At 40.0% G+C, this 144179-nt stretch overlaps 6 protein-coding genes and 2 long non-coding RNA genes across 11 annotated transcripts; 2 read left to right on the top strand and 6 right to left on the bottom strand.

Moving 5' to 3' along the window:
- Window positions 1-1384: 1384 nt before the first annotated feature.
- On the bottom strand, window positions 1385-16543 carry fdxr (ferredoxin reductase). Its single transcript, XM_083933295.1, has 12 exons — window positions 16152-16543; window positions 14603-14706; window positions 13460-13555; window positions 11435-11557; window positions 11228-11341; window positions 10549-10650; window positions 9755-9862; window positions 7454-7538; window positions 3432-3631; window positions 3152-3323; window positions 2904-3077; window positions 1385-1896 (listed from the first exon to the last, which is right to left on the bottom strand). The coding sequence occupies exons 1-12, from the start codon at window positions 16237-16239 to the stop codon at window positions 1766-1768; spliced, it is 1497 nt and encodes a 498-aa protein (XP_083789421.1). The 5' UTR covers window positions 16240-16543; the 3' UTR covers window positions 1385-1765.
- A 1707-nt stretch (window positions 16544-18250) lies between these two features.
- Window positions 18251-21509, bottom strand: LOC310961257. The gene is made up of 4 exons (XR_014593628.1): window positions 21352-21509; window positions 19084-19440; window positions 18841-18965; window positions 18251-18760 (listed from the first exon to the last, which is right to left on the bottom strand). It is a non-coding gene; the product is annotated as an uncharacterized lncRNA (long non-coding RNA).
- Window positions 21510-22963: 1454 nt separating this feature from the next.
- LOC310960875 lies at window positions 22964-24867 on the bottom strand. The gene is made up of 4 exons (XR_014593614.1): window positions 24795-24867; window positions 23935-24030; window positions 23524-23838; window positions 22964-23376 (listed from the first exon to the last, which is right to left on the bottom strand). It is a non-coding gene; the product is annotated as an uncharacterized lncRNA (long non-coding RNA).
- A 1590-nt stretch (window positions 24868-26457) lies between these two features.
- Window positions 26458-32991, bottom strand: narf (nuclear prelamin A recognition factor). Its single transcript, XM_083932276.1, has 12 exons — window positions 32745-32991; window positions 31650-31723; window positions 31481-31546; window positions 30821-30949; window positions 30586-30718; window positions 30013-30147; window positions 29021-29139; window positions 28726-28858; window positions 28207-28279; window positions 27755-27892; window positions 27468-27625; window positions 26458-27335 (listed from the first exon to the last, which is right to left on the bottom strand). The coding sequence occupies exons 2-12, from the start codon at window positions 31704-31706 to the stop codon at window positions 27088-27090; spliced, it is 1389 nt and encodes a 462-aa protein (XP_083788402.1). The 5' UTR covers window positions 31707-31723; window positions 32745-32991; the 3' UTR covers window positions 26458-27087.
- A 551-nt stretch (window positions 32992-33542) lies between these two features.
- On the top strand, window positions 33543-37901 carry cybc1 (cytochrome b-245 chaperone 1). Of its 3 annotated transcripts, none has more exons than XM_083933160.1 (7): window positions 33543-33645; window positions 34729-34812; window positions 34887-34974; window positions 35073-35114; window positions 35243-35413; window positions 35518-35662; window positions 36887-37901. In XM_083933160.1, exons 3-7 carry the CDS (start codon window positions 34887-34889, stop codon window positions 37032-37034), a joined length of 594 nt encoding a protein of 197 aa, XP_083789286.1. In that variant the 5' UTR covers window positions 33543-33645; window positions 34729-34812; the 3' UTR covers window positions 37035-37901. The 3 variants fall into 3 exon arrangements, with proteins under 3 accessions (XP_083789286.1, XP_083789287.1, XP_083789285.1); XM_083933159.1 differs by having other exon boundaries at window positions 33623-33788; XM_083933161.1 differs by lacking the exon at window positions 34729-34812 and having other exon boundaries at window positions 33555-33645.
- A 128-nt stretch (window positions 37902-38029) lies between these two features.
- hexd (hexosaminidase d) lies at window positions 38030-44708 on the bottom strand. Its single transcript, XM_083933156.1, has 12 exons — window positions 44332-44708; window positions 44157-44252; window positions 43916-44031; window positions 42632-42719; window positions 42377-42541; window positions 42118-42301; window positions 41180-41251; window positions 40846-41044; window positions 39655-39816; window positions 39452-39559; window positions 38628-38717; window positions 38030-38255 (listed from the first exon to the last, which is right to left on the bottom strand). Exons 1-12 carry the CDS (start codon window positions 44332-44334, stop codon window positions 38084-38086), a joined length of 1455 nt encoding a protein of 484 aa, XP_083789282.1. The 5' UTR covers window positions 44335-44708; the 3' UTR covers window positions 38030-38083.
- ogfod3 (2-oxoglutarate and iron dependent oxygenase domain containing 3) lies at window positions 44706-67903 on the top strand. 2 transcript variants are annotated; one of them, XM_083933157.1, is made up of 9 exons: window positions 44706-44912; window positions 46377-46603; window positions 47786-47861; window positions 47984-48026; window positions 49739-49803; window positions 50445-50501; window positions 51540-51693; window positions 58080-58203; window positions 67143-67903. In XM_083933157.1, the coding sequence occupies exons 1-9, from the start codon at window positions 44845-44847 to the stop codon at window positions 67277-67279; spliced, it is 951 nt and encodes a 316-aa protein (XP_083789283.1). In that variant the 5' UTR covers window positions 44706-44844; the 3' UTR covers window positions 67280-67903. The 2 variants fall into 2 exon arrangements, with proteins under 2 accessions (XP_083789283.1, XP_083789284.1); XM_083933158.1 differs by lacking the exon at window positions 50445-50501.
- Window positions 67904-78804: 10901 nt separating this feature from the next.
- LOC310961283 (urotensin-2 receptor) lies at window positions 78805-79887 on the bottom strand (the record flags this gene model as incomplete). The annotated part of the gene is made up of 1 exon (XM_083933304.1): window positions 78805-79887. One exon carries the CDS (start codon window positions 79885-79887, stop codon window positions 78805-78807), a length of 1083 nt encoding a protein of 360 aa, XP_083789430.1.
- Between the last annotated feature and the right edge of the window lie 64292 nt (window positions 79888-144179).

Genomic DNA, 144179 nt, shown 5'->3' on the forward strand with positions numbered 1-144179 from the left:
CCTTGTTAGTGCTGGCTATGTTATGCCAATTAATGCACCACAACTTTCAATACAGTCTGTAGTGATGGCACATACACTAGATGCTAATCTGGAGCACCGGGAGGATTCGGGCCTTGAGGGTCAGTGTTTACAGTCTATGAGAATGGTACCATGTTGAATATCAGTTTAAATCATAGATCATAAATGCTGCCTGCCCTTTACTCCCGGAGCCTGTGAGTTCTCTGCTAGAGACATGGGAGTGCCTGTGTGCCAGTGTTTTTTTTTTTTATTATACAAAACTATGTTTCATATCATAGCCAGTGTAGTCTCCGCTAGAAACACAGGACTCCCACTCCATTTTATCAAGTAACTTGTGCTGTTGGCCCAGCTCCCCGGAGGTAATGCTAATGTGGCTAATTCTGTAACGACACCCAGACAGGGGGATTCAGAGTCTGACAAGATGGCGGCTCCCAGAGGCGAATGTGATGGATCAAGTTGAGAGAACGGTCCCGGCGGAGAGGCTACGTCCATTTTTTATACAGTCTATGGTCTAGATGCATTGATAACGCCCCTTGGAAATCAAAAATGAACTGAGAGGTTCCAGACGAATATGCAGTTTGACAGCTAACCTGTGAATCTCACTTTGTGGTACAGACTCCAAGTAAAATCTCAGCAAATAACCAACAACCCTATGTGTCATCTTAAAACACTTTAACAACACAAATGCATATAAAAAGTGATCTATCTTTAATCATCCCCATTGCAAAAAGTATAATGATTGTGTTCTAGAATAATTTATTTTCTTAAAGTTATAATCCGTAAGATTTTCATTAGTTAATTGTCAAGTTTCCATCCTGTGTGTCTATGGCGACATCCCCTCTCTAAATGCAAATACTCCGCCATGTTAGTGACGCTGCTGACGGCGGTTGGTATGACGGAGGAACTGGTCACTGCTGGTTGTGCTACGTTCACTTGTAATCGGGAACTTCCATCTTCTGAGCCAGGCTTGTAGCAAGGGCAGAAGTCTAATAGGAACGTGTGTGTGTGTGTGTGTATATGGATTAACATATAGGGCACAGGCTGGAAGTTTAGAGGTGAATGTGTTTCAAAGTTTACCACAAAGCAAGAAACAAAGTCAACATGCATAGCAACTGCAAATGTGAATGTGTAGCTGGAGGGCTTTGAAAGAACACCTTACCGCCAAAGAAGCTGCTAGAAACAAGGTACCTCAAATCTCATGGATTATAACTTTAAAGTCCATGATAGAGGACATCTAAGCTGACAGAGCAGTAAATATTTAAAATGCACTTGAAGAAAGGAACAAAAGCATATATAACATTTTATTTTGTATCAAATATATTCAAGATGGTAAAAGTGCACAAACATAATTCAGTCTCCATAGGTTTTACTCTTTAACATACATCCGTACACTATAAGTTCATAATTAATAGCATCATTAGAATCCTGTTTTTTGTAGTTATTAAAACAGGAATCTCCATCTCAGTCCTCAGTGCTTTAGATTGAAACTGTTCAACAAGGTACAAACTGAAAAACAACGAGACAAAGCCTTTAGGGGTAAAGTACAACACCTACTAGCTTTAATGTGTACCGTGAACAGTATGAATAAAGTCCATGTTAAGTTCTTCATAATGCCATCATGTTATTTCCTTTCTGTGCCCATTGTAGTCGTTCATTGATCCCAGTCAGTATTGTAATAACTGCTGTATATTTACACTGCAACAGTTACTCGGTATGCATTGTTCAGTGAACAGTTTCTTGCCTCCAGTTATTTTAGAGCAACCTGCAGCATTTCCTCCACAGTTAGTAGTTTTTCTCTGGGTTTCCCGCTGGATTCCCCTCGTCTCACCTCGAAACTGTCAATCTTCTCCCAGTCTGAGAAAGTCACTGGTTTCACTCCTACAGGAGAAAAAGTTCAAATCACATTTGGCTAAAGGCATTTCTTTTCAAGATTATTTTTGGACCACCAACATGGCCAAATAAGTAACATGTCTTGTCAGCATCTTGATATGCCACACCTGTCAGGTGGATGGATTATCTCAGCAAAGGACAAGTGCTCAGTAACATTTTTGAAGAGAATTTGAGAGAAACAGACCTTTTGTGTACAAAGAAGAAGTCTTAGATCTTTGATTTCAGCTCAAACAAGTGTGTTGTGTTTATGTTTTTGTTCAGTGTAATTTAAAGATTACCCAAAAACTCTAAACATCTTCCATCCCAGACTGGAAACTCATCTGTACATACTGCACCATGGCCTATAATAAATTTAAATGTATATAAATACCAGTGGGGGCCGACCCATAGAGGGCGCTGGGGCTCCGCCTATCCTACTCTACATCATAACTAATTTTTATTTATTCACTTTTTTCATTGTATGATTACAACAGGTAGCTTGATCATTACATTTAAAAAATAACAACACAATTTTTTACAGTTATTAATAGGAACCAAATAGAGCCAATATTAGCTATTTTGTTTGTGTACTTCAAATCGACACACCAATTTCTCAGTGTTTCTTGCTAGAACAGGTTTTATTTTTGTATCAGCAGAAAGTCTACTTCAAATTTGGCATAGACCCCCCCCCTAAAATAAATACCACTGGAAAATATATGAAGTGTAGTGCCAGTTAAAAACACTCAGCACACCATCCATACTTATATATGGTCTATGGTTAAAGTTCCTGTGCTTGCTTTCTAGCTAGTTTTCACACACTTTTACATAACTGTCACTTATCATGTTCAGTTGTTTCAGTTGACATAATGTTATGTGGATATATTATTTTTTTTTTAAACTTTTTATTTATTCCACAGGTATGGATATATTATTTTAATCAAATTATTTTCAAATTACTCAAGCTATGAGCCCCTGGCAACAAATGTCCCGGTTTGAGAAGAATTGCAGTAGCGTACCTCTCTTTTCCAGCAGAGTACTGATGCTTTGTGAACCACTCTTGGTAGCAGAGATGTCCAGTAATCCCGAGTCCATGTCCTCCGCCAAGGACCGCGCGGTATCAAAACTGTTGTTCATAGTGGTGGCTATCACCCCAGTGGGGCCTGTTTTCAGCCAGCCACTACAGTATAGACCTAGACAGAAAGGTTTTTTTCAGTTCTCATTGTTCTTGGAAAGGATTTATCTCTTTATAGTGTTTAGTGAGTACCTGCAGCTGGTTGAATACGGCCCATATTGTTTGGGACGATGGCTTTGCGGGAGTCAAACGGCACTGATGGATCGATGGGGAGGCTCTTGTAGCCGATACTGCTAATAACCAGGCCACAGGTCACATCCTCCACTTCTCCAGTGGGCACTGCCTGGACTCTGTCGCCTGATCCCTGGTCATACAGAGGTCAGGATTAACTAGGCCAATGTGTTCAGCAGCTGCACATGGCTTGGCTACATGAGGGACTTGTTGACTTTTTTTAAATACAAATCCTGTTTACCTGCAGCCTGTTGACCGCTAGTCGGATGCCAGATGTCCTGGTGTGGTCAGAGTCAGCCAGGATTTCAACGGGGCTCCGGAAGAATCTAAGGCCCCAGATGCGGGAAGCTTTTTTCCTTCTCTCCTGCTCCTTCTCTCCTGGGATCTCCAGGGCTGTCTTCAACATCAGCTCCGTCAGACGCTTCCTGGGCCTCGGCAGATCTGACACAGCACAGATTCTTATGCTTGACTAATACTAGACTGAAATGGCTACAAAGATTTTATTGACCAAAGCTGAAATATATGTAGACCACCGAAGGTTGTGGCTTTTTTAAAGTAATATAAGACTAAAATGTTGGGTTTTTGTTGATAAAAATCAGACTAAAATAGACTCCTGATCTTAGGACTAAGACTTACTCTAAACGGTCGTTGGTAAAATGGACACTAGTACATATACAGTGGGTACGGAAAGTATTCAGACCCCCTTAAATTTTTTACTCTTTGTTAAATTGCAGCCATGTGCTAAAATCATTTAAGTTCATTTTTTTCCCTTTTAATGTACACACAGCACCCCATATTGACAGAAAAACACAGAATTGTAGACATTTTTACAGATTTATTAAAAAAGAAAAACTGAAATATCACATGGACATAAGTATTCAGACCCTTTGCTGTGACACTTGTATATTTACCTCAGGTACTGTCCATTTCTTCTGATCATCCATGAGATGGTTCTACACCTTCATTGGAGTCCAGCTGTGTTTAATTCTAATGATTGGACTTGATTAAGGAAGCCACACACCTGTCTATATAAGACCTTACAGCTCACAGTGCATGTCAGAGCAGATGAGAATCATGAGGTCGAAGGAACTGCCTGAAGAGCTCAGAGACAGAATTGTGGCAAGGCACAGATCTGGCCATGGATACAAAAAAATTTCTGCTGCACTTAAAGTTCCCAAGAGCACAGTGGCCTCCATAATCCTTAAATGGAAGACGTATGGGATGACAAGAACCCTTCCAAGAGCTGGCCGTCCAACCAAACTGAGCAATCGGGGGAGAAGAGCCTTGGTGAGAGAGGTAAAGAAGAACCCAAAGATCACAGTGGCTGAACTCCAGAGATGCAGTGAGGAGATGGGAGAAAGTTCAAGAAAGTCAACCATCACTGCAGCCCTCCACCAGTCAGGGCTTTATGGCAGAGTGGCCCGACGGAAGCCTCTCCTCAGAGTAAGACACATGAAAGCCCGCATAGAATTTGCCAAAAAACACATGAAGGACTCCCAGACTATGATAAATAAGATTCTCTGGTCTGATGAGACAAAGATAGAACTTTTTGGCCTTAATTCTAAGCGGTATGTGTGGAGAAAACCAGGCACCGCTCATCACCTGCCCAACACCATCCCTACAGTCAAGTGTGGTGGTGGGAGCATCATGCTGTGGGGGTGTTTTGCAGCTGCAGGGACAGGACGACTGGTTGCAATTGAAGGAAAGATGAATGCGGCCAAGTACAGAGATATCCTGGACGAAAACCTTTTCCAGAGTGCTATGGACCTCAGACTGGGCCGACGGTTCACCTTCCAACAAGACAATGACCCTAAGCACACAGCTAAAATGACGAAGGAGTGGCTTCGGAACAACTCTGTGACTGTTCTTGAATGGCCCAGCCAGAGCCCTGACTTGAACCCAATTGAGCATCTCTGGAGAGACCTCAAAATGGCTGTCCACCAACGTTCACCATCCAACCTGACAGAACTGGAGAGGATCTGCAAGGAGGAATGGCAGAGGATCCCCAAATCCAGGTGTGAAAAACTAGTTGCATCATTCCCAAGAAGACTCACGGCTGTATTAGCTCAAAAGGGTGCTTCCACTCAATACTGAGCAAAGGGTCTGAATACTTATGTCCATGTGATATTTCAGTTTTTCTTTTTTAATAAATCTGTAAAAATGTCTACAATTCTGTGTTTTTCTGTCAATATGGGGTGCTGTGTGTACATTAATGAGGAAAAAAATGAACTTAAATGATTTTAGCACATGGCTGCAATTTAACAAAGAGTAAAAAATTTAAGGGGGTCTGAATACTTTCCGTACCCACTGTATGTATGTGTGTATATGAGTGTATGTGTATGTGTGTGTGTTTCCATCTGGATATGTCTGCATATACTGTAAATGCATGAACAATTATGTTTTAATATATATGGAAAAAGTGTGTGGGTGTATCTGAGAAAATGTGTTGCGTATGTGCAGATATGGGCACATACCAAATACCAGTTATTAAAAACACATAGAAGAACCTACACATCCACACTAAAGACAGCCCTACACTCTGCTGTGAAACCTGCAATGGGCAACTTATTTTCTTTTGATGTTCAAACCCACTGGTCTTCATGAATTTCCTGTAAGTGCAAGCTGTTGCTGCTGTAACCACGAACAAAGTCACAACTGCAATGCTGCTAATATTATCACGGATGGTTTAGAAGCACTGAAACGAGACAGACGCAAACCACCAGTCTCTAAAAGTGTCCTTCACTCACGGCTAATCATCGAGGTTATCACAATAAACCATGAACATGAGTCGAGGAGACTGTTATCACTAGAAGCTCAGTCCATCTATCAGTCCAGTGTCGTTTCTCTACCAAGGACAAAGACGGGTTTGGTGTTGCATAATTCTGCCGTTGTATAGATCAGCAGAAAACCTTAGCAACTACAGAGCATCTACCTCCAGCTGTATTTACTCATTAGCAGTTTCCATTCACTTCACCATATAAGGGCAATAGGTTTCAGGTTTTGGCTGTTAACCACAGCATACATTTCTTCCTTCCTCGTGACATTTTAACAGTCTGCATTAGTCAGTCCTGTTTCTTTTGAACTTAAACTTTCAACACAAATACTTTATTACGTCTTCTTTACTGCTAGTTTGGTAAAAGAAAAAAAGTGAAGCCATTCTGTTGTATTGCATATAATAAATATTTTACTGTACAGTATATAGCCATGTTTTATTGAATTGATGAAAATACACATCTTACACTGATGTGTAAGTGTGAAAAGTAAAAACACATCACTGTAAATTTCACCATAAATAATGATGTGTGTAATTTGTAAAATCTCTTGGACATATATGTTTTGCACTCATTACACAAAAATAAAACAATTTATTCCCCGTAGTACGGTTGAGGGGTTTTGGTACAGAAGGTGATGATTTATATCTTATATTTTGCACATGGTGACACATCAGTTATCATGAAATAACACTCCTTACGTCTTCTTGCCTTTGAAAAGTAAACATTTTGACTTTAAAGTTGCACTCCAAAAGATTTGAGCTACCTTGTTTCTAGCGGCCTCTTTGGCGGTAAGATGTAATGCCTGTTCTTTTAGAGCCCTCCATCTTCAAAATGTCACATTTACGGTCGCTATGTGTGTTGACTTTTTTTATTGCTCTTTTGTAAACTTTATTGAAACACATTCACCCCTGTACTTCCAGTTCATCCCCTATATGTTACCCTCTTAAACACACACACACACACACACACACACACAAACACACACACATACACACATAATACTTCTGCCCTCACGTATATCTTCGTTGCGACATAGTTACTGACCTGGGCTGGCTGACCAACTGTTGTCAGTAGTGTCACTAACATGCCTGTCTATTTACATCTAGAGATTGGAATACTCTGCAAAAAGGCAAACAGGAATGCTTATTAGTGGGTCATGTGATCAATCACCATTGTTTTAAGTCACTCTAAGATAGATAGGAACTTAAAATACAATAAAATGGCTGACAATCTTACAGAGTACAACTTTAAGCCATGTCATTTTTATATTTAGGATGCATATTTATTACTTTTTAGATTTGTTATAGATTATTATTTAAAATATTTTGTTTTGATTTGAGACTGTGTATAAATACAAAATGCATTCATTACAAATAATACAATAACTAATAATTTGATGCTATTATCCAAAAATTGACCGGTGCATTTTAAATTTTCCCGAGTGTACAGTAAAAAGGCACTGGTATTACGGTAACATTTCATTTCTTACCTTTAAGAGCCTCTCTGACACCCTCAAAATCATCCGCCACCATCTCAGGCCTGGTGTCTGGCAGGTTCACCATTTCTCGTAGCTCCTGCAGACAAGGAGAAGATAGCAGGGATGGCTGGGCTGGAATAGAAAATAATTTAAAGCTGGAAGAATGTGTCTATTTTAGTGAACAAGTTTGACAAGTTTAAAGGAGAGTTCTGGTTTACCACAACTTGGATCTATCTATCTATTTACTATGGTAGCACTGTAATCACAAAGGCAGGAATTGCTGAGATATTGGATCACATTGCTACAGATCTACAAAGAAGTCTGACAGGTTAAGACACACGAGCTGTCATCTTGTTATCTAAACAGGTGCTTCCCTTCAACAGGTACTGGTGCTCCATTGGGTGCTTCTGAAGTTACTAGGGGTTAAGTGAAAACACTCAAAAAAGATGTAAATTATAATGTATGCTATGATGCTGATCTTTAGTTAATCTATTGGCACGCCAAACCTCAAACTCCCAGATACAATAGCCCTATAGGCAGCGTGGCATTGAGTGTATGAAAACTAGTAAATTAGACATCAAAATAATCAGTTAGTAATAGTAGTAATGGATACATTCTTTAAAGGTCCCATATTGTAAAAAGTGAGATTTTCATGTCTTTTTTATTATAAAGCAGGTCGAGGTGCTATATAAATCCTGTGAAAGTATCAAAACACTCATTCCATAGAGAAATGCACACAGTTCATATTAAGAAACTATTTTTAAATGAGCCTTCAGGACTTCTGTATGGTTGTGATGTCACAATTATGCTATATATTAGGTAGAAAGTGTCGCTACAGCAGCTACTGAAGCACTGAGTGAGACAGCAACGCCTGTTCCCTTAAGGTGCAGATGTTGATCAATTGGGCTGATCACTTAGGACGCGCCGCAGTGGAGCCCCACAAATGGCTCGGGATCTGGAGCGAACATTTTGCCATCTAGTCTATATTTGGTAAATGGTAAATGGACTTGTACTTATATAGCGCCTTTTTAGTCTTCTGACTACTCAAGGCGCTTTCCCAGTGTTTGTCACATTCACACTGATGGCAGTGGACATCTATATACCATCTAATCTAACCATACACACCACATTTACACACCCATGCACAGCACAAGGAGCAATTCGGGGTTCAGTGTCTTGCCCAAGGACACTTCCACATGTGGAGGGGGAGGTGGGGATCGAACCACCGATCTCTCGAATAGAGGACGACCCACTCTGCACTGAGCCACAGTCAAAGATTTGCTATGAGCTACGACCGAATCTAGCAATAAAACACACAATAAATAATATAAAACACATGTTATATGTGCTATAGACAATGTGATTCTGATAAATTCTAAAATATGCATCCCTGCTTGCCAAGCCTTTTGATTGTCCATCCCCTCTTCCTGATAGAGTTTCAGTTCCCCTGATTCTTACATGAGGAAATAGATCAAAACATGACAAATCACTATATGATCTGTGTGCGGGTGAGCAGTGGCGCAGGGAATGGCTGCTTGCTTGTCTCCGGATATATCGTGGTGCATCGTGGCACTTATAAGCCCAATGAAATTCTGTCGTTACAGTCATTCCCCGGCTGCAATGATGGTGCAGGGATGCTGACAGCGTAGATGGAAACACTGACCAATCAGAGCACAATGGGCTTTTTTAGGAGGGAAGCTTAAAGAGACAGGCGCTAAAGCGGAACATTTCAGATATTTTATTATACTCATTTCATTTCAGTGTTTTTTGAAGATTAAAGCATGTAAACATGTTCTAGTAGAAACACAAAATAAGTATGAACCTGGAAATGAGTGTTATATGGGGTCTTTTCATATATATATATATATATATATATATATATATATATATATACATATATATATATATATATACATATATACATATATATATATATATATACATATATATATATATATATATACATATATATATATATATATATATATATATATATATATATATATATATATATATATATATATATATGTGTGTGTATATATATATATATATATATGTGTGTGTATATATATATATACATATACAGTATATATATATGTATATATATATATATATAAAAAAAGTAATGGAAAAACAGGTGAAATAATAAGCCAGTGGCGGCACTGCACCACTACACAGCACGTGAGGAAGTGTTACAAAGCATTTGGTTAGAGGGGGGTTGTAGTGAAACCCGAAGACGGTTACAGCTGAAAGACTTTTCCATTCGAGAACCCTTTTTATTTGTCCTAACAAACTTTCCCTTGTGACACATACCTTTATTGTGCAAGCGACCTGTATGGGTCCTCTCCTGCCAACAATCAGCACCCTACGGACCTGGCTCTCTGCCAGAGCTTCCAGGGATGGTTGGGTGATGTCAGTCCTCTGCGAGAAAAAAAAAGCAGGAGATATTTTCAATTTCAGTTTCTTTGAAGACAAATTTCCCCCTGGAAACTGGATTTCTGAGGGGTGGTAAAGTTAACATTTATATAAAGGGGTATTCCGAAAAAGAAATTCCTTTGTAGTTGGTGTTATTTCTGATGCTTTATGTCCACTATCATGTATAGTCTTGGTATTTGTCAACAAAAATATGCCGTTGGTTATGTCATATAGTTGTCCCTAATTTTACTGTTGATGAACTTCAGGTTCTGCAGGTGGCACTCCTCTCCTTGTCTGTTAAAACCTGGAGCTTAGCCTCACAAACCAGTTATTTTTATTCCAAACAAAACACTGCACACTGCAATACTGGCATTAACATTGTGTTGATGAAGATGTGTTTATTGGCAGACATGGACACCGGATACCTGATTAGCTCACATCTTCCAATGTTCTTTTTTGTTTCCGGGCCTTCAGACGTGTTTGTATAAAACACTGCAGGTTGTTACTTTAGGGAGACTTTAGGTTTGAGCCACATCATAATCTTTTAACAGAGGAGGGGTTAATATCCCCCTGAGACATATCCATCTGCTGAGCAAGACGTGTGCCAAGTGGCTGCAAGTAGACCTTGAGTGATCTTTATACATTTATTACTACATTGCTATTTTGCGCAGCCAAACCCTTGTGTTTCTCACCTTTAAAATGTCAATGGGGGACAGCAGGACTCTTGCTACATCCAGGGCCACGTTGCCTTGTCCCATAATGACTGCTGTTTCACACGTCAGGTCTGGACTCAGCTGAATGGAGCGGAAAGAAGAGGAAAAATATGACTATGGATGTCATAAGAAGCGATACTCTGGTAACAAGGCAATGCCAAAAGTAACTATTTTTCTACAGTACCACGGGTACCAAAGGCAGCGGGATGCAGTTTTCCCGGACTTGATGGCCGCAGCATATACGCCTTCAAGTGTTATAGTCTGCTGTTAAATGGCGAAGAAGCCATCTTCGTGCACAGTCTGATGACGGCTTGACCGTGAGCTTCTGGCTTTACTGTCAACAATTAGTTGATTTATCAATTAGTTGAGTTGTCAACTTTTAAATTAATAAACTATTTGGTTGTACAATTTATCGTTTTTTAGTTATATTTTTGAAGAAAAATAAAGAAAAGCAAAAGTGATCAATATATTTTGGACAGTTTTCTGACATTTTATGGGCCGAGCATTTGATAATTGATTAACTGAGAAAAATATTCCACAAATTAATCGAACACAAGTTTACCTGAAAGCAAGTGTTTCTCTCTGCTGTTGTTTTTCATATAGAGCCTAATGTTAGCTATAAAAAGCTTTAACCAGTCTGGTTCTCTTGAAGACATACCTCTCGACAGCTAGGCAAACCGTTGTACCAGCCCACAAAGTCTTTGGCGGAGTACACACCAGCCAAGTCTTCTCCAGGTACTCCCATACTCCTGTTTCCGTCTGCCCCGTAACTCTACCATAAAATATACAAAAAAATCACGAGATCTCCTCTTATTTAAAGGTGATTTCACTGGCAGACACGGCAGTGTGCTCACTATGCTCTTACCAGTACGACTGCATGGTAGGCTCGCTGCAGCTCTTCAACGCTCACATCCTTCCCCACATTCACATTACCATAGAAGCTACAGCGTGAATGTTTGGCTGTCTGTGTGAATGTGTTGATGACATTCTGAGGAAAAGAAAAGAAATCTGAATTATTGAAACAAAAACAACTGGTGAAACCGACTCATTTTCCTTTATAGTGGCTACTTTAAACTTTAATGTCATTTTCAGTTTATGTCTGTCTCTGAATTGAATGATGTAAGTCTAATAATTTTTCCTTTGATTTCAAACTTTAAAATATTTTTTAGTTTACATGACGAAACACCCGATTATGTTTTTTAAAAAAAGCCTTTTTCAAAGAGCATATTCAAATTCAAGCAGATTTCTAACCTTGAAAACATAACTGACAGACTCAATAATAGAGATGGCCTACTGTTTGGATGCCATGAGATTGCATGTCTTTAAACTGGACATGACCATATCTGGACAAGAGGGCAACGCAAGGGAGGAACACTAAGCAGCATCAGTCTGTGCTCAATTTCAATGATGCTAAGCGCTAAAGAGGGAACCTGACGGTTTTTAACCCAAAAGGCGAGTTATCGGCAGTGCTGATTAAATATGAATCAAGATTCTGTTACTGTATTGCATATTTATCGCATGCAAGTGTTTCTAAAAGCATGTATTAGTGTACAGAAAGTGTTTCCGGACGGTCTGGGCTTGGTTTTGGCTCATTTTTGTAACAGATTTCGTATTTTACGGCTGAACACCCAAAACAAGTGCAAGGCTATATTTTAATGTACACATTGCTGTGTATATGTATCGTTAAACCTCTACCCTGAAGCCACTGGCCGTCCCTATGTAATGTTCTTTACAGGGTAAGGTGCTTTAATTTCTTGTATAGCAAATGCCAAAATGTTCAACTATTCCTTACAGTTTTGAGACACTTCAGTGCATGCGGGACACTGGAAATGAGGAATTTAATGGGCATTCACATTGTCATTGCATCACACTACATCGCCTCATGTAGGCTGCCGTTTGTTTCACTATGTTGCTTTAACACTTAAACATCTCCTTTGTTTACTTTGTTAAGTGACTGTTTGTAATGTTCCATTATACGTGCCAGGGAGTTTCAAATCTCAACTTGAATTGCCTGTAGAGAAGTCAAAGCAACCAGGCAGACGAGATGATTATCTGGGTTAGATGCCTTAAATGGGGGACGTTAATCTGTCATCACACACTGCTACAGGAACTTCGGTAAACAGGTTTGTCTGCGATATTGACTTTCTTTTCGTTTAAACAAGCCAGTAATTATAATAGACATGCCTGAAACTGAGAGTAGAAATGATCCCAGCTCATGGTCAAAGAGGACAAACTATTCATGTTGGTAGTCTTACTTCCTTCGCAGGTCACCCTGCATTACAGTGCAACACAAACTCTGCAGCCTGCTGGCTATGTGGCTACTTCAAAACCTGCTGAGAGCCATGTTCTTATGCTGTGAATACCCAAATAGTGTCTGTTCTCTAACACGAACGTTACAGGAAATCGTTCCTACCCACAGCAATAAGACTTTTCAATTCATATACCTCTGTGAGAGTCTCAATCACCCACCTGGACTAAAGCAGATCTGTAAATTCTTGCACATTCTCTGTCCACATATTCATAGTATGGTATTTTTGAGTATCAGTATGTATATTATATCCATACTACATAGCCCATACATATCATATACTGTATTATATCGTATATTGCATGTACATACATATATAAGTATTTTATTTTACCATCATCCTGTCACTGTACCTTACTATTAATTCATTCATCTATCTTGCTTTATATTGTTCTTATGTCTTAAATGCCCATGTTCCGTTCTGTGTTTCTACTTAATTGTTATACCCAGATATTTTTATTCTGTTGTATTGTATCATATTCAGTTGTACCAGATTGCTGCAACAAAATACTTTCCCCTCAGGGATGAATAAAGTAATCAATCAATTTATCCATCTATCTTATCTTATTAGGATCAAGGGACCTTGACTTCAGGATGATCAGGTGCCACTCCGAACCTGACCAGCCCAAAGGGGACGGGCAGTCGCTCATAAATGTCCACCTCGACATCTTGATGGGCCTGGAAGGAGAAAAGGAAAGAGACACATGTTAAACAGACTCCTTTTGATTGTGGTTTATGGGAAAATGCAATGATTGGATAGAAGTTTTCTTATTAACCCGTGGCCTTTTAGGCTGAGTTACAGGATTTCACTTACTTTTATTTATATATTTATTTAATATTATGTTCTTTATGCATTGGAAAAAATAATAAAAAGCTGAATTACCGCCAAAATCAACCAATCAAAGATATCTGTAAATATAAAATAACACCAGCTAATAGTTAAAAATAAGATATTTATACAAAACCTGAGGTAATATTAAGGACGACTTATCACAGAAATATATATAAGGAGATCCCTGTTATGTGCACTTGTCTGGTGGTACTCAAAAATACCAGCATGGTCTACACAAAGAACCTTATTACCTGTCCTACTTATGCCAGACACATGAGGATATACACATGCACATATATTTAAAAGGCTAAAATTGAAAGGTGAAGTAAACAAGGTTCAGTCAGTAAGGGTGTGATAGATTTAGGGGTTAGTAGGCACAACTATTTGTCTGTTGGACTTCTGGATGGATGATTTGTTTAAGACTGGCCAGTAGGATAAAATGTTGAAACTACAAGCAGACTTATTTTGGGCCAAAATTGTATACCTTGACAAATGAACACTTTATGTTTGGAATATTAAAACGCCAGAATTTTCTGAAAGGAACTTTTTCCTTCTGGGTGCAGCTGGAAGGTCTCAAACTTAACTGCTTTTAATGTGCACTGTATTGACACTGTTTTACATCTTCATCCATAAACATAATAATGATAATATTAGTGGATAGAACTGCCAAATATTGTCTTTTTGAAAGAAAAACTTAAGGCAAAGATCAAAATTTTGATTTGTATCAAATGGTTACAATAGAGTATTTAAGTAGCTTGATTTTTTAGTCACTTAGTAATTTTCCAGAAACGTTACCATGCTACAGTATAAAATGATACTGTGATAGAAAGCTTCATCCACATAGGTCAATCGTAATGCCTATAATCTTCAACATTACCAGAAACAGGAAATACCTTGATTAAATGTTGTGCCGTGTAGAAACCTGCTGGGCCGCCTCCAACAATGCACACCTTTGGACAGCAAGGGGAAAATGATGCTTTTCCACGTCCATTAACACCTGCAGAATCAGATGAGTGCACCCAGTCCTCTTTAGTATTAAGCAATAAACAGAAAGGACTGAACTTTGGTAAAAACATGTCACTAAGGCAATGTAATATAATTCTCCAGGGAAGTTATGAGAAGTTCACACCAACCAGGGGGAAACGATGCCACGACTCATAATGCTGTCAACAGTAAATCTGCAACTTCTGAAAAAACTCTAGGTGCACCTCAAGGTTCAATCTTGGGATCGCTATTATTCAGTCTGTACACTAATGATCTATCAAGTAACAATGTATGTACTGTACATGCCAAAACAAATATCAAGCTGCACAAACTCTATCAGCTGCATTGATTCATGTGTCAAACTGGTTGCAATGGTCTGTTCTACATATGAGCGTGTCAAAGACTGTCTGCATGTTTTTCACATACAAGCCAGGTGCTGATGTAGATCCTGATGTGTTTGTACATGAAACAAAACTGGAAATTTTATGACTTTAAATATTTGGGAACCATGATCCATTCACAGCTTTGGTTCAAACAAGTAAAAAGAACATCCATCCATCGATCCATCTTCAACCGCTTGTCCCTATCGGGGACGCGGGGGGGGGGGGCTAACATCGGGTGTGAGGCGGGGTACACCCTGGACAGGACGCCAGTCTATCACAGGGCACATAGAGACAAACAGAGACAAACAACCATTCACACTCACACCTACGGGCAATTTAGAGTCATCAATTCACCTAACACCTGCATGTCTTCGGACTGTGGGAGGAAGCCGGAGAAAACCCACACAGACATGAGAACAGTAAATACAGTTTTATTTATTCCAATTTTAGATAAATTAGAAGTAATTTAACCATTGATTCAGCCAAACTATATTTGAATGCAATGATTATGCCTTAACGGGTCTGTCATTAGCAACAATGTTTGTCTGTTTGTTAATTGTTCTATTTTATTGTCACTTTTCTTATTTTATAGTTTGTTTTTTCTTATTGATTGAATGTGCTGTGATTTGTTCATCTTGTTTATTTAACATTAGAAAGTAATTAGATTACTGGCTATAATCGTACATACTTAGACTTGTAAATGTTTATTGATATACACTGTCCCTTTTATACAAACAAATAAATCTGAACTGTCCACTACGGCACTGTTTCAGTAGAAGACAGTCAAGCATGAAGTTGTAGAATAATATATTTGACTCATAGTGTTGCTGGTTAATTGGTATTGAATGCCGAATTGCTGGGTGAAGTCATTTTGTTTAATGTGTTGCATATTTTAAAGCGAGTATGTAACTTTGTCCAAAGACAATAATAATTGACTGATGTCTGTACTGAATTTGGCACTTGCCTACATATAGTAGCATGTAGTATAAACACGTGAAGGTACAAATGCACTGAACATATGAGCAGTAAATAGAGCGGTGTGTGTGTGTGTGTGCGTGTGTGTGTAGTACCTCACCGTCATGAAGTCGACTTATCCAGGTAACTTTACTTCTTCCTGAAGTCCACAGCTTCAACCCGGAAAACAACATTTTATGGCCGCTCATCTCCCTCCCTGGCCGCAGACACGCTCTCCGGCTTCAAACCCAGAGCTACTTAAACCCACTGTGACTGTGTTGTTTCCCTGGGGTTCGGGGACCAGCTCCTCATCGCCGGCTCTGGTTTGAGCTCTGGTCAGTCAGTAGGACTGAGAGTAGGAGCCAAGGTGAACACGTTTCTCTTTCCTCGGCTGCGTATTCTCAACGAGCTAACTGGCAGTTCACTACATTGACGCATTTACAACAGCATTTCTTTATTTAACAAATATGAACTTTAACACAGTTTCAAAGGGCTCTGGCTCCGGTGTTTCCATCAAAACCTTATCAAAACAGACCGCTTTCAAGGCTGCACCTTGTGTTACACCCGCAACGGTCCGTGCGCACCGACAATTCAGTACGTAGGTTCCACAGGAACAATATATCTCTCAAGCATTGACGGTTTTACACTTAATTTTTCTAAAAGGAACTCACTTGTAACTGATGTAGCTTGGGCTGCCCTGTACACATTCATGCGTGCGACATCGTTATGCGCCAGGGGCGGAAATATAGACCATGGATTGAGGTGGGGGGTGGGGGCCGTAGAGAAAGCAGGCCCTTGAAAAACAAAGTGTGGGCAGAGAGCAGCCCTTGAAAGTGATTCAGATTGCCAACTTGGAAATACATCTGTTTTAAAAATAATCATATCAAAATTGGGATGATTTGCTCTTAATGCCCGTGAAAAGGAAACCCATCTCTGTCATGGTTTTCGTTTTTTTGTGTGCGTAGTCAATATCAATTTATAGCCTAACAAAACGTTATGCTTATGTACATAACCTATAAACTATTATGTTACATGAAAAATGTATTATTGTCTTTGGTATTTTTGTCACATAAATATGCAATGATGATTGCACAGTATTCAATTCAAATGACTTTATTGGCATGGAAGTTTCTTTCATTATAATAGGCTATAGGCTGTTACCACGTTTATGTGCTACATCTGTGAAAATTGACAAGCTGAGCACATCTGTAAGCTGAGTAGAGTCATGCCTTAACATAAAACAGTCATTTTTTTTTGTGTGGATCTGAACTGTTTTCATTACTTGAGTCTCAAACACACCTGTTGATGTGCAGAAGAAACCGTGTAGAACAATCACACAACATGTTTGATGTGCACATGGGCAGGGAGGTTTCTGTGGTTTCAGTCTCATGCCGGTTGCAAAAATGTAACCAGTGGGTCTGCCCTGGGTAATTGTGGCTTGGCAGTGTGCAACATCACTCGATTTAGAGACTGCAGATGGAACAAATACTTGCTGCCTTCAGATGTGTGTAAAGAGATTCATCAGTGTAAGGAATAGGCTTTCACTGCTAACTGTCATGACAGATAAAGCTTTATTTTTAATGCCACCGCTGGTTGAAAAATCTGCATTTGCATGTTGTAGAATAATTAGACATATAACCAAACTAATTCATTTTTGCACATTCATGTTTCTGTTCAGGCAGCTACAACAGCATCTCAGGAATCCATTTCATTAAATAGAAATTGTCAAATAGAAATGGTCAAAAAGCATCATAAACCACCAAACAGAATTCAGTTCGTTGGCTTGTTTAAACTTTCAGGTGATCTCACAGCACATATTTATAATTGACATTGGTTTTTGACTTGGCTTGTCATCTATAAACACTTTAAAATTGTGCATTTAGCTGCTGAACCTTTTAAACAAAATTGCTGGGGGTTGAGGAGTGATGACCCCGACCCCTACGGTGGGTGATATCACAGATGGCCTACTCATAAAATACACCAAACCAAATCTCACTCCAGACTAGATAGAAGCGGCTGCAGCCCTGATTAATTACCAGGAACTACCAGGGAGCTTATTTTACGTATCTTTTAAGTTTGTGCATGAATTCATTTGTCATTATGTGTTAATCCAATTGAAAGTCACTGGAAATCACTGAAATCAGACTCTTCAAAGGAACAGCAAAATTGGAAAGAGTTTCCATTTAATGTACATATAAAATCAGATGTAAAACTGTGGTTCACATTTGTTTGAAAGTTCAAACTATCTACGAGACGCATCCTGTAAAAGTCAACCGACCAATCCAACATGTAATGCAACATATAACAAAAACGCTTGCTCTACAGTTTTTTTTTTCACTAACACTGTTCACACGCATCACACCTGTACACCCCACATCAGCCAGGATGTGGTAGCCTAGCTCAATCACTTTTTTTTGCAAACAAAACACAAATTTGTATATAAAAGGAAATGGAAAGCAGAGCAAGAAGTGAGATAGCTGGGTTGAGCACATGAAGATATCTCAGTTATCTGTCACAAACCCTCCGTGCGATACATTTACTGTATAGTTGATAAGTGTTTATGTCTTATTATCACATAGATTCTTATTACAGAATCCCCCTGAAGTCCAAAGTATCCACAGATGTGATTAAATAGGGACAATGTTGAACTTCCTGCTGAGGACAGACATGTGGAGGCCTGTTAGCTCTGGGTGATTTTACAGCTCGGGCTGGTCTGAAGCGCTTTTTAAACTGTAGAAACACAAAGAAACATATTAATTGAAACATCATGGCGTTGTCTTTGCACAAGTATAACTTACAGTAGTACTTACTCTTGTGCGTCTCACAATCAGTGCTCCAGCAATGAGAAACAACATAATAATGAACGCGGTCACACTCAGGGCAATCAAGACGAGATCCAACATGTGGATCCTGCATTGTTCCTGGGGATCTCTCTCTGTGTGGAAATAGTGGCAGAAGAAGAAAGTTAAATCAAGGACAAAGTTCAAGCCTTTTTTTAAAATGAATTTGCAATCTTTGTGCACGTTTGAACTCAAATGGCTGGTTCTTTTCACCTCTAACAATAATAATGGTGCCATTGCTGGTCAGGGTTCCGTGCTCTGATTTGAAGTATTCCCAGCTGCAGTAATACAAGTCTGTATCCTCCAGCCCCAGTAGAGACAGCCGCAAGGTGAACCCAAAGCCCTCTCCGATCTGCTGGTCTGCAGTTACGTGAATTCGGCCTTTAAAGTCTGCAGCTGGAGTATTCTTGGTGACTCGTCCGCCTTCCAAGGACAGGTACACAACGTCCCTTTCAGGGTGAAAACGCCTTTGCAGGTTCAAGCCCATGGGGTCAGACAATGAGGTGGAGCATTTGATCTCAGCGGATGAGTTCAGTCTCAACAGAGAGATGGACAAAGGAGCTTGAGAAACTGTCAGGGAGAGATGGATTATTACTGACTGCCTCACCTGAAATCTGCAGTTTAGCATTAAGCAAACTTTTAATGATCATTGAAACGCCACAGGCAATTCATGCAGAGAGCTAATAGATGGTTTCAGACAGTACCTAAGTACATAATGTTCAATTCTGAGGCACTTTTACTTTACTTGAGTATTTCCATGTATGCTTATTTTATTCTTCTACCTCACAACATTTCAGAGGGAAATATCATTCTTTTTTCTCCACTACATTAATCCGACAGTTGCGGTTGGTAGCAGGGCTGTAGTCCAACCTAATCCACAGGTTGGCTGGCCTCGGCTGGCCTTGGGGCCCCAGCCTTTTGTTTAGGGGCCCCGGATTGGCCAGGCTATTTTAAATCTTTTTAATTTTTTAATTTACTACACTAGGAAAACTTGCCTTCTATTGGGGTCCTTAAAAACATTTAAAAAAAAATCAAGTCACTGATTAGATAGATATGGGACACATTTACTCAAACTGTTTACCCAATCATGTGGCCGGGTTCATAAGGTCAGTTTTGTTGTCAATTATACGTCACTCACTGTTAATAGACAGTAAAGCGGCAAAATGTCAGAAAGGAAATAGATAGATAGATAGTGGAGCACAAAAAAAAGAAAAACACAACGACTGAAAGAACAACGGGACCAAGATCTACGAAAGGAAATTCCTGAATTGACAGGATTTTTCAATTTTTCTACCGATAAAGCATGATTAATAATATGGGGGGCCCAAACAAACAGTAGCCTAGGGGCCCATGACCACCTTAATCCGCCCCTGGACACAAGAACTACACTCCCTGATGCGAGAAAGGTTGAGAGTTAAATTGTGTGGTGCATTTAGTTGAACTGATAAAATACAGTAATATGACTTGCCTACATACTCGTACAACTTATACAAAAACAAAGACATTGCATAAACACCACATACATACCTTCCTTTTAATTGAATGATTGTATAGCTTCTCTAGTGGTTTAGTAACTGATGGACTTGCCTGTGACCATGAGGTGACACAGTAACTGTGGTGTGAGAAAATCATTGAGTGCATATATATATTTTGGCTGCATCGCATGTTAAGCGGTCGCTGATTAGTCTGAATGCGTACAGGTTGAATTTTACTTTTCTACTGGTTTGATAAACATGTCAAAGTTTAAGTGATGGCCCAATACATTTAACCTCAGGAGCTTGATTAATTGACTGACTGATTTTGACATGTGGTTCAGTTGATGTTGGTCGTCTTTTAGAGGAAAACTGTTCAGTTGACATGAAATGTCAAACAGTTCCCGGTGCTCTGGCAATTGATCTGTAACTGCAATAGCTGTTTTTCCAAAAGCGTATACAACTGCGTCATCCGTTTGCATCTGAAGACCAGCCCGACATCATGATTCAGGAAGATCATTTATATAAAGACGAAAGAGTATCGGTCCGAGCACCTATCCCTGTGTTTAACTCTTTGCAAAATATGTTTTTTTGTTGTTGTTCATGATAGTTTTTCAGAAAAACTATACATGGAAAGTTGAGAGATAAGAATGATATAACATCTCAATCAATATAATATTGTGATACACACCCCTAACAGTTTGTTACTTTTTATATTTATACTTGACATCATCAACATAGTAAGCAGATAAAATACAACTTTTTGTTAAACCAGTGGTTCCCAAACTTCTGATTTCTTATAAACAATATAGTGTCTACTTGATGCATTCATTGTCACATGTATGTCAGGTGTCTAGGAGCTTTAGCAGTTCCACCAAAGTCAAAAACAGGATGAGGCTGTAAACAAACAGGAAAAGATGACTCAGACTCACCTTTCAAGACATCTTAATTTTTTTGGATCTTAAACCAAAAATGTGTCCAATATTTTCTCTCTTTCACACACACTAACCTGTCCAGGTGCTGAGCATTACCTCCGCAGGCATGCAGAGTAACCCCAACACACAGTTCCACCAGTGAGCCTTCATCTCAGCAGGCTGGGCTGCAGGCCGGAGACCACAGACAAGACGCAGCATGCAGCCTGATTGACTGACAGGCTGACTGTCACATCAACGCTTAAAGAGAGCGCTGTGGTGTACAAAGGAAATGTGACACTGACTCTTGTTGCTTGGTATTTATCAGCTGTGTGTGTGTGTGTGTGTGTTGCATTAGATCAAAGATGTGGAACTGCGAACACATTTTTTACTGCAGAATTGCACTTCTATAAAGTTGTAAGTGCATTTTTGTAGCACTACAAAAAATGTGGCTTGACCCTCCGTCAACCCGCAAGCTTTACCTGAGCCTGAACCACAGCAGAAGCCTATGGCCCGAGAATGATTAAAAACTCATATTTTCACTTTTGTAAAATAAATAAATAAAGTAAAATTTAAAAGCACAGCAAGCCATGTTGTTCGTCAGATATTTCCCTCAAAAGGCACTTACACATTTCCAAACACCAGAAAAAACAGACCATGTATTTTGTAGCAGGCTGTAAACCCATTTATTTCTGCTGTAAACATTCAGCATTTTAACATGGGGAATAGATGAACCCTGATGACATCATCAGGGGTTATTTTCTAAAGGTTAAAGGGGAACTTTTACACATCATAGTCAGTTTAAGGGTTTACAACTACCTATATCCCCCCGCTCTACATCATGTCCTCCACAGCCTGATGGCCTCAGCCCTCCCCCAACGGACACCTCTACAGTGTCCTTCATGCCTGACCTGGTGAGAAGACAGCTGACGAGACTCTACTCTGGTAAAGCTACAGGTCCCGAACGTGTATTTCCCAGGGTGCTGAAAGCCTTTGCCCCCCAGCTGTGTGGAGTACTGAGAGAAAACACCTGTGACCCCTGTCTCCATCCAGGGGGTCCCTGTGGACACTGTAGAGGAGTACAAGTGCCTGGGGGTGTACTTCAATAATAAGCTGAACTGGACTAGAAACGCAGAGGCTGTCTACAAGTGCAATCCAGTGCAATCCTCTTTGCTGTCACATGCTGGGGCAGTGGGCTGAAGGTCGCAGACACCAACAGACTGAACAAACTGACAAGGAGGGCCGGTGATGTCGTGGGGGAAGAGCTGGACCCCCTGACGGCCGTGGCAGAGAAGAGGATGCTGTCCAGGCTCCGGTCTATCCTGGACAATGTCTCCCACCCTCTCTACGACACACTGGCCCAGCAGAGGAGCACCTTCAGCAGAAGACTGCTCGCACCCAGATGCACCACAGAGCGACACAGGAAATCTTTCCTGCCTGTGGTCATTAAACTATACAATGCATCCCTAGGAGAGTCTGTCACCTCCTCTCTGTAATTCAGACTCAACCACAGACAATCTTTGATCATGTTTATACTTCACTACTGTATTCTTTTCTTTAAAATTAAATATGATTTTTTTTGCAATATATGTTTAGTCTGTAAAATATTTGTTGTTTGTATATCTGGAGTTTTTTAAGAAAAATAATTTCCCCATGGGATTATTAAAGTATTTCTGATTCTGATTCTGATTGAGTACAACCACGCATGTGTGTCTTTGATCAATTTTAATCATTATATTTACATGGATCATTATATTTACATGGATCAATCTGTACAGAGAATTATGAAAAAATATAAAATGTGACAGGGTGATTTTTCAGAAGCAGGAAGATACATAGCCAGCAGTGAGGAATAACATGTGAACAGAAAAAATATACCCCCCCCCCCCCCCCCCCCAACACACACACATACACAGATGCTGAAAAACAATGTCACAATTACATCCAGCTCGCTCCTTGGGTCTTGTCCTTCTTGATATTTTTCAGTATGTTTTTGCCACCCTCAGTTCCAAATAGGAAACACAAAACGCCCGAAACAATTAGGATGATGAAAACGGTAAATACGGCTGCTGTCACATGAGGATTGGTGGCCTGTTCAGAGAACCCATCCGAGCTGGTTTTATCTAGCAAGATAAAATACAAATGATCTTCACATGTGGGTTAAATACAATTTGTTCTTTGTGTCCGAACAAGACTTTCAAATGATATAAATTGATAATAATCATCACATACATTTGCTGAAAGACTTTGAGACACGGGAAGCTACTCACTTTCAAGGGGAGGCTGGATAACATGGACTTTGATCACAGGAGATTTAGACCTGCCACAGTCTGTCAGTATGTAAGCGCTGTAATTCTCCTCTTCTGTGACATTTGAGATGGTCAACGACATGTAAGTCGCATTATCCCATTCGCAGTTGTATTTCATCAAGCCACTGTGACATGATATGTTTTCATTGCTCTTATTCCAGCTATAACGTACACCTTTACACTCTTTATTTTCCAAGGAATATGTGACAGTGCACTTTAGTGTCACTGTTTCTCCAGCTAAAACTTGCACTGTTTGGTTGCACTTCAGTGAAACTCCTGGATGAGAAATAAGGTCAACAAAGGATATGTATTTATTTTAATATATTTACAATATACAGTATATGCATTTCTAGTACAAGCAATATAAAATACCTGTTGAGGCAGAGCTTTGAAGGAAAGTAGCTGCACAGAGCAGACTCAAACACAAGCACAGGTAGGACATCCTGGAAATTTTACCGTCTTCAGTAACTGGAAGGTGGAAAAAAAGAGATATTAAGAACGGAAGACCTCTGTACTGTTCTCTCTCAGCCTGGTTGACCTGAACTCGGCTCATCTGATCTTATAGATATGTTAAAGGTAGGGTAAACTCAGGTAGATGAGCTAGGTTAAACAACCAAAAACTATCTTAAGTTCTTTATGTTCTAATTCAAATGAGTTTCACATGTGTCACTTTTGTTCATGTACCTTTCTGATTGAAATGATTAAAAGGATTACTTCAACATTTTTGGGAAATGTGTTTATTTTCTTTCTTGCCGAGATCTAGACTGATCCGTCACTTTTCCCTGAACTATACAGATAAGATCATTCCTACCTCTTAACCACCATACTGTGTGTTTATCTCAAGCGTCAACCTTCAGGGTTGAAAATTGAAGCAAACCCCATGTTAAAATGCCCAACTATACAGCAGGCATGCACACGTTTACAGCCTCTATAGCTAATTTTCTGTATATAATGAAAAGAAATCTAGTGGAGTAGAAGTATAATGTAGCATAAAATAGAAAAAAAGTACCTCAAAATTGGACCTTAGTGCGGCACTTGAGTAAATGTACTTAAGTTACATTCCACCACTGATTGTTTCTTTTACTTATGTAAACATCTTCCACCTCTCTGCATATTCCATTAATCCACCGCTCATATAAAGCCAAGAATGACTGCTGAAGTGTAGAAAAGTAAATAAACCCACCCTTGGACACTCTCTTATAAAAAATATACAAAGAAATAGAGTCACTTACCTCAAAGTATGCTTCTTTCTGATGTGAGCATCAGGGAATGAGTCTCAGGGAAAAAAAATCACTTCAAAAAAAATCTTTCTACCTACATGGCACGCCTGGCACCGGGTGTTGTTGTGACACAAAAACGATCTTGCATAGATTAACTGGTTGAAGGGCAGGAAAAGTGTGTTGGAAAGACAGGGAAGGAGAGGTTGAGGAAAGGTATGAGGGAGGGAAAAATATTGCTCCAAATGGGGTTATGGTCAAATATGAATATATACCTCCTTAAAAATAACTTAATTTTTATCAAAGTAAATCATCATTTGTTTGGCAAAGAAATAGTATATAATGTAAATACTTTCACTTTTGATTCTTTGGCACACGGCAGACCTGTTGACAAGAAAGAAGCCAAGTTTGTTGCCAAGTGACAGTTGGTCTGTGTTTTAGACAGCAATCTCTTCTGCTCCGTCTGTGAGGGCAGTTCACGTGACAAGTCTGTAGCAGGTAATCCCCTGAAGAAGGAATGACTATTTTATGGGTAGAACTGAGGGAGAATCTACTTATTATTGAGCTCCACACTATTAGTGAATGAACAAATTGGTAGCTAAAAAGCTCACTTATTTCCATATTTAAATGAACTGGTTAGAACATAGAATTGTGAGACTGGGAGCCTTCCCTCAGACAAAGCTTGGAAAAAGGCACCACCTCAACAGACACTCAACAATTGAGCCAAGACAGTCTAATATTGCTGTTTGCCATAATGTCAGACTACACCTCATGCATAAAAACGCTCTGTCCTAAGTGAGGAAAAAAAACAACTGTAAAATTCCCCCAAACTACTCCATACTTACATCAAAAACTCTCTGGGTAAGATGAGGTTTCTAAGGAAATGTTGAGCTCCATTTAAAAAAAAAAAAAAACTTCAGACACAGATCAGTTCTTTTTTGTTTTTGTTTTGCTCTGTCCTTGCTCCTGTGTGAGATGTAGAAGTAACTATCACGGCTAACTGTGGAGGCTACATTAAGATCTAGTCTCCTCTTATTTGTGCCAAATATCGTTTTGAATAGTACACCAGTTATTTTGTAAAAAAAAAAAAGGGTTTTGTCATAAGTAAAATACATGTCTATTCTGCACTGCTCACCTGTTTGTCTACAGAGTAAATGTATAGAACTTTTTCGGCCTGGTACATGCAACCCACCAATATAAGACGGATCGACACTTTCTTTTAAGTGTTACTGAAGCTAGTTAGTGAAACATAAACTGATTGATCTCACATATGTTTCTTTTAATTCATTGGAAACGCACTGAATAATAGCTTGATGGAGTCTCTGCTGGTTGCAAATGTTAAAAGCTTTAACTCTACAGGAGGTGGAGGATGTTCATCCATCATTGAAATGAGACAACACTTTCTTTGACACATGTGACATGTAACAAAAACAAAATAAATTATAAAAAATACTAGTCTGTGGAATGGGAAGAGAGATAATGCAAATGAAATCATCTTGTACCATTAAAAAACAATGACCGATTCTTCACTCGGACGGGTAAACCAAACACCTGGCTGGTAGTTACACATAAGCAAACACTCATTAGGGTTGTTATGCGTTATCAGAAGGCCTTTAACCTCTTGAATCACACAGCAGCCGTATTTTCCGTCAACTGCTGAGATAAGACGAGCACACTGTTGCATAGTTATTAATGTGTTTTATAACACGTCATCTTGTCTTTCAGCGAGGAACAGTGGACGCAACTTTAACGCTAAGTAAAACAACATGTTTCATACTGCACAGTTTAGATTCAGAATACCTCAGACTCCTCGAATGAACATTCAGTATCCACAGATTCAGTTCATGACTTCCAATTGTACTTAAGCTTCTTATACATTTCCTTCAGTGGCTTATTGCTCTGTAAATTGACATAAGTAGCTTCACTTGTTACAGACTTCTTCATTTCTCAAGTAAATATCTGATCCTGCACCTAATCTGTTGTTAGCCAGTATCTGCAGCTTATTGACATCAGTCCTTCAGTCCGCATAAAATGTAGACCTGTGTGTTTTTCTGGACTGTGGGCCCTCAGGTTTTTCACAGGGGATCCATCAATTTTAAATACAGACGTCACCCCCCTGTGGCCGAATAGAGGAACCGCACCTATTGCGACTTCACTAACTGGTCTGAAGTGCAGCATGGTCCTTGGCTTGTACTTCATGGTGCCAGCATGGATGATGAGATGGTCCAAGCAGGAATTAGAATCAACCAGAGACAGCCCCCATTCGACTTCCATCATGTCTTAAAAATAGAGCGCATCCCCCCTCTCTTCACCACTGCATGTGTGGGGGCTGTGTGTGGATCTGACTCTGACTTCTGTACTGGGTGTGCAAGAGTGAGCTGGTCTGAGGGGAATCCTGGCCCTGCAGCCAGTCTTGATAGAGGGTGTGCAGGGTGGTGTTGACCTCTGGGAGACGGACTGGCAGGCTGCTGTAGGCCTCCTCCATCTGCTGGACTAGGGCTTTGTCCACCCGGCCTCCTGCATCGCTCTCTGCCTGACCGCGGCCGCTCAAGCACCCTGCCACATCGGAGACACAAGAAGGGCTTACACCACCAGGTTCAAGGTGAAGGGTAGTATTTTAAGTAATGTTTCTTGAACTGGTAGGATATTTAATGAAAAAATAAATCATGTTAGTAGTTGTGGTATTACCTCCTGGGCAGGACAGCACCTCCACCAGCTGGTAAGGCACACGTCCTTTTCTCATTCGGTGAACCAGAGTCTGGATGTTCCTGAAACCGTACACAGCAGCAAACTGCAGCAGAGTTTCCCCATCCCGCTCCAGAGTCACCTCCTGGAAGTCCCGGTTCCTACAAGACCAACACAGTACAAAGGAGGAGTTTTTTCAGAAAATGAAAGTGTGCTAAGGATGACTGGACGTCCATTGAAGCTACAGCATATTCCTGCAGAATAAGTCACAGGGTCCCAGTGTCTCTCACCTGAGGGTCTTGTATGTGATCTCATGGACGTCTAGACCAAAGAGCTCTTTGGCAGCGTGTTTGAAGATGTGTTCCAGAAAGCCTTCAGAACCTCGGCCTTCGTGTCTCACCAGCGGCACGTCTCCACCCTCTCCCAGCCTGCAGAGAAAATACACCCTACTCTGACAAACAGCTTCCATAAAGACAAAGATATGCAATTGTAATTTTAGACATGTAGGCTGGATGGACAAAACTATCATCATGTGCAGTAGCAAAGTATTATGCATATACTGTATATATATATATATATATATAGTATATATAAGTTATTTGCAGTTTCAGAGGAGCAAATACAACAGCATAAGTTAACATAAGTCAAACAGTGTGACAGTGTGAGTACGCCCTTGCTCACATAGCATCACAATCTTTTCCTCACCAAAGACCATAGGATGACAACTAGTCCAACTACTTACACATGGTCCAGTGGAACTGAGTCCAGCTCCTCCACTGAAACCGTCCTCTGCTCCATCAGGTAAAAGATCTCCCCTGAAACATCCAAAACTTACTGTTACTGTATGTTGCTGTACTACTTAATACTTATTAAAAATATTTGTCTTAGTGGCGAAGGTGCAGGATTTGTGTGTTATGTAGTGTGGTGTACATGCACATAGAATTAGGCATGTTTACCGTTGATCTGTACTGTTTAACTTTAATTTAATTCAGCTAGTTAGGGTGTGTATGTGGTCACTGGCCTCCCATACGCCTTTCAAGTGTCTGAGATCCACTGCTATATGAGAAAAAGAGCAAGTGAAGGCTCTAAGATTTCTGGTAACATATGCTCTTACCACCATATTACTGTGGTCTCAGAGACACCAACTCTTAATAATAAAAGCTGTATTTAACATTATTAAGAGGTCAGAACAAACTCAAATAAACATTTGCATGTTTTACTTAGCCCAGCGCAGGGGTGTGCAATATGAAGAAGACTGAACCTGAGGTGAGGACACAGTCCACGTCTCTGGACTCCAGCAGGCTGTTGTAAAACTCCTCTCTGACGGCTTCCAGCTTCTTATCAAAGCAGGGAGCCACAAACACGTGGTAGACTTTCTCTGGACTCAGCTTCTGCTAGGAGACAAGGCAGAAGGAAAAACAACATAAGAAAACTTATTATTAGAATCTGGTGTATGAACCTTTTTACACAACATTACACAACTAGTGCTGTAGTTTTCCTTTCACTAATCTGAATAACAGAACATCTGTTACATCATTAACACATTGGTGACTCGCCTGCTGTTTAGAGAAGTAGTCTTTGACCAGACAGCCCATGATCTGCTGAGGAGACCTGGCTGTGCAGATATGAGGGGTGACCAAACTGCCCAGGACACGCTCTGCATAGCGGATCCACCCTGTACACACATTATGCAAAACTCATGACAAATATTTGAATCCTTCCTGTTTTGCTAATACTATTACAGGATAAACAGTTTAATGTCCACGACAGACAGGATGAAAATCGCCATCACCAAACAATGAGATAGCAGAAAATATTGGTCAATTCATTGATTAGTCAATCTTCAAAAAAATGAATAGCCAAAAATGTTGTAGATTCAGCCTTTCAGCCCTCTTTCTAAAATGACCTGTGGTTGGCCAAAGTATCACGTGATGGTCTAGATTTCCTAAAGCCTGAAGCCGAGCCAAGAGGAGGAGCAGAAGTGTACTTTTATCACAGACCACTTTCATTACAGTATGGTGAAAAGTTGTTATGGATTTTTTTGCTCAGTGATAAAAAAAAAAAAAAGTAAAAAAATAGCATGTAGTCAGTGTCCAAAAGTCCACGACTTGTATTCAATTTACCGTCATAGAAGAGCGATGAAACCAGAAAATAATCACATTTAAGAAGCTGGAATTAGAGAATTTTGACTCAAACCAATGATCAATAGTTGGCAATTAACTTAATAGTTGAAAACTAATAAATTCATTTTTTGCAGCTCTTCTCATGATCCCACTTCCCCACCAAATTCCTCATCTGGAGTTTAACAATGCCACATTTCATGAGAAGTGTCAATCCTACAAACTGTATGAATGGAAGTCTATTTGCATTTGTTCCTGAGAAAAAAACTGCTGTTCTTATCTCTGATGGAAGGGAGTGGTGAAAGAAGAGCTTTCTATCTTTCCCCACCAGCGCACCACGGCTATCTCAACCCTCCCCAGCAACATTAGGTGCATTAGAAGAGAAAGGCGGAAAAGAAAAGAAGGGGCGAGCAGGAAGGGAGTTTCACCTGGGCAGGAGGAGGTGAACAAGGGCATGGCGTGGGAGTCGTGGTGCCTCCTGCGAAACCTCTGAATGAACTCCTTCTGACTCTCCAAGATGCTGAAGCCTGCTGCCAGGGTGGTGTCGAACACATACTGCACCCCTGCAGGGAAAAGCCAGAAAGATGAGAACAGCGGCAGTAATGGCACAGCGACAGCCAGATTGTCCGGGGTGGGCGGGGGAGAATGTCGAGCATCTATGATAGATACCAATGAGTGGTTGGAAATGTCCATACACCAGTCACGAAGAAATGTCTTTAATGGATTCAGGAAAGTACATTTGTGACTTATTATTTAAATGAAAAGTAGCGATTACAATTTAAAACAACAACAAAAAAGAGCTGGTAAAATAAACCTGTTTCTGAACGAAGCTAACAATATCAATCACAGGCACATAAAGCAAATCATACAGTGGACATGCAGACAAATAAAAGGGAAAATAATATAACAAGATCTCAAAATAGTACAGATTAACACAAGTTTTTACGAAATGTTCCGTAACGGGATAGTTAAACAGACCTATATGAATTCTACTTGCTCACCTAAACTCTTGAGGAAGCCACAGAGTTTGTGAGCAGCCTCAGTGATGTCCAGACCAAACTTGACAGCAAAGAAAGGCAGAGACTGTGGGCACACCGACGCCACCAGTACCTTGTGCTTCGACACGTCACATTTCTGACAGGGACAGAGGGACAATGTAGGGTACTGCTCAAAAGTACAATGAGACAACTTCCTGATGTTCTCAGATTTCAGAGACCATGTGGTTGCACACTGTACCTTATTGAGTGCCAGAACTCGCTCCACTTCCTCCAGGTTCTGCTGAGAGATCTTCAGGCTCTCCTCGTCTGACAGACAGCCATCACAGGACAGGCAGGCACTCAGCAGCAGCTGGGAACCCTCATGCACCTTTGGAGGGTAAAAAAAGAGAAGTGTGTTAGGGTTTTTAAAGAAAAACATTTTATATTTTAAAGGGCCTTCCAGTGATTTAGTTCTATACAGAGTCCTCTACTCACAGAAGATAGATTCAGACAAACGGTCAAAGCAAAAGAGATATCTTGCTCCATTAATCATTGGATCCTGCACTTCCCAAGATGCTACTTGACACCATCTTTCCTTCCATGCCTGGTATGTGCACACATGCTTTGAAGTGCACACCATTGTGAAGACGATTTTATAAACTGGAGTGTTTATAGAAACCAGGTTTTTTTCCCCCCCAGACTTTAGAAAGCTCCTCAAGAGCAACGGACGACATTATACAACCGTTCCCACAGCCCAAGTTATCCTCGTGACGGGTAAACTGAATTTAAATGTATGAAATAGGTGCAGTGTCACTTTAATAAACCACCTGGAGCAGGTTGATTTTGCAGATCAGACAGTCAATATTTTAAATCGGTGAGTACACATATACAAACACACAGACAAACACATACGCATTACCTCTCCGTTGACTTCCTCTCTCTCCTCGTGTGCGTTGGCGCCATCCTCACTCAGTTTCTTGTTGCACTGTGTGTGGAAGGTCGATAAATATTAAAGTCATGATTGAAAGCAAGACAGAGAGAGATAGTCTACGTATATAAAACAAGGGGATACTGATGCAGAAATTCACCTGTTTAGTGCAGTTTTCACACTTCTCCTTGCGCTTTGATATGTTGACCTCTGACATTTTACCTCAGTGGTTATCTGTAAATTGAGGGAGATATATAAATAGATAACAGCACCATAAGCTTCCCGGTGTTGATCATTCCCTCACAGCATGTTCCTCCTGAAGCATGATGACTGTGCCTGCAGCCTGCTACTGTGTGATGTTTTGTCCCTCCTCTCACTGTCCCTCTATCCTATCACAGGCAGCTCAGCTTATCATAAACACGACGGCACTATGATGGTGGGAAACTGGCAATGAACACAAACTAGTATCCTGTCATTACAATTTTAATGGCTCAAGTAAATAGTATACACAGTGCAAAGCAAAACAGCCATAACATCACATTGCACACAGCAGCCATCATCATGTGAAAAGTCAAATTATATAATGAATACAATGTGTCACACTCCCCACGCATGGACAGATTACTGAACGGGCCTACCAGGCACAGGCGCCAAAAAGGGGCTGGGGCCCAGGCTCACAAAATGTTGCCAAGATAAAACAACACAAAACGACCACAAAGAGACACTAAATGACTGAAAATAGATGCAAAAACATACAATAAATGCAACATATCAACTACAAACGACTAAAAATAGACGTTAAAACAAGGACAAAGTGCCAAAACGACGTAAAACCACTAAAATGGACACAAAACAACTACAAAGAAAACTAAAATGGATGAAAAAGGGATAAAAAATAACTACAAGTAGACGCAAAATGAGAAAGTTGACAGATTTCTAGTGTGTTGTTAAATGTAGACAGGGTGGGGGCCTCTTACAGCTTTGTGCCCAGGGGCCCAATTTTCTTATAATCCGTCCATGTCCCCACGATGTAAAATAGGAAAAATGTTGACTCTGTGGAGAACATTTTACTATAGCCCGCGATAACTTCATACAAAAATGTTACCTACGTAACGTTAATTATGTACATAAATTATATTTGTCCAACGTTAACGAGGTTCTGCCATTTAAACGTTACAGGCCTTTCTTTCTTATGACAGCCACTGTTTGTTTGACAGGCCCTGTGCTGACGTTACAAGGTCGACTTTGAACTCACCGGACGGTTCCTATTTCACTGCTCTTTCGGACAAAGGCATAGGGGGGAAATGCCGAGAACGGTCAGAAGAAGAGCACTGGCATAAGAAGTCAGCAGCACCGATACCAGCACAGCACAGCAGGTGAACTCAGCACTCTTTATGTTTCCAGGCAAGTCGTCCGTGGGCGGCGTCACTCCTCTGCTCACATGAACCTGCGAGGTTATCTCATAATACCGGTAAACGGTAAACAAACTAGTGCGTTCAAAGTCGGCGGGGTCTCTAGTATTCAAACCAGTCATGAGTATGGGGTATGCACGTCCGACTCCATTGTGTACCCGGTAAACCAAAGGCGCATGCGCGAAATGAGTAGTGGTCCGCTCCGGAAGCTTTGGGTATTTGCCAAACTGTCTGGCGGGGGCATTAAAAATAGATGTTCTTTAACCTTTCGTGGCAGAATATTAACTAAATATGATATTTATAGCGTTAAAAACTCCCGCTGGATCTGAAAGTTTCTCCATTAACAAACACAGCAAGCTCTCCAGGGTTTAAGGCCCACGTTTTGATTTTTTTTTTCACAGTATCTCACAAAAACAAAAGATTAAACCTATATCGGTACAAAACGAAAGAAAGTTTGTTCCGGAAATACCATTGGGTTGCATGAAAACGAAAGGCTCGCATGTCAAACAATTCACAGCCACATATATCTCTTTTTTCTTAAGTGGTTGCGTTTACATCTTTTATTTTGAAGGTGGCGATAAAGTGAATCCGTCCAATCAGAGCAGACGGATCCAGGAAGGAAGTGTCACCCACGGTCGTTGCAATAATATGAACACAACTTCCTTATAATTCAGTTCATGTGTTTCCTTGTACAAATGCTAAATCTTCAAGGCGAAACTTTACAGAAAGAAAGAAGAGTTTAAGGTAAGAGGTATAAAATGTCTCACAGTTGTGATCTTTTTACAGTTGTGGTGAGACAATGGTGTATGGGCAATTATCTTCCATCACATCCATCACCAGCAGGAGCATCTTTCTTGCCTTGTTGGGTTTTCAGATCGAATTGAATGGTAACGTCATCCAATTGTTTTCTTCTCCCTTATCTCTTGTCATATGGAGCCATGGAGATAGTTTGGGTTTCATGTGCTGTGATATTTAGATATCCACCTCTGAGACATCTGCCCCCACCCCAATACAATGGAGGAGCGTGGACTTTTATTCGTGCTGTTCAAAGGGAAAGAGAAAAATATCCAAAATGCAATGATGTCTCTCCAGTAACCTGGTTGGGACTATTTCTTCAGGTAGAAAATCAATGAAAATCTATTCTGTCAGCAACATATCTGGATTATCCTGAGAAACTGTGACATTGTTTCTGGACAGATCATGTCTGAATCAACCTTTATGCTTATTGCATATGGTTTTTCCTAAAGTGGAACACTTGATTAAAGTAATTTAGAATGCAATATACAATCTCTAAACTGAAATAATGAAGACCTTAAAACTAGATTCAGCTGTCTTTAAGTGTCTCCTCAAGACTCAATGCTGATGAAACAGAACCCACTTTAAGGGAGAACTAGGCCCATATTTAGGACTAATACCTGTTATTTCCATCGTCTAAGACAGTCCAAACATGTAAGGAAACACAAAAACATTTCTACCAAATACAAAGCCTAGTGTAGACTAACTGTATTGTCTATTTCTCACCTCAAAGCTTTTCAGACACGTTTAAGTGTGCTGTTAAGCTGTAAAATGAGAAAGATTGTGACCCGTTCTTCATGTTAAAAACAGTCGAGCCAAAACTGAGCATGTGTTCACGAGCAGTCATGGACACTGCGTCAGAGGCTGCTCGACTCGATTGGTTAATTTAGGTCGGCTGTGGTGGACCCTTGCAAATGCCATTAGGAGCACCAGGTGGAGGCAGTGGAACATGATTTTGTTCCAAAAATTGTTTACTGTGAGGATATGGCAAAATAGAGCAAATATAACAAAAACTTTTTTTTTTTATTAAAGTTACCAACTGCAGCTTTAAGCCTGGAGCTTCTTGGGCAACTGGAGTATATTTTTGTTATTTGGAGTTGACTGGCCCTTTATAAGGTAGGGATATGTTCATGTGAAATATGCTTTTATTGTGTGTGAAGTGCAATATTCATATTGTTGCCTCTGTTCAGATGGGATACATGACAGTAGAGGAGCACAGCTCCACCCTGCTTCACCTGAAGAGATCTCCGGGCATTCGTTCCTGGTCTCTTCTTGTCGGTAAGTATGAGTGCGCAAATGTCTGTACAATAAAATATGAAATAAAACATCCCAAGATGTGTTGTCTCTAATAATAAGCCTCTCATTTATATATGCAGGTATAGGATCTGTTGGGTTGGCAGCTGCATACTACAGCTCAGGTACACAAAGTGAATGAATGTAGTCTGTTCATCAATTTGCAACTTCTGATTTACATAACTCTCCGCGTTTGCTTACTGCATCTCATAACCGCTTTCCGTTTATTTTGCATTGTGTTCGGATCACACAGACAGCATCTTGTGGAAGCTTTTCTACGTGACAGGATGTCTGTTTGTAGCCATGCAGAACATGGAGGAATGGGAGGAGGCTGTTTTTGACAAAACCAAGAACCTGATTGAGCTCAAGACGTTCAGCTTGTACGCTTTAATCCTGACGTTATGGAGGAAGGGTCAAGAGAAAGGTCAGTAACACCCCAGAGTGGGTTACTCTGTTCAGCAGTCTCCACCGGCTGTTGGAGAGTCCAGAATCTTAGATCTGCTCTTCCCTCCCTTTTGTCTCTCTCAGTCGTGTTGGATCTGACGCAGCTGTGTGACATCTGCGTCCAGGAAGAGAAGGTTCGCTATTTGGGGAAGGGCTACCTGCTGATGCTGCGGTTGGCTGCAGGCTTCTCCTACCCCCTGACTCAGAGTGCCACCCTGGGGGGACGCAGGTCGGTAGCTGCTGCTGACAGCTCCAACACACGAACGTTATAATCCTCAAGATTTTAGTTCTATCACTTCCATCACCACAGTCCTGAGTATATTCAGCAATAGCTTTTCATTGTATTTGCATTTTGCACACATAGACTGTATAAAAAAAGTTTGCACACCGTCACTGTCGGGTCCGCCTCTCCCACGTAATGCAGAAGACATTTGCTCAGTGTGTCTTAAGAAAACATCATGTGATGAATCCTCTCAGACCAGTTTTTTTGCCTGTGTGGCAAACCAAAGTTGTTCTTTGCACTTCTCGTTTTGCCGCCCCCTCTATTTAATATATATATATTTAATTATAAATAAATAATTGATTATTGTTTAATTATATAATACAGTTTTTTATTATTATTATTAGCGGTTATCAAATAACAACAAAGACCAAAGTTAATTGTTTATAATCATAATGAATCTTTATTCAAGGTAATAAATCCGAACAAGGACACAGTGTGTCATAGATGATTTTCGCCCCATCCCAACATAACTCCTGTTTCCTGGATAATTCAAATGCTTGCTTGCGCTTCAGCTCATAAACTTTTTCTTAACCTGCCACCATTTTCTCACGAATGTCTGATCGTTTATTGTGCATGTGCAACTCTCAACAGAGATGGTAGGGAAGTGAGATGGCTCACTCCTTAGCTACTTCCATCACCAGCTCTGGAAAAGACAATGTGTTTAAGTCTTTTTTCACCACTTGCCCAACTGGAGTAGTGAGTTGCTAGATTTACTAGCCCAACATGTTAGTTTACTTGCCGGGGGCTCGGCGGAGACAAAAGTAGAGCTAAAAGGAAAACGGTCATGAATTTATTCAGTCTTTGCCCACCGATGTCATTGTGACTCCTGAGTTGTTAAAATTGCATCAGAAGTTTTCTTCCTGTCTGATTATTGAATTATACAACAATGCTTTGTCGAACAAACCCAAGATAATAAGGAAATAATATATATAATATATTCATTCATTCATCTTCAACCGCTTATCCCGGGGTCGGGGTCGCGGGGGGTGCTGGAGCCGATCCCAGCTGACATCGGGCGTGAGGCGGGGTACACCCTGGACAGGACGCCAGTCTATCGCAGGGCACATAGAGACGAACAGAGACAGACAACCATTCACACCTACCGGCAATTTTAGAGTCATCAATTATAAATATTCTAATTTTCCTTTTGTTCCGTCTGTTTCCTGTCAGTGATGTTGAGGCGTTGGCTGCGTTGCTGAAGCGCTTTCTGGGGCTGGAGGAGCTGCAGCAAGGCAACAAGCAGGAGGAAGAGTATGGAGAGGAGGAAGATTCTCTGGACAACAGCAGTGGTTCAGATGATGAAGCGGACGAACTCTGATCTATGTAACTTTGGGTGGATTCACTTCGGGGCATTATAGCATTGCCATTGCATTACAGAGGGTGCAGTTTTAGTGATGCCCTCACTACATGTTACACTGTTAGCATGTGCATGAAACCCCAAGGATGTAGCTTCTTTCGGTTTCTCCTCACAGACTTCCTTCTGTATATTTTTTTTAGATGTCAGGTGGGGTTATGGCAGCCTCGGGAGGTTATGGTAAAATAAGTTTTCATGTGAACTGGATTTAATGTTTTGTCATGCAAATGTTTCACGGTTTAGTCAAAGTTTCCTAAAACACTTCCAGGGAATATGGAGAGTAGACTTTCTTCATTGTACTATAAATGCAGCTCTGTGAAGGAATATCATGCCTTAGCTTTTTTGATCTAATTATTATTTGGGGATACGCTCCAGAATACAGATTTGCTGTGCCTTCCTACTGAACTCTAATAAGTGTTTATGTGTGTAAGTGGATAGAAAGTGCTTTCTCCCACAGTCTTACAGACCACCCAGTTGAATATCACCTTACCTTATGCATGTTTAGTCATACCCAGTCCACATGAATGCATGTGCAAACTGTAATCAAGCATGAATGATTTTCACAGCTCAATCAAGAGATAATTATATGTAAAATGTTTGTTGTTGCTCTGTCTTTTAAAACTTATGAACCAAAGACTGAATCTCAGGCAAACACTTTGATGCTTTGGCCAAACTATTTTATTTTTCTGAGCAGTGTATGAACTCGTGGCTGTTAAATGGCTGATGGTGAATGTCATTGAGTTCCACTGGCCTTGAAAGAAAAGGAGATTTTATGTATTGTCTTTGTTTACTTTGATACGTTTGGAGGAATTATAGAAAATGTTTTTAAAACCCAAAGTCTCCTTTTAATATTATTTCCTTTCTTTGCTACAATTAGTGCAATTTACACACACCTCTTGGGTAAGCACAATTGCACATATAAATCAGTCATGTGAGTGCTGGTTGCAAAAAAAGTTAGAAACCAGCAGTGGAATTGATGATTAAAAAATTTGATTCTGAGCTGGCAAAACATTCTACGGTACCATCTCATTCACACAGGCACTGATGCCCTCTGTTATCCTCTGTAAAGGAGCCACTACAGGGCTGACGTGTTCCTCTATCCACTCCTGGGCTGTTGAGTCTGGGTAAAGACGCACCATCTCCACTCTCACTGCCTCCGCCTTCTCTTGTAACGCAGTCAAATACCTGAAGAGACAAGGTCAGATGAGGTTCCTGTTAAAAGCCAAACAGAGTTCCTATAGGTCGCATGTCGTCATAAGTGAGATTGATGTGGTATACAAACTGAAAGTTTTAAAACATTCAATTCAGAGAAATGCACACAGCCTGTATTCAAAAAAATGCCTTTAAATCAGCCAAAACAAAACAAGACAAAAAGTATAAGAAAATACCGGGATCGGCTCCAGCACCCCCCGCGACCCCGACCCCGGGATAAGCGGTTGAAGATGAATGAACTAAAGCATGTAAAGATGATCTAATTGAGCATAATATGTGACCTTTAACAGATTTCAGGAAGGCGGAGTGTGTGATTGTAGCTGTAATGTAACACATTATTCTCACGTTGATGCTTGGCTGTAAATCTGCATGGTGATGAGAGGGCTAACCATTTTCCTCCGTTGCTGGTAGGGGCTGAACCACCCTCTTACATACCTACAGTAGCACAGGCATACAGTTAATCAGCTGTTATTTAAATACTGTAGGTGTAGAAGAAAACATTTGAATGGTTTGACATTTTGCTAAATAGGCCTATTAGCTTTCTTGCTGAGAGTTAGTTAACTTATCAGAGAAAAAACACATGATTAAAAAGTACCTAAAGTGACAGAAACCATCATACTTTGGACCCATGTCCCATCCACTAACATGGAGGGGGCGGGACTTATGACCTATGCCAGCCACCAGGAGGCCCTCGACATGTTCTGGCTTCGCTTTTGGGGAGCCGTGAAGCCGCCAACCTTTATCTACACTCTAATGGTCTGTACGTCAAAGATGAAGCTACAGTCAGCAGCCAGATAGCTTAGCTTAGCACAAAGAGTGGAAGTAAGGGAGAACAGCTAGCCTGGCTCTGCTGGACTATTTCTAAGTCCTGTATTTCCCAAAATATTGAACAATTTCTTTAAGAGTTAAGATATACTGCTTAAATTGTTGAATCTTAAAACGTAACCAATGAATAGTATAATGAGGGCATGCCGGAGGTTAGCTTTTTACCCTTGTTTTTAGACTCTATGCTAAGCTAAGCTAACTAGCAGCTGGCTGTATCTTAAAATGTATGGTACAGATATGAGAGTGGCGTCTGTCTTTTCATCTTACTCTCTGCAAGAAAGTCAATTCTTCTAAGCGAGATGGTACATTGGCAATAAAATCTGCGACCCCTGCCCATCACTCACATATTGTTTTCAAAAAACCGTATGTCCTCTGAGTTCAGCAGTGAGTTGAGCTCCACAGTTAGCTCAGCCAGCCTCCTTCCTGGGAACAGTGAGTCGTCTGCAGAAGTCCTAAAGGCCACATGGAACAAAAGCCTGTTATCCAAGAAATACGCACTATACAGTGACAGCAGAGTGCATATATATAAAACAATGTCGGACCTCACCTCCCCATGGCCTCTGCCTCCACTGAGGAGATACCCAGTCTCTCCGTGACTTTGCTCTGAGCCTCAGCACTGAACTGACCGTGGCTGAGTGTCTGAAGACAGGCTGCTAGTGATGGGAGAGCCACGTGCATCAGCTCACACAACACCGACATGTGGTCATACCTGACGATGGGAAAATGATGGATCATGTGAAAAGAAAAATATTTATTATAGACACAGGTGTTCTTTATCATGTGCACCCACATATCATGATACAGAGGTTACGATTCAATATACTGCAATACTTTTGGCGATATATTGGGATTTTATATAGTGGGAAGAACACACCATCATATGCATATGTTAAGTTGGAGTGGAAGAGTCAAATGGCTGACGATTGCAACACATTTATAGAAAAACTGCATAGGATTATCATAAAGGGGGCATGTCTGTGAAGAGGAGACTCGTGCGTACCCATAGAATCCATTTTCATTTAGATTTCTTCGTGATCTCCCTAACAAGCTAACATGACAAGGTTCATCTCAGAGGTAGATTAAAAATCAATAGTGTTTTTGAGAATCCATACATAAACTTGTGATTCATACAATACACAGACGTACCAAAGGAATCTGAAAGAAAATGAACTACAACTACAGCATTATAGTTGTATGTTTACATCCAAACTGTTCAGACTTTGATAACATACAGTATGTAGTGAAGACTTTGAAGGAATTTAATAAAAGGGTATCAAGTGTATTTTTTGGTGAAACGTGGATGCTTCGCACACTTCCTTAACACGAAAGCACATAAGATCTAAACAATCAGCACAATTTCAAGATTAGTGTCACTAATTCAGTATCTGACCAAATGTCTCCCTTTCTGTTCTTAAAAAGTTATGGTGTTGGATAATGGACAGAAAACATTTTGGATAGAACGTCATCAATACATAGTTTCAGCCATTTTTTCACATTTGGGTGAAATGGTGTCTTAATTAATAATTCCTGAGTTATGACCCAAATTGCATTTTTGTTTGTCCCAGTGGCCTTGAACTTTGACCTTTAATATCCATCCAGTCTGATTTTGCGCTATTTTTGAAGAATATCCCTCGAAGCTTACTTGAGATATCACGTTCACACGATTGGGAGGGATGAATGGAGGGACAACCCTAAAACTTAAATGATTATAATGAAAAAATATTCCTCTCATACGTACCGTTGCCAGCCTGTGATGGCAATGCCCTGCAGGTTTATAGCAGCAGATAAAGAAGCAGCCACCTTCAGCCACTGCACGTGATTATCCACATGTTTCTGTGTACTGGGCACACAGGTGTAAACGCTGGTGGAGCCTTTAAAGGAGCTGGCTGCCCACAGGTCAGACATACCGGCACTGCAGTACTTCTCCAGCAGAGACACTGGACAACAAAGTGAGAGAACATACATTACTACTAACAGAGCTCTGAACATGTTGCAGACTATTTTTCAATGTAGAACCTAATGTTTGAATGATAAGTTCCACGGTATACGGTATATATATATACGGTACCTACCAGTTGTGTCCACATCCAGATTATGGTTGTAGTCCCACAACATTGGCTGGACGAGTCCCACTAGGCCACTAGCTGTCACAAAAAAAGAAGGGATTCATAATGAAAACATTAAACTCAAGTGTATGGATAACAAAAAAAACTAGCAGTGGTGCTAAAAATGGGATCTGAAGACCACCAGGACTTTTTTGTTTTGATGGTCACAGCAGGTCTTCAACAAAAGATTTTTTTTCTGTCTGCATGAATCCAATATTGGATTATTACTGTATCATTACTGCTGCTAGGGCTGACCCCTCTTGGTCAATTAGTCCACCAATCTTTTTTGTTTTGGTCAACTAAGATTTCTTTAGTCAATAAGTTATTTTTGATGCTTTTTTCATGCCGAACTACTTATTTTAAAGAAGTTCACAAGCACTTATCTGGTAAAAACAATATTTAAAGTGATGCTCTTGCAAGATTGCTTGTCGAGAAACTTTTACAGATCTGTAATCATCTTTCAAAATTATATGAGTGGTATTGGACGAAGAATTTCTCTAAATCGAGGACTTATTGTTGCAGCTACTGCCAATGTTATTATCCACCCATCTACACCAAGTGGTGCAAGAAGTATTTTGATCCTTTAGTAGAAAAAAATGCACTGTAAAAATGCTCCTGGAATTAACATGTAAGTATGTAGGTATTATGAGCAAAATGTACTTTACAACAGTAGAGGATTACCTCACAGAACATGAGAGTTGCTGGTCTACCACTACTTTGATTCAACTGCAGTTTCTTAGCTATTGTTCCCTGAAACCTTTACCTGCTTCTGATGATGGTTTTTAAGTTAATGTGAAAGCTTCAATTGCAACAAAGCCTCTTTGCATTTTTGGACTAACTTCACTCATATGTGTTTCAAATATCAGTGCTCACCTGGTTTAGCGGGAACTGATTGCCTTCCTCACCTTTTAGGGTGTCCTGGCTCATGCCTCTCATCATATCGTCCCACATTATGATGGTCATGTGTGGCCACGCCTCCTTGACGGCCTGGGCCACCTTGGTCACATGACTCAGGAAAAGTTGCTCCACTGTACGTCCGGATGAGGCCAACCACAGTTTGGACTCCTCCCCCTCGCCGAGCATGTACACCTGAGGAATTTTTAGACAAAGACATTAAATGATGATACTTTGCGTAACTTTAGACCAAAGACTAATGATCCTTACCTCATCTGCTCCAATGTGCAGTATATTTAAGCTTGGATGCAGCTCCACCACCTGCCTCAGCATCTCCATCACTAGCCTCACCCCTTCCTCTTTGTGGGGATTCAGAGTGCCCACGCAGTGTGCCATCTCTCTCAGGTTCCACATGGGCCGATGCTTCAACACAAACTATAACAGAGAAGGGACAGCCACCGGTAAAAAACAAACACGGAATATGAACACTTTTTGAAAATTTGTAGCCAATGCTATTTTACTCACCTCCATGTGACCAAATGTCTGCACAAGTGGGATGACCTCCATGCCCTTAGATTTTGCTAATTTCTGCATAGATAATACGTCCTCTCGACTGGAAACAGAGCATACAGTAAACGGACTGGAGCGGATGTACTGGTCGGACTATATTGGTCATGTTGTTTAAAGTGTAATTCCAGCGCAAAATCATCCCATGGTCTTTTTCAGCACTTGCATGCATCAAATAAGCCATCTAGACAAATTTTTTTCGTGCATAAACTATTAACGGAGAAATCCGGTGGAGTCGCTAACAGCTGGACATTGCTAACAGTGATTAGCTTGGGGAAGTACAATGAAGGCATTAAAACGTCTTTTTTAACCACTAATACTGCTCAAAATAACACCAAACCTCTGCAGTAGCATGAGAAGAGTCCCTACACATGGGATGAAGCACCAACAACGTAGTTAGTGAACCCAGAGTTTATTATAAGAGTGTTTTGAAAGGACTTACTTACTGGCTCCTCCCGTAGTAAAGTCCATTCGAGTCAATTACCAAAGTCGATCCAAAAGAAGGAGCCCATTGGTGCTTTGTTTTGTTTGTAGGGACTCTTCTCATGCTACTGCAGAGGTTTGCTGTTATTTTGAGCAGTATTAGTGGTTAAAAAAGCCGTTTTAATGCCTTCACCGTACTGCCCCGAGCTAATCAGTGTTAGCAACGTTCGGCTGTTAGTGACTCTCCAGGATTTCTCCGTTAATAGTTGTCTAACTTTCTCGATGGTTTATTTGATGTATGTAAGTGCAGAAAAAGACCATGGGATGATTTTGCACCTGAAATACACTTTAACTTCTATGTAATACATTTAATCACCTGTTAATAAAGTTTCTATCTATCAGAATCTGGGAATATGTTATCCTAATTGCAACTTGCAGTTGACAATTGAATACATTGCATGTGTAACGTATAACAATGTTAAATGGAAAGCAGCCTTCTGAGTACTTTGCACAGTCATGTCAGTGTCATGTCAAGTCCTTTTTCATTCCAAAATATTCTCTATATCAGTAAATCTTTGAATTTTCCGCCTCTAAAATCGGTATCGGTTTCAAAAATCCCAAATCAGTCGCAATCTAAAACTGCATTTAATGGCACACCAGACTTGCATAAGAGATAAGTCTTATCTCTAGCCCACATATGAGGGACTATACTTTTATAACAGGAATATCACAGCACGACGAGGCAGAAAAAATAAAGTAGATGCCAGCCAGCACATAAATCAGGAATATATTAGGCACGGTTCAAATCCCAAGCTGCACCTGTAAGCGAGCTGTGCTGTGGCCTGCAGCAGCTTCAGATCCCCTTCATAAGGAAACATGTCCTCGTACTCCACCAGCAGGCCATCCACTCCCAGCTGAGAGAACAGCTCGATCAGCTGAGAAGATGAAATGCACATTAATGGACAGCAAATATGAATGAACTAGGCTTTATGTTTGAACAGTGAAAGGTGTAAAAAAAAGGTGCTGCAGCAGATCACAGAGGAAGCTGCTGTGTGCTTACCATGTGAAGGTATTCTACTCTTGGGGGGGCACCTTTCAAATCCAGGTGAACCAGTTTCTTTCCTTCAGGCCAAGGTGGACACCTGCCTGTTACAGACTACAGCCACAGAAAGAGCTTCACATCAAGGACTTAGCCTATGTTTGTGAATGGACATTAGATCATTCGTTTCACTCACCATAACAATAGAGACCAAGACAACCAGTGATTGGAAATTGGAGAAGAATAGCTCTCCGAGGAGGAGGAGGACGATGTTGTTTTTGTTGTTATTGTGAGGCTGATCAAGTTTTCTCCACGAGACACGTCAACAGCTTCCAGTTTTTTCAATGTAAACACGCAGTGTAGGTAATCGATTAGTTTTGTCTTCGCAGAGAAGAGCAATGGATGGAAGAGTGCTCGCTACATGCTGTAAGCATTTGTGAAAGATCAAATACTGGACTAGGATATAGCTATATTGTATGTTAAATGTGGTCTTCTTGCAGCTGTGCGTTGTAGTCGAACTCTGACCTGGACGTGGTCCAATGAAAACGTTGCTTTCTCTTCCAGAGAGCCAATGGGTTGGCGAAGACGCGTCCACCCGGAAGTGGAGCGGGATTGTGTACAAGCTGTTGGCGGGGTATGGTCGTATGGCCCGGTTAGTCAAGGCAGCAAATACTCTGTAAATGCTACTTAGCAGACGGTTTGAGTCAAAATGGCGTTATTGCGAAATAGGAATGCACAGGGTGCAAATGCTACAGAGATAGAGAAGAAGATTAAAAGGTGAGTGAGTGAATGAGTCGTGCCTGTGTGAAACAGGTGAGAGGAGGAGAGGGTGTGCCAGCCAGTGCTGTCTCCATGCACAGTGAGAGGGACACTGGGACTAACACCGAGCTACAATCATAATAGTAGTAAAATTAATACTATTCACCAGTATAAATGTAAATATAGTGTTCAGAAAGCAGATAATAGATGCATACTGATGCTTCATTTTAGGGGTCGACCGATATGGCTTGTTTTAGGGCCGATGCCGATATTTTTCTATCAGCCTCAGCATATGACCAATTTTCTTGAGCCAATATTTGTAGCCGATACTACTATTGTTCCCTCAATTGACATCATAAATATTACATAATGATGATAGCAAATGTTACTAGTCTCAATTTTTAAAATCAAAAAAGGCGTCTCCAGCAAAACAGAGCTGCCTGTGGCTGCCTGTCTGTAAATAATGCTGGGGAAAAAACTATCGGTGAATGCAGCCTGCGTCGGCCGACACCTGAAAAACGCGAAGATGTAACGGTCTGTCACTTCTTAATATGGGTAACTATTATTTATCAGTGTTGCCAACTTTACTTATAGGCTAGGCCTATATCACACTGTCCAGTGTAAAAAAACAAACCTCACCAATAATAATAACATATATTAAACAACTAAATAAATGATACATTAAATTAAAAGTAAATATTAAATAAAAACTAAACAGATAACTAAATATATGGTTAGAAATAATTATTAAGGAATATATATGCTTAAATGATAAGATTAATAATTCCATAAATAAATTAATAAAAAAGTTATGTAGGTAATTAATTAGGACATACAAATCTATATAACTATGTAAACATTTTTTGTTTTGTTGTTTGTTATTGGTGGTACTGCTGACATCACACTAGAGCTTTATGGATTAACCACCAGGGGGTTGAGGTGTGTACAATACATACCTGAAAACAGAAAACTAGACAGGGTATTATTGGTCTCTCTAATGGTGCACTTTGTACTTTATGTGATGTAAACTATGAATATTCTAATTAATGTCCTGAACGGTCAGGGTAGGTTTCCTCTTTATAATGTAATATGTCAGACACTGGAGGTGTTGCTGAGGAGGACAGAAAACCTTCAGATGTGCCAGCGGACTGTCTATTCCTGTCACTGATTATGTCAAGTCATTATTTTAATGTATGCAGTCTTTTCAATTTAAAGTGTTATTAAACATGATATTTTGGGGCTTGTTGGTTATTTAGAGTATGTGTTTCTTAACCTATTTTGTCTTAAGTACTCCTACACACCTGCCCCCCTAACCTCACTATTACCTTTATTTGGATGTTTTCCTCCTAAACATCATCAAATCATAATTCAATTTTTTTTCCTAATTAACTGAGCTTCTCTGCAAGCTTTCCACCTACGCTTGTTTAGAGAATTGGTCAAACTCAGTTGATCGTCTGGACCTTTTTTTTCTGTCTTGTTCAGAGGTAACGCGCTACGGCAGGGATCTTCGTGGAAGGGCTCCAGAGGGCTCGTGGTCTTGCTGCTGGCCGCTCTGTCTGTGTGCGGGGCGGCGTTGTGGCTGTACACAACCTCTCTAGACGGTGAAATCACAGAAACACTAGTCCACCAGGGTGAGCTGGTCTCTCCCCAGCCCAGAATCTACACCGTCCAGTGCTCCGAGGACTACGACAACTACAAACGCTATCCAGGTGAGGTTCCTTGCGCTGACTGTACTGTGTCAGGGGATCAGCTGACACCACTCTGCTGTGTAAACATGACTGGGGTGGGATAAAACCAAGCCCACTTGATAAATACCTTGCTCCAGTAGCATGTTGCACTAGGTCTGAGAGGACTGTAATTTCATTTTTTGCATTTTGTATGTCATGCATATTGCAATTTTTGACAATAAAACTGACTTGACTTGACTTGACTTGATGTTCCTGTTCCTGTTGTTGGATTCTGCTCTGCCTCAGTCATTTTACATGATATATGAGTGTGTCAGTCACACAATATTGGAAGTTGGAAAACACACACCATACTGAACTGCTGTGAATTCCATTATAACAAAACACTAAAACTAAAATTCAAACAATTTTACCCCTGATATCTAAAACCATAAAACAGCAAAGAAATAATCCACCAGATGGCAGTATGGAACAAGCTGCTTGCTGCCTATATTCCATTATCCTTGTTTAGCTTCTGTTTTGCTCATATTCTGCATGTAAAGATTTGGCTGAGATATTCATTCATTCACCCACGTTGTTAGCATGGATGTCTTTTCCTCACATCACAAGGGCTGACGTGAGAAGTATGATGAAAAATGGTCTCCTTCACACTGTCTCTCATAGTTGATTTATTGTTTTTTTCTGTGTGCGTAAGAGATCATACTTTGTAATCATCCTACTGGAATGAGATTGCTCTTGATTCCCTCCCCACCCCCAACACTGCAGGTACCAATACAGGCTGCCAAACCATCGGCACGCACTCCAAACGGGCACTGCACTAGTCTCCCGTAAAAGTCTGAACTTTTACTTTTTTGGAGACTATCTTCGGCGAAAGGAAGAGAAAAAATTGGAAATGTGTCTTATTAAACATGCTGATAAGAGCTATGCTAGCTAGAACTATGCATCTCCAGTGTCTAAAGAAAACATGGCGGGAGGCTCGGGCTTGGAGCAATACATTATAATCGTCTTGAGGTTGAAGGGAAGCCCTTTTATTTTGTGGCATTAATGAGACGGACTCCAATAAAGTCCATGCGTTGCACTTTGTTTCTCTGCCAGCCACTTGCTCTCCCTGCCACGGGACCCAAAGCCTCCAAAAAAAAACCCTGAGCATACTGCACAATGCCAATTCTTTTATTATCCAAATCTTCTCACATGTCTCCCTCCCAGGATGCACCCCTCAGAAGTGTGGCCGTGCAGTCACAGACAGCGTGGTGACGAGGGAGGAAGCTCAGATCCTCAGGAGGTAAAACACAAAGTGCGGCGTGTCTCATTAACGTCTCCCTTTTCTTCCCGAGTTGTTTCTCTGCCTTCTATCTCTGTAGGGCAGCTGAGTTATTTTAAATGCTCTCTGTGTCTAACACACAGGCTGGCTGAGCGAGGGCTGGCGCTGGCTGGGTCAGATGGAGGAGTGAGTATATCAACAACTGAAATAGTTGCAATAATTTCACAGGAAAGCAGGGATTTGTACACACCCGGTTAAGGTTTGCTCCACTGAATAGTGTTTAGTCAATCGGAAGCAATTCCCCTGATTCTTTTAATAATTATTTCTTGGGATGTCATTTGCCTTTACATTAATTGATATGGTTGTTTGTTTATGTTTAACTGATTAAACATTTTTGCTGACCTGTTTTCCGAAGCTTAACATGAATGACCACACACAGAAATTCAAAATAAACTCTAGTGTGTGTGTGTGTGTGTTCATGTTAAAGAAGGACAACACTGGAGCTCTACGGCATTATGGAATAGTATATATCAGGCTTTGATATGCAGATAACACAGTTAACACAACAGAATGCATTTGTTGTTGGTTTATTGATTTATGGACAATAAGAAGAATATAGAATACTCTGTGGTTAGTATACACAATTTGTTGTAGCGACTGTCAGCAAATAACAATTAGGGGCTGAGAGGGCTAATGAGGAAGGTGTGTCTGTCTGACACGCTGTGTCCAAACAAAAAAACACGAGTCAGCAACTGCTCCGCTTTTTCGCTTATTGCAAACAAACAAACACGTTTACCCTGCATGATGCTCTCAGATGTTGCAGCAAAACTGGACAAAAAATAAAGGTGTAGCGGCCAACAGAAAATAATGGCTCTGCACTTTCCCCTTCACTGTTACAAACAAAACAAACTGAAGATTAACAGGTATGCGGGGGATTTTTATTACCCACTAAACCCATGTAAAGCACACGTACACACTCACACAAGCACACAAGCACACAAGCACACACGCACACACACACACACACACACACACACACACACACACACACACACACACACACACACACACACACACACACACACACACACACACACACACACACACCTCCAAACACCTCCAAACAGGCAAACACACGGCCGCAATTACCAACATACAACATACTAACACACTGACACTGGCATTCCTTTTTTTTCACTAGTAAGAATAACAATTCACAATTGAATTTCCACATCTTGAAAAAGGATTGTGACGAGTGAAAATGTATCTCCCATTTCAGATAACAGCTGCATCTCTGACACATGACATTTTAGTATTATTTATATTTTATATCTATATTTCTGAGTCAAATATTGCAACCGGTATCAGCCTAGAAAGCCCATATTTGTCCAAATTTTAGCCACATACAACATGCTCCATATTACTCAGACTCCCTGTTGTAATGCACTATTGTTGACACTAGAAGGCAGGCTGGCACAATAAGCGGAGCTCCAGCTTCATGAGCCGCTCTGGCACGTAAAATGTGGTGTCATATACTGTATATATGTCTGGATGTCCCTGGCATGCCCTACCCCCTGTGCTCTCCATCTCCTGCAGGCCAGGCCCTCAGCCAATAAATGAACTGCTTATGGAGTGTTAAGACACTTAAGTGAAAGGAGGGGAAGCGACGGGGGGAAGGCTTCAGAGAAAATGACTTGTGGCACATAGAACAGCGTCCCAAAGGAGTTGACAAGCAATAACAAGTAAAGGGCAGAGAGAGAACGCCACAGAAAGGCCACGGAGGGAACAGAGCTAAACTTTAAAACAATGACTATGCCGTGCATGCACCGGTGTGCATCAGCAGCCAGCATTTGTTTGTCATTCAGACTAATTCCCTAATTTTCTTTTGACCCCTGCAGGCTTCCATACTGGACCTGCACTCTGGAGCATTGTCGATGGGTAAACAGTTTGTCAACATCTACAGGTGGGGAAATACATGTTGGTTTAATTTGCTCTTCTTCGTGTTTTCACTATTTTCAGACGGCAGGAATGACAGTTTGCACGATATGTAACATTTTCAGAAATACGTACACCGGTATATGGAGCTAGTCATTAATCTTACTGACGCCGGTCCTTGTGAGCTGTCGTCTCTAGGTCCAGTGACCCATACAAACCTCATTCATAACTGCCAGCAAAACCCCTCCAGTTTTATTTGGATCATCCTCCCTTCATTCATTCCTCCCTCAGTCCCCCCCCCAATCATCCTCTCATCCCACTGGGCAGGTGGCTGACACGGGATCCTCAGGGACCATTTGTCAGCTTTTAATCAGGAAGCGATGACGATAGCGATCTCACCCTACTTCCCTCCCTTCACCCCCTATTGGGACTTCCTTGTGTGAATCAGTTTGACATGTACTATCTGCTATGTTCGGATGGCTGGGTGGCACACCCGTCTGGGTAATGGTGCACTGTGGCATGCAGTGATAGGTAGATTTATGCTAACGTCTCCCATCTCCCCCTGAAAACCCCACCCTCCGCATCTGTGCTTTGCGTCTTTCCACTCATGTGTCCCTGATTGACTTTGTCTGCATGCGGACCTGTCTGTCCGTGGTTGTGTGGCTGCAGGTATTTTGGGGATCAGATCGGTGATGTGTTCACACAAGAGGATTTCCAGCTTTACAGGTGACTAAGGAATCTTAATTAATAAGCAGCCATGCATTTATTGCACGTTTGTTCTCCAACGCGAGATAACCCTGCCACCTTTTTTTTTTTTTTTTTTTAAAGTGACAAACTCAAATAATGGTACTTTGGATACAATAACAGCAATATCAACTCTTTTTATATTGCCTTTTGGTAGTGTGTAATGATGTTGTTAATCTACAAAATAGATGTATGGATTTGTATGCCCATCATGTATATGCACACCTTTTGGATTGGACATGAACACCCAAAATGAAATACACTGGAGTTGAAAATTAGAGAACAGATTATTAATACTTGATTTATTCCATGATATGGTTATTTTTTATTGTTCATAATTTGATAGAATATCCACTGGGGCTATACCACTGCTACCACCAAGGCACTTCAACAAAAAACCTTTATTTTGTGAAAAAAAAATGAGCAAGATTAGAGAACAGTAACCATTGTGTCAGAAGAGAAGATTTAAACAATGTTTTCTTCTATAGGATTAAAAAATGAACAGGAAGTGTAGAGGCCACAGCTTTGAATTACTTCAGCACATCTGCGCCCACAGGACATAAATATATAACAAAAAAATAATAGTATTTCAGCATAAATCAAGTTTTTTTAATTTGTTCTATTATTTTAAACTCCAGTGTAGAATATTGTCACAAACTATTTGCTGATAGCAGTTGAGCTCCTTAAGTTGTAAACTGTATCACGGTCATACTTCCGTAAGTAATTAAAGGTAGAGTCTCAGATTCTAATCGAATACACTTTTTGTGAAATTCAGCAAATATCTCCCCACGTTCTGCTAGTCATCCGTCCTATGTGTGTGCTGAAAAAAATACATCATACACAGCCCTGGTTCTGTGATTGGGTATAAAACAAAGTTGCTCAGACTGAGACACTCAACTGGTGTTAGGTAGAACTGCAACAATTAGTCGATTAAACGATAATTTGTTGACTATTAACTATTTTCATAATCGAGTCATTTTTAAAGAAAAAATGTCCAAATTCTCTGTTTATCCCTGTTAGAAACGTACGTGGACGAATCCAGGCAGTTATTGCTGAGACGTTTGGTTTGGACTCAACGCTGATGTACCTTACCAAACCCACCTTCTTCTCCAGAATCAACAGCACGGCAGCCAAGACCCAACACGACGAGTACTGGCACCCGCACATAGATAAGGTAACTCACAAAACCAGAGTCCTTCTACCTTGAAAAACCTGTAAAGAAGCATAGATGTGGTACATTTGGGTTGTGCAGCGGTGACATTGACTTCATCAAACAGAGAATGGAATATCTTGAATGGATTGGCTGAACCGGAAAGTAGGGATTTACCGATGGCTGAATTTGTGTATCGGCTGATGCTGAGTACGGATCTGATACCAGTGTGTTAAAACTAAACCTTGCACACACATCAACATTTTACTGGTGGGATTTTACAGTGTGAAATGCCAAACATCACATGCTCTGCTAGCATTGCACATGTTGTTTGTGTTGCATAAATGAGCTATCATCACGTGATAAATGACCAAAAATCTATTTTTCTTCGGCACAGCTTAATCGGCTTAATCTGTAGGCTACGGTTTTAGAGTGTCGAAGATGAATTGATTACTGGGAAAATGGCCGTTTTATAGGATAGGATGGAAAATATAGGATTGGTGCACAGACTTGATATAAAGCTCTCTTTTTACCAGCCTATCTACCGTCCAGCCCTCCTTTATTTTCATGAGCTCTGTGTGGCGGCCGAAAGAGTTGGATTTCAGGTGTATGCTGCTGAAATTAGTTTCCAAAAGGCAGCTGAGTACACCCTCGGACAACAGGCGAGGAGGGGGTTGCCTGTGTGCTGTAACGGAGAAGTGGTTCTCTCCAGTATTCCCTCTAAACTTCTGTTCTCTTCTGACCCCAATCCTGCTGTCTTTGTGTGTTGGAAAAAACGATGAACAATCACAGAAAAGGCCCAGCCTGTAGTAGCTCAGCCTCAGCAATCAACAAATGATAATGGCCGCCTTTACAATCCAGGGTACAGAGCTACTATATCAAGGTTAGCAGACTTTTGGTTGACTTGAAGAAATCTAAGGACGGTTGGGTTCCACTGAAACATTTGAACGAAACAAATACCAGTAACAGTGCCCTTTTTCATGTCGTTATTCTCTGTTTAATAACAAAAATTTAATTTCAGTTGTAAAAATAAGTCAAACCCTATTTATGCGACTTACTTCGCCCTCCTTACCTCCCAAACCATACAACCCTCAGCCTGTCAGTCTATCACCACGGCATAGAGTACGCTGTTGGGTGTGAGAAAAAGTAACCACACTGCGACCGCTTTCAGCTCGCCATTATATTATATTGCAGCGAACGTTTGTCTGCGTGAAGTTTAAAAAAAATATATGAGCGAGCTAAGCTGCGACTTGAACAAGCTGCAGGGGCGATTTTGTCTCGCTCAGTCTCCTCCGCAGCTCCTCTGGGCGCCCTGCGTGTTTTTCGGAGCTGAGCCCCTTTTACTGTCAAACAGGCAGAGGAGAGCACAGAGAAGCTCGCGATAATGCGCTCTTACCTACAGAAATTGATTTAACACGAATCAGTACCTGGTAGTCCCGACGTACTTCAGTGCCTTTCTAAAAGTACAGAGCTGGTACAGTGTGCCAGGAGACTCGGCACTAAATGGATACTTTAGATGGGGTGATTTAAGCTGTGTAAAACCTAATCACGATGCTGTGAGTAGTGTCCCTCTGCTCTATGATTGCACCTTCAAATGTGGTTTTTACCATCTTTAAACAGCCTGCAAACCATCTTTGCCTTAAGATGAGTTGACAAATGATGTTCATTTTCAGGTTCATACTTGTTTTTTGAGTTATAGTAGAACATGTGCTCATGCTTTAATGTTCAAAAAACACATTATTTTTCTCATCCTGTCTGTCTGAAAACCTGTATTCACCCTCTGTCTGAAACGCTCTGTTTTAGCGCCTGTCTCTTTAAGAACCCCTCCTGAAAAAGCCCAGTCTGCTCTGATTGGTCAGCATTTCTGGGTTTTCTGTATCTGGACTCTCTGTGTCTCTATTGCAGCCGGGCAGTGACTTAAACTGTACAGAAGTCCCAACGGCCCGTTTAAAGTATGGATGGATTACTGAAGTGTAGAAATAAGTGCACAATGACCACAAAGAGACACAAAATTCCTACAAAACAACTTAAATTAGACTCTTTTTTTAAAATTGGGTGAGTGGGGGGACTGTTGTATGTCTTTGCCCAGGGGCCCATTGTCTCATAATCCGTCCATGGTTGAAAGACACATTTTTTGTAGACAGGCCGTGTGCATTTGTCTTTATTGAGCGTTTTGATACTTTAACATTATTATATAGCCCCTGGACCTGCTTTATGATTAAAAAAATGCATGAAATCTCTCTCTCTCTTTTTTGTTTTTTTGTTTACAATATAGGACATTTAAATAATTTCTTAAAATAAGTGTTTTCCCCTTCAAGACAAATTCTTAATTTCCTATAGCCCATTCTGTTGTGTTATGTAAACTATTCACATCATACATCATTCACTCTATAAATATTCATAGAATGCAGCTTTTTTTCTCACACATTAGTACACCTTGTATTTTGTTTGTTGTCATAAGCAATTAAGGTTGCTCTTGCTCCTTGAAACAAATTTCAAACAAGTGGGATGTCTGTCTGGGGAGAAAAAAGTTTCAATGCTTTAAAACTTATATAGTTAAAAAGTGGATCATTGTAGTGAGTATAATACAGCTGACATCCCTGAATGTTGTTGTATTTAAACTATAGGCCTGGGACTGTTATTTATCGCCATCAATCATACAACATTTAAAGCATCTGCCTCAATGTTGATCTGTCCATATTTACTTGCTCGGGATATCTCTTGGAACGTAGAGTGTTTGCGGTTGCTTCGTCCATATTAATATTTGTCACCTCATCCTCTCCCGCTGGCCCTCGACAGCTGGATAAATGTAATCTGAAAGGACCCACTTCTCTTCCCCATCTGTCTCTGCCGCCATTTTGAGGCTAATTGGCCAACCCAATCCTCATTTAAATGTAAATAGCCTCTGATGGTGGTGGATATTCTCCCCATCGATCATATTGCTGATACACTGTCATGGAGAGTGTGTTTGATCTCATCCATGCCAGGGATTAACCTTCGTAGTGAAACCGGATGTTATTTGCAGACACTCATGTCTAATGTAGTATCTTCATTCACGACTTTGGTTTGTCTTGCTGCTGAAGTAAATGTGTACACCGGGTTATTAAAATAGAAAAATACTTTCCACACCTGGCTGATTTAAAAGCACATAAACTTTTCGTTGGCCTAACTTGGAACTGTGGAAGTTCAATCAATTTGCAGTCTGCTTTGCTATTTACATGGTTGGTTACTAATAGAATCGAGAATTTTTTTTTGTGTATTTTGGGTAAACCAACCCTTTAAAGCTGCACTAATCGATATTTTTTTAATCTCAGTTCTATGCCATGTTCCTCTTTTAGCACATTGTTTTTTGTTGTCTAGCCCACAAATTCTGCTCCCATTGACTTTGTTGCGAACTGCAAAAAGCTATCTCAGCAGATACAAACAGACAAAATAAGCGTCTAGCTAGTTAACATAGTGGAGCATTCAGAAGCTAACTAAACATTAATTCAAACTAATGCGGAATGTACTTTTGTTCCAATTTGTCATAAATATAATAAATATATTGTTGTGACTTGGTTGTTATATTCTGCTTCACTGCTGAATGCTTAAAAGACTACTGCTCCTGTGATAGTTACAGAAATTGGAATATGCAGTAGTGCCAGTGGTGCCAACTCTGAATTCAATACGTTTTTTTCTCAAAAGAGTGGAATGAAATGGCTAAAATTCAAACAGAGGTGGGATCAGAGGAAGCTAGTTTTGAATTTGTGCGTGTTACAACTGTGATGACATTAATTAGGGAAGAGATTACAAAATAGACTCATTTTCTGTGGTTAATTCATACTGCATAACTTAATTTGAAGTAAAATACATGATTTAAAAAGTTTAAACCAATTCCCTTCTTCATTACATATGTTAATTAAGTTTTAGTGGCTGATGGAGCACAATATGTGCACCCCTTATGGCCAGCTGCCATTGGTTAATGCTGCTTTAACATAATCGTGTTGTAAACTGTGGGCTAATCAAGCACCCTAACTGGCAAAGCACAATACCTCTTATACAAGTATACATATATCCTTTATTTTCTCCAAAGTTGTTGATGGCATGTCTCAAATAGAGCTCAGTTTGTTATTAAAGATTCCCACAACAAATTAAATACAACTAAAACATCTCACTTATCAAGGAAACTGCAATAAATGAGGCATTGAGACAGTGTAGACAGATACATGCTCATATTTTATACAAATGAATTGTTAAGTTGTGTGAAAAGGTTACATACTGGAATTTCAGAGCTTTATTATGATCACAATTATAGAACTTGGCAGCACCTTTGAGTGTTTTGAACCAGGTTTGAAGTTGTTTCAGCGATTCATGAAACTCCCAGTGGTTCATTTAGTTTTTTCTTTCTTTGAGGTAAGATCAAAAGTGAAAGCACTCAGTCTAAAATGACTGTTTGGCTCTTTGAAAAGACAGCCACTCCTGGTTCCTCGTCAACTCACTCTTTGATGTTTCATTAAGGCTACACAATGTATGTTTGATCCCAGTTGGCTCTCATGGAGCTGAGCATCTCCTGTTAGTGCTGCTTTAACTTGGGCAGCATAAACAGCCTACAGCACAGTTCGTTTTGCATGAATTCATTTAAAGGCGGGGCTCCAAATTGCTTTAAGAATAATCCATTTAAATGGTTGCACCAGTGAGTATGGGGTGGGTTTGTAGGGGAGGGGTTAACTGCAATTGTGCATTATTTCTCTTTGCTATGACATCGTCCTTCACATCGATCATGGCTAGTGTCTTGGATTGTCTGATCACTAGTTTAATATTCCATTTCCGTGGCGTTGCTATGGGCCGAGCGAAACTTTGATCTCGTCTGCTATGTGTGTATTATTTTCATAGCAAACATGAAGGTTCACTGTTACTATTGTCAAGTTTGTACTTGTCATGTTTGGAGGCTACAGTGCAGCACTTTATTTGCTAATATTTAAGCAACATCAATACCATGATGATATTTAGTACAACATCACGACCTAGAGTGTGACATTGATATTAAATAGTTCTAACAAGCCATTTATCAGTTAACAGAAATAAGAGACGACAGATTATGATTTATTTGTTTATTTAAAGGATAAATGGACTGCATTTATATTGCAGTCTTATCCAAAGTGCTTTACAGTTTAAGTTTCTTACATTGTTAGCATTAGCTTTATTTTTCAATGTGTCTAGGTTGGCTGATGTCGGCTGGTGCGGTGCTTTACTGCAGTCATATGAGCACACCCGGAGTTATCCAGGCTTCTTTCCCTCCTTTCGTCCTCTTCGGAAAACCGTTCATAATTTAACTCAAATGTTATTGGAGGATATATGTTCATTTTTGCTGTGCAAAGTTTGTTATGATCTGAGATAGATAGGCCAAATACACTTAATGTAATAAGTGGTTATAACACTTATAAAGCAGTGTGATTCATATAGTTAAAAGTCCCAGTGATGTCGTGTTGTACATCAGTACTCTTAAATAATTTTTGTCTGACAGCTCTAGTCACTAATCACTTTGGAGATTCAGATTAACAGTACAAAAAAGAATCAGTAAGTGCATTATAATATTATTATATCAATAAGGCTTAACTGGTCCCCAGGAGGGCATTCCCAAGCCCAGCAGTATGTTCAGTAATATATATAAATACATTAAAATAAGCTTCACTTTTACCGGCTGCAACAATAGAGCGTTAAACACATTAAGGCATCAATAATTCTAATCCAATAATACTGTATGAGCTACTGTATATTATGATGCAATAAAGTGTGTTTTATTATTTATTTATTATTTAATAATAATATGCACTCCAAAAAGCTACATTTGCATATTCAAATAACAAAACATTTCTTCTGGGTGACCCCCACCCCTCGACCAGATTTCAGTTTTGTATTTTGACATCTTTTTCACTACTAACTAATCACTAATTTGCAAGATATCTTTTGGATATTGTGAGCTTCCAAAGGATTTATTTTTCAAATCAAAGAATCTCCTTTGTTTAATTAGTCCCAAAGGTTTTATGAGATAAGTGGTTTAGATGTGTCAGCAGCAAGTAAGCCCATGAGAGAAGATCAAACATCACTCTTTCCATCAAAAATTTCTGACAGTGTCCACAAACGTGGCTGAGATACAGCGTTGTACACTGTTTGGTCCAACAGAAAGTGCAGAACATTGTACATATGAAGCGCCCTCTCAGTATAAAGAATAACATGTTCAGGGACATACTGTGTGAAGTGATCACGATGCAGCACTGCAACTAATACTATTGGATTGGATGGAACCGTCTTATTATCCTGTCTATTAAACCTGCAACGCTGAGATGGTTAAAATGGTAAATAGTATAACAGCTAAAAACATGTAGTTTAGATTAATACAGATACTGCCTTCCTCTCTCCCTCTCTGTCAGGTAACCTATGGCTCTTTTGACTACACCTCACTCCTGTACCTGTCTGACTACGGCTCTGACTTCACTGGAGGAAGATTTATCTTCATGGACCAAAATGGCAATCGGACAGTGGAACCACGTGCAGGTAGCCTGCGTAATGCTAACACTAATTTTTCCATCTTCAAAGATAGTGAAGCTTGACCTGCTTGAAGGCAGGATAATGTAAATCAAGACTATCAGTAGTAACACCAGATAACTCCTGGCTTTGTCTATACAAGCCCATTAACCTACGGTTCAAGTGATGTAAGATAGAGGAAGGAATTAATTATTACAGCCATTCTTAAGATTGTAATTGCTGTACTCAGCACTCTGCATTATGAATCTCAAGGTGGGTTTAGGCATAATCCTTTTGTAAGTGGGTAATCAGCAGGATGCTGCTCAGTGAAGTTGCAGAGGATTAGGCTTTACCTCACATGTAGTACCCAGGGACAGTGAAATTCATCCACACATCACTGTTAAAAAGGTGCTGCTAGAAGCTTGGTGTCATAAGTCGGTTTCTCATATGAACTCTGGAAAGTGTCAGGGGAATCGGGTCCGGATACAGTCTTGAGTTTCCCTTCCCTTCAAATACGTTCTCACTTACTCCTCTAATACTTTAGACAGTTTCATTTGGAGGGGGGGTCTGCAGGAGGCGTGACGCGGATTACCCCGCGGTGACGGAACTGGTTCGTTAGTTGGTCATAAACAACCAAGCCTCTTGCCGTTCCTTCGGCCCCTACTGACAGAAGTTCCTGAATCTCATCATCGCTCCAGTTAGACGTTGCCATCTTTGTGTAGATCACACTTCCTTTTCACACTGTGAGGTTTGTTTTCTTCCAGTTTTGCAGAGAAACGTCCTTAGCACGCATTCTCACTTGCTTTCAATAATCCACACAATGAGCAGCTGTATTCACACATGGGCTCACTTAGAGATTAAGCGGATTTAGTACTAGGGAGCTGGCATGGTAAGTAAACACTGTTTGGGATCCGATTCAATTGATTTGAACATTTCAATTTTTACATACAGCTCCTCTGGGTAATGTCACGTTTCAATCAGGTTTGCACTGCATGTGTGAAAGAAGCTATAGTTTCTTCTTGCGGGGGTAGTTGGAAAACTACTACTTCTAGTTACACACTTGCAAATTGGGGGCATAGTATTAGCCAGCCACACAGCTTAGAAAACCGGATAGCTTTCAAAGTGAATAACTTCAAGTTAGCAGGAAACCTAGCTCAGTCACAAAGTTTAGCACAGTTGATTCAAGAGATGTATTTGTTCCATTGACTCTTATCTCATAGCTGATTTCCAACTATGCAAACAAAGTTTATACTTAGAAATAGGGATGCTCGATATTGGCTTTTCTGCCGATATCCGATATTCCGATATTGTCCAACCCTTAATTTCCGATACCGATATCACCCGATACCGATATATGCAGCCTTTTTACACCAAAAATCATCACATATCACCTATTATGGAATTACCACATTATGCCTAATTTTATTGTGATGCCCCACTGGATGCATACATAAATGCAACACGGCTTTTCAAATGTAAACACAGTCTGTACAAAATAAGTTATTGAAAAAAGTGCCATTCATTTATTTGTTTGTGTTTTTAGAGAGAATATTTTGCCTCAAACAACACTACAGACAACATCACAACAAGGAAGATGCATAGCTTCAGTCCAGAGTAGTAAACAAACTTAGTTTTCTTTTTCCAGACTGAGTAACGACTGAGCCGTAACTTGGCAAATAATACAATCAATAAATTAGCAGTCAAGCTCAACATGCTAACCTGTATTGGATCTAATGGATACAGCACCAGAAATTAGCTTCTCGACGTGACTGTAAACAATGCTGTGCAATTCGGGTAAGCACTGGTCTGAGAAATACTTGCGCCTGGGTGTTATACAGACATAACGGGGCTCGAGGAACTCCACACGTTTGGTGAATCCGGCATCTTGAACGATAGTAAAAGTTTGTTTCTCGGTGTCGGCTGTTGCTTCTTTTCATCACTTTGCTGCACAGATGTAGCGTTTAACTCCGCATGATTCTTCTTGAGGTGGGTGATCAAATGTGATGTATTAAAGGAAGACGCCTTGTTTCCTCCTCTCATAACTAACGCCTTGCAGTCATTGCAAAGCGCACATATACTGTTAGTAGGTGACACTTGGAAATACTTCCAAACCACGGACATCTCATGCACCGGGAGAGCTGAAGCTTGTTAGCCACAGTTAGCAACCTACGAGTCTAGCGTGTTGTTGTTGTTATACGTCATCAAGCACGCGCCTGTAAACGGCCTGTGTTGCATTCAGGTACACTCGGAAATGCTGAAGCCTACAGAACTAACATCGGTTGTAAAAACCCGATACCGATAATTCCCGATATTACATTTTTAACTCAATATCGGCAATCCCTACTTAGAAATAATGTTTGTATAAAAGTGGAAGTTTAGCACTGTCAGGATGCTATTGCATAACCTCTGTACACTGTGTCACTTCTGAATGAGCAAAGGCTTAGTGAATCTGTTCAATATGAAAAACATCTACTTAGACGTTACCTCTTCCTGACAGCATAACTTCTGTTCTATCGTCTGACAGTGAACCATCCTCTGCTGTCTCCGTTCACCTTGTCCCTTCTTTCACTCTTTCCTTTGTTGCTCTTCTCTTATCTCATCCGTTGTCCATCATCTTCTGCCCTCTAACCCACTCCTTTGCTACATTTTGCCTACAATTTTTCACTTTTCCGACTGCCATGCCCCCCCCCCACACACACACACACACCTCATTGTCATCTGGACTCTGCACCATCGAATTCCTGTGTGCCAGTCAAAAACAAGCCCACTCAGTAAGCATCCTGGGCCATTGATAGTATCCTGTGATGGAACGGTGAGGGACACTGACTGAAGGACATATGGTAATAAAGCGTGACTACAGCTTTCCTGCCGCTTCGTCTCATGTGACAGCTATCTTACATCAGTGAGAATAACCTCCAGACAACTGAGAGAACGTTGACAGTGTGATCTTAAACCCAGTGAAACCTGTTGGATGAAGACGAAAAAGAAGAAGAGGAGAAGGAGGAAGGGATAGGACAAGAGGGAAGTAGAGTGACTGCTCTCTCCCTGCAGTCCTCTTTGATAGATTTCTAATTCTCAGTGGAGTTGGAGCATGCTGGAGAATCTAGATGTGACACACCTGTCAAAGCCACTGGTGAAAGCCAGCCCCTGTGGTTACGCCTGTCACTGTGATTTTTATTTAGAGAGGTGCATCAAGTAGGAGACACAGCAAAACCCCATGCATAATGCATCAGTAGCCGGGATCATTTATTTGTCTCTGCTAAAGCACACCTCACCTTATTGAGAAAGTCTTTGGGTGGCATGCTAGGCAGTTGACTGACAGGTTTTCACTTGGTGAGAGTCTGATATCTCATCTCTGGACGGATGATTAGTTTGCTGTGATAATCATGGCTCTTTTAGATGACAGCAACGGATAAGGTGTAATTATAACACCAGGACGACAATCAGGACTTGGCTGTCGGAGAGAGCAAAAGTCAAGAATGTAATGACAGTGAGCACCAGGGGGCCTAAAGTGGAAGTGTTGTTCAAGTTGAAGAGGAAGTAAGGAGGGGGAAAAAGAGTGGAGGATTAGAAGAGAGGTGATTGATGGATTTGCTGGATGGGAAGGTGTCCCCTATAGGGCAAAGAGAGGGAAAGTATGGAGGGTGGGCTCAGACAGAAAATGGCTGAGAGATAGATGAAGAGTAGATATGTGATAGAGAGATAGGGTATTTGGCTGGAAAAGGCAGATACAAACGGAGAAACGGGAGGGCAGACAGCGAAAAAGGCCCGTCTGTCATTCAGAGGAGTCAGTAGGGGTTAACCTGCCAGCTCAGACAACCACAGGGGAATTAGATAACCTCAGCTGGGCTGCTGCCTTAAAACTACCAGCTTGACCTTGGTGGCTGCGCTTCTGCAAACATAAGTCCCTTTCACACATGCACTGCAAACAAGAGAGGATCTAGACAATTATGAGGCGGAACTTTAGGTGAGAACACAAATTCCGTTGGATCCAACATGAAGCAGCGGTCATCCTGAGTTAATCTCTGAGTGAGCCCATGTGTGAAAACAGCTCTTTCACACAAAGACAGCAACGAAAAGGTCTAACTGGAGAGACGGGATTCAAGAACTTCTGTCAGTAAGGGCTGATGCTAAAATCATCAGACAGGTTCAAGCCATGGAAAAGTTGTCAGTTTTTACCGCAGTGTAATCAACGTCATGTGCTGCCCCCTTCACGCTCTACCCAGGCACCACCCCTCACATAATGAAACAAGTATTTCCACCAAGTGAGAATGCATCTGACATGGAGACTCTCTTGCTGTGTGCAACATGTGTGAAAGTTCAACTCTGGACAATGTCAGGACATGATTCTCTGGACATCTGCCCGGAGTACTTATGAGAGAACGGCTATAGAGTCACTAAATATGATAAAACTACTGGAATGTTTTTTTGGAAATAACAGGGCAACCAGTAGCATCTCTCCTGGTGAATGCCCATATATGTTAATCTCTGCTCTCAAAGTTTCTAAACCTGATGCCTCAGACGGTTTGTGAAACAGGACCATCTGAGAAGCCATCATTGGAAACTTTGGAAAAGGGCACACACTTAAAAAAAAATACTTTGCAGGTGATGGGATGATCCATCTGTCTATCAAACCCTAGCTGAAGTCAGTCAGTACAAGAGCGTAAGCATCCTCTCCATCGAGAAATGCCTTCAGTTTCATTCTTTGCTCTTCTTTCAATGAAGAAATACTCTCTAGTTCTAATATTACTGATGTTATTGCAGCATCTAGGCTAACGTCTAACATTGTTGATTTGAACGCCCAGCATGCATACCTAAACCACACCTGTGGCTGCCAATAGCTCCTCACAGGGCACTGATAGGCAATGGTAGCTGGAACACAAGGCATTACTTGAAGCCTGACAAGATAGATTTGCGTGATCCTGTGATTGTTAATTGCCACATGATCATGCAATATCGCAAGAATCCAGCAGCTGTGCAAGGTAAAAAGTAAAATAATGCAGTTTGCCATCTCCAAGCCCAAGCCTGGATAACCCATGATGACATCAGCAGAGGTTTATTTTGTCAGACTCAATCGCATATGTAAGAAAACAGGATGCCACATTCCAATCTGGTGTGCCATTAATTCCAATATAAGCTGTTTACCAGCTACATGCGCAAAAAACCCACCTTGCCTTCTGTGGGCATCTACATAGAGCTTGCGCATGAGAGACTCCCTCTTTCAGAGCCGGCTGACTTCCTGTTGGCCTCTGCTGACCTCAGTGCTGCTCTATAGGCTGATGCATGGTACAGTGGGAAACAAATGTAAAATGCTTTCCTCTCCGTCTCCAGGGTTTCTAAATGGCAGCCCTGTACTCACAAGGTAATGCAGGAAACGTATTTCTCCCCCGAGATCTATGTGAAATGTTCAAGGTCCATTTTAATTAAATACCACCCATGTCTACCATCCCAGCGTCCATAGGGACACATACAGCCTGTGTGATTCATCCTGTGGGACTCAATACATTGACTGGCCTGTGTCGCTGGTGGCGTAAGGCATTTCACCCTAGCAGCAAATCTTTGTATTGTCGTCGGATGAGTCACACACCGTTTAGCATCTTGTTAGCATTGCACACTCATCTCCTTTGGGTCTCCGAAGTTAAAGACCTCATGAAATGCAAATCATTGACGTGTCTGTTATTGAAAGCAAAAATAGACCAGAGGCATGAATAGAAGGGCAGGAGTTAGTGTTGAACACAGGACAAAGTTAAGTAGGAGCTAACTATGATTTCTAACAATGATTTGGACAAACAAACTTTTTTTTCCTCTAAATTTTGAAATAGGCTGCTCAAAAGAGAGAATGTAGTGTTTCTGTAGTGCTTTTCTCCAACATAATGCCTCAGTCAGCTATTTTTTTACTCAACTCTTTGAATGTGAATATAGTTGCCCCCCAGCTCTCCTTCTATTTAGGACCTTTACTTTCACTTTAAGCACCTGGTTCAATTTGTCATTACAGCTGCAGTGATCCTATCGCAAAGTGGTCTCTAGTTAGTTATTAGCGTCGTTACAAATGTCAGTGGGGTTTTGAATCTCTTTTTTTTTTTTTACTTTTCTGTATAGGTGGGTAACAGGCTTGGTTTTTCAAGCCCACTTGGCCTGCAGCAAGGCTTTTTGTTTTTGAGGGCACAAAGGCTACACGCAAGAGCATCAAGGCCATAAGTTAAAAGCACGTGATTTGGATTTTACTTAACCCTTCTAGAGAAATAACAACATTTTTAAAAATTAAAATAAGGATTTATTTGTACAATAATTACAAACAATGAGTTAGTTTCTGATCACATACCAGCAGTACTATTATTAAAGCCTTAAGGCTAAAATTGTGTCTTTATTGTTATTTAACACAAGTTTTAAAATCTTGGTGCAGTCTGATGATGGATCTGAGTAAATATAGTGACTTTTTTATCACATCTATAAAGATAGAAGTTCTCTCTTTCACACATTTTACTCACTTTCATTGGTCACACCACAGGGGTTGATTCCTTTACTGTTGACAAATCAAATAGGACTTAATTTACCCTTCCGTTGCATGGTGGACTTGACAGGAGAGGGCAGCATGGGGGAAGAAAAAGAAAAGTTGGGCGATGGAGCGGGGCTCTGAGTGGGTATTTGATTTTCACAAGGACACCAAGACAAGACACAGTCAAATTCCCACTCCGGTTGATAAACGTATTTGTATGATGTCACCTAGTGTTACGAAACAAACAATGCAGGGATCCCACGGTCACGGGAAAAGCTTTAAAAATCATGAAATTTTATAATCTCATTTTCCCGGCCTGGAAAAGTCATGGAATCCTGTTGTGTTAGTAAATAAAATTAATGGTCACAGTAATATTCTGTGGATAACCTTCTACGTAATATAACATAATACATTTGTTTTCTTTAGCTGCTGATGTAACATAGCACCAAAGGGGGAACTCTGGCAATAACATGAGCAGGGCACAGTGCTCAAATATCACAGTTTATAGAGTTTAAAATAAATGCATAAATTTGATTTTTACCTGTTTTAATTAACTTGGGGTTTCTTTTTCTCCATGACAATTTAGCAGGCGATATACAGCCAGGAGAACATGAAGTTCCAAACTTCTCTGAGACATTTACACAAACCAGTATCTCTTTTTTCTATTTTTATTGTCCTGTAAATAACCTGAAAATTGATTTCAGGAAGAGCGTGAACCCTGTTGAATCCCTCCATTGTGTTGCCATAATCTCCTCTGCTCACTGTACTGAATCCTTCAAAGTTAACACTGAACATTTATATTGACAAGTGCAAGGGATTATTCTCACAGATTATTTCATTGTGCAGTTATCTAAAGCTGTGTGGTTAATTTGAGCGCTTGAAAATGCCGTCCTTTTCAATGACATAAACCAGGCACTCACTGTCTTGCAGCTCACGCTCTTTTTTTTTGTGTATTAATTCTCTTTCTTCTTATTTCCCATTCTTTGGGTTTTCAGTGTACATTCCATTGTTTAACTGCAAGCACTGATTTCCCCTGGCGTCCTCAGATAATGCCCCCCCCCCCACACACACACACACACCCCCCCACACACACACACACACACACACACAAACAAACAAATGAACACACAAGCACAAGTCATCAGTATTTCTTGGAGGGAAAACAGAGCAAACGAATTGGGCCACAATGATTCCAGCTTTTTATTCATATTCACATAAGATAACCTCTTCAGAAGGAACTGGAAGTTTTGTAATGAAACAAGAATCTGAAAACTTTTTTAATATAGATCTCTTAATTATGGTAAACAACTACAGACTAGCCATGTAAACATTAATGCAAATGTATATCTAAGACAGAGCATGACTGTCTGGTAAACGGCAATAGCTCATTAGCTGGCCCAGCGAAGCAAAGCCTCTGATAATTCAAGAGAATGAACTCAGAGGAAACATGCATTTCAGATTTTGCTAAAATACAATCCGAGTGTGTCCTTGTGGCCCCTTTTGCCCCCTCAGGATTCTAAAAATTTTTTTCAGGTTTTTGTGTCCTCCCCCCTATCAAATTTCCTTCAGTTCCACAAGCAATACTGCATAAAATATGTTGAATCAGCAATCTAACATTTTGGGGAACTAGCTTATATACTGTATTTCCAAGATTGAGGTGAAACTATTATTATTATTATTATTATTATTATTATTATTGCTCTAATGTCTCTTGTCGATCACTAATTAAAAACAAACTCCTCAGAAAAATACTTGAAAACAAACACTTGAACAAACATCAGTGTGATAAGAACTACCTTAAATAACAGAGACCATGGAAAAATGTATTTGACTTCATTCTTTTTAGTTTGCCCCCATCCGCTTACATGTAGTGGGGAGGATTTAGGACATGTACTGCAGCCAACCACCAGGAGGCGATTGAGATGTTTTGGCTTTTACTTTTGGGGAGCTGTCAAGCCGTCCATCTGAAATAAACAGTAAATTAGTCTATGGTCTGTGCTGGAGACAGGATATGGTTCACTAAACTTAGCATTTACACTGATATAGGAAAACAGCTAGCTTGGGTTTGTTCAAAGTTTTAAAAAAAGACTTGCACATCCAAAGCTCACTAGCATACAATGCATCTTTGTTTAACCTGTACATGGAGAGGAATGTGAATGTTACCACTTCTGATTTTAGCAAGTATATAACCCAAAAATCTATCTATTTCTTTTTTTTAAAAACAAAAAAAAAACATTTGTTGTGTAAATTAGTGTGGTTTTGAGGTGTTAGTTGGTGTATTTCTGAACCCCTGTTTCTAGTCTTTATACCAAACATGTCTTGACTATTATGTAGCTGCCCTACAAACGCAATTCATGCATGTCTCATACAAAGAAAGCAGATAAGCAGATTTCCCAAAATGCTGAACTATTCCTTTCAACCATTTATTCTCCTCTCTCTCCTAAAAAGTCCCTCTCATTCCCTTCTTGCCCAGGACGAGTCTCTTTCTTCTCTTCCGGCACGGAGAACCTCCACCGCGTGGAGAAGGTGACGTGGGGGACGCGCTACGCCATCACCGTGTCCTTCACGTGTGACCCTGCGCACGCTATCTCTGACCCCGCCATGCCCTGAGGCACCCACGGCCGACGCAGCTTCTCACTGACTCGGACAAGCCCTGCAAAGAGGGGGATAAGAGGGGAGACAAGGAAGAAGTGAGATTTACCTCGTAACATTGGTGTCCTGTAGATGCACGATCATCTGTAATCTTCAGATATTGACTTGCTGCCTCTCACTGACTGTGCTCCTGAAAAAAGCACATGGGTTCCCCCTCTCTTTTGTAGAGGTGCTTTTGTGTTTCCTAAAATCTCACTGATCTTTTTTATATCCAATTTTCTAGTTACCTTTTTTTTTTATTGCACCACCATAAACACTAGAATGAAGCATCTTTAGGTGCCTGACAAATCGCCACACTCTGCTCCTCTTGATCCTTTGGAGGACAGCTTGAGCAGAGATTGCCTCTTTACTGAAACAGTTTCACGGAGGCTAAAGTGGGATTGTGTGTTTTCTGTGTGTCACGGTGTCGTTTTCATTTTAAGGCGAGCTGCCAATTCCTTGTAGAAGAGATAGAAATCCGGTGAATCACCTACTGAATCAACCTTTCATCATAAAATCCCGCCTTGACCTAGGAGGTGCTTTCTTCTAAGAAGAACCCTCTCCTTGTCCAGGAGTGATTGCTTTTTCTAGTATGTTACCATTTACATCAATGTGGTCTTTAAGGACGGTTTGAAATAAAATACTGACAGAACCTGAATAGTCCTGGTCTCTCTGTCTTATTTATCTTAGCACACAAAGCTTTTGGTCTTTAATCTATTTTTACCCAAACCAGCACATTTCACTAACCTACGGAAGTCCTAAGTTTCTCTCGTATGTACGAGATAACTATCTCTTTGCCTGAAAAAAAGTTTTTTTTTCACCTTGCCTTTCAGGGCTTCCATGGTAACCAGATGAATACTATTTCATTACATTTACCAATATCATTCCTGTGTATTGAGTTTGTATTGAGTGTTATCTTCACTGCCTTTGTGAGCCAGACACTTGAAGAATTACTTGATTGATGAAACCCATCAGAAAGAAGTCATCCTGCTTGTCTTTGTTGTTTTCCCCACAGCTGCTCACAACAAACCGTTTCCATTTTTTTGTGCTTTATAGGTTCCAACTGAGTTCATCATTGTGTATATTATGTATGCCAAAAAACTTTTTCAATCTTTACCTTTTCACATGGTTTCAATTCAATTTTATTTGCAGTGCCAATTCATAACAAAAGTTATCTCAGGACACTTTACATATGGAGTAGGTAAAGACCACGTTCTATGACTTATTTATGGTTTACATAGACCCAACAATTCCTCCATAGAGTAGCAATTTTGTGCACACTGGCAACGAAAACCAACCCTATAACGTGCAGGAACGTCGGACAGACCCAGCTCTATGGAGGACGGCCATCTGTCTGCACCGGTTGGGGAGGAAGAAAAGACAGACAGATGGAAAGAGAGAGAGAGATAAAGACAGACAGAGAGACACTTCCAGAGATGCAAGCAACCACAGAAGTAACAGTAACTTTAATAATATCTACAGTAATGTGAATGTGACTTATATGTTATGGCAGTGAGTAGAATATTAGAAACAAGCACAGCTAAGGTGATAGAATAAATCTGATCATCTGATTTCCAGTGTTATTGTTATTGGGGCTACTGTATGAATTATAAATGAAATGGAAAAATGCGGTAGCTTAGGTTATGTTCTGTGTGTTCTTGGTGCGTGGGATTTTGATTATCTTTCATGACAAGCAGCCATTTCTCAGTAATCCTAACAAAACCAAATCAACTGTTTTTTCTAAGTCATCCAAAGGATGGCGACTTTTGCGCTCTCCCGGGTCCCTTGCCTCTCTTCAGCTCACCTACAGACAACAGTGTGCAACATTAACAAATGCTAACATCAACAAACGACTGGCACCCACCACACCTGAGTCCACGCGTGCTGTGCTTCCGTTATACATTTTGCAGCTTGGCAGCTACGACTTCACGTTCACTGCAAATACACAGACAGCTACTGTGTCTATATCTCTTCTCAGGCTTTGAAAGACCTATTATCACATTCATTTGATAGCGTTAAGAGACAGGTAATGGTAGTACTACAGGAGGAAGATTGTGTGGGAGGAATACCAGTTTTTGTGAAATGGGAATGCTGTAAAATATACATGCGCCAATAGTCATTCATGCCTGTCACCTTGTTAGCTGATAGTTTTCCCATCAAAGAAGTCATTGATCTCCTTTAATCTTCAAGGTAAATGCTCTGGTCACTGTAAAGGAGTACACAATTATGTTGTACGGCTCTTGACATATTGATCCACCAGGATTCTTTGAAGGTCTAAACTGCAATGGGTATTTTTACCCCATTCGTTTACCACCCCTCTACTGCTGTCAAGACTAGTTAATGATTTTTTTTTTCTGTAACAGAAGACTAATCTTTTCACACTATTTTCGGAAATTGTGTTGACTCCATAGTCTTAGCTCAAGTCTTCTAAAATCAATCTCAGCAAGACCTTTTGGGTTATTTCAACAGGGGAAAGCATTTAGCCGTACGCTAAGCTCTGCCCCTTACTGCTGTCAAGATTTCTGTTTTCACCCTGGCTTTCCACTTAAAGTTCTTAGTAACAATTTCAGACAAAGGTTGAAACCCCTGGCTGACTTTTTAATCTCTCCAGAAAAACATGTTGTAAAAGGGTCTTAACGATGGCTAATGATTGTATGCTAAAAGTCTGAGGAACCCAGAAAAAAAGTTCTCATTCTCACCAGTTAATGATCTTTGTAGAAGACATGGAAATAAAGAAGCAGCATTGTTATATTGCAGTGTAGTCAGTTAGAGTAAGTTATTCCTAGTAAGTTAGTATGATGGCCAAAAAACAGACAGATGACAGTTATCTCATCATGTTGTATTCTTTTTTTGCTGCTACTTTAACACTATTTTCAAACTGTGTTTCACCTTTAAAGTTACAAAAGAGAAGGCAAAAGTTTGGCTGGGGTTTCTACTGTCGAGTGCAAACTCCCAATTACAAGAAAGAACAGGAGTGAATCGCTAGCGTTGCCCTAAACTTTGAGTGGTAAAATACACAGTAGATGTGCCGGGGTCATGTCCTCAAAATAAAAAAGAGGGGAGGACTTTTAAAATGCTGTTTGAACGGTAAAATCAATTTATCCACTGTGGAGATAAAAATGTCTAAAGTCCATAAAAGCGTCTGTCTGCAAATGTGCGGGTGTATAACATCAATAAGCTGTAGGTGGGTGATTTTCAACACAACTGACCCAAGCCCAGGGAAACTCACATTTAAAATTTGACCCAGGAAAAAAAACATTGCTGAAACATAACCTTTTGAAAACAGACGTCCAAGCCTCTCAGACGAGTAGATGAATAGAGCTGTAAATAGTAAAGTTTCGCATGTGATTGGGAAGTACTGCGCACTGGATAAACAGGACTTGGATTATACAGTAGTTTACAAGTCGTGTGAGAGTTTTATTTGAACAAATTATGGACTTGTGATGCGATGTGTCACTCTCAAAAGCTTCTAATATGACATGAGCTGTGTAATTCATTGCACTGTGTCTAATTACCAACCTTATTATGGCTATGGCTTGTGCAAACCCCGTTGCATACCAGAGTCGACCAGGCCAAGAGAGGAGTCAGACTCTGCTGACCTCACTAATCCCCATTTAATGAAACTCTTGGAAGTGTCTGCCAGTATAAACAGTTCTCATACAGCTGTACACTACTGGCCTGGAGCTGAATGGGGGTTCAGGAAGAAGTTCATGTAATCTAATGTCTAATATGATCGACCTGTACAATACCTATAGTATATCTTTTAAGATTCTTACTGAGAAAGGGATTTTCTCCAAAATAATGTGTTATATCTCCCTCCACTTGGACCCAAATGTTAATAGCACAGCTAATTTGAATTCAAGTCACAAGCTACACGGTTATGAAGTTCAAAGTCAGAGTCATGGATTGATTAATTAAAACTAGAATCTGAAAGCACAAAAGCATTATCAACCACAAAGATTAAAAGCATGTCTGACAAAAGTTTGGATTTTAACAACACCTGAGGAGATGACACACACACACACACACACACACACACACACACACACACACACACACACACACACACACACACACACACACACACACACACACACACACACACACACACACACACACACACACACACACACACACACACACACACACACACACACACACACACTGACATCATGTTCTGCCATTTAAAGGTCACTTTCTACAACTAAGAATTTAATTTTCCCTTCAGAATGTCAAAGTTGTATCAAAAGAGATTTTTTTTAATCTATTATAACGCCTCTCTCTGTCCTTCCAAATCACGAGCTATTTTCAGTGGAAGGTTGTCATGTTCATTAAATGGTTAAATGACTGCATTTATCTAGACTACACGCCACATTCACCCATTCAGGCACACACACTCATACACTGATGGAACGCACTGTCATGCAAGGTACCAATCTGCTCATCAGGATCTGATCTAACCATTCACACACCTTCGGGAGCTATTTTGATGTACAGTGCCTTGCCCAAGGACACTTTGACATGTCGGTTTGGGCTAAGAGACTACAAACTTTTAACAAAATGCGAACAAGTTCAAATTTGCAATGAGTTTCTCAAAGCTCAGAAGCATTAAAGCAATTCTTACCATTCTGGCATTTTTTCACACTTTTCTTCTGTAATCTTAAAATATTCCTAATAAGCGAATTGCACACTGAAATGTAAAAGAAATCCAATATCCAATGCCAAAAGATAAAACTCTGGCCAATCATTTTATTGGGTCTGGTGTGGAGTGTCAGAGGTCAGGCAGGTGGAAGAGGGTGGGACTTTGGAGGGAGTTGGAGTTCATATTTAAATTTTTACTATATTTACTACCATCCTGACCTCGCGAGCTCCATTGTAATTTACTCGCAGATCAGTCTGGTAACATGCGGCAGAGAAAATTTGGAGAAGGTTGTCCAAGCGAACGAACCACTCAGTGTTGGCTTTGAGGCGACTCCAAGTGTGACGCACTGAGAAGTGACTGTTCAGTGTAAACAACGGTGGCTTCTGCGGATGAGATGAGCGCAGCTTTCGAGCAGGTCACTCACTAACGCTTTTTTCTCTTGGATCCTTCTGTTTGAATATGGACCGGCCACGTGGAATTGTGCCTTTTATCCGTTAATTCACGTTACACAAATGGCAAATATCCTTAACCGACATGCTCTTTACTTTCTGAGCTTTGCCTCAACGCTGTTAGTACATCATACACTTTGTTGATCTAATTGGTTGGATTATCCAATCAGCAACCAGAATTTCAGCCTCTTCCCAAAAGAACAACCAAGAGTTCCCAGATAATTATGCAGAGCAAATGCAAATTATGCAAATCAATCCCTCTGGCAGAGTCAGGTTAGTGCGACATGCCATAAAGTTAAGAACTTTTAACAGACATCTGTTCAGATGAAATGAGGATTGGATGTGTGAATTCAACCGGCACCATCCCAAGCTGTCCTAATGTTGCTGACCAAACTATTAAAGCTGCTCATTGTTTGGTTCAGTCTCGCCGTTCTCATCAGTGTTGTTTCTAGACTAGGCAAGAAGCTATTATCAGCAAAAAAATCTCCAAAAACCCACTACACTACATACCCAGCACCAAAATACAGATAGACACAGATAGCGACTAGGTGGTGAGCATAGTTGGGCATTTAGCTCCTAAAGTGCCAGATATTTCATATTTCAGAGATGGTGGAGACCAAAATGCATTACTTACATTCCTCTGGTGGCCCGAAACACACTCAAAATGAATGTCACTACTAGATGTATAAATATGTGACATTTGCTAACACCTCTCACCATATTAGCCTTATGAATTTACATGTTTACAGCTTGTTGTGTTTCCCCCTAGTGGCCAAAAGTCTTGTTTTTATAAAACTTGCATATATCTAATTTCTGGTTAGTAAAACGAGCACCTCCATCGTTACAGGGAATAGAATATTTATTGTTTTAAATTAAAAGTCTAATATTATTTATTGTTTTAAATAAATAGTCTATTATTTATAGTTTTGAATTAACAGTCTATGCAGCAAACCTCACTCAAGCTCAGGGATGAACAGATTTCACAGGCTCAGGAGAGAAGTCAACAAATCCATTCAAGATTTCTCATGAATCTTGAATGAATGCAGACATAAGCTGATAAGTCCTACCAGATCGTATCCAGAATTTGCATAGAGGAAATGCTGCAAAGAGTTCAGCGACGATGTGGGGAGAAGAGAGAAAATGAAGGAGGCAGAGGCCAGTGTTCCACATCTATGCTGTGACGATGTCTGTGAAGCACTAAGGGAATCGCTGCAATTAATGTATGCATGAGTTTGTGACATTTTACATGCAAAAACACACACAAAAGTTAAAGTGTACCAAAGTGTACCGAAATGTGCGATCCCACCTGGGACATTAGTTCGAAAATGTCACAGCTCTAGATATCATTCAGATTGTATTCATTATCATAAGAAATCCGACACTGGGGATATTTTTGTGTGGGTTTATGGAACATAGAAACTGTTCTGTTTGTTTTCTGTTTGTTTTCCAGTCTCTGCCTGGTGAATCTAAAGAGGACAGAGTAGCTTTACAGCAGATGGCCATTTGAGCTGATGAGACTTTAATTAATCAGATTAAAGTAAAAGAGCTTCTTTTCAGTGCTAGGAGCCATCTTAATTAAAGAGTTATGAACTCTACATAAAACATGAGGCACATTTATGCATCACTCATTAAGATACCTGCCTAAAGGAACATCCTGAACAGACCGTCCCCTTCTTCTCTTTGTAATTGTTAAAGTCCCAATGAAACTAAAAAATAAACTGTTCCAGTTTTGATCATGTTGTTTTGTTCATTTATCGCTTGATATATGTCTAAAAGATCAAGTATTTTCTATTCCTCTAAAACCAACTCAGCAGTTTCAATTGTCTGAGGATTTATCCTGCACTCAGGTGTGTTTGCAAAAATGAATTAAACCAAATGAGACTTTGGGAAACTAGCTAGACACAGCGGCCGAATAAAACCGCACTTCACTGTTGGTCAGGTGAGATGGGAAGAGATGTGTGTTTGGATATCAGTGGGCAAAGACACCTATATTCATGAATCCAGGGTTACAGTATTTAACCAACTTTTTAATTTTCAATAAGAGGAAAGGGTGGCTTTGGGCTGACACTGTGTTGTTGCAGGTGGGCAGTGACCTGCCAAAGTTTCCTTTCATCTCTCCCTTGCATTTAAAAATACCCCGGTGATCGGTATTACTTCCGCAGTTGAAACTTCTTCCAGTGTAGAACTCTGGATAACTTGAATGGGGTTTAGTCATGCAGCTTTTCTAGACTTTCAAAATGTTATCGGACTGAATAGATCATATTCTGATAGTGAAACCATTCATTTTCAGGTTTCTGGCTAAACTACAATAACTTTTACCATGTACGTTAATGGTAAAGACTATTTTTGGGCACAATGGAATCGAGTAACAAACACAGAAGTTGTAATTTCACCATTTGGCCATTATGTCAAATCAGCATCAAAGCCCAGGGCACTTCCTGGCGGCCTGTTAACTTCTGGGAAAAACAAAAGTAACCCATAACTTCCTGAGATAATATTATAATGAAAGCATATGTCATAACACTATATGTCACATATAACATCATCAACATGAAGTTTACAATATATTAGGCTGCAAATTAGTGTCATTGTATTTTAGCAAGTAAATCGATCCATTTGTCTAATATTGTAAATTGGCACAGGACATCAAAAAGGTTGGTGATCCTGCTCTATGCACTGATATTTAGTTTATTTCACAATCATTTTAAATGACTTCATCGAACAAATGCATTATTGATGTGCTTGTGAACACAAACATTAAATGACATAGGACAGTCTGGCAGACCTGAAAGGGGGTAGTAGAATGCTGGTGGTCATAGTGTTAAGTCTCTTTGGAAGTTGCGCAAAACAGTTATTGAACTGAAAGAAAAAGGTTGATACCACATAAACACAATGCTTAAGTTCCAACGTTGCAGAAGTGTCGTCATCCTCATTAAGTTAAGTAGGCCACAATTCAGACTAGTTAACAGAGCATTCAAAGCCTAGTTGGAAGTTCTCATCAGTAGGAGTTTCTGGCACTGAGTTTACCACCGAAGTGGAAGTGTGTTCGCCTTTGTGGGAGGATGCATGTAAATTCAGTGAGAGTCTCCTGCCAGAGAACGCCTTTGCGGTCCAGATGCAGGCTCAAATCAGTTAGTCTTAGCTAAATTCAGCCACAAAGCAAAACACCCATCTGGCTTTACCCAGCATGTGACTGGAATGGAAATAGATTGTTTTGAGCTTTAATGAATGATGGTCAATAAAAAGTTTTTGCAGGGTGGATTACCAACCAGGCAGAGGAGCCATCTGCCCCAGGGCCCTAAACCCTGAATCAGTTTTGATAATTTGATTAATTGTATATATGTAAGGGCAATATGACTTCATAATGCTATCGCTTCTTAACTGAATTTTTGTATTGGAGAGGAAGTCCTGTGTCAAAACATACTTCGAAGAATCTATTATCTTAGTTTGTATTGTGAACATCTTCTGCATTTACTAAAGACTTTGCAGAGCAGAGATGACATGGAATGAAGGGAGGGAGAGACGCTAAATGACATGCAACAAATGTCCCCGGCTGAACTGTTGACGTTGCGTGTCATGTTCAGAGCCTTAAACCCGCAGGCCACAGGAGCAGTACCATGATGCATACTCCGAATGAAGTTGTGTTTAATCAAATTACCACAGATTATGTATTACTCAAGCATAGGTGTATGGTAAACACTGGGTTTAATGGGAACTTGACACGGTATACACACATTGTACAAAGAGCAGTCGAGGCCAAATTAACGCATTATGGAGCCCTGGGAGCTGTGGGCCCCAGGTGAATTTTTAGGCTGTATGCTGTTTAGTTTAGTTTACACTGTGATAATTTAATTAAATACAAATTAGTTTCAGAACATGGACCCTGTTAAAATTTGTCTTGGACATGACCTTCTATGAGACAGGCCCCCAAGATAATGGATGAGCCACTGGAGGGCATTTATCATTTATGTTTTTCATTGGGCTTTAGTGGTGTATGTGTAAATCCATTTATTCCTGATTCTGGATCCCTCGAAGGGCATTAATCCACTTATAGCATGGTCAATTGCCAAATAAACTTTTTTAAGACCATTACTTGTTTCGCAATCAATATCTCAGTTTCCCTGGTAACACCTGAGGGTTTGACCAATACCTGGTACAATCATTCCCATCCCATAAGGTTCTTGTGCAATGGAAAGGTTGATCACTGCTCCAATAAATAGGACAAACCTTTGAAACAACCTGGCAACAAATATATTTCTAGTCCTCTCCGCTCAATGTTTCGTTTTGGCGATGCAAGATTAACGTTATACTAGCAAGATCCAAAGTCAATATCATTGTGCACCGTTGTGAACTATAAAGATAATTTGAAAGTGACATTACATGACATTACAAGAAATAGCCTGTTCTTCGAGGTCCATTCTCTCAACTTGATCCAATCGTCCTCGCCTATATAAGTTGCCATCTTGTCAGACCTTGACTCCGCCTCAATTCCTCTTACCAAAAAAGGGCATGTATGTGACGTTGGGGGGAGGGACATATGTCCATCTGGCTGACGTATTCCTCCGAGGAAAAGTGAGTGACAGCAGCTAGCTGTCACTCGTAGACTGCGTCCCTAATTATTCATAAACTTTAACCTACAATAAACTAAAAACTCGCCTGGTACAAAACAATTCTCTCCCCTCAGTGTTGTCATGGAGATATGACCTAAACATACAGACTAGAATGTTTTTTTGTACCAGGCCCTAAATAGATTTAATTATGCTGTAAAAACAGCCTGTTAAACATGGGGTCAATGAGAAATTTTTCTTTTATGAGACTTGCCCCCAAGTGGCCACTTGGCGAACTGCAGTTTTTGGCACTTCCGTATTGGATCAACCAGGAAATGGCTGTGGTTGGGGCTTACTTTCCAACCATGTCATTCTACCAAAATTGATATTAACATTTTCATGGAAAACATGACACTGTGTACTGTCGGCCACAGTCTGAAATAATGGGATGAACAGCAAATAGGATGTGAGTTGATCGCTGTGGAACAGAGCCGGACGGATATTGATGATTACAGACATATTGGTTTTGATGTATATGTTGTCAGATATGTGTTGATATGAAAATTAATTTTTCCATAACATATAATGCAGAAAGCGATTCTTGGGGTGGTTTAGAAATGGTGTCATTACATAGTTTGTCAGGCAGAGTTTGATCGGCAACTGACTGATTCTAAATATACAGTGTTGATCTTTATTTACTTATCTGTTTCATTTTTCTTTTTTTCTTTCTCTCTCCGTGTCCACTTCCTGAATTAGTTGACAATGTATTACATTGTATAAACAATGTATATTAGTGTTGAATATTCTTGGTTAGATATTCTAGTTATTTATTTCGGAAAGCATCCTTCTAAGTACATTTGCAAACTTATATTTGCACAATCCACAAATTAACTAAATTGGCCACCATATCGAAAATCTGTGAAATGTCCCCCATAAAATCAGTATTGGTATCTGTCTCAGAAATCCCATATCAGTCGGAACCGGGCACAAACTAAGTTTAGAGGAGCAGTGTAAACATGTGTGTCACAGTCTCCATTCTGTGGTGTTCAGAAGGATGAGGCACTGAAGGACGACGCTCAGTGTTGTAAATAAGAGATTCAGATTTCTTTGTTTTTCATTTAACACATTCATTAAGTACACCAAACCTAGTTAGTAGCTGTTCTATATCATGTTTTCATGGACAACCTGAAGTCAATCAAAATCAAGTGTTCACCAAGTACATGTTATAAAACCAAATTACCACACAGACAACCTGGGGCCCCTGGGCAGTGTCCTGGTAATACTTATTGGTAATCAGGTGCCTGACAGTACTTTTTTTTTTTTTTTTGGCCAAAGGCCTCCCTAACACTTTGGCTATGCTCATGTTTACAGAACATAAACTATTTTGAAATACTGCTGCCAATAACACTCGTTTATGCCAAGTTGCTGTATTGTTGAAATAAAAGCTCACACTAATCTGTAATAAATCCACGCATTAAATCCCATCTGTCTTCAACACACGATCTGGGCACTGAGGCCTGGTATTTAACCCGGCGCTGTAGAATCAGTTGCTCCTCTGAGTGAGGGAGTGAAGGAGCGCAGCAGAGAGGAGTGTCAGAATGCTAATGGGGCTCAGGGGGGCTGTAGAGCGAAAGCGGTTAGGCATGGAAGGAATAACGGTAAATTTCCCTCGGACTAGAAGGGATTATAATATGAGTAGAGAGCAGTGTTGCTTGAAAATAATCCATACAGGAAAAAACCTAGAAAATATTAAGGCTTTGCACACAAGTGCGCTTTTTTACGCACGGTGACGCACCGGCCTGACAGCTTTTCACCTACCTATTGCGGCTCTAAAAGCTTTCTCCTCTCCTCCACGTGATTCACAAGTCACTTCAGTGTCCCCATGACCAGCGTCTCGGAGTTGAACTCGAACTGATTGCTGGAGGATGCAGACTTCCCCCACGAGTAGAGGCTGGGCGGCCGCTGCTTAAACGAGGACGTGTACCTGTAGAAGCTTCTGTGCCTGTTCTTCAGGTACTCCCTGTAGTTCTTGGTGAGGAGCGTATAGAGGAAAGGGTTAATGCAGCTGTTGCTGTAAGTAAGGCTCGCCACCAGGTAGTTGATGCAGGTGTGTGTCTGCGAGGCCAGGCTCAGGGGCTGGGTGAGGTACAGAGACAGCAGCTGCCAGATCCAGAACGGCAGAAAGCACGCCCAGAACACCAGCACGATGGTGAAAATCATAACCAGCACTTTCTGCTTAGGTGACCGCTTGCCGCCTCTGCTGATCACAGAGTTGTTCTGGGACTCTAAATAAGTGCGGGCTAACTTGACATACAAGTACAATATAATGAGCCCCGGTGCCATGATGCTGGTGCCAAACAGGACGGTCACGTACACCTTATAAGCCAGGGGCGACCAGGTCGGCGCGCACATCCTCTTCACACCCCCATCCGGCGTGTTCTTAGAGGTCTGGGAGACCATTATCATCATTGGCACAGTGAGGACCAGAGAAAGCAGCCAGACGCCCCACGCCAGAGCTTTGCGGTAACTCTTGGAGCGTCTCACCGTATCCAGCGGCTTGGTGACGGCCAGGTAGCGCTCCGTGCACATGACGGTGAGGGTGAAGATGCTGGCGTGCATGGTGAGGAGGTCCAGGCTAAGCAGGATGCGGCAGCCCACATCCCCGAAGTACCAGTCCTTCAGGAAGTACGTGGACACCACGAAGGGGATGGTGGAGAGGTAGAGCAGGTCCGCCAGAGCCAGGTTAATGATGGAGATGTACATAGAAGTGGCGAAGCGGATCGAGTGACACATCACCACCAGGGTGTAGACATTCCCCGATACTCCGATTATGTAGACAACGGAGAGAAGCGTCCCGAAAGTAGAGGTGATAACGAGTTCATGATCCACAGTTCCGGAGCCGCCGACCCGCGGCGGACTCGTGTTTAAATTGAGAGACTTGTTATTCATGGTTCGCTCTGATGGTGATGATGCCCCGATGATGTTTTTTAGTTTTGCCTCGCGCTCTTGGACAGCGCTGGAGAAGTTTGGAAAAGATACGCACCGGCACAGGTTGTTTCTCGCGTATTCGTCTCTCCGCTCACCGCCTGCTGCTCTTTGCTCCTGACGTCACCACTGTAACTCTGCCAACACACACTGAAGATCTTGATATAAAACATGTATAAGATATTCAGCCGTGTCATGGGTGCAACTGTGAACACGGCGCAGCTCCGAAGACATATGAGCGCGGGGAGAAAGGAGAAGATGCTGTGATTATGAGAAAAAAAAAGTTTGGTGAGCACAGAATGTGCACTTGTCGCCTCAGCAGGAACCAGCCGGGCACAATGAGCTGGGAATGTTAGAGCCACTTTTTACGCACAGATCTGTGGCGTTCATGATTTCAAAAATCGCTTTCATATCTCCCAATGTATTTCCAATGTGCCAAATGAGACTGATAAAGATGAGCAGCACCAGCATAGATAATGAACCTTACCTCTTGCATTGACCACGTGCGCACAACGACCGTGAGAGCTCCCACAATAAGAGCTCCTGATATCGATATCCAATTAATTAATACATATGAGGCCCATTATGCAGCTCAGCATTATCATGACACCATTGATTGTTCTGCAGGAAGTTCGCCGAAAATGATTAATAGATGATTATCCTTTGATGCAGATATAATAATAATAATATAATATAATACTATATAATCATCTGCATCAAAGGATAATCATCTTTAATCGATTTCGGCGAACCTCCTGCAGAACAATCGTTGGTGTATATTGTATATATATATGTATACATATATACATATATACGATATATATATATATATATATATATATATATATAGGCTACATTATAAGCCAGGTAGCTAGCTCTGTTTTAGCTACCCATGTCAATTTATACAAAAAAAAACATTTTGAGGGCGGCATGGTTGCGTGGTGGTTAGCACTGTCGCCAGCAAGAGGGTTCCTGGTTTGCCCTTCTGTGTTGAGTTTGCATGCTCTCCCTGTGTCTGCGTGGGTTTTCTCTGGGTTCTCCGTCTTCCTCCCGCAGTCCAAAGACATGCACGTGTTAGGTTAATTGATGACTCTTAATTGCCCGTAGGTGTGAAGGGGAGTGTGAATGGTTATCTGTCTCTATGTGCCCTGTGATAAACTGGTGTCTAGGGTGTACCTTGCCTCACGCCCAATGTCAGCCTGGATCGGCTCCAGCCCCCCACGACCCTGTTAGGAACAAGCGGTTGCAAAGATGGATGAATGGACCACATCTCGTAATGTATTTCATAAATAACATAGGCATATTACACACCTGCAGGAGGAAGAAGACCAATTCAGGATCAGTTTTGAATGCTTTTAAATCACACAGTTCTCTCCATCTATTGAATGACCAAACAACTAGTGTTTTTGTCCGTGCTCTATCACTGTTCCTCTTTTTTCATGCTGTAGGTCCAGTTCAGAAAGTCAGTTCAACAAAGACTCTCTTCATGGTGCAGCATGTTCAGTTCTCTTTGAATTTCAAGGACAACACTTTGTATAATAAATGAATCAGGTACTTTGCCATTAAATTCATTATTTGTTGCCACAATAAATTTGTTCAGAATTTTAAGCATCACTTCTAACTTGACCGCATATATCGTTATCCATTGGTATCAGAGTATGTGTTGTCTGGTATGTACCTGCTGGGATGATTAAGAAATTTTGTCATATAGCTATTTATTTAATTGTATTTATTCTTTATTGTAATGGTCAGCAATTGACGGATACTGAACATGATGTTTATTTAGATATTTTTTAAATGTATTCTTTATTTTCTCAGTGTTCAGTGAAGTGAAGTTTTAAATTCATCCATCTACCACCTGTATCCCAGTCAGGGTTGCGGGGGACTAGAGCCAACCCTGCTGATATTGGGCGAGAGGCGGGGTACACCCTGGACAGGACGCCAAATTATCACAGGGCCACAATTCACGCTCACATACACAACTACGGGCAATTTAGAGTCACCAGCCAACCTAAAACCTGCTGCTACCGATAAATACATCTAATAGGCCTTTTTAGTCGTAAAACAGGGAAACAGACACAGTTTAAGTATTTCCAAAAGTCCCTATTCAAACAGGCCTGGTATTACCAGGGGACCTTATGTTCTACCCATCCAGCAAAAGACTGTATTTTGCTAACATTGTCTCCTGGATATGATGTCAAGAACAGGTAACAGCTGAGCCTTTCCCTTTAAGGCGGGTGGCCTTGTGGGTATGTGACAGGTCTACAGACTCTCCTTTGTGTAGAAACTTATGGTTATCGTGGATTTTCTTGCCCAACATCTCCAAGTTGCAATAGTCAGCTGAAACGTGTCAAGAATAACTAAAGTTGCGTTGTGTTAATTGTTACAGAAAGACTGTGTTCTCCGGTGATATTTCCCTACTCTTCTACTGTTTTTCCTAGACTCTGTCTCTGATTGGCTTACCCATATGTTCCTGCCCTAACTTTTTTTTTAAATGTTCTTTTCTGGCAGTTTGTCAAGCCTTTATTATATAGGACAGACAGGAAATGGGGTGAGAGAGAGAGGGGGAGACAGCGGCAAAGGGCAAACTTACGGCCGCTGCCTCAAGGTCCTTCAGCCTCTTTACATGGGGCGACTGCTCTAACCTTGCCCCTGTTCCTGCCCTAACTTTAACCACTCTCATTCCTCATGCCAAAACCTAGCCATTCCAAACCAACGGAGGCAAAAACTACTAGTGAATGAGTGGCAGAGAAAGGCGGGACATGCCTTCCCTATAGTGTGATTCGTAATTGAGTGGTCCAGACAGTGCTAAGACACTTACAGAGTTTAAGTAACCAGAGGTCTTCCAACTACAGAGTTTGAGAGGCAACACAAGGCTGTGTCAAAACTTTCATTTATATTTGCCAGCACAGCCAATAGCTCCCAGGCCCCTGGTTTTTCCAATTAGCATAGGACTAATATTTTAACGTGACCTCTATATTTGGCTAAATATGGTCAGCAGATTGACAAATTACAGACATGGGATTGATATCACAGATGGCCTCCACAATTATTACAAATTAGGTCCCCAGGTAGTCCTGTGTGAATAAAACAGACAACAAGAACATTGTGTCCCCCATATTATTCATGAAGCTGTCATTTTCTAATTTCAGTTGGCTCTAATGTTGCCCCTCTTGTCTTTTTATATCGATGAGGACGTTCTGAGCCAGTAATCTTGAGCCAATAATCTTTCCCAGGCAGTGTATCTGTCCTCAGTCCTCAGACTCGATCCATCCACGGGTGACTGATCTCAGAGACAGACTACAATACTGTATAATCCATCCTCAAAGCCAAAAATGACTCTCGGGCACTCTGTGCGGAGAGTGTGTGTGAATCAGTCACTCCTTTGGTTTCAGCTCATGGGCAGAGCAGCACTGGAGCCATAAATATAACAATCATTAGCTGGGTCATGTTGGACCGCAGTGAAAAAGGCGAAGGGCGTACGAGAGGAGGCAGTTAACACTATGACAACCACCAAAGTCTCTTTCTGTCACTTCAGTTTTCAGTTGTTTGTCACATTCTCCTTCCTCTCTCCCACACACACACACACACACACACACACACACACACACACACACACACACACACACACACACACACACACACACACACACACACACACACACACACACACACACACACACACACACACACACACACACACACACACTCCTTTCCCCTGATAAATGATTGAAAAAGATGCTACAGGACATGATTTCCTGTACGACAGGTACGTCTCAGGAACACTTGTCCTTCCTTTGATCTTGTGTGGCTCTGCACCTGTCAGGCGGATCTTTACAGGCAATGCAAATCAGATACATTTGAATATTGACAAAAGCAGATTGTGAAACAAGAAAAAAAAAAGTCAGTCTGGTGCTGCATTTTGTTCTATCACACTGTTGTCCCCCCAGTCCTTCAAATGCTGCAGATGACATCAGAGGTTCAGGGTTTTAAATGTAAAATGCAGGTGCGAGTCTTAAAAGGTATTGTTGGAAGCGTAATGCTTTTGTGAGAGGTGTGCTTATAATGGCATATGCAATGGTCAGCAGTATATCTCATTTACATAATTGACTTCAAAGGAAGCCTGTTGAATTCTTGTGTACTAACAGCGATGTTTGCATTCAACGTTACTCATCTGTATGTATTGTATGTACCTTTAAGCCCTAACAAAGGTGTCCAGTATATTTATTTTCTCATTAAACGTTCGCGAGGGTGATTTCTTTTAAAGCTGCACCAATCTATATATTATATTAACAGTAGATCAAATTATGCAGTTCCCCCAGATTGCACCTGAAGGCAGTGCCATCCGTGCACGAATGGTTGGATAAGATCCTGATGAGGAGATTGGCAGCATCACTGTATTAATGTGTGTGTGTGAATAAGAGATTGTGGCATGTAGTCTGAAGCACTTTGAGTGATCGGAAGACTAGCAAGGCGCTCAATAAATGCAAGTCCATTTATAGCGCTGTGATTGAGGCTCAAGATTGACCTCCAATCATAGAGGGCAACTGATTTCAGCAAATCCTCTGACTCAATACAGTCTACGCTACCTGACACTCCAAATGGCAGACAGACAAAGTGGAGCATTTACAGCTTAAGAAAGATACTTCCATCAGGAGCTGGGGGAGACCAAAACAAACCCAAAGGAGGGTGAATATTGTATAAATAAATACTAACGTTGCCTAGTGTAACAAATCAGATCGATTTCATCTACTTTTTCTTTTTTCTTATTGATACCCTTGCTTTTTAGAAAGTATGTCATTTAAAGAATGTAATACTGTAATGTAATACTGTAATACTTTAATACATAAATCACACCAAAATGTTAAAAGTACCAATACGAGAACTGATATGTCGGAGCTTGTCAATAATAAGGTCTTGATTTAATTTTCTATGGTACTCCTCACAATCTGTGGTTTTTTGGAGAGATTTCTGAACATTTTCTATCGAATCTCAAATGGTAAAAAACTTGTTAAATTTTGCATCCCCTGAAAAGACAAAAAGGGGCCTATGGTGGGTCTCTAAGGGTTAAAGTAGATATAAGTATTGGAAAAAGAAATCATTTTTGTAATCAATTAATTAAGGTCATTCTGACGTCTGTGTATGCACAAACGTAAATAATTCATGCCACCACTGCATAAGTCAGTGCCCGACAAGGACCAACCCAGTTTGGTTTTTCATGTAATGACATTCTTATCATACTTTTATTTGTACACTGATTCAAAGGTAAATGAAGACAATTCACAAAAACAAGTTAATTTATATTTTAATGGACACAGTGCTTTGGATATGCATTACTAAATCTCTATCCTGTTGCCATCATGGCAACCTGTCAATCAAAAGGTAGGAGAAGAAAAAGATACAGACCATGCTTTCTTGTCTACGCTAAATGGGACCATTATTTACTAAACAAACTATTATTTGCCAGAAGAAGACTTGAAACTATCGATTGAGACCAAAAAAACTAATTAAATAATGTTTACAGAGGTTATGAATCTAGTAAGAAGTAGGATAATTTTCTCATTGACTTCTATACAATTAGACTTCTTTTTTAGAGCGAGTGAAGTCGCCCCTTGCTGGACATTAGAAATGATGCAGGTTTAAGGTACTTCTGCATTGGCTTCACTTTAAAAGCATGGAATCTACATCCATTTCTTCTATAGTCTATGGTTTCCACTCTGTTTTTATGTGCAAGTTGAAGATAAATTCATGTGAATGGACTTAAAGACTAACTAGAACAAGACAAGGATTTCCATCTAGACACATTGTTTTTTGTAAGGGGCCATAAGCTTAAAAGATTAGGGACAACTGTTTTTTATTTTTTTCAATCATTGTTTTAGAAAAAAAGCAAGGTATTTTATGTGAAAATGTTTAATTTTTAACTCTGATGTGGAATGCAGTGGTATAAAATGAAAACTAAAGAACCTCAAATTGTATTAAGTACAGTACTCGAGTAAATGTATTTAGTTACTTTTCATCACTGTTTTATAAATGTTGTCTGTTATGATAGACCATGAAAGAATAATAAAGTGAAAATATATTGCAGTTCAGTCTGATTAAAAACTCCACAAGATACCTTTGATGTATTCAGTACTGCTTATGTTAAAAGAAAAAAGTAGTTTCCAACATGTGTGGACAAGTTTTTTAGTTTATTTTAGTTTAAGCTTAATTAACGTACTTACTTTTTTGGTGAGGGGGACATATTAAAACCCCATATTCTCCATTATGTGCCAATTTAACTGCTAAAGGCTGTGTTGTAATGCTGATGAGACTATTTTATGATAAAAGCAAGCCACAGACCCGGCAGTGCAGGAAGTCGGAAGAATTAAAATACTGTAGATCCCACGGCCTCAAAAATATGGGACAAGTACTGTATTTTACCCAGTGTGTCACTGTAGCTAAAGCTGAGAGATAATCTGTGTTTATTTTTCCTATGTATGGACTTTGTTCAAAGAGGTCTGAATGCACATTAAGGAGCAGATGAATGGAACAATGCACACAAATCATGGGATCAGGGTGATGGGTCAAAAGAAGAAAGGGAGGGAACAGAAAAAGTTATGGGGGAATAGGGCAGACGAGAAAGCTCCAGCCTAGCAGAAAAATATGAAACTTTTCTGGTACAGAAGAATAAAAAATGCCATCTCTATCTGCATGAATGAGAAGCGTGAGGAGACAATGATTTTCTGGGTACAGAATGTATCTTTCTCTAAGAAGTGGCTTTGTGCAGCAAAGGCCAGGCTCTATTTTCAGGCACTAAGCTTGAGAAGTCTTATGCAAGAGGCGAAATATTCTGCAAGTTATACGCAGAAGAAAGGGGGCGGGGGGGGGGGGGGGGGGGGGGGGGGCATAATTCATGATTTTGTTATTATGCAAAAAGCTTCAATACAATAGCTTTCTCAGAAATTCTCATCACAATGGCATCATCAGCTGCTGACAGATGCTGCATAGACTGCTTCTTCTGAATTTACGAAGAAACTAGGGAAGAGCATGAGTACTCGATACAGATGTCAGTATTTGTTCAATGGAACAAGTATTCGCTTCTTCTTCTTTTTTTTTGCTTTGTAACTTTCAATATCTTACTACGGCGTGCTACATTAAGGAGTGGCTCAGGCAGCCACCAAGCTAATGTGTACACAGTCATAAAGTTTTAAGCAAAACCGTTTTGACCGTACATAACAGCGCTGGGCTGCCCCACAATTTCATTCACAACATATTATTAGCTACAGTAGAGCTTATTCCTCTAATGGTGAGTTAGCAAGTAGCTAGCTAATGCACCCCGCATCCCCCTAGCCCCTAGCTAGCTTGCTAATTCCCCCCAGTCTTTCATTAAAAATGAGCCTAACAAAGTTGTCACTCATCAAGCGACAGCAATGTGTTTTCCTATACTGTGACATTAATGTGTGGCATTAAGTTGTTACATTGTACTAATTTATTAGAGCCCTTAGCACTTAAATCCTCATGTACATCCTGCATATATGTTTAACACTCAGTAGTTTGGTACTCTTATTTGAAGCTAAGGTACTTACTTAATTCTTGTTGCTTGTTGGTTTGTACCCTCGTGGTTGAATGCATTTATTGGAAGTCACTTTGGATAAACATGTCATCTAGGGTCGGCCGGTGGCACAGTGGTTAGAGCAGTTGCCCCATGTAACGAGGCTGAAGGTCCTCGAGGCAGCGGCTGTGGGTTTGACTCCGACCTACGACCCTTTGCTGCATGTCTCAGCCCGTTTCCTATATAATAAGGGCTTGAAAACTGCCAAGAAAAAGTGTGAGCGAAATTAAATGTAATGTAACTTCCATCTTCGTCCGTGTATACCTCCATTATAACAGAACCAAGTCCACAAATAGACTCAGTTCTGGTTGAAATTATGCGGCTATTTCTTTAGAACCAAATGACATCAGGTGAATAAATGCTACTAAATGTAACATGAATGAAACTAACACGTTAACTCTTCCATGAGCATTGTTTGTGACATCATCAGAAAACAGTACCTTTTCTTTTACCTGACTACTCAAGTACTCTATAAGGTAATATTTGAAGTAGTGGATTATGGAAGTAACTTCCCATCCCTAGTAGAAACAACATCTGCTGTAAAACCATGCAACCCACACTCTGTGTTTATGCCACAGATGGAAATGAGATGAGGTGTTTGATAAATTATTTACAAGCTGCTTGATATCCAGATTGTTGAATATCACAGGACTTCAGATGAGGGAAGGTCTCAGGGACTCATTAGTTGAAGTTTTCCTTTAGTTGAAGTTTTTCCTTTTTTCACTTTTGTTTTGGGATTGCACACTGTGTGGAGCACCATGCCATGGGGGTTGTGAAGTGTGTGCATTAACCTTTTTTCCTCAGTTTATGTGTGTAAATAATTGTGAAAAATCAAAATGGTGAGCATAGAAGAGGATTCACTGCATATTTTAGGATCAGACTATGCTTGCAATTACTAATGTTACATAACCTAATTTTTACAGGCCATGTGTGCACCTTTTCCCAGTTTACTCTTGTCTCATGTCAGCTCTAGAATCTTAGTTTCCATATTGACATTCAGTGCATTTTTGACTAACCATGCTCAGGGATGCTGGAGGGCAAGTATTTTGAGTAGACAATAGCTAATTTTCTCGGAGGAGAGTAGGTTAACAGTTCTGAATGTAGAGGAAATCCAGGAGGGTAAAACTGCTGCGATCTGTTACTGCCACTGGAGACTATTTGTCTTTAAGCAAGACAACAATCCTAACCATAAAGCTTAAGCTGCATACAAATGGCTTTAAAAAAATCAATGGTAATGTGCTGGAATTACCAATTCCAGTTTCCTTGGCTAATTTTGGCTCTTGAAGGTTATGTCAACATGGTGACTGTGCCTATAAATCAACATGGTGACTGTGCCTGTAAAAAGTAACATGTTAGCCCACAAAGAAAAAATCTCTATAATCTCCCAAAAAAATTTGAGATTTTCACCCAAATCACAATAAACACATTTTTAATAAACAAATACAAAAATCCAACAACATTGTTTTGGAAACATGGCAAAAGGAAAGCCTTTGGGTTCAATAGTCCATGAGTTTTCATGTGACTTTGAGACAAAGTCAAGCAAAATGAAGTGGGGAAAACAGTCATCATTCCCCACCATTCCCAGCATGAAGCCTGGTGGTGGCAGCATGAGGCTGTGGGGATGTTTGTCTGCAGCAGGCCCTGGAAGACTCGTGAAGGTGGAAGGTAACATAATGCAGAGAAATCCTGGAGGAAAACCTGCTGCAATGTGTAACTGCCGCTTGGGAGAATACTTGTCTTTCAAGACATCAGCTAGACAACAACCATGCACATAAAGCTAAAGCTGCACATGAATGACTTTTAAAAAAAATCAATGGTAATGTACTGAGAGTCCAGACTGCAGTCAATTTCGAAATTGTGGTTGGACTGGGGAATTGCTTTTTTTTAACCTATACCTTGCCTTCGAACCATGTGAATTTTTTTGGGATGTATCAGTACATTAGCTTATTGTCTTTTTTAAAAAAAATATTTGCGTACGGCCTGTCACTAAAAATAATCCAGGTACAATTCATGGCAGAGTGACAGCATTGAAACCATGGAAATGTCAGCGCTGTCTGGAAGTACGGTAATGTAATAAATGTTCACATCACCTTAGTACCCCTCCACAGCTCCACCTTCTTTTCCAAATATGGTCACTTCAAATTCAACTTCTTCCCTGGAGTTGTTTGTGCTTTGTCGTCTCGCAGGTCTCTGCTGATTGTGGTGGTGCCTGCTGCCGTGGTCCTGCATGACGTCTCCTGCTGCTATTATCACTATTGCTCATATATACTCATATCATTAATTTTATAAATTATATAATTTGTAGCCATAAAAACATCATCAGTGATATCACTCACTGTTTCACTGTATGTAAGTGTTCTGCTGTATTAACTGTCATAACATATAAGTCATATTCACATTACTATAGCTATTATTATAGTTAATGTTACTTTTGTGGTTACTTGCGTCATTGGAAGTGTTTCTCTGTCTGTCTTTGTGTCTGTCTTTGTCTCTCTCACTGTCAATCTGTCCGTCTTTTCTCTCTTTCTCTCTTCTTTTCTTCCTCCCAACCTGTGCAGACAGATGTCCGCCCTCCACAGAGCTGGGTCTGTCTGACGTTCCTGCCTGTTATAGGGAAGGTTTTCGTTGCCGATGACTCAACAGGGGAGTTGTTGGGTCTATGTAAATCATAAATAAGTCATAGAGTGTGGTCTATACCTACTCTTTAAAGAGTCCTGAGATAATTTTTGTTATGATTTGGCACTATAAATAAAATTTAATTGAATTGAATTGAATTGAAATGAATTCTCCCTCCCAAAAAACCCCAAATAAACCCAAAAAACAATTGCAACAGATACCGAGCTCAAGGCTTCAAAAGTCCACAGATCAGTGGGTGACATTATGATGGCTATGTCCATTATTTTTTACAGTCCGCATCCATCTGATCCAGCCATCAGCCAGCTGTTTGGCTCATGTTCTTTAACAGTGCAGCATGAAAGCAGCTTGTTACATACATATACATACAATTTGCATGTATTGCAAGTACACAGTAGAGAGAGACCCAGAGCTCTGTTTCAGCTTGCGCACACTACATGCAGGTTGAGCCAATTGCGGTTGCATCTATGGCAGAAAAACAAGACAAGATGTTTGGATAAGAAGTAGAGAGCTCACACAGCAGGACAACAGACTGTTCAAAACACCTTTTGCTCTCTATGCTTTCATCACCGGATGCCCCCGACAGCTGACTTCGCTTGAGTAACACAGGCGCACTGGCTTCAAACCACTTTCAATCAATCTTCTACACCCCTGCACCCCTTATGCGATAAAAGCTTTGTCAAGGTTTTTATACTAAAGGGTTAGGGTTAGCTTTACACACAACCTTTCAGTGCTGAATATATGATGACTGTAGTGTTATACACTATATAGAGTCTTGATTTGGGTTTCAGCATTGGGCATTTACATATAATAGAGTTGTAAATCTAGTTCTTCAAGTTAATTGTAGGACACAATTGTCATCCATCCATCCATCCATCATCTTCGGGCGTGAGGCAGGGTACACCCTGGACAGGACGCCAGTCTATCGCAGGGCACAGAGAGACAAACAGAGACAGACAACCATTCACACTCCCACTTGAGGGCAATTTAGAGTCATCAATTAACCTAACATCTGCATGTCTTCGGACTGTGGGAGGAAGCCGGAGAACCCGGAGAGAACCCACGCAGACACGGGGAGAACATCCAAACTCCACACAAAAGGGCGAAGGTGCTAACCACCACACCACCGTGCCGCCCGCACCATAGTCAGCTTTAATCAAATAAACCAAACTGCTTACCAGAACAGCAATTGGGCCTTGAGCTGGTGATGACACACTGTGAGGGACTGAGCTCAGCCTCCACCCAAAACATGAATAATGTTAGGACTAAGAACTTCAAATTAAAGAAAAAAGCATTATCTGTCCACTTCAGGGGTTTCTGTTAAAAATAGTGAGACATGTCTGGAGTCGGATAAGCAATGACACGGAACACATTACAGAATACAACTAATTCTCTTGACTTGTAGCTCAAAACTCGATTTGACTGAGTGTCAGTTAAGGCGTCATCCTGTCTGAATGACGCAAAACACCCCTCGGGTCAGTCAGTAACAGGACACATTATCGCACCATGTAGCGCTTCAGTTTTGTGGTTTGACAGCTCAGACTTGAATTGCCAAATCCCTTTTCTTTAGTACAGTAGTTTTGCTCTGAGTGTCTTGGCAACCTCCCTCTGATTGAACCTGTAATCCTTTGTGAATCAACTAAAATCATTTCAGTGAAACTTGTTTTAAACTCCAGTCGTCGTGTCAGAATGAGTCGCTTACCTTATGTGTGTAATATAAATCAATTGTAACCTGAAATACCACTTTGCTTCAAACTAAAATGCCTCAATAACAGCTGGATGAAATAACTGGTATGCATTCTGATTGTTTGCATCACCACACCATACTATATTTAGCTACTTTTCTAAAATGTACGTCATCAATTGCTACCATAGGAACTCAGTTGACATCGATGCTCCGTTTATCCCTCATGCTTATTTTGCACTTCAGTGTGACAGTATCTCATCTGAAGACAGTCTTTTATATCAGTCAGCCCACTGCTGGCTTTATTCAGTCATTTTAGATCCTAAATTACTGTTTCACCATGACTACAAACATGGCAGGTATGCAAGATTCTTTTTGACTGTGTTTTTGATTCCTTTCTGCTAATTCTTCTTCTGCTTTTTTCTTTTCTTTTTTTTTTGTTTTTACCTCTGTTGCCTTTTTGTTTTAATTTACTTTGTTAGTGTTCTCTTCTTTTCCTGTGTATATGTATTTTCTTGTTATCGTACATTTATGAATTTTAAGCCCTGTACCCCTTTTTGTTGCATCCTTTCACAGTAGACCACATCTAATGACTGCACAATATACATTCCTCTGGCCTTTATTTAAAGACCCAGTTAAAACCCAAAGTACGGAGCTGGATAGATTGGTTGGTAGATTTATGGATAGAATAAACTCATGACATCTTGTATGAATTATGTTGCATTTTATAAGAAAGATGAGTACATATTTAAATATTATTTGTAAAAAAACTAAAAACTAAATGAATAGGTTCATTTAAGTTATTTTTTCCACCAGGGGGCGATCAAGATGCTTAGGCTTAACTTTTGGGGAGTCGTCAAGCCCAGTCCTCAACCACAGCGAAATCTAGGTTGATTTTTTGTACCAGGCTAGTTTTTAGTTTTAGTTTATTGGACGTTAAAGTTTATAAATAACTACGGCCGCGGCCTCCTCTCACTTCGCCTTGGAGGTATACATCAGCCAGATGGACATATGTCCCTCCCCCCAACGTCACATCAATACCCTTTTTTGGTAAGAGGAAATGAGGGGGAGTTAAAGTGTGATAAGATGGTGACTCCTGTAGGCGAGGATGATTGGAGATGATTTTCTGCCGGGGGATAATACTTTTCCTGATACTCTGAGCTTCTCTCCTCTCTGTCTGTATCATTCACGTCTCATCAATGCATGTTACTAATTCAACTTCTTCCCAGAGTTGTTTGTGCTTTGTCGTCTCGCAGGTCTCTGCTGATCCCGGTGGTGCCTGCTGCCGTGGTCCTGCATGACGCTTCCTGCTACTATTATAATCTATCACCTAGCTGTGCTTGTTTGTACTATTCTCCTGTATTAACTGCCATAACATATAAGTCATATTCACATTACTATAGATATTATTATAGTTACTGGAAGTGAATCTGTCTCTGTCTTTTTTTCTGTCTTCGTCTCTCTCTGTCCATCTGTCCGTCTTTTCTCTCTTTCTCTCTCCTTTTCTTTCTCCCCAACCGGTGCAGACAGATGTCCGTCCTCCACAGAGCTGGGTCTGTTCCACGTTCCTGCCTGTTAAAGGGAAGGTTTTCATTGCCCCCGTACTCTACGGGGGAATTGTTGGGTCTATGTAAATCACAAATAAGTCATAGAGTGTGGTCTATACGTAGTCTGTAAAGTGTCCCGAGATAACTTTTGTTAGGATTTGGCACTATAAATAAAATTGAATTGAATCTAATTGAATTGATCAAGTTGAGAGAACAGACCTCGACGTAGAGGCTACGTCCATTTTTTATACAGTCTATGGTCAAGCCGTCCATTAATATATACAGGTGGTGCTGGAACTGCTGAACTGTTGAAAAATAAGGATACAAAAGCGCAGAAGCATCGGATAACAAGACGTTAAGTTAGGACCGTAGGATCGCATCCCATTTATAAAGGTTTTGCTGTATATTAATTAGTTCGTTTTTATTGTGTATTTATGCTTTATGCAGATTTTAAATTTTTTTGCCCAACACCATTTTTGGAACGAGATGCATATTTAAAAAGGGAGCTCTAGAGATGCAGCCAGGTTGATTTTTACTTTTCATTTTGACAGAGCTAGGCTAGGCTAGGCTGTTTCCCCTAGCATCCAGTCTTTATGCTAAGCTAAGCTAACCGTCAGCCAGCTGTAGCTTCTTAACGGTGCAGGGTTCTCTAAAAATGTGTGAAAACATTTATTGTTTATTTTACAGGGTTTCTATCATCTTAGTGATGGTAAAATTAGTAGAGTAGAGTAGGACTAAATTTCCCAGAATCCTCTGTTTTTCCCATTTTTGCGATAGTCATGTGAATGAATATGTGATATGAATACTGTTTATATATTAACTGTGAACTTCATGCATTATATTGTTTAAAACCATTCTATGGTCTGAAAAGGTTACGTTTTTTCCTGTTTAATAAAAACTATTGATTTCCGCGGGAGAAGTATCCCAGAGTTCCCCGGGACAGTGGAGAGCTGGCCATTTTTTTTCCCTTGGCAGAGAGAAAGGCCTCAATGTTTGGCGACTGGGACTTAATGTTGGCCCAGATATTGCACTGCCCACAGAAACGTAACTGGCCAAAGAACGTTTTCACATATCTCAGTCAAGTGTGGGTAGTTTAGATGGCGGTGGAGTTTTTTTCCCCGAGCCGCGACAGCGTGATTTCTGTCACTAGCTCCGACATTAGCCGTTAGCTCGGTGGAAGGAACCAGACTGCTCACAACACACAAGGACACAAGGAAGTCTCTACACGACAGTCGTGCGGATGAGGTGACAGCAGAGGCCGAGGACCTGTCGCAGGTAGCCGGTGCCATGGGAGTCGTCGGGGGGTTGTTCCGGACATGGCTCTACGGTCTGGCTGGCTACAACGCCATCTTGGATCTACAACAAGAGTGTGAGTACTTGACATTGGAACTGAACAGAGTGCAGGGTAGAGGCACAGGAATGTGTTGGAGTAGACGTGTGAACTGTCCCGTGTCCAGAGTTATCTTCTTCTAACTGGATACAACTTAATTCGCACCAACGCTAAGAATAGGCCCAACGGTTAGGAACATTATATAAGCACTTGGGTTAGAATTTTCATGGTATCATTATCATTTTACTTTATTTCCATGTGAATTGTGAAAATACATGGGTACAGGTGTGAGTACTATGACTGTGTTTTGAGTACACAAAAGCACTCTGGTTTGATATTTTTATTCATGCTTGTTATTGAAATCACATGTTGAACATTCAATAGGTGTGAATACAGTTAAAATATTACGAACACATGTCATTATCTTATAAGTGGGTTTATTAAGAGAACCACAATTTGATTTACTTTTCAAATAAGCTAAACCTCTCATTTCATAGGTTTATTTTCATTACAAAGGTTAAGTTTCAACATTTCATTTCATTGATGCAAAGGAACACAAGGGGTTAAAAGTGAACTCTTGATCAAAAATTAGTCCCATACCCATTTTCTGATTAAATGACACATACGCATACAAACACATTTCATTCAACTGTTCTATTGCTTTATAAGGGTAAAAGAAAAAACATTTGAAGCTAAAGGTATTACTGTCTTGTTTTAGAGCATACAGGAAGTGTTTTGCTTGTTGTTTTTTATGTACTTACATTTTTCCTTTTGGAGGTATTATTACAAAGATCAAAGATCTTTTAGCAAAATAAATGTTTGTGTCTTACCTTTTACCTATTGTTGTCTAACATTCTTTAAGAGTAAACTGTATTTACTGGAGTTCTGAAGGGTTACATCATTTTTACTAGAACATCCCATAGTATGTTTTTAGTGGAGGCACCGCACTAGTGATTTTCCTTTTTTCCTCACTCAAGTGTTAAAGTCCCTTTCTTAATTCAGTAGAGAAGAACCACATCTTTAGCTGCAAACCTAGGACCCGTTTTATCCGTATTGGGTGTGACCGCAGTGTAGACTAAAAACGCTAAGGCAAAAAGGGGTCTAACTTCCCAATTTCCCAACCACTATCCTACAACTATTCCTCGAGAGTTTGACAAACATGGTCAAAGTAGGAAAAACCCTTACAACTCATTTTAAAGGGCCTTTGTATTTGTCCTTGTATCCAGAGCTCAGTTAATATTGTGCTTACTATGAAAATCCAGTATGGTTGTTTGGGGTTAGCTGGGGAAACTGTTTTTATGTAAATGTAAAGTACGGGTTGGTTGTTGCTATTTGGAGACACTCTCTTTGCGGCTCAGAATTAGGGAAACTTGACTTTGGTCAGCAAAAAGAACTTGGTGAACTTCAGATAAACTGGGATTTTTTTTTTTTTTTGCCTCACTGACACTTTTGTTTGGGATTATGTTCACTATATTTTTCTCTTCTGCTCATGCCCTTTCCTTCTTAAAGCTGCCATTTGTAATTGGTACATCTCTCAGTTTTCAGCCTCTCAGCAGTACAGGGAACTTGAGTGCACTGCCGCAAAACATTTCTTCTGCTTTTGTATAATATATTGTAGCATATCAAGGTTGTTTATGCGGCTATGACGGATTATAAAACAGACGGAAATGATACAAATCTGGAGATGGTGGGTCGTTGCATATTGCTGTCAAATGCTGTTGAATAGTACCAACTCTGTTTGCTGGGTACATACTCACATACTGTCAAGGGCACAGATTTCCTTTCAATACTAGGAGGGATCTGGGGGGTGTCCCCCTGAGAGCTTTGATGGTCAAACACTTAGTTTCCTGCAATTGGGTGGATTTTTATGCACCAGTTTATGGTGGAAATGTATTTATTTATGGAAGGGAGTCACACAGGTGACAAAAATATAAAAATAAAAGTATGACTCAAAGCGACCTATTCTATTAGAATCAGACTAGAATTTAGCCTTTTAGTTATTGTTCTCACTCTAATTCAAGGCTGTATTAGAGCACACTTTGCAGTGTTTATTCTATGTTTGATGTGTATCCTCAACATTGCTTCTTCTTTCCGTTTTATCGCAGAATGCAACCATTTCGTATGAGTTTGCATACTGCAGTTCTTCAGAATAAAAGTCCTTGCTACTTTAATGGTGGGGGATATATGCACATGCTCTTAATATTGAGAGGGGACATTTCCGCCAGTAACCCCTCGGGATCTGCACTCATGCATACTTTAAAGACATATACAGTAAGCCCATGTTATTAAGTCAGAGGATGTTTTTCTTTCTTTCTGTCTGTCATTCTTGCTCTTATTTACACTACTTCTTTTGGTTGGATCACCAGTCTGAAGGACAGAGAGATTGTAGGTCAACATTTGTAGTGCAGCCAGGATTCAGAACGTCTCAAAAATAATATTTACATCTCAAGATGTAACACTAAACCTTCTTATATGATTCTAACCTCTACAGTCTCTGTCATCCATCATCAAGCAGACATGAGGGTGTGTATCATTTTCTGGGACCTGTCAAACTACTCTACAAACTAAAACAAATGAATGATGTGTGAATGATATAAATAGAGATACAAAAACAGAGCAGCTTCTCAAACAGACATTGCTTTAGAGGAGATACAGAGATGCAAGACACAATACACAGAACCAAAGATGGTAGCCAAAGGCAGGTTTTGTGTAAATACTGAAGGTTTGCTCTCATGTTTTCTATCATGATGTGTTCTTTTATTTTAAAACAAAATGATTCACACAATTATAATTATGTGCAGTTTCTGAATCTGTAGCACAAGAACATTTAGCACAGTTCAAGTATTGTTTCCAAGTCAAGTTAATGTTATTGCATTCCATACTATTTGTTTATGCTTGTATGAAATAAAAGCATACTGTTTTGAGGAACATAGCATAGTAAATGCCTGGAAAACTAAATTTTAGCTGATGATCTAAAGTTTATTTCAAGCACTGTGAAAATGCAGAGACCCAAAGAGCAACAAGGTGTTTCTGTTCCGTGTGCAAAATCACTTCAGTAATGTACCTCAGTATCAAAGTTGCGTATGTTAAAAAGACCATCATTTCTTGAAATTGGGCACTTTAAACAAACTAACCCATCAAGATTTTTCCCCCAGATCAGAATCATTTTTCACATTCACAAACTCGCTGTCACACTGCTTGTTGGTTGCACCTGCAGGGAGAGGGTTGGAATGCTCTCCTGGAGAAGCTAATCGCTGGCATGTGAACAGAAGGAGCTGGTGACACCAAGATTGTGTGCATAATCACTTGCTCAACTAATGTGTGCTATATATACCTTCTGCCATTTTTTTAACTGTCTAATTTCTCAGGGTTTAATTTAGTGGTGCCCATAGACGTGGTATGCAAGAATGAAGGAATGATTTTGTACACAGCTTTTGTGTCACATAGCATGTATGTCTACACCAACAGAGTTAACATTGGCCATGAAGACAAGTTTTTGACAGTGAAATTTATCTTTTTTTCTTTGTTGTCATCTATTGTGGCGTTGACGTATGCTGATTGTTTTGTAGTTTTTTGTGCACAGGTGTCGACCCAAAATCCAAAGTTACATTGTGTCGGTTCTCTAGCGCTACACAGTGGATACAGGAAGTGGTACTAAAGTTGTAATAGATCTTGTGGCCTATGGACGGTCGTGCTTTACATAAGACATTAAAAACTTTGGGGAAAAGAAAACACATAAACATATAAAAGATTTAAAACATATTAAAGGTAATTTAAAACATATAAAAGATGGTTACAGTTACAGAAGTTACAGTGCAGTTTACTGAAAAGCAGTGGAAAAAATAAAAGTCTTCAGTCTTGATTTAAAAGAACTGAGAGTTGCAGCAGAACTGCAGTTTTCTGGAAGTTTGTTCCAAATGTGTGGTGCATAAAAACTGAATGCTGCCTCTCCATGTTTTAACTCTGGGGACACAGAGCAGACCTGCCCTAGAGGATCTGAGGGGTCTGGATAGTTCGTAGCTGAGCAGAAGATCCGAAATGTATTTTGGTCGTGAACCATTCAGTGCTTTGTAAACCAACAAAAGTTTGAAATCAATTCTTTGACAGATAGGAAACCAATGTAAAGATCTGAGGACTGGAGTGATATGATCCACTTTTTTGGTCTTAGTGAGGACTCGAGCAGCAGAGTTCTGAATTAAGTGCAGCTTCAGCTTTTATATATGTTCAGCCCCTCAAAAAGGCAATTCAATTAGTAGAAAAACAATAGGTCACACGCTGACGAGTCAGCACTCGGGCCCTAATAATTGAATACATAAAACAAGCTGCAAAAGTTGCCATATTTTGACCTCGAATGAGACAACTATGCATTCAATCAGTCCATGTCAGTTTTATTCCCTCACCACGAATAACCAGGGATTAATATATGCATTATTTATGTCTGTTTATAGTTTCAGTCCAAATCAATCATATATGATTTTTGTAGCTGAAGCAGTCTGGTTTCAATTTGTAGTCTGATAAGTATGGGGCTCTGGTTCACCAGTCAGGTTTGAGCAGGCTTTGGTTGCATGCAGGCAAATGAGGCAGAACGCATTAGTCATTTTGCAGTCACAGAACTTACAGGCTGTTGTCTAGCTCACAACTCCAACTCCACTATATCTTCTCAAGTTGATAATGAAACTGTAAATACCATGCTTGGAAGAGGATATCCGCTGGCTACACTGGACTTCTATTGCCCCAGAGTCTTATCTGCCGTCAGACAGGTAGGCGATGGGTTCCGAGATTGGTGAAATGCAGAAAACATGTTTTATGGCAGTAAGGGAGATGAGTGGCCTCTAACTCAGGTAGAGAAAATGAAAATTAAACAAAAGACCCCAGACATTATATCAATATATTGTTTTTGTTCGAAATAGGGATGAGTCTTATTATATTTTCCTTTCAAAATACACATTTTTAACACATGTCCCTTGTGGGGACAGTGGGATTTGCTTCTTCTCATCTTAGATCATATTCCATAATTCAGGAAACAGAGAACTGATTTACGCAGAGAAAATTTGGTTAAAACGTACTGAGGAAGAGTCAGAAATGTATTAATGTTCTTGTACACACACATACACTCTCACACACACACACACGTGCTATGTATAACCACTTGCTCAAAACATGCTCAATACCTTAAATATTACATACATTAAAAGAGAATGAAACTATATAGTGTAAACGTACTTTACTTAACTCTAATAATAAAAACCTTTTAGCTTCTGTGTCTCAGCAGGATATGATGTATGATATAATGTGGATAGAAATAATTGACTGGTATTACTCTTTTTGATCGTACTATCACAGTTAAAGTACACACTGTCTGTTTTATCCCTATGACGGCAGCATTCATCACGACCAATGGAGAAACATTCGGTGAGCGTCATAATTTAATTTGACTTTATGGAAAAGAAGAGAAAAAAAGATTAGATGTGTAATGAGGCTTAAGTAAAGTATTTACCTTTGCAGACAGCGTATGAGCTATTCAGGGGGGGCCACGGATGGTTAGATCCAAACGGGATGAAAATTGCGACAGCTATGTAATAAGCCTGCACAGTTAGCGTGCAGGTGTGGCACTACAGGGAACCTTATGCACAGGGATGACTTGTGTGTACTCAGTGATGAGGAATGAAATGGTTGCTTAATTGTATAGAATAGAATAGCCTTTATTGTCATTGCATTTGCATACAACGAAATTCGAGTGCTACTCCCCCTTGGTACATTTTTAGCAAAAATAATATATAATAAAACAATAAGCAAAGTGTAATATAAGCAATAAACACACAATATAGTATAAACAATATAATAATGTGAACGGTATAAACAGGTGGGAACAGTATAAACAGATGGGAACAGTATAAACAGATGGGTGGAGAACAGAACTATACTAAAATAAAATATGTATATTTAGAACTATACTAAAATAAAATATGTATATTTAGGGTGGAACATGTTATTTGCACAAGAGTTTTAAAGTGGCTTTTTTAGGTTTAAAGTGGCTTTTTTAAATTATTTAAATTCTAAAATTTTAATCTGATCAATGTGATCAATATGTGTAACATTGAGGTAATTTGTTTTGTTGTTTTATTTTTTGTTATTGACTGCAGTGATAGCTCTAGAAAGGAAGCTATCTCTGAGTCTGTTTGTCCGTGATTTTTGTGACCTGTAGCGTCAGCCTGAGGGTAACAGGTCAAACAGGTGGTTGCTGGGGTGAAAGGAGTCCTTGATAATGTTTTCGGATGTATCTGATGTCTGGCCTGTCCAGAGAGAAAACTGTACAGATTGTTCAGATTCTGAGCAGGTAAATGAGGGCAGATCACTGATATTGATTCTTTTTCTGTATCAATCCAGAGCATGGTGAGACATTCTTTTGTCATCGCCATGTTCCCCGGGTCCTATGTTCTCCGGACGCATAAGGTTTAGAGTTAGGGTGTAGGGTTAGGGTCTATTTGCTTTGTAATTCGGGACTGATTGGGGAAAAAAAATAAAGAAGGGAACATAGGACCCCGGTCACATACAAAGCGGTGAACATAGGACTTGGGAAACATAGGTCCAGTCCCTTCTTTTGCTAGCACAAACATTTCATGGGGAAATTATTATTGTTATAATTAACACATGACTTCGACCCAGGACACTGTTTGCATCGCATGAGAGACGGAGATCTGCACTCTCCTGAGTTTACTTTTCTAGTTAATTTAAGGGTTTGTGTGAAGAAAGGCAGAAGAAAAGGCTTTTTGTGAGTCCAGTAATTACTACAAATGACAGGGAATCATAATAAACTTCTCTTACTGTAAGTAATATACTTCTGAGGGCGATGTACGTTAACCTGAACTCCATTTAGACTCAATTTTGCATCTCATTACTTTGATTACAGTGGATGGCATAATGATTGACATAAGCCTGGGTCCAGAACAACTTGTCTTGAACCATCAATTTACTGTCAACAGGTTTCATATTCAATAAATGTACATTCCTCAGTGCTTACATGTATGGGAAGCAGTAATTAGTCTTGCAAATTAATGTAGCATCCCTTTGATATGCAATTATTGTAATCAAGTCTGGAATCTGTTCAATGGGGAGATGGATATTGGCGGCTTGCTTTCTAATGACCTTGACATTATGTTAATCATTGAGCCAACTATGTAATTTCTCTGCAGTGGTGCAACTGCCGTGATGATCGCTGTATTGGGAGAAGAAAAAAAAACGCACCCTTAATCCTTGCTGTTAGAAGAATAACACTCTTATTTGTGAATACAGATCTGCCTAGAAATAATAACATGAGCTTTACATAATTCACGTTCTGTGCATGAATGTCATGATCAAATAAACCCTCATGAAACTTAAAAAAAAAACATGCAAATAAGATGCATGCCACTTGTCCTTTTCGGTGATTGGAAAGTCAGAAACAAGAATAATGACTTCTTTTTAGATGTGATTTCTTTTCATTTTTTAAGTTATTGAAATCCTGAATCAGTTATGGAATGGTAATTGTGGATTCATGTTTTAGTGAGTGTTAAGAAAGTTGAGAAACCCACCTTGAGGACCTTAAACGCTAAAACTCCAAGATCGTGACTCTCACTTTGTGAGTGCTCTGAGTGTGTCCATGTGCTGTTATGTGTGTTCCTATCTATTAGTCGTGTTGTATCGAGTGCAGTGTCATTACTATTGTCTTTGTGTCCTCATTTTCTCTGCAGTTTAAAAAGAGAGCTGCTCTACGGCACCTTTATTGATTTTAATGCTTACTCTGACTAACCTTGCTGTCAAAGAGGTCTCCAGGGGATAATTTATGGAACAGAAAAGTAAGAGCCGTAGAAAAAGAGCCAAATGCTTGTTGCTATAAAAGTTAAGATGTGCGTCACACCCAGCTTGTCAGTTATAATGATTACTTTATTGTGAGGGAGTCAGTTAGATGACAAGTTTGTTCTACTTCAGCTATGTCAGTAGGAAATTAACTGATTATTGTGTCCACCTGTTTTGCACAGTTGTGCTGTTGTCTGGGGCAGTTCAATGTGGTGTAAGGAAGGAGATGCAGCTGCCAGGGTTGTCTCATATAAAACTGATATTACACACCTACACAATTGGTCGGTTACTGTAACTCTGTATGTTAATACGACAGACGCAATATCGCCTCCACAGCTCTTTATTAAATATGTGCTTTGCCAATTTAAATCTATCTTTGTTTCATGGCAGTGTGTGCAGACAAAGGTGTGTCTTCCCTCCGTGGTCATTACACAGAGCTCCATGCTGGTTGCAGAAGCAGAGTTCCACCAAGAGTCTGTTGAGAGTCTGCCGAGGCTTTCATGTACTATGTAATATTAAAGAAGGCCAAATAGAAAACCTTGAGGGTACCTGACAGCTGTGTGCAACCTGTTGGCTGCTATTAATCTAACTGCAAGCTGGGCAAAAACATACTCTGCAATTGCAGTGAATGCCGAGACGTCCGTCCTCTGTCTCAAATGCAAAAAAGTCTCAAGTTGGAATTTCCCCACTGACAGGTGCAGGCGGCAGTAGTTCAACGGTTCTTGCAGGGAAATACTATTTTTTTAAGAAACGTATTACCTCATAAATATAACTTCATAACTGATTACTTGAATTTCTAAACTAACATGTTATGTAACTTGTTACAACAAAAAATGAATCTGAGTACTCCAGTGTGTTACTTTGTAAAGCATTACCAATAAATCCTGGTCCCAAATCATAAGGAATAGTGGCATGAAGATGAAAATGGTTTTCAGGACATTCCCCACATAAATCCACACTCTCGCTGCCATCTTTCGCAAGCTCTTTGTTCTGTTCTACCTCTTATCTTCTATCAGATTCTGTGAGGCCTACACTGCTGTAAATAATCACTGCTTCGAGGGTACTTCCTTCCTCTGTTTGATATGAGTCGATGTTTTTCAGTTGTGAGAGCCTTGGAGTTTATCTTGGGAGAAAAAAACGGCCATTCTCTGTGAACAGAATTATGTGCTTAAAACTAGGGAGTACATCGGAGTGGAAAATGATCTCATTCATCTGAACTTTCTGTTCAGAACTAAAACAAGAGTCCCGTTAAATGTAATTGGATTCTCCTCCAGCTATAAAGTTCACTCTGAAATATGTTAGGAGTCCTGAGGAATTACAGTACCGTATTTTCCTCTCAGCTAGCTTTTTTGTGAGTTAACATCACACATCACCAAAACTAGTATCCTTCCGCCTGTGTTGTAATTGTGTCTGTACATTGATCATCATGTCAGGTCTGAATGCAGCTTTAGGGTTCAATATTTTCGTCGTAAAACGAGACCCGTGGCTGAGATAAAGAGCCGTGGCTATAGCCTAATAGCTTGGCCCTGAACACGCCCCTGCTCTGAACTGCAGAGTCAGATGATAATTCACCACTACGAACAACCTCTTTCACATACACAGTAATTTGGTTCATAGTTAATATATAAAAATTATACAGCATAAAGAAATTTAGGAAAAGGTTCATGAATTCAACAGCTCTGGACTACTTCCAGTTTTCATGGATGAATGTTTTAGTGAGGTACTTATTATACATAATTTTTCTCATTTTGGAAGCTTTGGTGCTGATGTTTGTATTCTGATACTTGATGAATTGTATTCTGTTATAGTGGGTGGGGTGTTTCTAATGGGCCACATTTATATATGACCACTACTGTGTAAATCATAATTTAGAGCTAACAGGTCCTTTTTCTAAATGCACTGTTATAGTGGTGTATTAGATGCATAAACAGTATCCCATTATAAATACATTACCAGTCATCATGGTGCAGATGACAACTGCTTCCTGTCTCTCCCCAAAGGTGAAATGAAATTGATGTCCTTGAGGGGTTGTATAATGCCGCTGTTTTACACAATGTGCACTTGTGTGTGTGCAATGCGATGATGTATGCAGTTACTGACAGACTGCTTCAGAACTAATGCATATCATCAAAACATTGTCAATCTACTGCGCCCCCCCCCCACACTGTTTCAATTACCCTCAGAAAAATGTAACATATTCATAACATAGTATATATGAGTCAGACTGCAATTAAAAAATGTACTTGTTTCTTTGCTCTCATATAGTAAGTTTAAATAAAAGCCATTTAGACCAATGCTGTGCTGGTGAAAGCGACGATGTCTTTCAGGATTATCTACAATAAATCTCACAATTTATTTTTATTTTTCCTGAAACCTGTCTGAAAAAGAAAATGAAAATGACAACACTTCTCATAGGATTACTCTACATCATTTTGGTGAACCCACAGGTCCTTTTACATTTTATAATAGTCCTGTCATTTCTGGGTCATTATCTGTGGACGACTATTGTAGTATTGTCTCATCTAAAAGGATAGACTTGTTATTAACCTAGACCTGGTGCTCTTTCCTGCCAATCAACTCAACATGTAAAAATGACATACACCAAAGATTGAGAAGATGTGCAGTAGGCTTTAACTTTCCAAGACGTTGACATCCCAAAGCTCAATTGTCTTAGACTGCAAATGTCAATGATGATTTCTTTTCACCAAAATATCTGATCTTGCACTACAATACATACATACATACATAATAAATACATTGTAACAACTACAACATTACATTTTTTTATGTTAATGTTTTGGCACTCAGGTTAAGGTTAGGAAAGCAGTCCCCAGTCATACGCGTGATGAGTTCAGATGCGTCCAGTCCATACCACTTCTGTGCGGTGCATAAATGCAGCGCCTAGTCCACTTGAAAAATCACTGTCTGTGAACATAATGCTGGCAGCGATTAAGCTGCTCACCGCAATATATGGGAAAACAAATAAGCACTATATAAGCAATTTCTAGGAGACTGTTGAGGTGTTACACCATGAGTACATTTCAATATACAGAGATCAGCAAGGAAGAAGACTCAGTGAGTGTTAGGGTCCTCTATAATTATCCATTGATAACTGTCACTGCATGCATGTCACTGCATGCAATCAATATTAAAATTGGACATAACCCATGTGTACATAAACAAACAAAACTAAGAGTCTTCTACAGCCATGTTTGAGGCTCTGTGGGGCTGCAGGGGGTCATCTTAGGAAAACTTTACATTTACATTTCTATGTCTTTGAGTGACACTGAAGATGCTCAGTTAAGGATTTTTGTTTTAACATTTTTCAAACAAAAACAACATATTTCATCTATTGTATAATAAAAATTGTCCGTAGAGTGGTTTAGTAGCAAACTCTGAGCTCCCTTACATGAACCACGATCTTTAGTTGTGACCTCATCCTGCACTAGTAATAGAGTAATCCAGCTTGTATGCCCCTATTAAATAAAACGGCCTTTCTATCTTTAACCCAGATTTAATTGATTATCATTTTAGAATGGGCCCCCACTGTTATGTCACCCTCTAACAATGTGTATGACATTAGAGAGATTAAGATGCCATATCATAGCATTAAGCCATTGTCAAAGCTGTAAACACAAAAATCTCTAATGACTTGATGAAAGAATTGGATTTCCAGCCCAGAAATTTTCAGGTATGTTAATATTTGAGTATCTTTTAGCCCTGTGAAGGCAGTGGAGGCTTCATGCAGCAGATGCTATGTTTGTTCCTGGCACAGTAGTATCCCTTTCTGCCTGGGTGCCTGCAGTCTGGTGTATCAAGGTGATCCGCTGGGCTCGACTCACAGCAGACAAGGCTGTTTAATTGATTGGGGACCAATTAGCATCCTGATCTGCTATTGAGCGATGCGACCTTCCAACACAGTGTTTCCAATGTCATCATGAGAATTAGGCATGCTCAGATGTAGTCAGCTGCACCATAGCAGCTAAAGATAAATTGCTGTCATTCTCCACCAAGGTGGCTTATGATCCTTGTGGGCCTACACAGTGATCATAGAGCTTTAGGTGTGTGATGCAGGGAAGACTGCTTCTAATGAGATGCTTCTATAAAGACTGATGTACTGCAGCTTTGTTGGCAAACACAACCCTATGAGATGCATCTATAATAAAGCATACAGTGATACTTGTCACACCTGTGTGTGCACCAGAGTAGGACGATAGTCGTAAGTTTGACTTAAAGAAGTGTTCTTTTATTCTTGTTATCCTGAATTTATGGGTTAATTATTGTCTTATCTCAAGAAAACACTAACATTAATTATTGTTTCCTTCACATAATCAAATCCATTTATCATGAGTGTGAAATAATGAACTGAAACTCACATCAAACTGTATTCATAAATACATTAACACTTTAATGACCAACATTCTTTTTAAGTAGAGCAGTATAAGATATAATAATAATATACTGTATAATGCATAATACATTAAAGGTGCAATATGTAAGAGGCTAGATTTTTTATTTTCAAACATTAAAAATATTTTTTCTCTCACATTCAACATTATCTATAGGATGTGAAGACGTTTTTATGTTATGCCACAGACATATTGTGTTGGAGATTACTACTGAAGTGAGCATACTACTCAGCTACCACAGTTTTTATGCTTCTTATATCTGGAACAAACTCCCAGAAAACTGTGAATCTTCTGTAAATCTCAGCTCTTTTAAATCAAGACTGCAGACTTTTCTGTTAGCCGCTGCCTTTCAGTAAACAGAACTATTCATTAATTGCTTGTACTGCACTGTGGCTTCTATTGCCTGTCTTCAGAAACTGCTTCTCTTTCCGTTGATATTCTTGCTTTGATGTTATATTTTTATCATTTGATTCTTTCTAATGCTTTTAATGTTTTATAATTGAATGCTTGCTTGCCTTTGATATTCTTGGTTCTATTTCTTAAATAATTTTATTTAAATGTCTTTATGTATGTTTTCCAATGCATTCAATGTTTTATATAGAACATTTTGAATTACCATATTGTTGAAATGACCTACACAATAACTTTTGTTATGATTTGGCACTATGAATAAAAATTGAAAATAAACTTCCCTTGCCTTTGCCTACCCACAACCCGACCTGTCTTGTAATACCACTTGTTCCTCAAGAGGTGGAACTGAATCCCTCTAAGCTGCTTTATAAATTAGGTGACTTTTTCAGATCATCAGGAAAAAAGAGAGAAATATATTTAAATACATTATATTGTTATTCATTACCATGCATGCAGCCCATGGCTCCTCTGCCAACAGTGCTGAGCCTCTACCCCTATCGTGCAACAGTATTGCATAGGCACTCAGTTGGGGTAGGGAGTAGAGGTCGACCGATTAATCGTTTTGGCGGATAAATCGTTTTGGCCGATTAATCTGCGCTGATAGGACGTTTTACAATATCGGAATTGGCGGAACTTTGCTCCAATAGTGGCCGATGGCTGCAGTTGTTTTCCACAACGCCATAAACAGCGTCTCTCCTGCTCTCTGTCTCTCTGTTCCGTTACTGCACGGGGCGTGTGCAGTGGCAGCGGACAGAGGAGAGAAGTGACCCAGGTGGAGACTACAACATGCGTTATTGTAGGTGCATTAAAACCTTCATGAGTTGAAAGTCAACAAACATGACCAATTAACAGCTTGTTAAGAACACGCTAAAATGAAAGCTGTCTCCGTGTAGTCTGTTCATCTCGATTTGTTTCCAGATATTATGGAGTTTATATGGTGACTTTGCTTTTGGAAACTTTATTGTTGCTGCAGTGGAAACAATATTAATGTATATTTGAAATATAAATGAATTTCTGTTCTGAATTGAATTTAAAAAAAGATAATTAAGTATTGATAAGATAAAGATGAAATTCTAACATACCATCCGTAGCTGGTTAGTGGTTACAGCCTGAGAGGATGAGGAAATCACAGTTCAAATGCCTCCACTATACGCCTTGTTTAACTAGTGTTACTTTGTGATTATTATATTTTCATCACTCACAAAATGTGAAGGATCACTTCACCCCCCCCGCCCCCGTTAAAGAGCAACTGAATAATCCATGTAGATTTTAATAGATATTGATTTCATACAAGTTTAAATTAAATATATTAATATTATATCATATTAATTATATATTAATCACATATAATAACTAGGGCTGGGACGCCCCAACGCGTTAATTACGCTTAATTAATTAATTGGGGTGATATCGTCCCATTAATTGGTTATCGACTTTTTCCTGTTCCAAACTTTCGTCGTTATATCGGCCTTTAAAAGTCCACTATCGGTCGACCTCTAGTGGGGAGGGCTTTCCCGGTGGCATCTGATGGATTCCGCTGTGTGTCATTTGTGACTGAACCAAGCCAGATCAATCTTACTCCCGTGTTCTTTGAGGTAAAATTACTGTCTCTGTCAAAGTAGTCTGGTGCCCTCCTCATTTGATCTACTCCCTTCCTTTGTCGTTTGAAACAAAAACTGTTTAAATTCAAATATAATTAATAATAACAACAATATGCGTTCATGTAGTGAGTGAGTGAGTGAGTGAGTGATTATTTGCCGAAACCTGTTTATACAATCTCTTAGTCTCTCCCTTGCTGCACTTGAGACAACCACTAAGCTTTATGCAAATGAATGCGCAATAAACTCACCAATATGCAAGTAAGCGATTTTTACACTGGCCCTGGCTCACACAAACAGACAGCTACACCTTTAAAATGATTTTAAAACCCTGTTTGGGTGAACAGCTGGCCAAAACTGTTGCAAAGCAGAAGGAAACGCACTTTCTTTGACAAAGAACCCCCAAAGATCTAGTCATAGATAGGAGTAAGCCCATAAAAAAATGTGCACATGTGAAACAAAATAATTCTCCTCAAACATGACACATCCTGGGTATTCAGTCCAGACAGATCTGAGAGAATGAGGTCAGGAGATGTTGGCTGTTATGTTCAAAGTCTCCCACCTTTCTTACTTTTTCCTCATGGCTGATGGACATTTTGTTTGATTGAGCATTAGAAACAGAAAAGTAATGTTTTTGTTTGACTGTGGCCAAAAATAGCTTGGCTATTTCCCTTCAATCCTCTCTCAATTTGGTGTTCCAGAGTGCATTTGCTGAGTGAGCGATGGAGCAGGTAATTGGAGGTCAACATATGTTACGGTGAAATGGGTCCTTCTCGTGGAATCAGTTCTGACAGCAGGAAATGACAAAGTGTTGAAAAAAAAGAGACATCATCTCAACTTTTGGCTGTTGGTGATCCTCCGAAGGCCCTGAAGTACAACATCATAAATCAACCATTAGTATTACTGTTGCTGATGTCAGTTGTACTTGTCCAAAACAATTAAGCTGATCTGCCATACGACAAATTCTATTTTCACATCTCCATGTAAAATTATCATAAGGAACTGGATTCACTGTTTTGTACGTCTGCAAACGCTTTTTCCCTTCACAGTCAATGTGGTAACACTTGTTAACACGAACAAGCTCGTTTCACAGTCAGCTAAACTCCTGATATATTGATACACAGAAGTAAAAATGAGAGGATTCTCTAATGTGTTTAAGACTTATTAATCCTCAGGCTCAGTTTACCAAAACATTTAAAACATGAGCTAGTGAGTCAGTTACATTTTTTTTATAGCCAGTTACAGCTTCTTTATAGCCCTGATTTGACTGGCCTATTATGTAAAAGACTGTATTATAGTGATTTGCAGTTATTTTAGCCAGGACCTTTTAATGAGGCACAATAGTGAACTTTTTTCGCTTTAGGGCTGTCATACATGTGAGTCTTTCCTGACTTTCTATTGCTAATTAACAAACCAACTGACAACTGTGTACATGTGATGAAGAAATGTGGCTTACGTATGACATGCTGTGTATGCTGAGCATAGTGACTAAGATTGAATTGTTTGCTTATTAAGTAACCACGACAATCAGGGAACGGAGTTTAGGTGATATAGCTCAGCCCTAATGTATTTAAGTAGTAGCACTATTATTGACAAGCATAGTAAATAAGATCCCATCACCAGGCAGCTCCAATACAATCACAAACAGAGATGCAATTTTATATTTAGAACAAACTGTAACAATGTCAACAATTGAATGGTTCACCAAGATGAGGAAAAAGCATTTTTCTTTTTCCATTAACCCGTAGCGGCAGATACAAATGGGTGACATATTAAGCAGAAAAACCGGAATACAAGAGTGGAGAAACATAGTGAATACAGATGATTTTACACAGGGCACAAGAGGTCACTGGATGGTTTAATGAGTACAAAATAATGTGAATAATATAACCTTCACAGTCACGAGGGGCCACAGTTTTTAAATGTTTAGTGGTCAACAAAGAAGTTGTTCACCTGGCCACTTTACAAGCAAACTTTGGGATTTATTAAAAAAACTTAATGGTAGAATGCGCCTTCATCCACGGTAACCTGGAACCATGCATACGCAAATACAATTGAGAAATGAGAAACTACGAGTCCGATGGCAGAAGTATAAAACTCAAGAAGTGGTTTGAAATTGATACAACTGTGTAATATAAATGTTACCGCCAACGCGTTATAAATGTTTTTTTTTACAGTTCTTTCTGGAATCACATTTCACTCAAACTTTAATTATTAAACAATACTTGCATATTCCCACCAATAATTAATTTGAGCTGCCATGCACCAGTGTGTGGATGTGATGAGTTGTCAAAACACAACGTATTAAAAAAACCATAGCTATTTCAATTTACAGCGTATTTCACACAAAACAAGTCTTATTTCTCTGATTGATTGACTCACGGCCACTAGAGGGTTGAAACGTTGAGTTCCACCTGCAGCACCACCGACCCCGCTGGAACATGGGACTACAAAAAATAGGAAATATCTCATTGGATTCTTGAGTACATAAATGTTTAAATATAACTTGATTATAAATGCATTAGGATTACTCACTTTTCAAACTGGGCCCTACAAATTACTTACCTTGATCATCTGGTGCTTCTTGCAATTCTTGCTCGAAATTACTGCAGCAAGTGGCTCATGGAGTGGGTTGAGCTCAAGTGTGCGCTTGCTTCTGCCTATTAAAAAAACACTATCTGTGATCAGCTATGCTATTTCTGAGAGGGTCCAACGTTCTGAGCTGGCAGCATTCACCGCCTCCGTCACATGCTGCAACTATAGTCTTTTCGCATGTAATGCCAACAAAGCGTCCGCTAAACAGTAAAATATTCCTTGCCTCTACCGCCCCAACAAGTATTTCAATCTCTCACTGGGTGAAATTCCTCTTTTTAGCCTTTTCTCTACATGCATGAAAATCACTCACCTCGAATGTGTGAACGAACAATGGAATATTTCCTAGCCCTTTGAGTAGAAGTCTCTGAAACAGTAATTCATGGCAATGTTGGCCGATGTTGACTGCTCTCCTCTCTCACATCTCAGCGCTTCCAATTTCGGCGCGCTTGCTCCAAATGCTCCCTGTAGGCACACTGCCACAACTCTGCGCACGCTCACTCTTCGTGGGTTTCTGAATCTTCTTGCCAACAGCTCCTTTCTGTTGTTGTTCTTGCACCATTTCGGTCTGGTTAAATTCTGTGGTTAAACCTCCACCACAATGTCTGTTTCTACTCTGAAAAAAGAAAGGTTGACGTGGAAAACCGTCAAATCAGCAAGAGGTTAAGTTGAGAAGGTATTTTTAAAAAAATTCATGCTAACTTCAACACCAGCTTCCCACTGAACTGTAAAGAATACTCTACTTTGCATTCATTTTTGACAGTCAAGTTTTTGATGAATAAACTAATGTTTCATATGTGCTTATAAGGCTGGTAAAGTAACTAGTAACTGAAGTAATCAGATAAAGTAGAATTTCCCCACTGATTTGTAGTGGAGTAGAAGTATGAAGTAGCATGAAAAAAAAATACTCAAGTAAAAAACAAGAGCCTCAAACTTGCACTTTAGTACAATAATTGAGTGAAAACCTCTGGTTAACAGGTATGTTAATTTTATAAGGATAGTTTTTGACAAGGTTATTGCACTTTGAGTTGGCCTATCACTACCTGTTGCTGTAGCTGTAGTGCTGTTGCACTTTGAGGCCTACATTGATAAAATAAAGACAATATACTGTATGTATCTATTAATGTAGCGCTTATATTTTTCCGGCCCTTCATTTTTGATTATTTTCGTCAACCGGCCCCAAATCCAAATGAATGAAATAGCCCTGCTCTAATATATATCCGTACTGATAATTTTTCTTTCAAAATGCATCAGATTGATGCTTTTAAATAATATTCCAAATTTTCTTCCAGCTCGCACTACGTCACCTCCATGTCGCCATGTGCGTGCTATGTAGCTTCCTGATATCACAAAACTATCTAAACACGAAACTAAAGGACAGAATTGATTATCTAAAAAAAAAGAGTGCTTCTTTAAGCGCCTCCATGCTCTAAAATATGTGAAGACTATGTACTGACGGGATATGATGGAATATCAACATACAGTATGTTTTACAGAGGGACATATTCGGACGGGATTAGTTTTACCTATGGTATTTTTTTTCTGGACTGTTTTACAGAAGGTGAAAATCGCCGTCATTTTTACTGACATTCTCCAGATTAATTACTGACACGGCCCATTCGGACAGGACTAAAACGTGGACTAAGGTAAAAATGACCTTACCCCACGTCCCCGCATTAAACTGATCCCATCCAAACAGGGCTTATGTGTAGGTAAATTGGGATAATAAAGTTTGGGCAAGAAGCTTGCTCATGTGTGCTAGATTTCAATTTTTGGGGGGATTTATTAAAGGAAAGCAGCAAAGGTCATGCTTACACACTGTTATCTGAATTTTGGGTGTATTCACTTTCGTGTCCATAAGTAACTTTTTTGATGTGAATTTTAGGCACAATTTTATAAATGAGGAACCAAATCTAATATTTTGTAGCGATGCCTTGGACAACTCCATCCTTATTCATAAGGACACCAAATGAGGAAATGTCTTTTGTAAGAATTACTGTATATTCATGCCTCTTGTAGAGATCCAGAGGCTTGTTTCCATACTGGCACTTACACTTCAATCATTACTCCAACACAGTGGGCATGACTGGAATTTTATTTGTGAAGCTCCCAGTATTGAATGTGTTTTCTTGTAGAAACAATGAACATTTTTATATTCTTTCCTGAATTGCTCTCTGTGCTGCGCATGGGTGTGTAAATTTGGTGTGAATGGTTAGATTAGATGGTATGTAGATGTCCACTGCCATCAGTGTGAATGTCTGTGTGAATGGGTGAAGTGAGTAGTCAGAAGACTAGAAAGGTTTTTTATAAGTACAAGTCCATTTACGATTTGGGACAGTAATTTCCTTTTATGCCTTTTGGTCCATGGGCAGCATTAGGACCCTTTGTGGCGAGTTGGTGAAACATGTCTGAAACATTCTCTATAGTAGACAAACATTTTAAAACGATTTGTTGTTGTAATGTTTATTTAAATCATTTCAGCACAAGTATTGCTTTTCCATTAGCACAGAGTGCAGGCAGAAAATGGACAATTAGCTCTTCCAACTTAGCCTTTCAGTAGAGGAAATTGGGTCCTTAAATCAAGGTCTTACTGACACTGCCTTCTTAATTCTCTCCTCTTGTCTCTGACCTCCAGAAGACACTAAATTGACCAATATTCCAAAGACCGGACTGAAGCTGTTAAAGTCCAACACATATCTTTTTAAAAGCAACTAGAATAATCCCAGTCGGGGACGTGTGACAAATTAACTTGCAGTTATATGAATCTGACAATGAATATATTTCAGATGAAAGAAGAGCTTTGTGAACTCTCCAGCACACAAATAATACCAGCTAATACCATAGCAAGGCAATGGATTAAGTCACTAATTGCTAATGTAGGTTTAGCATACATTACCATTGTGTTTCTGTGTATGTGTGTGTGTGTATATGGGGGCTGAAAAGGGTCACAAAGGACTAGACGCACATACAAATGCTATTTGTGAGTATTTAGTAAAAGTCCCACGTGTGTATGTATGTATTTGTGTCTGTGTGTCCAAATACTAATATGAATTCTAACACAGAGGCATACTTACGTCTATGTGCGCGTCCTGTGATTGCACAGGCGCTTGCATCCTGGCTCCTGTAGCAGCTCCAGGGGCAGTTCTATTTCAGCAGGGCCCAGTGTGCACTCATTCTTCAGTATCTGAGGTGTCTCAGTATCTTCTCTGAGTTTCTGGGAGGGATGCAACAATTTGACTTTTTCATCCTGATACCAATACCTGGGCTTTAGGAACCAGAAGATACCGAGTACCAGTGCCAATACCAATTAATAAGCTGCTCTTAAACATTGCTTTCTTAAGTAAATGTAACAAATAAATACAGAAATATACATTTCATGAAATTTATTTTTTTTCATTGATGGGGTGCAATCAAACCCTGTGTTTCCTTTATCTGTCTACATGGGCAAACCCACTGACAGTGCACTGACCTGGAACAAAGTCACTTTATTTATAATCCTTACTTACCCTCCTCTACCAAATCCATGTTGGATATTAAAGAAATGTAGTACCTTTGAATTCGCCAAGTTCACTAATTCGTCTGGCATAGTGACATGAAACTGAGGTTTTCGTCTCACAACAATCGAGCCAATACGCGCTGTGGATGGACTGATGATGTTAATTTTTGTGTTTACAATATATGAACAGCACGGCCTGACATCCCAGTTTCTGGTTTGCACTGTTTTATGAGTGTAAGAAAAACCAACTGTGTTTCCACCTGCTGTCCTCTCTGAGACCCCAGTTACCTATTTTCCCATCCATCACCACAAGGGAAACCATAGGTAACTCACTTAGTCCATGCATGCACACTCACTCATGCGCATTTGCAGAATTATAGAGTTCATCGAACGGCTAATGGTAAATGGACCTGTACTTATATAGCACCTTTCTAGTCTTCTGACAACTAAAGGTGCTTTGGCACTACTTGTCACAGTGTTTCCCCTAGGTTTACAGCGTTTGGGGGGACAGAAGGATCAGGATCAAGACAGAAGGCTCACGATTATACAAGCGCTAATCAGAGCCACATGGCAAACTCAGTTTAAATAAGTGTATTGCACAATGAGCTACACTTGGCATTGGATAATGTCTTTGAAATAATTGTCCAAATAGGTACAAATAATGTTCCCCAGCAGAAACAATCCAAAGTTAAATCAAAAATCAACGAAATAAAGAAAGAAAAAGTTTGTTTAATTCTGTTTCAGTTGTTTTTTGTAGGACTGAACCCTCTTCTCAAACTAAATAATAAAGGATCTGTGATAAGTTTCAGTTTGAGAGTGGAGCCTCTTTCCAAACAATTTAACAAACGATCTTTGAAGAAGAGTCTTGAGTTGAGTTTTCTGAGAATTGTAAACACGCAACCATGTAGAGACAGAATTTACATGCTGTCGTACAAATAAGATAAATAACTTAACTCTGTTTAGTTTGTTTACTAAAAGGAGAAGGTATAGAGCTCTGCCATAGGAAAGGGATCCTCAAATTACTTTTGTTGTGATCTGACGCTATTCAGAAAATACAATTAACTCGACTTTAAAAGGGGGGGGGGGGTTGCCCGCCTAATATAATGGTTAGGAAACACCGTCATATTCACCCAGACATCCATACTGATGGCAGAGGCTACCTGCCCATCGTCTAATCTAATCTAATCAGATCTAATCATTCAAACTACATTCATAAACCCACGTGCAGCACAGGGAGCAATTTGGGGTTCAGTTTCTTGCCCAATGACACTTCAACATGAGGACTGTATGGATCTTTCGAATGGAGGACGACCTGCTCTACCTCTGAGCCACAGCCGCCCTGATCCTCCTCTTAAGGCTCCCAGTCTTTTATAAAAATGAATGCGAAAAAAATGACTCACTTCTGAGGACTTAATCACATTATAATGGACGCTAATCATGACAAATGAACGCGTACAGTTGATGTTTACGTGGTGTATAGGTGAATTGCACTCTGAAACTGTATGGGGTGCCAAATTGTAAAAAAAAAAACCCATGTTACTCAATGTTGCTTAAACGCAGCGACCAGTTACTTGAATTTCTCTTTTTGTACAAGATTACCGGAAGATTTAATTGTTACCCCAAACACATCCCCATACTGTCGGCAAGTGTTTATTGCAAGTCAGCAAGTGTTTATTGCAACAGGTGTCTCTTGCCAGGATACATTTTCACCTCATTTGTTGTTGGGAACATAGCCATTGTTCCCACATCAGTGTGCTCACAATGTGGTCATTATAGCACATCTCCATTCTCATTGCAGCAAAATGTGTGAAGTCACGTTAATGAGGTATGGACAGCATGTAAGAGTAATCCAGCTCAGTAATCACTGGATGTCAGCCTCTTACAATCACCATCTATTCAGGAAAAAGCGGTTCAGAGCTTTTCAAAAGAAGGAAGGACATTTGTGCCCATTTTTTCCACATTGCATGTCCTCGTTTTGATAGTGTTCCCTCCCTGTAGTTACATCTGTGATTGGATGTCGGTCAGGTGAAACTCAAATGTGAAAGTATGAAAGGGAAAGGGAGGAGCTTTGCACAAAGGCTTTTAAAGTTAAAGTAGATGGTTTTACCTTTCTGTTCACTGAGTGACAGTTTTCCTCGAGAGATGATTGTGTGAGTGCTGCACAAACAGGCCGAAACAGGGCATTGCTTTAATAAGGCCGATGTGTTTATGGTTAACTTGTTTTATAATCTCAGCAAATGTGATCATGCTGCAAATCAAATTTACCACTTTGTATAATACTGTGTCCAGGATGACAGCGATCGCTTTTTTACTTTGAGTTTCACAATCAGCTGCAAGGCATGCTGGCTTCGACGTTGTGTAAATGTTTTCCCAGGCATTCTGTGCGCACTTAACTGAAAGAAAGAAAGAGTTGTGCAGAAACAGTGCCAACTTTGCAACATTCTTTCTGCTTTACTGCCTCTACACAGTAGCTAGGTGAGTGCACCTGATTTTAAGAGGAAAAGCAACAAAAAAACACAAGTGTTACACGGGTGCAGAAAAACAGATTGTTTTTCCACCCCTAATTCTACAGTATGTGCTATATATAAAACCAACCTAATCACTAATGACACTTGTAATTGATGAAACCACACGGCTTTAATGGATCAGGAGGAAAATACTATTTTGGTTTGCTTCGACAGAAATTAGAGCATGTTCCCATTGCTTTCTGCCAGTCTGTGATGATACGTTAGCATCTGCAGTGAATGAAAAACACTGTATTTCTGCATGTCACTGCTGATCAATCAGCATTATTGATTATTTTTCTACCTTTTTTCTTATTATTTCCTGCCCTCCCCCCTGCCCCTGCTGTCTTGTAATACATGAAATGGTATGTGGACAACCATATTCTCATAATTGTGTGTGCTTGAAGGAATGTACAATTAAGTGAAATATATATAGCTATAGCATACAACTATATTTGAAATCACTGGTTCACATAAACACTCTCCCATTGAGGCATAAATTGACGCATTTCTATCAAGTGGTTACAGTAAAACCAAGTAGAGGATTATTTTTACACACAAAATTTAGTGAACTCAGATGTGCATCTTCATATTTCACTGAATAGTTCTCTTATTTCTTCTTCTGCTATTTGCTCCTTCACATTCAAACGTCTACCCTTTTTGTGCATTACATGTTTTCATGTTTGCTGTATAAATAAATCTTTAACCTGAATCTTGATAGCCTAGCAGCAGATAACTCATAGCAGTAAAAGCACACTGGAACTAATATCATTAACGATGGCTCCGTTCCAGAAATTACAGCAATGCAATGTAGGAATTTATAATGCTATTGGCTGTGTTTGACAAATCAAAATGTCTGCAATGAGAAGGATATATTTAATATTATTGCCCATGCCCTAGTAGCAGTGTTGTGCATGAACACATTAAACATGTTTTTGGTTAATATACCTAACACATCTGTTTACAACTAATGACGTGAACATGAAACACCAGGCATGCTGGTATTTTGGTTTAACAAGTGACCGTGTTAGGAGTTAGAGATTCCTGCTGTTTTCTTCTTTCTTTTCTATGCTGTCTTGTGGGCTGTTTCATGCTGAGAGATGGTGTGGTTGTGTTTAGCTGGGTCTGCGAGTTATCAAAGGCGCACAACTCTCAGAGCAACTGATCCCACTAAAAAAAGGAATAGCTTGGAGTGAACAACTAGTACAAATTTTTGGGTCTGTAAAAAATCAAAATTGTACACTAAACGTGAGCTAGTTAATTTTAGTCAGTGTGAACTGAATTTTGAGCTAGCTCTTGTGAAGTGTGAACTTGCACAACACTGAAGTGTGTCAAGGTCTGACCTCTGACACACTGGCGGGGGGTTTACAGCAAAATTCCACCAGTTGCTTATTCAATCCTGCCCTGCTCCAGAACGGCAGCAGAGCCGATATGTTTCAATTATAGTCAATGTTTGTGTTTCCACTGACTGGTTGTGCTGCGTTCCGGCTCCATCACAGCTCTGGCGATCCAGACGACTCGGGAGCAGATATTCTATTTTTGCCGGATTTCGGAGCACATCGCAGCAACGTCGAGCAGGTTGTGCGGGATAGGAAGTTGAGCACAAAAACAACATAAAACATACGGTTGATTTTCAAATAAAAATACACTTTGCTCACAATCTTGTACTTACCCATGGTAGAATCACAATATTCTCCACAAAAAGAAAAATCACTTGTTTCCCTTGTACTATTCTGGATCGAAACAAACTGTTGTTGGTTTTGTGGTTTTGTTTACAGGAACTTCATCCTGTTATATTGCACGATCATCATCCGGCGGAGTTGTACCACTGCGCATCATAAACGCACCCGGTGGGTGTCGATTGAATTATGCAATTACACCTCATTTTCAGTAGACAGCTGAGGTTTCACAGACACCAGTGCAGCTGTACACAAGAACTAGTGTTTTGTAGTTGGTGGCAACCAGTGTTGAATTGCATTAACATTATCGCAAAAAAGACATTCCTTCCATTTGTTTACATGGACACATGAGCTACGGCGTCCTGGGAGTGACAACTGTGTCTTGTCTGTGTGCCTCCATTTGCAACCAGTGACATCATTCATCTGCCACTAGTGAGCAGTGGAGGCTGCTGGTCTTTCAAGGAGGGGAAGCTAATTTTTCCGGCCTACATCATAAATGTCTTTGTTTATTTATATGTAAATTCTACCCTTTGTTCCTTTTCAAGAAAATGATCTGTGACCTTGTCGTACCAACTAGGCGTCTTTTCCAGGGACTTGACCAGTGTCCTCTCAATGGCCAGCAGAGCTAGTCTGCTTAAACGGCCTAGGCCCAGCTGGAGCTGCTGCGCCAGGCTACTGTGAAGTGTGACCACCTTTGAGTGATCGTGACGGGGGGAGAAGCTCCACAGCTGCCGCTGCTCACTGGGGACAGAAACCGCAGAGTGACAGAACAGAGTCACCAAACACAAGGCTAGTCATTTTTAACAAAGACAAAGTCGCTGGGGATCAGTAAAGTCTCCGGATCAATTCAGGACAACAGAATGAAAAACTTTACCCAAAAGTTTAACCATTGAAGTCAGTAGAAGCTGAGCCTCCGACTGTGTAAAGCGCTGTGGGGATGAGTGAGAAGTAAGTTGTGCCGGTTACCTGTGATAAGTAGTGTTGTTTTTGGCGGCCTGTTTTACTTTTAGTCTAGTCTTGTTTTAGTCGACTAAAAGTCTGAGCATTTTAGTCTAGTTTTAGTTGACTAAAAGTCTGAGCATTTTAGTCTAGTTTTAGTCGACTAAAAGTCTCAGCATTTTAGTCTAGTTTTAGTCGACTAAAAGTCTCAGCATTTTAGTCTAGTTTTATTCAAAAAAATTGTAAATTAGTCTCTTTTTAGTAATGCAATTATATTTAATCAATATAATAAAAGTACCTAGTAGTATTGACGAAACCAACATTTTCTTTTAGCCAAACCCGTGCAGATATCTTTAGTTTACATGCATGTACAGGTCTAGAAGAAGTAATCCAATTTATGTTGTCAAATTCAGTTCAGTGCGATTTGCTCTGTGAAATACAAAACTAGTGAAAGTATTTGGCCAACAAGGGGAAGTTTAGTGCACTTATAGAGTGAGTCAGTCAGGTAGGAACTAAAAACACACTTTACACTCTCACAAACACACACGCTACTCACGCGCGCACACACACACACACACACGCACACACAGACAGACAGACAGACAGGCAGGCGGGGAGTCAGGCACGCACGCACGCTCTCAGCTCCATTGGCTAACGTCTAAAGCTAGCGTTAAAACCCGACACATTAACCGTAGCCTCATGTCGCATGAGCTTTATAAAACAGAAAGTATCGTTACGTTATGTCTTGACTTACCTAAGTTTTATTATGGGATGCCCTGAGGTGTCTCTTAAGATCCGTGGTGTTTTTTCCTTTCCTTTCCTTTTTCCTTTTTTCTTCTTTTCCTCCCAAACACGACCCCCGGCTGGTGTCACACTTTGTTCTCATGTTTCTTTAGTTGTCGTTAACGCTAACCCTAATGTTACGCTAACCCACAGCAGCGGCAGCTTCAGAATCCAAATAATGCGCGTGTGGGGATTGAGGAAGTGACGTCGCCCAGAGGCGAGACTGGGAGTGAAACTTCAAAATAATAATAATAACGTGACTAAACGAGACGAAACAATGTTATTTCGTCTCGTTTTCGTCAACAAAAATGAAGAGACATTTCGTCTTGTTTTTATTCGTGAACAAAATTACATTATATATTCCGTCTTAGTCATCGTCACATGCCCAGCATTTTCGTTTCGTCTCGTCTAGTTTTCGTCATGTGATAAAGGTTCGTTGACGACAATATTTAGTCATCATTTTCGTTGACGAAAGCAACACTAGTGAGATGTAGCTGATTCTGAAGTTGAGCTTCGCTTGCAGTCTTAGAGCAATCGCCACTGCTACTGAGCAACCCTGGTTGTTTGCAATCCCCATTGAAAGCCTTTGCATTTGGCATTGAAAGACATTTTTACCATGGTTCAACCCTGCTTTCAGCCCCAGATGTGAAAGGAGTATTAGTGTTTGCTGGGAAATGCTGTACTGTGCAGTTGCTCATCTTCATGAGACATCTCATGTGTGCATGTATGTGCTATCTAGCTGTTCCCCCTCAGAACAGGGTGCCATCTGGCTCCGAACGGAGAGAACAGGGAGCAGCAAGGAGTAGAAAGACAAGTAGCAGTCAGAAATAAACACTGTCAGATACTAACAGAAACTAAACAGATGGGCAGAAAAGTGCTTAGTAGTGCCACAACTCTAAATTGAGGTTTTTCCAACTAATTTCAGAACTCTACCAAGGAAAATTTACTGCATGTCTAAAGCAGAACCAAAGTGATTTCCTAGCGCACTGTAGGCTGCAAAAGCGTACAGGGATAATCATATTGAAGCTGCAAGCTGCCAACTCACTGATGAACTGAAAAAGTCTTGAGGTTTGGCTCAAATGTGAACAGCTGGATTTATAAATAAAAAAGCAGCATTTTTTATCTTTCTTTTTACGGCTACATTTACATCTAACAGGTAAAACAGCTGTTTAGTCAAGCGGGTTAAAGTCGTGTGTCCCTTTTTAGAACTGATTTCAAGATATTATTGATTACATTCGAAGCCCTGAGAGGCCTCAGCCCAAGTATCAGTATCTTTTTTTTATTTTCTCCGATGTCCCTTCCTGCACCCTAAGATCAAGCCGATGTTTTGCCTTTCTGTGAGTTCACATAGGTTTAATGACATTTTAGCTTGTTTTACTCTCTTTATTGTATCATGTGTTTTTGGCTTTAAGTTCATCTCTGTGTTCAGATAATAGAAAACAACAAAATGCCTCCTGAATGTTCTTTTGTTAGCATGGAAGCTGCTGTTTATTCAGGCAATTGAATGATTAGGTTTGTAATAAAGGTCGATCCCGACATAGATAAATGAATAAGCATCAACAGTTTAAATCAGTGTATTGCACAATGAGCTACAATGATTGTCCAAAAGGTCCAAATAATGTTCCCCAACAGAAACAGTCCAAAGTTAAATCAGAAATACCTTTTTGGTTTTAAGCACAACGAAATAAAGTAAGAATTTCAGTTTTTTAAATTCTGTTTTAGTTGTTTTTTGTAGGAGTGTACTCTCTTTTTTCCCATTAGGAGTGGAGCCTCTTCCTAAACAATTTAACAAACGATCTTTGAACAAGTGAATCTCCAACCCTGTCAGAGTTTTCTGAGAATTGGAAACAGGCGACCATGTACAGCCCCCCTAATATAATGGTAGACTGGACAGCTGGATTTGGAAAAAAGTGTCCTTGCATTCATCTTAACGCTGTCTTTAAAGGTCTCCCTAAATAGCCCAAGACCAAGAAGGTGGATGACATCATTCTGAGATTTTTACACTGGCTTCCTATGTTTCAAAGAATTGATTCCCTGGAGTCAGAACTAAACATGGAGAAGCCGCGTGTAGTTTTTATGCACCATATATCTGGAACTAACTCAGAGAAAACTGCAGGTCTGCGGCAACTCACAGTTCTTTTAAATTGATTTTCTATTCTCTTGACTGAGTTTGTGCACAGGACAGGGGAAAGGCCAGTGATGTATTTAGACAAAGGCAGTGGGAGCGAAAGGGGCAGTAAATCTGGTATTCTGAAGGAGCACTAATGGAAGGGGTGTATTTGTTTGGGTGTTGTGCTAAAATTCCAACAATCTTTCCCGAGAATTGCAGGACTCTACCTTTATATGTCCTTTTGTGGTTTGTTTCATCTATATAAATAAACTTGCAAAGTGTTCTGTTTTAATTGTAAAGTTTTGGAAGGTCCTTCATAAATAAAGAATATTAAAATAATGGCTTGATGCCCCTCCCCACTTAACAGCCCAATTCAATTGACGTAAACATCCCATTTCAGTCGATGAATAAGAGGGAGAAACACTCTGTTTTCATGTGCTTTATTCCATATTCTTTGTAGTCATCAAATCAATGTGGTTGTTTGGCACCTCTCAACAGGTTTTTGTAAATGGAACCTTTCGGCTCTTGTGTGTCCTCGGCTCTGTGTGGGGCATAGTTTTTTTTTGTTAACCCTCCATCCTTGCCTTTCAGACCAACACGGCTCTCATTTCGTCTGAACCCAACAATATTCCATCAGATGTTTCTCTTTTAAGAGACGCTTCTCTTCCATCTATTTATATTGCAAGCCTGGCTACTTTGGATGAATCACATTTTTTTCACTGTTTGACAAATGCAGGTGCCAGAATCAAGACCTGAGACATTACACCTGTGCAATTACACAAAATGCTCCAGAATAACACTGATAGATGAGCGCTGTCTCCGTTGTCCTGCACAGCTTTAGTTTTCCATGTCAGTCTTTGTCCTGTCCGTTACTGCTTATCGCCATCACTCTGGTGTTCTCAGGGGGGTTAACAGAAGTGGCACTTAAACCTGTCAGTCATTTTTATAGCATGAATATTGAGACAAGAGGCAGCTGTGGATAATGGCACACAAAGAGAGGGATATAAATACAAGTTTGCAGTAATCATTTCTGTCAAAGCCCTTTATCATTATTTGAAAATCCATTTTGAAAGATCTTAACACGGTTGTGAGTTGCTCCTGTGAACCCGCTGCAAATGAGCTATGATAATTGGTCAGGTTTCCTATGCTTCCACACTATATATACACATTTTCTAATAGAGGGATGGGGAAATTATATTTGACTGACTGATTGAAAAATTTCAAATAATCTTTTTCATGATCTGGAGTTTGATAGAGAGCAAAAGTCACGACATCCCTTCCTGTCAAGCTTGTATTCAGTACAGCAGTTTATTTATTAGAAATGGAAACCTTTTATCATTTTAAGTTAAACAGTGATTGCTTTGGTAGGAAAAAAAACTACAGCTCCCAGCAAAATTTAAAAGTACATTGCATGTATTATGTCACCGTAACTTGCTTTTACAACTTCTTTTCCAAATACAAATTACATTAGATTTATTCATCTTATTATGTTTGAACCTGTGTTGCCAGCTGCAGATCTGTTTAGTTGCAGTCGGCAACAATTTTTTGAACATATTTACTGAAACCAACATTATGCTCCGATAGAGCAACATAAATCCTCTGGTTTTAGAAAAGAAAACACGCCTCTATGTGCACCTGGAGCTGGTTGTTTGTTCAAAAACCTGTATGATCCTGTCCACTCAGCGCAGTTCACAGTTCGTGCATACGCCACAGATCCCACCTCCACCCTTGCGCATATTACAATATCACAGGTACACGCCTCAAGCTAGGAATATGCTAAATTACTTTAGCAGTTGATATATATTAGTAAGTTAGCCAGCCTACATCCATGTAGCGTGTAATCCATACTGTTTATCAATGAGAAAAGACACAGGCACGTTCACAGGAATCTGGTGCACACTCACTGACAAGCACTCAATTCTTTTTTTGTCTTGTGATGTTTATCCTGTGTCTTGTATTGCACGGATCAAGAGTAGCACTCCTTATTTAGTTGTATTTTATAAGGTGACAATAAAGGCTTTCTATTCTTTTCGTTTCTCTTCTTTTCTTTTCTATCTTCTCACAGACATCCGTTGAAAATTTTGCTGCGAAGGTATATACAGTATGTTATGTTGTAAAATAACCTTTTGCTTTGGTCATGTTGAATTTGAATAATTGTCAAAACTACACATAATTCTATATCCAAGCCTTGTCAAACAATAGAGAAACTGTGGAATAAAAGACGGTTGACTTTCACTAGTAGAAGGAACCAGCTTCAGTCAAGCTAGGCTTCTCATATAAATGGCATCCATCAACCAGTGCTTCAGGGAAAGATTAGCTGTTGACCCTTGGATGAGGGCTACGTGTATGCTGACACTCAAACAGCTAACCAGCTGAATAGGCCACTGATGATATCTGGTGCGATCAGTCGGACAAAAGCTTTGCCTGTAAATGAGGTGCAACACAACAGGTATGTGACTGTGACCTTCCAACAAAGATATAGGCTTTTCATCCTGGACACTGTATGTTGTGCTCACGATAGAGAGATATATCAGCAATTATGAGCATTGACGCGTTACACAAAACCTTTTCCACCTCCACGCTTCCATCATTACAGGATCGGTTTTACCAGGTATACAGAGATGAGAATTGAAAATTGCATTGCAGTTGCCTGAAAAGACTCTTGACTGTGACATAAGTACTGTCAGTACAGGCTCTGCAAAATTATAGTCAGAAAGTAATACAACCTTAAAGTTATAACAATGTTATTTATTTAGTCCTTATTGCTTTATAAAAAATTCAGCGATCAAGGTTTCAGTATTTTCAGATTTAGCATCACTAGGTTCTTGGTGGTAACAACATACATTTGCATATGCAGAAGTATTGAGCCCGGAAACTGGCAACAAATTAAATAGTAGAGTAGATTTAATTACCAGTAGGAACAGTGACGCTGGGATTGTTTTCACCTTGTTAGTGTGTGCGTGCTAGTATTGTTTTTACCTTTTGTGTGTGTGTGTGTGTGTGTGTGTGTGTGTGTGTGTGTGTGTTTGTGTATGTGTCTCATCTTGGCAAAATGTGGCTGGAAACACCCACTGCAGCGGAAACTACAACAGAAGCGGTTTTGAGTATCTGAAGAAAATATATAATAACGAACTGAAATCCACATGCGTGTGGACGAGCTTCCAGTACTGGGCAAGAAGACTGATTAATGATAGTCTGAATTCACATAGTAGTGTAAGCAGGCACAGAAAGAAAGATGAAAAAAAATGGGAATTAAAAAAATATCAGAAAACACTGGATCTCAAGCCAACATGTCCACAGTGTGTTAAAATGTCAATTTAGCGAGTTCTGTTCAAAACTCTTTAACAGACTGAATATCAGCAGTTATACAAGCGCAGCTATACAGTTAGCAACACACAAAATCACGGTTATCCAGATAACATGACAGCGGCTCATCTGCAGTGAAATAAACAGATCTCCGCGGTCATCAGGTCTCCTCCGTGCGGGTGGATGTTATGAAGGCTTTCGCCTCGGTGACCGAAGAGAGCCTTTTCCTCCCTCTGTCCTTCATCGTCATGACAAGCCTGGTGTATCCTTTAAACGAGACGAATATTACTATTTGTAGTGACTTTCGGGGTCCTGAAAGGTGAAATTATTAAAAGTTGCGGGAGCAAGACTCTACCCGTGCCTACTCCATCTCAACCAAACCAGAAGTCTGCAGAGATATTTGAGCCACTGACACACATGCAGACAGATGTTCCTTGCTTTTATAGATAGATAACGCTAGCTTACTGTTTGCAAACACTCCATCAGCCAGCGGCACGAAGCAACCAATGGCAGATTCATGCCTCTCAGCCGAACCCCAGCTAACTTAGCTTTTAGTGAGCTAACATTAGCAAGCAAGCTAACATGGGTCAGATAGCTGTAACTTAGCTGAACTCCATGGATCTGGCATTAGCTGATAAAGTCATTAGCAAACTGTAAGTCAGCCAGATCAGCCCTTCGAATCTGGATGAATTAGCTGGCGAATTAGCTGACGTTATCCCACCCCCCCAGAGCAGCAAATTATTTACTACTACACAGGAGAGCTGCAAACCATTGGTCCATTACTGGGCTGCCGCTGCAGAATGTATAATGGAAGAATAGTAGGGCCTGTGTGTGGACTCCGCTGGTTCCTTTGTTGATGTTAGCGGACTCCATTTAGCGATCATACAGACATTCACAATTTGCCAAAATAATTAATTTACATTAATAAAAATGAGAATAAATCAGAGGATGTAAAACAGTGTTCACTATCACCTTTAAAATTTGATTGGTATTTAGTATAGCAACAGATGAACTGTGACACTTTGTCTGTCCATATGTATGCTCAAATTCGTCCCACACTGATGCTGTTGCATCATGATGCTACACTACTGAAGATTACAAAATAGCTTTAACACACTGACGCTGATAAGGATGTTTGCGTGGCTCTATGTGGCATGGTTACCATAGTAAGCAATAGATTTTCCAATAGTTGTCCAGCTTTACATTATAACTGAATACATCTTCTGCTGTGGCTGGACAGTTGAATGGTTACTAGTTTGAACATATATGACAAGTTGTTTTGATTTGTGATTTGGTTTGCTTCTTTGTTTGTGATTTGAATCACAGTACCAATGTACGTACATGCACAAAATACCACATCCCAATAATACTCATGTCCATCAATTTGTGCAGAAAACATTGACTACTCCTAAACGCACTGGGTCTGTGCCTTGCTGCCTGCCAGCGCTTCATATTAGAAGTGTCGTGATTTGTGTAAGCAGCTGAAGTTTCTGAATTTGTGTCGTCAGAAAAATTTGAGAAATTTTTACTGGAAAGCATTTTAGAAGCTGTAGACAAGGATGCCAATGTAGACATTGACTGACTCATAGTTAATAATATATTGGCTTTTTGGACTTGGACAAAGACAAGTCTAAAAAGTGTTATATCCCTGGGTCACAATGAGCAAAAGCAGAGGCCAAATGAACTATGGTGCTCCGTGCATCAGGGATTTGATAAAACAACATACCCCAGGTTTATTATCACACTGTTTCATAAACAGAATGTGGTTCAGTGTATTATGAATCTTAAATGATCGTGGAGAAAATAAGATGTTTGCGGCATGTAAGTACTTTTGCTCAAGTGCTGTACTTACGTAAAGTAAACCTCTCTATCAATGTTATAAACAAAGGATATGATTGTAGACTTTAGAAAGATCGGCACCACTCCCCCTCCCCTTCACATCGCAGCTGCTGAGGTGGTCTGCTGCTTTAAATACCTAGGGGTGTACATCTCAGACAACCCCACCTGGAGCATCAACACAAGCATAATAAAGGAGGCTCACCATGCTGGCCTCTGCACTTGGGTCCTCACTTCCTGTAGAAAGGCCTCCTGCATTATGAGGGACTCTACCCAGGGCCAGAAACACAAGGCTTTTTCCTAGCAGATAAATTCTGCATCCCACTGGACAACTGCTGCAACGTATTCTTATGAAAAGTTTGTTATGTAAATTGTATGATATTTTACGATATGGTGAATGGGAGTCGACTGCAAGACAACGACAGTCTGGAAGTTGACCATGAAGTGGACCGCGGTCGTTGCTTTTGGTGTATTTTAGGTTTTTAGGCACCAAAACCACCGTTGCATGGTTTCAGTCATGTCACAAAATAACACTTTCCGAAATACAACCTCTGCAGTAGAATGATAAGTATCCCTACACATAAAACAAAGCTCCAACAACGTAGTTAACGAACCAGGAGTTTACTAAAAGAGTGTTTTGAAAGATTTACCAACTGGCTCTGGTACCAGTTCCTCTCGTAGTAAAGTCCATTCAAGTCGATTACCAAAAGGAAGGAGCCCATTGGTGCTTCATTTTATGCGTAAGGACTCCTATCATGCACCTGCAGAGGTTTTGTGTTATTTTGAGCAGTATTAGTGTTTAAAAAGCCGTTTTAATGCCTTCACCAAAATGCCCTGAGCTAATCAGTGTTAGCCACGTCGGACTGTTAGCGACTCTCTATTTCTCCGTTAATATACACGAAAAAAGCGGTCTCAATGGCTTATTTGGTGTATTTAATTGTGAAAAAAGACTGTGGGATGATTGTATGGTGGAATTAAACTTTAATACATGAATACACACAACGGATAAATATGTGGAATATGCACGAATAACAGTGCATTGCTTTCTTCAGTTACAAAAATGTGTAATACACACAAAATGAATACATGAAAAAATGCACAAATTACTGCGCATTACTTTTCGTTGTTATATGTACGAAAAATGCATGAGAATGGACTGACTGACACCCATTGCTGCTACTGTCATTTTAATAATCATTATAACACAGGTCATTGCTTCTATTGCCCACTGGTCACCTTGTTAACTGTGTACTTATCTTTCCTATTTATCTGTATGTATTTTTTTAATGTTCTACTACCGTCAAACTGTTCATTGTGTTGTGCATTGTGCATTTTGGACGCCAAGATACATTTCACTGCTTTGCATGTTTAAATAGAGCTAACTTGAAAGAAATGTATGTGCATGAACACCTAAATAAACATATTTGATAGGTGTTTGAGAAATATAGATTTATATAAATATATAATAAAAGGGGTTTCTCTTGTGCAGTTAGTATTGCTACTTTGCAAGGACTCTTGACAGTCGTCCTATAACCATGTCCCTGATTGTAATCGTATTTGCCCACTGTCTCATCCACCTCATTTCCTACCTTCCTCTGTCTTTATCTTACTCAAACACCCTGTCACTAATCACTCTCTAAACCCCAAACTGTCATTGTGTTCATCCAACCACCTTGTTTTTATCAACCACTCAATCAGTGGAGTCAACTTGATCAATAACCAGCAGGAGCAAGAAGGATTAAGCACTAATGACGCTGAAATGCGTGGGGTTGCACAGGTCTTATCTGGAGCTTCTGTGTTCAACTAAATTAACTTCAAAAGTTGAATTGCCTTTCACCTATGTATAACTTGCAATATTATATACAGTGTATACACACACACACACACACACACACACACACACACACACACACACACACACACACACACACACACACACACACACACACACACACACACACACACACACACACACACACACACACACACACACACACACACACACAAACTGAATTAAAACTTTGTTCAGTATATTGGAAAACCCAATACGCTTACCACAATAACATAACTTTGCTGCTTCAGCAATTCAGCAGAAGATATCCAGTCTACATATCCAGTCTCCGCAGAGCAAACAAACACAAGGTAATATTAATTACATCAGGTAACAACCATGGATGTTTTAAGAGAAATGGATACAGCGTTTGATGTGGAGCCTCATTCATTCCTATATAAGCTGCTCAGTTGTGCATGAAGCCAAAAACCCCACAAACAAGCCAAATCAATAAATGCAGCTTTAAGTGTCTCTGGAAAGTTACTGCACCACTCATCAGCTTATTCCATGTCCTTGGAAAGACAACTCCACTCTTTCAGTAGTTTTAATAGAGAAAATACATAATTTACGTTATCTGATAGATTCATATTTCATATGGATCTGAGATTAATGATTGTGTGCCTTGTAACAATCATTTTATGACATGTTCATTCTCGGCCTGATGTGTTTCTGTTCCAGATGAAAGTAGAACTGCGTATGATTGATGTGAACGTTATTGGCTGTATATTAAGTCCCTCTGATGGATGTTCCCAGCTTTTTTCTTGGAGGGTATTTGGTCAAAGTGTCCTCAGGTGTGGTGGCGTAGCTTCACAGGGCAGAGTGTGCCCCCATTTGTTTTGAGGTGTTAGTGCATATCTCGAAAGCAGGAGAGAGAGGGAAAAGGGAGTGTGGAGGTGAACTTGTTAGATTAATTGAGGCACAGCTCCTCTGTATTGCCACCCATCTCCAAAGTGTAAGTTAAAAGTCACCTTTGGTATTGACCAGAGGCCGCTTGAGTCTCAGTTTATTTAATTCATGTCTAAAAGAAAAATAACTGTGTTATGTGTTTTATGGGCTTCCCAAAGCTTTTAAGCCAGGCACTAATCAAAAGTTTTGCTAAAACTTTCCTGTTTGATTTATTATCGTACTGTGTTTGAAGAGGTTTACAAGATACAGGGGTGCAGGGCATGTCCTTACACTGGGTTAAATGTAACATGGACCAGCAGACAGTCTCCTGTCTACTTTTAAAGGTTTGGACATGTTTTTGTGGAGTTCTGTGGCAAAGTCAATTTCTTTATCATGCTTGCTTTTCGATTACTGAGCTGTCTGTATGTCACTGAACCCTCTGTCACAATTAAGCCCACCCATGTTGTGAGTTGTGACATTTCACTTCTGCCACTTTTGGCGCTAAATGTACACACTAAGTTTCAGTTAGCTATGCTGAGCTCTTCTTACTCCCACAACTGTCTCTGTTCATACACAATTTAGTATTTTAGGATTCACAGTTCAACACTGATATCTTCGACTGACATCTTTCAGTTTCACTGAACTGTCACTGATTACTTTCACTTCAGCTGACACCTTCAGCTCAGTCTACAAGTCTACAATTCCCTTGAGCAAGCCTTTGGACTTTCAAGACCTTTTTAAATATCTCTTCAAATAACAACCTTTTTGCCATAAATGCAAAAGTATAATGGCATATAATAGAAAATCAGGATAATAAGCCATAGCAAATAATTATTCACCAAGTACTTTAATTTAAAGCATTTCTTACCTTTCTTGCATGTCTCACAATGATTCCCTCCAAAGTCCCACCCTCTTCCCCCTGTCTGAACTCTGACGCTTTCCCCGACACGTGCGCTGAGAGAAAGGCTACGTTTGAGTGCAATGGAAAGTCCGAAGTTTGTGTAGAATGTGTACTCCAATAACATATGACGTTTCATCAAAAAACGTTCTGAAACCTGCCAGTTTACACCAATGTGACACCACATGATACCTTGTATCATAACCATAGCGATAAGTCCATCTGTTCAAACTTCTTACTCTTCAGATTTTTTGTAGTTGGATGTAATTTGTAGCATCTTAAAATATGGATGAGGACACACTGAAAGTAATAAAGTGAACTTTTTACAGCTGCATTTCTAAATGTGATGTGATGCCTAAAATACGTTTTTTTTCCCTCTGATTCACTGCTTTTCATTCACACTTCTTCCGACTAATTCCCTTTCTAGCTCGCTCGACCTCCGCTGCTTTTTGAGCCTCCGTCCAATCATTTCAACCAGCTGACCGTTTATAAATTTACTTAACAAGTGGAATTTGCTACGAACTGATTTGCAGTTGAAAATGGCTAGGTGCCTTATGTTCTAAAACGGGCTAGACAAGCTGAATTGCAGACAACCTCATCAGGAGTTGAGATGAGAAGTTTCCCTGCAACGTTCCAAAACAGTTTTGTCTAGTCACAAACATTTGGTTTGAACTGGGCTCTAGACCAACTTTTATCTTATGGCTCTTCCTTAATTGATGGTATTTGTTGAAACTATTAGACTGATTTTATCGTGTTGATATCTTAAGTTTTAGATCTTACGTTTCTAATGTTTTTATTGTAAAGCACTTTGTAACTTGCAAAAATTCCATTTGGAGGTGTGTTATTTCCACTTTGCCTTTACTGTTATGTAATGCTTAAATTACACACAGTGTTGTACCATCATGCCATTACCCCTTCTCATTTTCATCTTATCTGCAGTCCTCCTCCTGGCACGAAGTGCAATTGTAAATGCCAATTGCCTCAGTTATTTGTTTCAGATCTCAATCCAATAGAGCTTCTTTGCTATGTGTTGGAACCTCGCTTCACAGCATGATACTGCAGCTGCAACCGTGTGTGCTGTCATGTCAACATGGAGCAGAATCTCTAAGGAATGCAACCAAGAATTCAGGCTGTTCTGGAGGCAAATGGTGGTTCTACCCAATACTAAAGAGGTTCAGCCTGTCTGCAAGAAAAAAACGTTGGCATTGTACATTTCTGCAAATCACAGACACGTTGATATTAAACATTCTTGGCACTCCAATGCAAAATGACACACACACACACACACACACACACACACACACACACACACACACACACACACACACACACACACACACACACACACACACACACACACACACACACACACACACACACACACAGGACATGAAAATTTAATTACATAGCAGACATACAGTACATATTTCAACCTAAACAACAATCTTTTCCTAACCATGTAGTCTTCATGCCTAAACCTAAGTTTTTGTTTGAATTCACATTATTAATCATGTGTTCAAAACTGCAACTGTGGTAAGTCACGAATATGGGATGAGAAGGGGTCGCAGCGGTTCAGAAACATTTCTATTCAACGTAACAGTGGTTTGCAGAAACTTACAATGCCAATATTTTATTCTATTCTATTGCAAGTACTTTAAATGCCTTACTTGCACATCTTTAGCAGCAAGCACATAAATTTTCAATGTTGCATGATTGTCATCTGAAACCTCAATGATAAAGAGTGGGGCCTATGTTCTGTCTGTGTCTAATCCATTCAGCACTGGACTGCAGTCAAAATGAAACTGATTCCAAAAACTCTCACTTATCATGAATGACTAGTCTGTGCTCTCTGCAAATATTCACCCACTGACGTTCATTCCAGTTCTGAACACATGAAAAAAAGAGTCCAGACTGTGGTTTCAGGTCATATCCGTAGCTCGGCTTTCTGCTGGCTACCAGATGTCAACATCTGTCTCCTTATTGCTTTGTATTGGGGTTGTTTCCTGTAGTTAGTATGAACACGTTCTCACTTCTGCCTGACCGACTGCCCCTCAGGTGGTTTCAATGCTGTTTTTTCCTACAAGTAAGAGTCCAATTATAGTTAGCTACCCTAAAAATGCACCCCAACAAATCCCCCCACCCCCCAACCTAAGTCTGTGCGTTATGAATCGACAAGCAGCAGCTCAGTACGGTTCTCAGAGCAGGCAGCAAAGACAACTTCAAAGTAGTCCATCAAACAGAGGCAGAGTATCTGGAAACACAAGCCAGAGACCTTGAAACTTAGGGCACTCAGAATACAGTGAATGACAGCTACCTGATGTTATCTCCTTCTGTTCTAGGAAATTACAATGAAATAGGCCCAGAAACAGCATTGACGCGCCAGTAAATATAAATACAGATGAACTCGAGATGAATGATTGCTCCCATGGTGGCATCACATTCACTAGTGTGAGAAACAAATATGGAAAAGAGAGGATACAATACAGATCTAATTTCAACATATATCTTCGTCATTTTCATCTCATTCTTTCAGTCTCTCTCATTAGCCCACGCCCATCACACATACACAAGGTCAGAGAAGTCTCACAGAAAGTGAGTTTGAAGAGCTTACTGCCATACCCAGAGTTTCCTCCCATCACTCTTTGCAGGATGGGATGAAATAAGAAGCTGCCAGATGCACATATGATGGAGTCCTTCTCTGTCTCATCTTGTTTAATGGAAGTGCGTCATTACTTTGCACTCAGTGTACCATGCACAAGTATTATCTACAAAGTGAAAAAAGAAATAAAAGGCTACATACACATAACCTCTTTGGTTGTAGTATTGCTTGCGGGCAGTAATTCAGCCCAAGATAATAGTGAAGATTTTTTAGATCATAAGCATTTGCCAGCAACATACATACAGTATAATTATCTTTCAAAAGACTAAACTAATTTATTGCATATTACATTCTGGGTTTGGTGAGCGGAGCGCCGTGGGTGCCGTATCATCTGCATGTGCTGCCCGGCTGCAGTGATGCGGGCCAGTTGAAAGACAAGTGTCCCTATAACTGCTAACTTTATAATAACCTTGTGTAACTGTACCTGTAGGTAGCTACGTGTAGCAGTGTCAACACTGCAGTAACATCTGTAAATGAAACATATTCCATTGTATAGTTTTTGGTTTATATAATATTTATTGGATTTTTCAAGTGTCACTGTACTCTGTATCACATAGGCAATGACTTGGAAGTGGGAAAATCAACACCCCTATGGACTAGAGATGCACCGATCCAGTTTTTTCCGATACATGGGCTGAGCGTATCGGCCGATACCCGATACCGATCCGATACTACTGTCGAATGAATGAACCGTATACTTTGCCATGTAAGTGAAGGGGTCAGGCTTGACATAAACATTTAGCCTTGTTAAAAAAAGGTAACAAATGAACACAGATTTAAATGCACTTAATATTATTTATCAACAAATAAAGTGTACATTAGCAGCAAAAATAAATAAATAACACTTCCATGTAAGGTGCACTGCAAACAGATATTTTAAAATGTAAAATAAAAACCCTAACAGGTGTTGCAAACATAGAATTGAAGTGACTAGATCGCTGTAACTGTTTTGCTGTGTATGATATTAATAAAAAAGAAATGACTGGATTGGAATGCTGGATCTCATTCATCTGCAGCTAATTATTGCACTGATCCTGGTATCGGATCAGCGCATCTCTACTATGGCCATGTACTATAATGGCATTGAGTATATCTCCTTTTTCTCCTCAGTGAACTGCAATTTAGCCTGTGCTCATAGAACTAGGGTAACAATATTGTAACCTTTGTTTCTGTTGAAGGAGTCTGATTGATTTGACTAATGTATCTTTTGCTAAAGATTTCTCTATCTACTTGTTGACAGATTGTGATCTCTTGATCTCTGCCTTGCTGCATCCTACACAACCACTATGGTTTATGCAAATGAATGCATATTGATGTGACCAATATGCAAAAGAGTGTATGATGTCATCTCTTTGCAACATTTGGAGCCAGTGCTAGTTACTTTAATTGAAAAAGAGTTGGCAACAATGGACTGGATACTTTCTGCTGAGATGCCGAAGTATTGACGTCATGCTATTGTAATAAGCTAGTTGGGTTTTACAGTAGACACACTGAAAAAGTAATTTTCTCTGGTCTGTCTCTTCTTTTGGCCCACCGCTATTTTTCCCTCTTCCTCCACTTTGCAATCTGAGCCATCAAATCAAGTTTCTCTAGTTTCTCCCCTAAATGAGAGTTGGCCGCTCAGGTCAACTTGTTTCAGTCCTTTTCATGTTTAAATAGTGCCTGCTCTGCTCTATATACAATTGCCAGCCTCAACCTGACAAATCACAGTTATGAGATGAGAGAAACCTAATTTATGCACAGTGGTGCTAGTGAATTTAATGAATAACCTCTTATGTTCTGTCAGTCACACTGTAAGTGTCACAGTTTAGGAATCATTTTTGTCCTTTTCTGAAAGATTTTGGCACATATTTAACTTCTTCAGTCCTGCATAATCAAGACAGCTTTAAATTGGAATTACTCAATTTCCCTGCTGAGTGGAATCTCAACTGTTACTGAGTAGGCTTTCATGTGGCTATGAAATATAATTTTATATTTAATATGACTCTTATAACTGTTCTCATACAGCACACTTATAGTAATCAGCTGTTTGATCAGGTAGAGCTGAGCTGCTAGATGGCTTCAGATCCTACAGTAATCTGCATATCAAATTACTACAGCCCCTGCTGCTGCAGGAGAGGGAGCTATACTTGGCCTGGGATCATCAGACATCTGTACTGATTTGTCACAAAATGTTTTGATCATCCAATGGACTAAAATAGTCACTGTTCGCAAAGAAAAGTCAAAAGGTTACCAAAGTTCACAAATTAAATCTGCACTAATCCAATTTTTATTATTGAAGCCCTCAAAACTTAGTTTCAAAACTTAAAGGGGGCATAATGAAAACCTTACCTATTCAGTGCCTGTGCACATACAGTGGGTTGTCTGGAGTGCTTATGGGCTCACAAACTGTGAATTAACACCCAGTCAGATTTTTGGGGGCTGCCTAGATCAGAAAACATGAGATTCAACAAGCCATTCTGATGTCGCTCTCCTTCCTATGTCACATAAAGGAATACACGGCCAAAGTTAGCAACTAGCTGGTGAACACCATAGAGCAATTTGCAGCTAATTATTGCTAATTATTTGTTATTGTGCAACATTTGTGATCATGTTCCTCACATCTAATAACTGGATTAGATGATAATATGTAATGTTGTGGACTTAACTAATAGCTTCTGACTCTGCTTGTGACTAAACCACTTCAATCTTCTATACCTGTGCACCATACTAAGGAGCTACTCTTTTTTTTTATGTCTGTGGTTTAATTGGTTGCATGTTTTGTTTTCAAATATGAAAGCTTTACACCTAAAGCTATACATTTCATGACTGCAGTGTTAAAGTGAAAGTCATGATACCCGTTTGAAATAGTCACTTTTTTTTGTTTTACAGCCTGAAATGATAATACATTAAAATTTGATTATAATAATATTGTTTTTTTTTTTCCAAAATTTCCAAAAATGAATAAATTAAGAAGTAATACTTAGTGGAGGCACCTTTTGCCTTAATTACAGCCATCAGTCTGTTTGGATATATCTTTACCAGCTTTGTGCACTTAGATTGGGAAATATTTCCCCATTATTCCTGCAGAACTGTTCAAGTTCAGTCAAATTCGGTGGTGAGCGGCGCTGGACTGCATTCTTCAAGTCCATCCACAGATGTTCTGTAGGATTCATGTCAGGGCTCTGACTGGGCCACTCTAGGATATTCACCTTCCTGTCCTTTAGACACTGTGTTGTTTTTATGGTGGTGTGTTTTGGGTCGTTGTCATGCTGGAAGGTGAACCACCTGCATATTTTCAAGTGTCTAACAGGGGGCTGCAGGGTTTCCTTGAGAATTTGGGTGTACTTGGCAGCATCCATTTTCCCTTCAATCCTGACCAATTGACCCGTCCCTGCTGAATAGAAACAAGCCTACAACATAAGGCTGCCACCACCATGCTACACTGTAGGTATGGTGTGTTTTGGGTGGTGTGCTGTGTTTGGTTTCTGCCAAACATAGCGCTTGAAGTTGAGCTCAAAAAGTTCAATTTTGGTCTCATCTGATCATATAACCTTTTGCCACATGGCATCAGAATTTCCAATATTTTTTTTTAGGAGACTCAGTGTGACATTTTTTCAGAAGAGACGTCTTTCTTGCCACCCTGCCATACATTGTGAAATTGTTGTCACATGCACAGATCGACCAACCTCTGCCATTAAAACTTGTAACTCCTTCAAGGTCACTTTGGGCCTCTTGGTAGCTTCAACGATCAAGCTTTTCCCGGCTCGGTCATCCAGTGTGGAGGGGCGGCCCGATCTAGGCTAGCTCAGGGTGGTGCCATATGCCTTCCACTTCTGGACAATACTTTGAACAGTAGTCAGAGGGATTTTGAAATCTTTTTATATTCTTCTCCTCACCTGTGCCTATCCACAACTTTATCCTGGAGCTCTTTTGAAGGCATCTTTCCAACCATGATGAAACATGTAAAAACAAAAAAAGTGACAATTTCATAAGGGTATCATGACCTTCCATAGGCACTGCACAATAATAATTTGACTGAAAATATGGATAATGTTTATGTTAATGTTTTCAGCTAAGCCTTTGCACATGGCTCCTAACAAAATCCGTCACCATTTTCATCTCTTTCACTGCATCACACTGATTGCTACTGATCATCTCTGGAACACAAAAGTCTGTTGAGTTGTTGCACCATATGACGGCAGAGCAGACTATCCATCTTTAAATTGTCCCTGAAGATAAGTTGTTATTCTTGAGGATACATTTACTAGAATAGATAAAAGGATATTAACTAGCATTCCTTAGTGAGTAGATGGCACCTCTATACTCCGCAGACTTGCCGTAAACGGTTCAAGATTCAAATTCCTGAGCAGGTTTTGCCAGTGGTTGCAGGTGTGTGCGCATGTGGAATTCTGCTGGTCTTCCAGGAGACAGTGGTTTTAAAAAAAAGAGGCCGCAGAAAGGAGCCTTATATTAGCCTATACTAGGAATTAAGATCAGCAGTACTTTAAATGTGGCTGTAGAGGACGGTAGTGACCCTAAATCGAAATAGGCAAGTACAATTAATGCAAATGGACACTGCAACCAGTCCGGACTGGAACATGTCAACCTGACTTTTCCACAGTGCTGCTACCTGTCAAGAAAAAATTCAAATCCAATGAGATACAATGATAAAACCACCTGCTACAGGAGGCTTGTTCAACATTCCTGTCATCAAGGTTAATGTACAACTAAGGCTTGGAAGAGAGACATTGTAAGTGAGGAGAGGATAGAGAAGAAATATGGAAGAAAAAATAAAGAAATGGTTTGTGACATGAAAAAAAATGATATATAATTGTGGGCAACACGTTGAAAAACCAACAAGCGTCCTACACAAATCAAGACTGTTGATTGTAGCTGACATTTACAACAGACGAGCAGTTTTGTGACTGAAGTGTCACTGATATTTCCCGGGCCTGTCCTTCCAGAGAGGACAATTAAAATGTCCATATTTATAATGCCATCCTTATTAGTGCCACATACATGCTTGAAATCAAATATCTGACATTTAGTCGCCTTGTGGGGAAGCTGGATAAATAAGGAAAGGAGGAAGGAAGGAAGGTGGCGAGAGCCAGGTCCTTTAATTTTCAAAACAATTACGGCATTCCTTCTGCATGATTGATAATTCTGGTAGTGACGTGTGAGGCCTTGGCCTCTCGAAATACTAAGGGTGATTGAGAGTGTGTGTGTGTGCGTCCATTATTTGGTAATGATGAGCCAATTAGGACTGGAGGCAGCCCCATCCATTCCTTCACAGGGATCAATAACCAGAGAGCATGCAGTCGAAAGCACATCACTGTTTCCAACCACTTTAATTTCAGCAGTCTGATGTGGTGTTATGCTCCTTCACTGCTGTTCTATTCACTCATTTAAATGCCTAGGGTGCACATCTTCACCAGCACCAACAGATTATTAACTGATTTTGTATTTGTGTAATGTTGGAAAGATTTGTGTATTTGTGTCTTGGCTGCCTCAGAGGTTGGGGGTCTAAGTAGCCAACCTCTTGACGTACCTATCGCCGAGCCTGCAGCTTAGGTGGTTAGATCCCCAGCTTCCTGATTTTTGGCCAGCACGTTGCATTGTAGCTTGACATGACATTTAGCAAGTCTGGAAAAGTAAAACACTTAAACAATTGAATCCCCATTCAAGTTAGCTAGAGTGCTAAACCAGAAGTGGTCGGCCTGATGGAAGTATCTAATGTACCTGCTCCATGGGCTCCATAATGCAGAAGTAGTGCCGATCATCCAGGTCTTTTTAGAAGCAGAAGTTTTACTTTTTTGGCTTAATGCACCATTGAGCAGCTTTTACAGGAATGACTTGGTCTCTGCCTTAAGTATCCCTTAAACTTGTGGTAGGCAGTTTATTTTTTGGGGATGTTGGGCAGAAAATCTATAATTGTGTTCTGAGAGAAAACCAGACTTCTGCACCTCCGCTTAGCTCTGTTTTGAGGCTTTAAAAAATCTAGCCCATGATAACAGACTTTGGCTAATCACACATCATTTCAGAGGGAGAGTGTTTCTATTGACTCAGGACGGGGAGGGGAGAGGGAGAGCTGCAAGAAGGGGCCTCTTTCTGCTTCAAATTCAGGTGTTTTTTATTGTTTTTTTTGCTTTTTATCTACTGCAGCTTTAATTTTGTAATTTTTTTTTCACAAAAAAAAGCCCCAAATATCCCGTATACAGGCGCTGCCATGTTGCAATTTTGCAACCAGTCTGTGCAGTAGGGATCGGGCAATGGAGCTGTGTCATCAAAGTGCCATCCCATACACCTGCCAGACCAATCGCGAGTCGATCACATCTGTCAATCAGGCTGTTATCATGTTTTTATACCATCAAATAACTGACTAAAACCAATCATATCTGAAAAATGAACACTTCAACATACATCAGTGTGATAAAAACTTTTGGGGAAAAATCATTAGCTTCATTATGTGTTAGGTCATTAGTAAATGCAGGAGTAACAGGCCGAGAACATCTGGTACCTACAACTGCCCTGTAAAATATTACACTGTTACAATAGCTGTTTTCACCTTTGTGTCTTTTATCAGCTGGTGTAGAAAGATCCCTCATCTGTGTCCACTGAACAGAGTGTACACCACAAATACACTGTAAATTTGTATTCAGCAGTGACCTGGGGGCCGATACATTCACCAAATCCCAATGCATGAAAAAATAACAGAATTAATTTAAAATTCAGAAGATGGTTGAGCACATTCAGAGGATGAACACATCTTTGAAATGGTGTCAGTTTATTGCAAGTGTTGCCCCCTCCCCACCCCAATAAAATTTTCTCATTGGAAGGATTCAGTTATTCATGATGACACAAATGTCCTTTTAGAGCTCAGCGGAGGCCAGACTCTCCTGCTGTGATGGATTAAGGAATCATCCAGGACATGCAAATAGCTTGACAAACACCGCTGGGAATAACCGGCACCTGTACTGACTGTATGTGCTTGTGTTTGACTGGAGGCAGACGGGCTGAGGTCTGTCACTTATCTTTGTGTTTACCCGTGGCCACAAATGTCCATCTGAAGCACTTCTGGAAACACTGCATTCACTGTCCTGGGCACTGGGACTGACTTGTGTAGCTGCAAATGAGAAAGAATGTGTCAGAGTGAAATGCATTTCCACAGGGAATAAAGTGTATTATATGGAAATGCAGCAGTGGCCATGAATCTGTCCCAGATCATTTTATGAACATGTGCGTCATTGTCTACTTTAGAGATATTAAAATGAAAGCTGCACGTTGCTTACAGATAGACGACTGAATACTCATGGTATTCCCATCTGGGAAACCAGTGCGCAAAGATGGCAAGGTTCTTCAATATGTTATACATAGCAATCATAAAATACTATTTTGGTTTTCTTCCAGGACCATAAAAACAAGTACGGGAATTGTTAAATTTATTGCAAAAAACCTTTCAAGGTCTTTTACTTAAACCTTCCATTCAGTTCTACTTTGCAAAGATAAAATGAGCAACAGCTGCTAAATCTACTTTTCTGGCGAGGTTGTTAGCATTTTATTTATTATTATTTAATAGGGGCAGTGCTGACACTGCTGAAGCATTAGCATGAATAGAGTGCTGCAAAATTCTTTCATTTACATGATCATGTCTGTACCTCCAAATGAACTGAGCTGTTTGAGTGAGGGCTCATTTATGCTCCCATTTCGTGTGTAAATAGAGACGTACGTTATCAACGTTAAGTGTTCTAGTTGACACTGCACTCATGCTTTCATGCATCCTCTATGTTGGAATGGACATTGAGAAAAACATCCTCTAGAGGGCGTTGCTCAGATTGAAAATAACACCGGTAAAGTTTTCGAAAAAAAGGTTTGTGACGACAACAATGGATGGATAATTCCAGACATTGGTTTTACAGATGAGAGAAATTGACTTTCAGTTTTTCAGGATGTCCGTCGGGGCTTTTGGTGATTTGCCTGCTCCTGCACAGCAGTTTTTGTGTACAGTGACTGACACTGCCCCCACGATTTCCGGTGGTACTGCACTGTACAGAAATACGGATTAAAAGTATGCAGAGTACGGACAGAAGTCTCCATCGGTATCCGTATCTAAAATACTGTAAAGTGTTTCCATAGCAGGGAGTCCCATCGAACTCTGCAGACACCCAGGAATAGTCTCTACAGGTTAAAACTGCGTATCTTGTCTTCCATTGGTACAGGAACAATTCGCCACACCCAGAAGCCCCCAAGTGGCAGCTTCGACATCCTTAAGCAAACAGGTAGCAGTACACTATGTACATGGAGGAGGCAGGAAACTCATGAAAGTTTGTAAACCTACAGCATGCAACACAGAAAGAAGAGAAGAAAACAAGCCTAAATGTCAGTGGTTTTGTAGGTATTTTGTAAATAAACTGAACCAGGAATGTTGTTGTTCATGTGGCTCTTAATTCAAAAGATGCTATATTAAAAGTCAAAGAATACACCAAAGTCATCAAGATTCATCTACTGGGGAGAGTGACCAAATTTCTTGGCAGTCCTACCAGTAATTAGCCTGGGAACCATACGAATCTGCCAAGCTTATGCTTCCTTTGCTGTGGCAGGTACGTCTGGCCCCTCTCCCATTCAGACAGATTTATAGCCAGCCAGATCCTGGACACGCCAATCATGACCCTTTATCTTAGCTTTTTCAGAGTTTTTCTAATTGTCTATTATTATTTTAGTTTGACAGGCTTTCATCTTGATTGCTGGCTGTGAGATCTGGAGTATACAAACGAGTAGTCAGGAGAAGCTGGGAGCTTTTGTCAATCATGGGCTCAAAGTGCGAAGCGGTGCGTACCAGTGTAGACCCGGCTAATTAAAATCAGTACAAAAGATGTTTGTTTTTTTTGCAGCAGTACAAGACGGCTACATTTCCTCTGCCATCCCTGAGCAGGTGGTACAACAACAAGTACATACTGTGACCGCACCTGCATAGTCTGCTTGTGTGTACGCGCCGCATCAGTTAGCTGCTTTGTCTATTTTCAAGGCCCGCAATCGGGCTCCTGTGACTACCCCTCAGCCAGATCTACCTTGTCCCAGTGCTCCACAGGCTACAAAGGCCAACGCTTTTAGTGTCTCTGTCTCTCTCTAAGTGCCAGCAAACCCTTTTGCTTTGCTTAGCTTTTTGCTTACATTTTTTTTTTTACTTCACAACCAACCAACACACCTAACAACATATTTTTACCTCTCAGTTTATCTTATTTGTTATGATAAAAATATTAAATGGCATTCTGTGCCCGTTCACGTTTTTGTTATGGCCCACAGGCCGGGTTGTGTCAATATGACAAGAAATGCAATCACTGTAATTACAATTTACAGGTCCAGTTTCCAGCTCGTTACACGGATAAGCTGGATGACTCTGAGGCAGATGTGTTTGAAAATGTTGTTTTGAGAGACATGAATGGCACCAGCTTGAAATATCCATTAAGTTAATTGGTGCTGGAAAAGATGCAGATATTTCAGACACAAACAACTATTTGTGAGGACATCTATTAAAAGGGGCTGTGGTTGTTAGAGAAAAAAAAAAAGCTCAAGTTAGACAGGAGCTAAATGAAGATAAACTGAGAAATGAGTGGATTTGAGGTTAATTTAAAATTACAAATCATTCTGAGCAGTGATGGATGATAATGAGGGACAAAACAGCAAGAAAAGGTCAGGGACACTGTGTCTATCTATTAGTT

This window comes from Echiichthys vipera (assembly GCF_963691815.1).
Source record: "Echiichthys vipera genome assembly, chromosome: 18".
Classification (NCBI taxonomy): domain Eukaryota; kingdom Metazoa; phylum Chordata; class Actinopteri; order Perciformes; family Trachinidae; genus Echiichthys; species Echiichthys vipera.

Excerpts from the sequence above, each read along its gene's own strand:
- cybc1 (XM_083933160.1), top strand. The coding sequence starts at position 34,887 with ATGGGATACATGACAGTAGAGGAGCACAGCTCCACCCTGCTTCACCTG. Across the intron at positions 34,975-35,072 it reads TTCCTGGTCTCTTCTTGTCG|GTATAGGATCTGTTGGGTTG; the intron begins GTAAGTATGAGT and ends TTATATATGCAG. Across the intron at positions 35,414-35,517 it reads GAGGAAGGGTCAAGAGAAAG|TCGTGTTGGATCTGACGCAG; the intron begins GTCAGTAACACC and ends TGTCTCTCTCAG.
- narf (XM_083932276.1), bottom strand. The coding sequence starts at position 31,706 with ATGTCAGAGGTCAACATATCAAAGCGCAAGGAGAAGTGTGAAAACTGC. Across the intron at positions 30,950-31,480 it reads GAGAGGAAGTCAACGGAGAG|GTGCATGAGGGTTCCCAGCT; the intron begins GTAATGCGTATG and ends TACCCTCCAAAG. Across the intron at positions 30,148-30,585 it reads TGGCTTCCTCAAGAGTTTAG|GGGTGCAGTATGTGTTCGAC; the intron begins GTGAGCAAGTAG and ends TTTTCCCTGCAG.
- hexd (XM_083933156.1), bottom strand. Across the intron at positions 42,542-42,631 it reads AGACATTTGGTCACATGGAG|TTTGTGTTGAAGCATCGGCC; the intron begins GTGAGTAAAATA and ends TCTCTGTTATAG. Across the intron at positions 41,252-42,117 it reads GAGCCAGGACACCCTAAAAG|CTAGTGGCCTAGTGGGACTC; the intron begins GTGAGGAAGGCA and ends TTTTTGTGACAG.
- ogfod3 (XM_083933157.1), top strand. The coding sequence starts at position 44,845 with ATGGCGTTATTGCGAAATAGGAATGCACAGGGTGCAAATGCTACAGAG. Across the intron at positions 47,862-47,983 it reads GAAGCTCAGATCCTCAGGAG|GCTGGCTGAGCGAGGGCTGG; the intron begins GTAAAACACAAA and ends TCTAACACACAG. Across the intron at positions 58,204-67,142 it reads GACAGTGGAACCACGTGCAG|GACGAGTCTCTTTCTTCTCT; the intron begins GTAGCCTGCGTA and ends CTTCTTGCCCAG.
- fdxr (XM_083933295.1), bottom strand. The coding sequence starts at position 16,239 with ATGAGCGGCCATAAAATGTTGTTTTCCGGGTTGAAGCTGTGGACTTCA. Across the intron at positions 10,651-11,227 it reads GTTTGCCTAGCTGTCGAGAG|CTGAGTCCAGACCTGACGTG; the intron begins GTATGTCTTCAA and ends CGCTCCATTCAG. Across the intron at positions 7,539-9,754 it reads AGGTCGCTTGCACAATAAAG|GAGCTACGAGAAATGGTGAA; the intron begins GTATGTGTCACA and ends CCTTGTCTGCAG.